This window comes from Manis pentadactyla, chromosome 12 (genome assembly GCF_030020395.1).
Source record: "Manis pentadactyla isolate mManPen7 chromosome 12, mManPen7.hap1, whole genome shotgun sequence".
Classification (NCBI taxonomy): Eukaryota; Metazoa; Chordata; class Mammalia; order Pholidota; family Manidae; genus Manis; species Manis pentadactyla.
The window spans coordinates 87,996,809-88,140,987 of record NC_080030.1 but is presented as its reverse complement, the minus strand read 5'-3'; the positions used below and the strand labels follow the sequence as shown (position 1 = coordinate 88,140,987).

General features: G+C 38.6%; 1 long non-coding RNA gene and 1 pseudogene across 1 annotated transcript; both read left to right on the top strand.

Annotated features, from left to right (window-relative positions):
* The first annotated feature begins 55,872 nt into the window (after positions 1 to 55,872).
* On the top strand, positions 55,873 to 67,061 carry LOC130679855 (uncharacterized). The gene is made up of 3 exons (XR_008992820.1): positions 55,873 to 56,204; positions 57,281 to 57,391; positions 66,935 to 67,061. It is a non-coding gene; the product is annotated as an uncharacterized LOC130679855 (long non-coding RNA).
* A 1,504-nt stretch (positions 67,062 to 68,565) lies between these two features.
* Positions 68,566 to 138,992, top strand: LOC130679810 (centrosomal protein of 162 kDa-like; annotated as a pseudogene).
* Positions 138,993 to 144,179: the final 5,187 nt, after the last annotated feature.

Genomic DNA, 144,179 nt, shown 5'->3' with positions numbered 1-144,179 from the left:
CTTCCAAGAGGTTTACATTTTTAATCACTTCAGTTAGCTTAGTAACCATACTCTGGCACAGGATTCACTTCAATATCCTCAGGCTTCCACCTTTTACTCCCTCCGCTGCTGCACCCACTGCTTCTGCCCAGGTTTCTCTGTGTCTAGCTCGTGGTGCCCGGGTGGGGAATCCACTCTGCGTTACATGTGCACAACACAGAAGTGGGGGGGGTCATACTGGGGGACCACCCCTAGTCAATGGGGGTGGAGCAGATTATACATACTTTATTCTTATATTATTCATGTAGTCAGTTCTGATACATACTCCCTTAAGATCTTTGAAAGGTCCCAGCCTCAGTTACTTGCCAGTAATTTAACTATCTCCACAGCACACCCCTGCAGGGGTTTTCCCTCCTCCCCTTTCCTATCCCTGTCCTCCACCCTTATTCCCCGGGACTACTTTCAAATCAGCTCCCTGCACACCAAGACTTTGCTGAAGGTCTGCCTTCAGAACTCCATTTTTATTAATTGGAATATATTTATTTACATTTTAAAGTTAATCACAACAGAAGATGTAGTAATAATCAAATTATAATAACATATGTGAAGATGCTGGGAAATTGGTGCTGGTATTGGTAACTTAAGTTTTTTGATCTTCCCAAACCTCCAGACAAAAACAGAGAAAGCAAGTAGATAACAAAACCAAAAATGCAAATGAACAACATTTCCCAAAAAAATGAAACAAGATATCTCCACAAACCCCAAAATACAGCAGGTGGAGACAAACCACCAATAGATACAAACTATATGTTGTCACCATATTTGTGGAAGAAACCAGAGGGATGCAACAAAGCATTTGGCAAACCTGAGAAAAATAAGCAGCAGGGAGTTCCTCGAGATGGGAGCAGACCTTGCTGAGAAGAGAAGCTGAAACTGAGCAGGATTTTGCCCACTGCATTAGGATGGAGTGCAGTCCACCCCCACCCTTGTGAAGTCTCAGAAGTGACCAGGCAGGTGCTTTTCAAGACGACTTCACAATGAGAAGAAATTGCAGGGAGTGGAATAGAAATTGAGCAGGATAGGTACAGTGGAGACACAGGAAAGAAAAGAGTCAGGTAAAGTGCAGGAGAGGAAAAGAGCCGAGAATGCTCAGACACCCCAGAAAGCAAAGCCACCGTCTTTCTAACACTACGTGGGAACAACAGAAGAGGGTGCGCTGTAAAGTTAGAAGTTCCATCTGAACCAAGCCTCCTTCAGAAGTTCAGGAAATATGAATTCATGTAAAAATAAGCAACAGAAAACTAAGAAGGTCAAACCCCATAGTAAGTTACTATAAGAAAAAAGACTAAGAAATAGAACCAAAATCCTGTAGTAAACATTTCTCATAAAATTTACAGCATTCTGTAACATGCTAAAAAAGCAGATCAAAATAATAATGTAGCATTTCAAAATAAGCTAAAAGACATTAAGGAAATGATGACACAAGACATGAAAGACCAACATACATCAGAAAAATCCAGAAATGAGTTGAGAGATTTAAAGAAAATCATTGAAAATAAAATCAAAATACCATTTTAGAATTGAAGACTATAACAGAAGGATCACAAAAATAAACACAACAAAACATGCCCTAAGAGAAATAGGTGGAAGGGATGACACTTTGAAAATCAAAAGTAAATGAAAAGGAAGTGGGGAATGGAGAGTTCCTGTTGAGCAGAGTTGCAGTCAGGGAGGATGGAAAAGTTCTGGAGACGGACGGTGGTGATGGTCGCACAAAATTGTGAGTGTGCTTAATGCCACCGAGTTGTGCCATGAAAACTGTTAAATGATATATTTTATCTTATATGCATTTTACCTCAATTTAAAAATATTTAAAGTAAATGAAGAGATTAAAAAGTGAAAAGGAAAACAGGAAAGTGACATATATTGTTGACTGTCCAAAAGTTCATGAGAAAGAAAAAAAATGAAACAAGAAAATGAACAAATATAAACAATATAATTCAAGAAAGCTTTCCTGAAGTTAAGAAAAATACATTGAGAGAACATATTAGAATAAAAAACATGTAGCTGAGAATATTGACTCAGAAGAACTAATATCTATACATAATTTAGTAAAACTAATAGACTTTTATAGATAGGAAAAAATCTTCTTGTTGCATCTATGCAAAAAGAGCCATGATTTTATAAGGGGAAAAAAATAAGTTAGCATCAGACTTGTTGACAGCAAAACATTACACCAGAGAAAAAATGAAGTAACATATTTAAGACACTCAAAGAAAGATAATGTAAAATATATAAAGGTCATAGACAAACATGCAGGAACTCAGAGAATATCATTCCCATAGTTATTTCCTTTGGAATTTATTGGAGAACAAGCTTCAGACAGCTAAAATAACTAGAAGTACATTGATATAAGCTCTTGGTTGAGCATTAAATACATTGTTACTTATAGAATTAAGATTTAGTGGGAAAGGTATCCAAGACTACAAAGAATATATGATATGATAATATAGACACAATACAATTATTTTTAAAAGGTAGGGGAAGAATGGGGAGAGCACATAGAAACATATATAACTTCTTTTAGTAATCATAGTGGTGATCTTAATGTAAGTTTTGTTATTCTGAGACTGTCCCATATGTAACATGGGATAAAGAAAGTGGGTAATTCTGGGACATTGTAATTCTATGATCCCTGATATCCTTAAAAACCAAGATTTTTCAAAAAAGTAACAGTGAAATCAATTTTTGTAACAATTAGCCCAGTGTATAAAAATATTATTTCAATATGCAATCAATATAAAAAAAACCCAAGATTTTTCAGTGTAAGCAGAATAAAATACAGATGGAATATAGAAAAGGCAAAGTGTAAACCCTGTGGTCCTGTTTCTGAGTCAGAAATATTAGAATGAATTATCTGAAAAAGCCTAGAAACAATGATAACCCTTGTTCCAATGGGTGATCCTAGAGCTTAGATTGTAGTCTTTATATATCATTTCCTATTAAAAGACAATGGAGCTTCTTGGAAAAGTGGCTGATTCCACATCAGGAGCAAGTAATATACAAGATGACCTGAAATATCCTGACAGAGAGTAAGGAGAGACTATTTCATAATGTTGGAAGACTTTGGAACTAGTTGAAAGAAGCTCCCATTGGCCAAAGATAAGACAATGAGTATCAAGAAGGATAAAAATAACATTCGATTGAAACCCATGAAATATATTTATATTTTGTAATGATATTTAAAATAAACTAATTGGTCATTCTTGAAAATAATAGTTAACCACTTCACTATCTTGAAAATTGGGTAAATAAAAAAACCAAATATGTGGTCCCTCTCCTATGATTATACTATTGGATAACCAAATAGTAGATGATATGAGGCATCTCATAGATTTGCTAATTCATAAATTAAAAAGAAGTGATAAAATTAAATATCATCTTTGTTCCAACCCCAATAAGTTAATATAGCTAAGCTTTGAATATCAACTGCTATAAATATTTAAAAAGAGCAAAAATAATTATTAGGTGCCTCCTGATGAAAACCATAGTATCACTGAAAAGACTGAACCTAAGGCTAATTGAATGTGTGGATCCAGTTGCCAATTTGCGGGAAATAAAATGGACAGAGGACCGTGTTCAACTGCATCACGGGTATGCAGTCAGTGAAATCTAGATTGCAGACTCTGGACTATAAAAGTCTCACTTGAGTGATAAAACGCTAACAAAATGCTGGGAAGAACTTACTATACACATCGGGATCATGGTGCCTCTGGAGTGAGGGAGGTGCTGTGACTGGGACAGGTCCATGAAGACATTTCTGGAGAGGCTGAGTTCTCATTAGAAACAGACTAGTAGGATATATGGATAGATTATAGATCTAGATTAGATATGGATACAGATTAGATACGGATATCAATATATAAGCTTATGTCATTATGGAGGCTGAGAAGTCCCACAATTTGCCGTCTGCAAGCTGGAGACCCAGGGAAGCCAGTGGTATGATTCAGTCTGAGTCTGAAGGCCTGAAAAACCAAAGGAGCCAATAGTAGAAATCCCAGTCCGAGGGGCAAATACAGCGAGACAAGGTCAGATGCCCCAGTTCAGTCAGTGAGGCTGGGGAAGAGGGGCGAATACCTCCTTCCTCCACTTGGTCCAGTCAGACCCTCCGTGGGTACTCCTCAGGGTAGGAGGGTGACATGCTGAGTCCTCAGGACCACGTGTGACATGCTGGCCCAGCAGCAATGTGTAATCTGGGCACCTTGACGTGGGTCAGTTAATGGAAAATAACCATCACAGCCGGCAACATTCTATTGCTTAAAATGAATGGTGGTTTCAAGTCTGACTGCCTTATAACAATTTTCTAAGCTACACCTTTTTGTGTGTGTGTTTCTGTACCTGTGTTTTATTTTACAATAAAAGAAAACAAAATACAAGCAAACCCCATATCAAATATAGTTTGTGTATCTACATGAAAAGTACATTTTGTAGGCAGGAATACTTTTTAAATCAATCTTGTAATCTCCAAACTGCTACACAGAACCTAGGGTTCTTAATATAGTAGAGAAAATATTACTTATAACCCCTTTAATAACGTAGGCAGTGTTTTAAACATCTTTTATGTTATCCCGTGGGCCTAGCACAATGGTGAGAATCTAATAGCTGTCATTCATTGAAAGTTCACCATATGGTAGGCACTATGCCAATTGCTTTGCATGAATTATCTCATTTAATCCTCCTACAACCTCAAAAATGGTGATTATACTTATCCTAAAGAATATTCCAGATAAGGAAACTGAGTTTAGAGAAGTTCAATCCCAGGCCTGAGGTCCCCCAGCTCTAAGCAACAGAGCTGGAGTTAGAACCCCGGAGCGTTCTGACTTGAGGAAATCCTACCTCCAAGGCAGGTAGGTATTCAGCAAGTATTTGTCTAATTGAAGTTTTTATAAAAAGTAAAATATATTTTGCTTATCTTTCATTCACTGAGTCATTCTGGACACATAAACTATCGGACAATTATGTTTGTGTTTGAGTAGAATACATTTTCCAAATTAGTGTAAATAATACATTATATCAAATTAATCAAATACAGCATGCCAAACAACACTTGGTAATTTTCACAAAGCATATAATCTCACCTTCAGCAAGTGTTTAGGCTAGTAGTTTTAAAAAAGGAGGAAAAAACCTATCCTCAGACTTACAATTCTTGAGAAAATCAGTTAAATCTCCCAGAGCCTGCTTCCTCATCAGCTACCTTCAGTTTCCCAGTGATTCTCTTACCACTGAATAAACAAGGTGAAATATACCCACAGGGTGCATAGAAGAATTAATGATCATGTTGATCACTTTTTTCAGTTTGTTTAAGTGCTTGAAATATTAAAAATAAAATATTCTGTTTTGACTGCATTGTTTACATTCCGTGTCAAGGTGAATTTCTGACATGTGATTTTCTTAATTTGTGTATTTAGGTAAATATAGGAAGTCAGTATTTTGTAGAAAAAACAATGAAAGTTTTTATTAAATTAATAAACATGAAACTTGAGAGTAGGAACATCTTAAAAAGTTGTTCTATTCAAAATAGCATTTATATCATCCAGTTTAACCTTAGGTGTTCTAAGAACAATTTATATAGACTAGAGTTTTGGATAATGAACTACCCAGAAGAATGAAGATTCTTGAAATACCCCCTTTTGCAGTTGTTTGAAGATGAGAAAAGTTAATAGTTATTAACTTATAGTTGTCAGCCCTGGGCAAGTTCACTTTGGATTCAGTGAGACTGAGAAATGACAATGGAATGTTCCTGGGGTAAAAGGCTTTAATTTTCCCATAAATAGGTCGAGCTCTAGAATCATGTCTATATCCAAGTCTGCAGGTCTATAAACCTCCTTTGTCTCTGCCTCTGCCCAGACCACTGGGCAGAGCTCTTTCTATAGTGATTCAGTCAATAGCTTATTGCCTACAAGTGTGGAAGCAGTAGCCTAACAATAGGCCAATTCCATCATCAAGTAGTTTAGGGTCAGATGAAGATCCTGGCCATAGGAACTTCCACTTTCCCCACACCTGAAAAGGTAACCCAAGGGATTATGAATGTAAACACCTGAAGTAACCACCTCAACTAATAAATATCTGATGCTGTATTAAGAGAGGGAGAAGATAGTGTGGTAAGAAAAATTCCAATTGTGGAATTTTGAGTTGACATTGAAATATTCATGAATTTGAGTAGAATACATGATTTTTAAATTGTACATGGAACACTGCATTCCAGAACCTCACTACTTGTAAAAACACCACATTATGCAATTAGCTTTGCAATCTACATAAATAACAAATGGTCTTCATTTTACACCTCACTGGTTATAGTTAAGTTACAGTTTTGCTATTACAAATATTGTCACTAACCTCATTAGAAACAAATTGTTTCTGTTGTCATCATTTGTGTTGGGTAATCTTGCCAATGGGTTTCAGCTCTGGGCTGAAGTTCACTATGGTTTCAGTGAGACTGAGGAATGACAATGGAACATTCTTGGGGTGAAAGGGTTTATTACCTGGCTTGTTCACCCAGTGATAGATCAAGCACTAGAATTACATCTGCATCCAACAGTCTGCAGGTCTGTAATCCTCTTTCATCCCTGCCTCCTCCTGAACACTAGGCAGAGCTCTTTATATAGTGACTCAATCAGTAATAGCTAATTGCCTATGGGTGTGGAAGCAGTAGCCTAGCAGCAGGCCAGTTACATCATCAAGTAGTTTACGTTCAGGTGAGAATCCTGGCCATAGGAACCTTCACTTTATCCACACTCCACCCCTCCAGGATTCTTGCTTCATAATCTTCACACTTTCAATCTTCTGCAATGGTCCCTGTGTTAGAAAGCTGGAGCATTGTAACCAGATTCCACACCACCAACAGAAGATAACAGCAACATAGAGATAATACCAAAAATTAAGATAAAATAAGATTTTGATACAGATAATAGAAATTATAATAATTAACAAGCCAGAGGAGGTTATTTCAGCTATATTCAAAAGCAGTTCTACTCAGATGAGTTCATGACTCACACTTAGTAGTGGTATGGATAGGGAGCACCATGCACCCCAGCAAGTAGCAGTTTTTTTGCTAGGGTGTGTGCCCAATCCACAAAGACCTTAGGGGCAATAAGACACATGATTTAATGGCACCAACATAAGCAAATCTTGTCAATCAGGTAGGATGCATGCAAGAGGGTGGTCCTGTGATAGGACTGTAGCAGGAAGGGGGTCCCGTTCAGGTCTAGTATACCATACCTTTACTACTCTCCCAGTGGGGGTTACTGAGGGGTCTATATACAGTGCTACTGGAGATTCACACACTGGTCATAATGATAAAACTCCCTGGTAAGATGCCCCTACCTTCTGGCCATTCAGGATAGCCTACTGTGATCTTCGGGGGCCATTCTGCTGTTACCCCAGGAATACACAGGAGGCCAGCTTCTGGGCCTTGTCCCCAAGGGCCAGCCATTGTTGGTCCATGTGTCAAAAGGTCCAAGGCCATGCCTACTAAACGGAGTCTTCAGGGTTTAGTGCAGTTGGTGCTGGCAGTAAGATATTATTCTGGTGACTGAATCTCAGTTTCAACAATTCTCCCTTGGTTCTTGGGGATGAAAGGGTTTATTACCTGGTTTGTTCTCCCAGCTATAGGTCAAGCACTAGAATCACATCTGCACCCAGCAGTCTGCAGGTCTGTAATCCTCCTTCATCTTTGCCTCTGCCCAGATCACTGGGCAGATCTCTTTATATAGTGACTCAGTCAATAATAGCTCACCGCCTACAGGTGTGGAAGCTTAGCCTAGCAGCAAGCCAATTATATCATCAAGTCGTTTATGTTCAGGTGAGAATCTTGGCCATAAGGAACCTTCACTTTTTCCACATGGGCTATACCCAGTAATGTTCTATGGGAATTCTATTACTGTTATTTCTGGATTCTGGATCAGTTTAAAAATTCACTTACCTTATAAGAGTAATCTACCACTTCTTCTTTGTTCCTCCTTTCTTTCTACCTGCCTTTCTTTCCTTCTATCATCCATTGAACAAATAATTATTGACTGCTGACCAAGTATACCAACCCTATGCTAGAAAATACAGTGTGATCCTTCCCTCATGTTGCTTAACCTAGGAAGTGATATAAACAAATACACAGGTGAATATCACAAAATATGATATTTGCAAAATAGAAATAAACACTGGATGGTTTGGGCACATAAGGAAGAAGCAGTGAGTCCCCACCGGTAGGGAAGGTGGAGAAGGACACACTTCTTTGAACATCACAACCATCAACAATGAGGGAAACTTTCAAAGCCAATAGACAGAATCAAAATTTTTCCCATAAGATTATTTGCAACCAGACCATTTCCTTCCACAGCCCCCAGCTCATTGCTCTCTTGAGCTCCTACCCCCTATTTAAAGAGCCACTTAAAAAATGTTGCCCTTAAAGGACCAAGATCAGGAAGCTGACAGCTCACAAAACAGTCTGCTGGCACCAGGGCTCAAAAGGACAGCCCCTAAAAGCAGAGGCTCCACTCGTTAGCCCAAACACAAGCTGTTCTAGTCCTTTCTGCCTTCTGTGCTTATGTAATATAGGCCTTCTTCAATTACAAGACACTTTGAAGATCTCACCTTCTCCCATTACTTGTCTTCTATATAAAATGCCCACAGATGTGAGTCTGCTAGAATGTGTGAGAACTGCAGTTGATAATTTATAAACCAATACTTCCTCAAGTTTGAAATTTGTTAGGATTTAGTGGTGTTGAAAGAGTGTATGTGCTGCAGGAGCACCCCCTGCTGGCCACAAAGGGAGGTGCTGTGAAACTGATGATGGAAGCCAACAGACCTGGAAATACTACTCAACACTTCGCATCTGGTAACAAGTACTTACTGAGTGATACTCTGTGATACTGAAGGACTGAGATTATACATGCAAGTGACAAAGTGATTATCTTTTTTTAAAACTAATGCATTTAATAATATGATCTCTTTTAGAACAACAGTCTCAAAAGGAACTGGTAGTTTGGCTGAATTCAAGCATCATGGAGATGTTTTGTTTTTGTTTTGTTTCTTTTTAAATGCAGTCAACTCAGGCTATGCACCAATTGAGCAAGAATAGAAAGATACAAAGGAACACTAAAACATGCCATGTTCTTGAATGGAGAGATTCAATAGTACAAAATTGCCAATTGTCACAGAAACATCTATAAATTCAACATAATCTTAACCAGAACTTACATGGGATTCCTTGATAAATATGACAAGTTGATTCTACAGCTCATCTCTAAAAGAACAGACAAGAGATTTTTTTATTTGCTACTCCAAGTATCAGAGCACAACAGAAAGCTACAGTAACCATAACATTTTGGTACTGGCAAGATTAAGGCACCAGAAACAGATCCAGATGTTTTGGGGAATTTAGAATTTGGTAAGAGTATCTTGTAAAGAAAAATAGAAGAGGATTCAGTGAGTGATGTTAAGACCATTGGACATAATGCCTATCATAAGATGCACAAGAATATATTACAGCTGGCTTAACAATCAAAGCAAAAGAAATCATAAAAGGAATAGAAGAAAACGTAGGATGACATTTTTATACTACTAGGAGGAGACATAATTTTCTAAACCAAACATAAAGTTAGCCACACTTTCTAGCTCAAGGAAATATGTATTCTTTTATAACTTACACATGATTTAACATATGCATAGTTAATTTTCCCCTGCTCTGATTTGATCTATCTTTACACAGCACATATTTTGCTATTGTTATTGATGGTGGGGATGATGTGGGGGGCACCTTTTTTTTGAGATAGGAGATATGAGGCACATGGAAATGAAATTGTTTGGCTAATAAATATGGAGCGATGGACATAGTCCAAGGAATTCAGAGGCATTAATTGTACTTTCAAGTGCTTGGACTTCCTCAAACTAGTTCAAACCCACAGATGCTAGCTGTTGTATCTAGGTGTCTGGGTCTTGTTTTTGGATACTCTATTTCCTGCCCTCCCCCAAAAACTTATATTCAAGTCCAGAAAACCAACCAATCAGAAAAAAGCAAGAAGTAAAGATTAAATCCTCTCTTCAGTTCTAGAGATAGAACAGGTGACAGGTACAGAGCTTCAGCTGCCAGAGAACTCACTCTACAGCTTATGTGAGGAGGCACCTTGATGAACACACTGTTCTGTGGAAGAAAGCCACTTAAAACACCTCTGTCAGAACTGGGTAAGGATCTGTTGAAGAACCCACTACCCACAATGTAATATTCCAGTAATTAGTCTGTAAAAAGACCCTTGAGCCACTGAGCAAAGGAAACGGTCTAGACAGCCACACTCAAGAATGTGCCGTGTGCGCATAGCAGATTGAGTTTACACTCCGCTCCTGGTTCACAAAGTGAAGCGAGTGTGCCAGTGGGCCATGGGCCAGGATGTGGGGGTCTAAGTAAGTTCTCTTGGAGAGAGCAAAGTTCATCTGGGAACCATATCAGCATACCAGCTGACAGACAAATAGAGGTTTTGAATGAAATTAGGCAAGACGGTAAGTTGGAAATGCTCTTTCCAATTCCCATGTGCAAAGATGTGTGGTCATCTACCAGATTTTGAATTTTGTCTGGACTGTCATATTTCCAGGCAATTCTGAGTATCAGTATTTCTCTGTGAGATACACATGAGGAAGACTTGTACGTGTCAATGATATATGGAAATTCTGTGACTATCTTTTACTACTGTATTTTGAAACTACCTACATATTTGATTGTACTTGTATAACATGACATTTCACTTATTTTCAGATGATAGTTTAGAAGATGCAGACAGGAAAAAATCTAGATTTTTCTAGTGGATTTTCAATACATTACAGAAAAAGAGCCTTCTGCCAGAAACATAATTTTCCTTAATGCATTACAAAAGAACCTTAAACTCCACCTCTTTCATGAAGCATTTCAATGGTTAATGAAAGAAAGTTGGCAATTGCTCCTAGTTCCTCAATTGTTCAAACTAATTTCCCATGCTTATCTATTTACTTAATACTGAAAGATATATGTTACTTGCCTATAATTAATATAAACTCTTTTAAATTCAAGATGTTTAATCTCATAAAATCCATTATGTTTTTCATATTGCAGCCTGGATTTTAAAGAAAAAATAACGAAAACTGTTCACATAAAAAATTTCCCCACAATTAACCTTTTTCTGTCTATCAGGGGATTCACTAAAGTTCTTTTCCCCATCAGAATAAACTCAGGATTTAAAAAAAAAAGACATTTATTCCAAAGAAATACGTGTCAGACAATAACCTACGTAACTCTAAGAGATTGTTTTAAGCTACTATGCTGCCGTAGTTTGTTAGAGCAGCAATAGCAAAGGAACACAAGTTTTCTGCAGGGCCATTAGTCCCAGAGCTAAGCATTCACGCAGATCCGGGAGTCGGAGGAAGGAAGACCTGGGGGGGCAAAGCGGCGGCAGGCGCAGCTGCTGCTCCGAATCAGGGCAAGTCAGCAGCTCCGCCAACGAGCCTGAGCTACAAAACCAGCTGCTGCTTCCCTTACGCGTCCCAGTCTCCCAAGACGTCAAATACGTCAGAAAAGAAAGAAGATTCCAGAAAATTTAGTCCAGCCTAGTCAGATTAACACATTATAAGGCCATTTTATGGGTTTGCCATGCCATCAACTTCACCTCTGATTTTCCTTCCTTCCTTCCCCTTAAAGAAATTAATATCAAACTGATTGACCTTGAAATAGAATCTTAAAATGTTTAAGTGCATTCAGGGTATTTTCTTTAGAAATGGCAAAAGAAAATATTCCCCATGACTCTGGGTTACTATGTGTAAAAACCAATACATGTTTTACATGTACATTTACGTGTTGAATGACTTATAAAAGGTGAGCTTTGCCTAAACGAACAACAGGTTGCTAATTGAGATGACGTTTCATAATGAGCACTTAATGAAGATGCATGGTTTCCTGAAAATTGTCACAACAGAAAAGAAATGTTATTCAAAGATGCAGTGCATCTGTATAACAACATGGGAAAATAAGTTATAAAAGGAAGAAAGCATATTTAGGCTCTAGCCTCGTCTCCACTGTCTGAGCTGGGTGTGCTCATGGAAAATTACCTTATTTCTCTGAAATCTACTTGCCTCACCTGTAAAACAGGAATGAGCTCTTCAGCTACCTTTAATTCCAGGAAACTTATAGCATTAAATTATCTGTGATTTTCTGAAGTCAAAGAGCATGTAATAGAAAGGATTGTTATGAGGTGGTTTTCCTGAACAGGTTTCCTAACCGCTTGATGTAATCAGCTTCCATCCATGAAGAAAACAGAAGAGTGACTACATAGAGAGTAGCCATCAAGACCCGGCTTTTGAAGAACGTAACTGAGAAGGACAATAAAATTCCCAGGCCTGCTAAGGTTGTATCCCTCTATTTGAGGGCAGTCACAAACCTTTGAAAAGCATGGAAAGGAAGCTGACCTTGCCTTACCCTAAGAAATACCCTAAGAAATGAAAAAAGCATGGTAGTATTAAAAGGACCATAGGTGTGTAGTAGACCAAGACAGCGAATGCTTTCACGCTGTTGTTTTCTAACGAGCCTTAGTAACCTCATTCCGGATTGTGCTTTTCTGATCCACAGCTCTAAATAGAAAATTTTGGCTGTAAAATGTATTGAGAATTTAACTTATTTTCCATATGGTATCTTAAAGAGATAAAAAAAAAAAAAAGAAACTGCTGTGGAAACATTATAAACAACAAAAAAAGTTTGACCACATTAAAACAGTAAAGCACAAAAGGACAAAAGGATAATGACTTTTCCCCCTAAACTTCTGGCCTGACCATCAGTCCTCCAAAAGTACCCCTTACCAGATGGCCAACCCAGCAAGGGGAGACGACCAATTTGATTTCAAATATGAGAGTGAGTTTTTATTTAAATGAAAGATAGAAACTGTCGCAATTTTATTATATCTAGGAGAGCAGCTCAAGTGTTCAGCATGTGGGCCTAGTTTAAGTAGAAGTTTGTCTTTTCTGAATAGGAATCATATGTAATCCCAGGCAGTGGCCTGAACCATTTGCTAATACTAATTGGTTGAAAGCAGAGCAGAAGATTGTTAAAAGTCTTCCCTGGCAGAAACCTGATCCATGGAAACGCACTTCACAGGAACTGTGATGAGGTTTGCAGCTGGCAGGAGAGTATGACAGTGTGGCCACATACGTCTCCGTGTCCCCTTTGGCAAGGGAATCCCGACTCACATGAAACAACTCCAGGAGTTAGCTGAGGGCCTGAAATGCAGATTCGGCATTCTTTTCCTCCCCAGCCCCTCCCCAGCCCGTGATTTGACAACAAAAACTAAGGTGGGTTTGTGCACCATTTCTAAGAACACATATTTGCAAAATGATGTGGCTATTCTAAACTATGATTAGTAAAAGTACATTTAAGATAGAACATTGGCAAGTTGGAAAACCACCAAGTAAGGCCAAATGTATAAACTTACTTGATGCTTTAATTTATAACACCAGCATCGATTGAAAGGTCTGTTATTATGTGAGTCATGTCACAGAGAATTTGTATATATATTATGCTTACATATTATTCTAGGAACCTAGAAATAATTGCCTATTAAGATTATTTTTAACTAATCTATACATCATCAAGTGGATTTTGTTAGCTAAAGTATTAAATTATAAAAGTGAAGTTTTGGTTTTATGTTAGTCATGACAATATCTGAGAATCTAGTTATGTTCTGTAAGTTATAATGTAAATTATCTTACATTTTAAATTGTTGTGGGACATGTAAAGTTGTTGCTAAATTGCTGTCACATTCTTTTCTGATTTAGATTTTGTTAACCAATACCTGAAGTGTCTCCTCCTCCCACATCAACACCGCAGGAACTCTGTATGACTCTGTCACTTCAGCTCATTCGGACATTTCTATGGCTCCTTCCAGATGATGGAGAAAGGTACCTGAGGAAAGTGCATTAGGGAGAACCAAACATAATATCAAGTAGATATTCTAAATGTACTTTAGAGGATAGAGTGACACATGTCCCCACTACTCATACACTTACTGGCATGTATTTAATAAGTATAAAAACCTGCATATGGTTCTTCCACATTTGTTAGAGTTAATACTCTAGCTTTTCAACCAAACATTTACTGTCACCATGTTACAGGCAAGGGAACATAGTTCCAGAGATCCTAAGTAGAACTGGGGCGTAACACCCATGCTCTTTCCATGACATCTACTTATCTAATAGAAAAGAAAATGCAATTATAGATCCTACTTTGGAAAAGGTGTACATGAAAGAAATGTAAATTAAAAAATGAGAATCAGAATGGTTTACAGTCATTTAGCAGCTATCAGTCAAAGATGTCTTAATATCTTTGTAATACTACAGATTGTAATCTTATGAGAATGCTGCATTGGCTTATAAAATAAAATCTTGTCCTGCCATCTGGCAAGAGCTCTTTTGTTCTAAATATTTAAGAGAAAAATACTGGTTTTTTTCTAAGTCAGTGGTTTTTTTTTTCTTCTTTTTTTTTTTTTATTAAGGTATGATTGATATACAATCTTATGCTCAGGCTCCACATGAGCAACACTGTGGTTACTAGATCCCCCCATTATCAAGTCCCCACCACATACTCCATTACAGTCACTGTCCATAGGCGTAGTAAGATGCTATAGAGTCACTACTTGTCTTCTCTGGGCTATACTGCCTTCCCCATGCCCCCCATATTATGTGTGCTAATCATAATAGTGTTCTTTTTTACAATATATTTTAAACAAATTATATTATGTAAATTTTATCTAGAAATATATTGTGGTTTTATAAAAATTTTTATAAAAAGCCTCTTTGATTTGTTTTTGGGTTTGGTTTTGCTTTTAGTTTCCTAGTAGAGGCTGGAGTAGATAAGCAAAAGGAATGGTGTACTACACATAAGCACAGAAGCCAGTTTCCTGGCTTCTATTCCCCATCTAAGAAAAAACCTTTCTTCTAGTGAGTCCTTCTAGGTTTATCTTCCAGTTTCTCCCATTACAAAACATGACTATTATCAAACATTGACGGTGCTGTTCCCCTCTGCCCCTCACTGATGCTCACTGAACCAACGCTCCACACCCCATCCACAGGACCTCTCCACCGCCACCCTCCAGGCCTACCGGAGAGCATGACTTGAAGACGAGGCCTGTGTCTTAGTCGCCAGACCAAGCCCAGTATCTGGCTCATGATTGAAATGAACCGAGCTGGTTAAAGGCACTTGCCTTTCCAGATACCACGGGATCCTATCCGGTAGACCAGTGCTTCTCCAAGCAGGCTGTGGATCGGAATCACTCGGGGAGCTTTACAAAGTCCTGCTGCCCGGGTCTCGCTTCCTGAGATCCTGACTTGACTGGTCCAGGGTGTGACCTGAGCGCCGCCACGTTGTCAACCTCTGCAGGTGATTCCACCGAGAAGCCACGAGTGAGAATCCCTCTAATGGCCAGCTGCTTCACCAACTGAGAAATGCTGCCGGCAATCCCATGTTCACAGTCTGAGGTTATACCGGTCAGATTGGATTTCCCTCATTCTGTGACCCCATCCCTGCTTTTGGGGTGTAAGACAAGTAACTGCTCTTGTGTTAGAAGCTTCTAAACCAGTATTTAATCCGTGCAACATAGAATGCCCACAAACTTTCGAAGGGATGCATTTAGGTTATATTTTAAGTAGGTTTTAAGCAACTTTTCTTCTAGAAAAAAATATCATTTTACAAGCCCAGGTCAAAGGGACACAGGGAACAAAATTTACAACTCTCACTTACTACCTCTAATGTATAGAGGCCTTCCATGCCAGTAGTATGAAAAATGTTTGTATGCCCTAGAAAACACACACTCACACATGCACACACATACATACACGAATTTTGTGCATGTAAGTTAATAGAGTTAACACCAGACAGAGATAGATGATTTGAGAAACCTTTTTTACAAACAATCTGGCATGATTCTTGTTCAGCAGACTACTTCTCTGAGCTCCCTGGGCTTGTACACTAGATGGAATTAACTCCTAGTGAGATATAGGGCAACAACCATGCCCTGGGGCACCACCTATAAGATCCTTTGTGTTCGGACCCCTGCCTACATCACCATTCCTAACCAGCCCCTCCCCTTCTCCCTCTCCCCTCACCCTCCACCCTGAGCACTTCCTACTCCACGATGCTACGGTCCCATGAACACACTGCTGAGGCCACACTGCCCTGCCAGCTGCCCTTACAATCACTCATCTTCCTGTCTCCATCACTGGATTATAAGCTTCTTGTGGGGTGATCCCATGCCTTCAGTATTGTCTTGCCAATGGGTTTCAGCCCCAGACAAGTTTGCTATGGATTCAGTGAGACCAAAAAATGACAGTGGAATGTTCTTAGTGTGAAAGGGTTATACCCAACTTTATTTCCATGGTGGCGGGTCAATCACTAGAATCCTGTCCACCTCAGGGTAAGTCTGTGTGCAGCAAGCTGGTCTCTGCCTCTGGGCTTCTCTGCCCCACAGCCATCTCAGCCTCTGTCCTCAGTGCTGCCACCCCTCCAGCCTCTGCTCTCCTGCAGCCTTGCAGCCCTGAGCATGGGGTGGAGTTCTTTATAGAGAGGCAATAACAGTGGACTGCCCACACCTGTGTAGCGAGCTAACTGACCAGGGCCAAGTGAGAATCCTGACCGTAAGAACCCTTACTTTCTCCACAGTTATTTTTTATCTCCAACACTGGAAAGGAGTAGAGGCCTGGAATCCCTTTGGCCTGTTGAACTGATTATAGAGTCCAGTCCATGCTCTTTCTAGGACTTTCTACAAGTCCAGTCAGAGAAGTTTTGGATGTTGATAACTATCCTAATCCTCCATAGTGGTGGGTGTGACTTGACAATCCAGACCTTGAGTCAGTGTGTTAAATAATTCAAAGAAAGAGAAGAACATGAGAAGTGACTATGAAAAACACATCTTCAGTAGGTGCCAAAATAAATGAATAAAATCATTGACATTAACTTATATTTTTTAATTTGACATTGTTTTAAACACTTTCTTGGTAGAGGAACTATGTGGAAAATGGAAGTCCCTATGGCCAGGATCCTCACCTGAACCTAAACTACTTGATGATGTAACTGGCCTGCTGCTAGGCTACTGCTTCCACACCCAGGTAATAACCTATTACTGACTGAGTCACTATATAAAGAGCTCTGCCCAGTGCTCTGGGTGGAGGCAGAGACGAAGGAGGATTACAGCCCTGCAGACTGTCAGATGCAGATGTAATTCTATTGCCCCACTATCGCCAGGAGAACAAGCCAGAACTTATCCCAAATACGTTCCATTGTCATGCCTCGGTCTCACTGAATCCATAGTGAACTTGCCCGGGACTGAGACTCACTGGCAAGACACTCAGTTACGGTGATGACACACAGACCAGCCCTGGTTCCCCTTCTGACAGAGGCCCACACAGTACTGATGCAGAACTGGACACTGTGGCTGTCCCTGAGGTCCAGGGAGACCAGCACCCTTGAGCCCTCACTGCTTCATTCCAGGAACTGCTTGCTCGCCGAGGCAGCACCCCCACAAGGGCCCCTCCCTGACTTCTAGCACCTTGCCCTGTGCCACCAATAAGGCCGATGGCCACAGGAGCCCCTCCTCACCCATTCTACTTCGAAGTTTAGTGATGGTAGGTGGGTGAGGAAGAGGATCAAGAGAACATTTTTTAGCATCCAGTACCTATCAGTTATTACAATAGTGCTGTGTGCTCCTTCATCCATTATTTCATCTTCAGCATCACAAAACTCCATGAGGTAGGCCTCACGATCCCCTCTCTACATAAGGGGAAACTGAACCCTCCCACGGGGTTACCAGCTGAGCTGGCCGGTGGCAGAATCTGGGTACAGATGGCTCTTCTGACTGGAAAGGCAGTGACGGCCCCAGCCACCAGGGAGCCCGCCTGCTTTGGCATCCACCTGCCCCTCTGGTGTTGGGCTCTCCCTGCAGGCGGGTGCCTCTGGCTAGGACAGTGTGGGGGGCTCTCTGTGAAAGCCAAGTCAGTTCACAGAGACCAGAGTGGGAAGAGGATGTGTTCCTGGCCTCTTCATTTAAAACTCAGAAAACATTTTTTCATGGGAAAAAATATTATGCAGACAAGGTCCACTTTTTAAAAAATGTATGCGAAAGCTCTTTGCAAGCACCGAGCAGTGTGTGATGTGCCTGTGAGGAGCTAGTGCTCTGCAGGACCTCAGCAGTAAGATTCCAACGCTGTGGGTTAAGTAGCCTTTTGCCAAGTAGAATTTAAGCACTGACTCTTACGTTGTCTCAAAGGAAAAATACTTTCCAATAGCCAAGCAACTGACTGACAATGACATTTGGAATCCAACCAGTTCATAAACTGGGAACTGCCTGGATTAACATGAAGAGGACACATCAGCACTGTGTCCATCAGCTATTATTTATTAAGAGATGTGCATGGGTGAAGGCTTCAGGGTAAAGGAAAAATAGAAAGGAAGTGTTAATCTAATTTTTTTAATGGCAGCAATTCCACATTCCTGCTTGTGAATGGACTCAAGCTGTTCCAAAACATCCCTCTCATCTCTCGCTGTTCTTCCCCTCATTGCGCACTCATCTTTTACTCTCCTGTCTTTCTACTTTCCTCTTCCCCCTCTGTATTTTGTGGATCTTCCACATTTATTCAACACTTATTCTTGCATTGAACAAACTCTTTTCAAGAGCTGACTGTATCCTCAGACGCTGTGACAGTCTATAAATACCCAGGTGAGGAAAGGACAGTTCTCAGCAAACCCCCCAGCCAGGAGGGGAGGGAAGGCTGAAATAAATAAAATTTTGTCTAGTCGGATAAATACGGAGACACACAGGGAGCCAGAGGGCGTCGTCTAGGCAGAAGGCGGAGGGACGATCCTGGTTCTCCTCATGCCCCTCTCACACCTGCAAGTCCTCTTCCTCCCTTTCCCCACTGCACCTCTTTACACCCTCCTCAGCTCTCCCCTGAACTGCCCTAACCGGCCTACCGGCCTCTGCCTCTCCCCGCCGTGATGCAGTGAACATGATGCTTCCCGATCAATGCTTCTTTGGAGAACTCAGGTCACATAATACCCCCTAACTATCTCACCGGTGCACTTTGCTCTCCAGATGTTACTCTTGGTGGTAGTGCACCTGGAGGCCCTCCACTGCCTGTATCTGTAGCTCACCCTCACACAGAGCTCCCTTGTTAGTTAGTCAAGTGGACCTACATGTTATTTCCCCAAACCCAGCCAGGATTTGGGCCCCCATACATCCACGCTTCAAAGTCCATATTTGTCTCTTTCCATCAAGCCTTGCTGCCTCTGTTGCTATTTCTCTTGGAGCAACAGACTTTAAAATGGTATGTGTACCATCACTTTCTCTATAATATTGTGGATACTTTCAGATTACAATCTTAGTCTCGAGGATCTTTACATACCAGCATGTGTACTGCCATGCATAAAATAATAGAAAATGTGACACTGATGTGAAAGGGCTCCATTGGGATGACACTGAGGGGGTTCAATCTATAAGCCCCTATCTTGCTGCCATATGCAACTAAACTCATCAGTAAACAACTGTGGGGCCATATGTCCACAGACACAGTAGTACAAAGCTCAGGGATTCTCACCAGTGTAATTCCTTACAGAGATTCAGAACAGAACAGAAACTAGAGAAATTGGCCTTCGGTGTTTGCATCTGGCAAAGTTTGAGAAGGACAGGATAGTGAGTGTCAGCAAATACTGAAAATGCTTTGTTTATTTGCTTAAGATATTCAAAGTGAACAATTTGTCAAATTTGTGGACCCCAAGTAAAAGACTGAGACACAAACAAGTGTTTCTTCTCAGCCAATAATGGCTTCTAATGCCATCTGGAAACCTACACCAGTTAAGAAAGAAACAAATATGCTTTTCTTTTTCTTTCCTTATAAGACCTCAAAGCTTGTAAATCTGGAATCTGTTGGGGAGGGAAAGGAAGAGAGTTACAAAAATGGGGGCCCTTCATCAGGCCCAAGCTCCTGGCAGCAGAGACTTGAGATCTTAGAGGCAATCAGGGATCATGTTTATTCTGTGGCTCAGGAATAAAGTAGAGGTTGCTGCTATCTCTGTCACACTGAAAGAGCTTCATTGTGACCCAACATACAGTTCAGTCCAGCCCTGTAAATTATTATGATATTTTTATTGATACTATGAAAATATACCCTCATTTCTCTATTGTCACAAAAGCATGTTGTTGAAACACTTAAAATATCTTGGCACACTTTAAAAGTGCTTTCTACCAAAAGACATGAAATTAATGGTGCATTTCAGTCAACACATCCCTCACAAGGTTTGCTTTCCCCTTCCTCAAAGCCACAGAATAAAACAAAATGGGTCCAGCCAAGACCTCTGAACATTTCTCCCATGGTAGTAACATCTGGGTAGTCAGAATGAGAATCAGTGTGACAACCTCCTCTCATACCCTAATGTGCACATGAGCAGCATTAAGCTAGTATAATCATCAGGTTTCACTTGTCAGTGAAGTTTTAATTACCAATCCTTATAATGTCATTTCTGTGAGGGAGTTTTGTAGTTTATCTCCCATTTTCTTGCTTCCCAACTCTTTGTCTTGGTGGGCTCCAGCCTATTGCTTTTCCAGCCCCCATTCAGAAGGCTTCAGATCCAGTGTGACGGCTTACCACTCTATCAGCATCATTTTTTTTGAACCCCATATTATCTTAACCACAGCCATCAGGCACATAATCTTAGTTGCCATTAGCCTGGAAATGGGCTTTTCCCCACTTTGATTATCTTATCCGCAACATGTGCAACTATTACCTCATTAATCCTTGTGCTGGTTCCAGAGATTAACCCCAAAACTTTCATGGTAAATGTACAATTTAAAAAATAGTCAGTTTCCTCAAATTTTATTTTGTCAAAATTGTTTTAAACTTTATCCCCTGTTATGATGTGGCTACCAGAACTTGTCTTCTTTTATACTGTCTCATTTCCAAAGGCTGGAGCCAAATATGATGTCATATGTTCTAGCAGCCCAGCACTTATCTGAAGGAAAAAACATATCCAGAGCTGCTACTATTTTTTTTATTTGTTATAATAACACACATAGCCCAAGTTAGAAAACATATTTTTAAGGGACAACAATGAGACAAACTTTAACCTTTAACTACCAAAAGGATTCCTTAAGTATTTCAAAGAAAGACAAATTCTATTCCTTAGGCTAGACATTGATGCCTTTGGCATTAAATGCCAGCAAAATCACTCCATTTATTAGTCGAGCATCATACGCGTACTGTGGGAAAATGTTAAGAAGTGAGAGATTGTGTGCATGTCCAAAGGAATTTAATTTTTAATATTTTTAAAAGGAAAATAAAACAAATTATGATTCTCCCATTTTTTAATTAGTACCCGTGGTGCCATATTTAAATGGCATAAATGGAAGATGTTGTCATAGAAGATCAGGAATATGGTTTTCCACAAGATGTAGAAATAGAAGACCAGGGCCTGGACCTAGAAACATGATGTGCAGCAAGTTTCTGACTTTTCCTTATTTATTAGAAATAATAAGCCTTATTGTTCAGAGTACTTGAGGAAGATCAACCAAATAATTCATGCAAATGTGCTTTACAAGTATAAAGTACTACACAAATAGATGCTGTCATATCTACCAATTTTAGTCCCCACTCTAAATTTGTTAAATTGTCAGAGTTGGCAATCACCCCATTTCCACTCTGTACATGCTTCTCCCCCAGCACTGACCACACTGTGCTTTCTATAATCACATCTACTTGACTGTTCTTACCAGGAGCCCACAAACTCCTTCAGTTTATCTTTTTTTTTTTTTTTTGTACATAATTATTTTTTATTGAAAGGTAGTTGACACACAGTATTACATTACATTAGTTTCAGGTGTACAACACAGTGCTTCAACATTTATATACATGATAATTCTAGGTTCCAGCTATCACCCTACCAAGCTGTTACAATATCTTGACTATATTCCTTATGCTATACATTACATCCCGGTTACTTATTTATTTTACAATTGGAAGTGTGTACTTTTTTGTTGTTGTTGTTGTGAGGGCATCTCTCATATTTATTGATCAAATGGTTGTTAACAACAATAAAATTCTGTATAGGGGAGTCAATGCTCAATGCACAATCATTAATCCACCCCAAGCCTAATTTTTGTCAGTCTCCAATCTTCTGAGGCATAACAAACAAGTTCTTACATGGAGAACAAATTCTTACATAGTGAATAAGTTCTTACATGGTGAACAGTAAAAGGGCAGCCATCACAGAAACCTTCGGTTTTGCTCATGCATTATGAACTATACACAGTCAGTTCAAATATAAATACTCATTTGATTTTTATACTTGATTTATATGTGGATACCACATTTCTCTCTTTATTATTATTATTTTTAATAAAATGCTGAAGTGGTAGGTAGATACAAGATAAAGGTAGAAAACATAGTTTAGTGTTGTAAGAGAGCAAATGTAGATGATCAGGTGTGTGCCTGTAGACTATGTGTTAATCCAAGCTAGACAAGGGGAATAAAACATCCACGGATGCAGAAGATTTCTCTCAGAACAGGGGGGGTGAGGTTCTAAGCCTCACCTCTGCTGCTCCCCATTTTCTCACCTGATGGCCCCCCTGCGACTGTGCCTGTCTTAAGTTGTTCCTCCCTTGAGGAATCTTACCCGTCTCTGGCTAACCAGTCATCTTCCGGGGCCATACAGGGAAATGTAGAGTTGGTAAGTGAGAGAGAAGCCTTATTGTTTGAAATGGTTAGCTTTTTATTTCTTTGCATATTTATGCCCTGTAGCTTCTATGCCCAGCATTTGTCTTGAGGTATCTTTACCACTTGGAAGAATTATGATACTCGGTAAATTTGATATGAGGCACGAATTCTATTTAAGGGTTGTAATTAGGAAGGAAGAAGAAAAGCTATAGAAGAAGCAGGCGGAAGAAAACATGGAAAGATTGATTATTTCTTTGACATATCTTCTTGTAGAGTAACTACAGCATGTATAGGTTTTAAGCTACTACTTAAATTGCGCACACACATTAACATAATAGGAGTATAGTTACATAACCAAAGCATACCTGTAGTTACCAACCATCTCCAGTGAAACCAAGAAAACCAGTTAGGCACCTTAGGCATTTGTGAAAACTTATCTATGATATGGTGGATATTGTCCAGCTGAGCTTGAACAGTCTGAGAGAAATCAGACAAATTAAAACAACCCATTCCTGGGGACTGTTCACATCCCATATGTACTTTTAACAGTAAATAGTCTGTAATTGTAAGATTTTGGATCGCTACAATTTGCACTTCTCCTAATTCTTGGTTCAGTTCCAACAGTACAGATCCAGTCAAATTTGTTGTTTTACTGTCTGCACAGGCCAGCTTAGATATCTCCTTCTTCATTCCCATGGCAAGTCCAGGAACTGGTGGGATGAGTGCATCTACAGCTGTAGCAGTGTGTGGATCTTTGTTGGGGTTTTTTGATGATCGTCTTCTGGCATGAGTCTTCCAGAGAGTGCTGATGTTGGAAGTTCTTTTTCATATTCTATCTTAGTTCATTTTCGGGGTAGCCCAATTAGACTTTGATCCTCTGTATAAACACAAACAGACCCTTTGCCTACACTTTTATATGCCCTTTATAACCTTGTGTAGGACTCATTGGAGGTCTCCACACAGAAACTGCTTTTTTTCTTTTTTGGTATCATTAATCTACACTTACATGACGAATATTATGTTTACTAGGCTCTCCCCTATACCAGGTACCCCCTATAAAGTCCTTTACAGTCACTGTCCATCAGCATAGCAAATGTTGTAGAATCACTACTTACCTTTTCTGTGTTGTACAGCCCTCCCCTTTCTCCCACCCCCCCATGCATGCTAATCTCAATATCCCCTTCTTCTCCCCCCCCTTATCCCTCTCTACCCACCCATCCTCCCAGTCCCTTTCCCTTTGGTACCTGTTAGTCCATTCTTGAGTTCTGTGATTCTGCTGCTGTTTTGTTCCTTCAGTTTTTCCTTTGTTCTTATATTCCACAGATGAGTGAAATCATTTGGTATTTCTCTTTCTCCGCTTGGCTTGTTTCACTGAGCATAATACCCTCCAGCTCCATCCATGTTGCTGCAAATGGTAGGATTTGCCCTTTTCTTATGGCTGAGTAGTATTCCATTGTGTATATGTACCACATCTTCTTTATCCATTCATCTATCGATGGACATTTAGGTTGCTTCCAATTCTTGGCTATTGTAAATAGTGCTGCGATAAACATAGGGGTGCATTGGTCTTTCTCATACTTGATCGCTGCACTCTTAGGGTAAATTCCTAGGGGTGCCATTCCTGGGTCAAATGGTAAGTCTGTTTGGAGCATTTTGATGTACCTCCATAACGCTTTCCACAATGGTTGAACTAACTTACATTCCCACCAGCAGTGTAGGAGGGTTCCCCTTTCTCCACAGCCTCACCAACATTTGTTGTTGTTTGTCTTTTGGATGGCAGCCATCCTTACTGGTGTGAGGTGATACCTCATTGTAGTTTTAATTTGCATTTCTCTGATAATTAGTGATGTGGAGCATCTTTTCATGTGCCTGTTCGCCATCTGTATTTTTGTTTTGGAGAACTGTCTGTTCAGTTCCTCTGCCCATTTTTTAATTGGGTTATTTGTTTTTTGTTTGTTGAGGCGTGTGAGCTCTTTATATATTCTGGACGTCAAGCCTTTATCGGACGTGTCATTTTCAAATACATTCTCCCATACTGTAGGGTTCCTTTTTGTTCTATTGATGGTGTCTTTTGCTGTACAGAAGCTTTTCAGCTTAATATAGTCCCACTTGTTCATTTTTGCTGTTGTTTTCCTTGCCCGGGGAGATATGTTTAAGAAGAGGTCACTCATGTTTATATGTAGGAGGTTTTTGCCTAAGTTTTCCTCCAAGAGTTTAATGGTTTCATGGCTTACATTCAGGTCTTTGATCCATTTTGAGTTTACTTTTGTATATGGGGTTAGACAATGGTCCAGTTTCATTCTCCTACATGTAGCTGTCCAGTTTTGCCAGCACCATCTGCTGAAGAGACTGTCATTTCACCATTGTATGTCCATGGCTCCTTTATCAAATATTAATTGACCATATATGTCTGGGTTAATGTCTGGATTCTCTAGTCTGTTCCATTGGTCTGTGGCTCTGTTCTTGTGCCAGTACCAAATTGTCTTGATTACTATGGCTTTATAGTAGAGCTTGAAGTTGGGGAGTGAGATCCCCCCTACTTTATTCTTCTTTCTCAGCATTGCTTTGGCTATTCGGGGTCTTTGGTGGTTCCATATGTATTTTTGAATTATTTGTTCCAGTTCATTGAAGAATGTTGCTGGTAGTTTCATAGGGATTGCATCAAATCTGTATTTTGCTTTGGGCAGGATGGCCATTTTGAGGATATTAATTCTTCCTAGCTACGAGCATGGGATGAGTTTCCATCTGTTAGTGTCCCCTTTAATTTCTCTTAAGAGTGACTTGTAGTTTTCAGAGTATAAGTCTTTCACTTCTTTGGTTAGGTTTATTTCTAGGTATTTTATTTTTTTGATGCGATTGTGAATGGAGTTGTTTTCCTGATTTCTCTTTCTGTTGGTTCATTGTTAGTGTATAGGAAAACCACAGATTTCTGTGTGTTGATTTTGTATCCTGCAACTTTGCTGTATTCTGATATCAGTTCTAGTAGTTTTGGGGTGGAGTCTTTAGGGTTTTTTGTGTACAGTATCATTTCGTCTGCAAATAGTGACAGTTTAACTTCTTCTTTACCAATCTGGATTCCTTGTATTTCTTTGTTTTGTTTGATTGCCGTGGCTAGGACCTCCAGTACTATGTTAAATAACAGTGGGGAGAGTGGGCATCCCTGTCTAGTTCCCGATCTCAGAGGAATTACTTTCAGCTTCTCGCTGTTCAATATAATGTTGGCTGTGGGTTTATCATAGATGGCCTTTATTATGTTGAGGTACTTGCCCTCTATTCCCATTTTGCTGAGAGTTTTTATCATGAATGGATGTTGAACTTTGTCAAATGCTTTTTCAGCATCTATGGAGATGATCATGTGGTTTTTGTCTTTCTTTTTGTTGATGTGGTGGATGATGTTGATGGACTTTCGAATGTTGTACCATCCTTGCAACCCTGGGATGAATCCCACTTGGTCATGGTGTATGGTCCTTTTGATGTATTTTTGAATTCAGTTTGCTAATATTTTGTTGAGTATTTTTGCATCTACGTTCATCAGAGATATTGGTCTGTAGTTTTCTTTTTTTGGTGGAGTCTTTGCCTGGTTTTGGTATTAGGGTGATGTTAGCTTCATAGAATGAGTTTGGGAGTATCCCCTCCTCCTCTATTTTTTGGAAAACTTTAAGGAGAATGGGTATTATGTCTTCCCTGTATGTCTGATAAAATTCCGAGGTAAATCCATGTGGCCCGGGGGTTTTGTTCTTTGGTAGTTTTTTTATTACCGCTTCAATTTCGTTGCTGGTAATTGGTCTGTTTAGATTTTCTATTTCTTTCTGGGTCAGTCTTGGAAGGTTGTATTTTTCTGGGAAGTTGTCCATTTCTCCTAGGTTTCCCAGCTTGTTAGCATATAGGTTTTCATAGTATTCTCTAATAATTCTTTGTATTTCTGTGGGGTCCATCATGATTTTTGTGGGCTAGTATGTCGTCTATTTTGGAGAACGTTCCATATGCACTTGAGAAGAATGTATATCCTGTTGCTTTTTGATGTAGAGTTCTATAGATGTCTATTAGGTCCATCTGCTCTACTGTGTTGTTCAGTGCTTCTGTGTCCTTACTTATTTTCTGCCCGGTGGATCTATCCTTTGGGGTGAGTGGTGTGTTGAAGTCTCCTAGAATGAATGCATTGCAGTCTATTTCACCCTTTAGTTCTGTTAGTATTTGTTTCACATATGCTGGTGCTCCTGTGTTGGGTGCATATATATTTAGAATGGTTATATCCTCTTGTTGGACTGAGCCCTTTATCATTATGTAGTGTCCTTCTTTATCTCTTGTTACTTTCTTTGTTTTGAAGTCTATTTTGTCTGATATTAGTACCACAACCCCTGCTTTCTTCTCGCTATTGTTTGCCTGAAATATGTTTTTCCACCCCTTGACTTTTAGTCTGTACATGTCTTTGGGTTTTAGGTGAGTTTCTTGTAAGCAGCATATAGATGGGTCTTGCTTTTTTGTCCATTCTATTACTCTGTGTCTTTTGATTGGTGCATTCAGTACATTAACATTTAGGGTGACTATTGAAAGATATGTACTTTTTGCCATTGTAGGCTTTAAATTCGTGGTTACCCAAGGTTCAAGGTTAGCCTCTTTAGTATCTTGCTGCCTAACTTAGCTCACTTATTGAGCTGTTATATACACTGTCTGGAGATTCTTTTCTTCTCTCCCTTCTTATTCCTCCTCCTCGATTCTTCATATGTTGGGTGTTTTGTGCTGTGCTCTTTCTAGGAGTGCTCCCATCTAGAGCAGTCCCTGTAGGATGCCCTGTAGAGGTGGTTTGTGGGAAGCAAATTCCCTCAGCTTTTGTTTGTTTGGGAATTGTTTAATCCCACCATCATATTTGAATGATAGTCGTGCTGGATACAGTATCCTTGGTTCAAGGCCCTTCTGTTTCATTGCATTTAACATATCATGCCATTCTCTTCTGGCCTGTAGGGTTTCTGTCGAGAAGTCTGATGTTAGCCTGATGGGTTTTCCTTTATAGGTGACCTTTTTCTCTCTAACTGCTTTTAAAACTCTTTCCTTGTCCTTGATCTTTGCCATTTTAATTATTATGTGTCTTGGTGTTGTCCTCCTTGGATCCTTTCTGTTCAGAGTTCTGTGTATTTCCGTGGTCTGTTTGATTATTTCCTCCCCCAGTTTGGGGAAGTTTTCAGCAATTATTTCTTCCAAGATACTTTCCATCCATTTTCCTCTCTCTTCTTCTGGTACCCCTATGATACAGATATTGTTCCTTTTGGATTGGTCACACAGTTCTCTTTTTATATTGTTTCATTCCTGGAGATCCTTTTATCTCTCTCTATGTCAGCTTCTATGCGTTCCTGTTCTCTGGTTTCAATTCCAACCATGGCCTCTTGCATCCTATCCATTCTGCTTATAAACCCTTCCAGAGTTTGTTTCATTTCTGTAATCTCCTTTCTGGCATCTGTGATCTCCTTCCAGACTTCATCCCATATCTCTTGCGTATTTCTCTGCATCTCTGTCAGCATGTTTATGATTCTTATTTTGAATTCTTTGTCAGGAAGACTGGTTAGGTCTGTCTCCTTCTCTGGTGTTGTCTCTGTGATCTTTGTCTGCCTGTAGCTTTGCCTTTTCATGGTGATAGGAATAGTTTGCAGAGCTGGAACGAGTGATGGCTGGAACAAGTACCCGCCAAAACAACAACCACAAAAAAATAAAAATATAAAATGGCCACTCCTTTTTCTTTATTCTCCAGCGCCAGCCTCAGGCATCTGCTCACCAGTCTTACTGCCCTGTTTCCCTAGTATTGGGGTCCCTATCCCTTTAAGACTTCCAAAAAGCGCTCTCCAAAACAAAACAGCAAAAAAAATAAAAATAAAAATGGCCGCTCGCTTTTCTTATGTCCTCCGGCGCCAGGCCTCCGGTGCCCGCTCACTTTTCTTGCTGCCCTGTTTCCCTAGCATCCAGGGCCCCCTGGGCACGTACTGTGTCTGCAGTCTGGCCCAGATTGCGGGGCTGGGTCTTCAGCAGTCCTGGGCTCCGTCTCCCTCCCGCTCTGCCTACTCTTCTCCCGCCAGGAGCTGCTGGGTGGGGCGCTCGGGTCCCACGGGGCTGGGGCTTGTATCTTACCCCCTTTACGAGGCACTGTGTTCTCGCAGGTGTGGATGTGGTCTGGATGTTGTCTTGTGTCCTCTGGTCTTTATTCTAGGAAGAGTTGTCTTTGTTATATTTTCATAGATATATGTGGTTTTGGGAGGAGATTTCCTCTGCTCTACTCACGCCGCCATCTTGATTAAGTCTTCTCCTTCAGTTCATCTTTATAGCTCCTGGGCCAAGGACACTCTTATTACATGTCTGTTGAATGATTTACTTGCCAAATGAATATTTCTATAGGGCCCCGAAGTGTCATCAACTCATTTCTCATTTTCCTTCTTTCCATTAAAGCCCAAAGCTCTTGTCTCATTACTACATGCTCTACACAAAATAACATTAATTATTGTTCTTCTTCCCAAACGTTCCTTACTGTTTTCTCTGTAATTGTCCCTTTGGCCAATGAAAGACCTTCAGTACTGTATCTGAAGCCATTGCAAGCAAGAAGTTTCCTTGAAGTCTTAGGAATTACTTTAAAATTCATGGAAATTTTGAATGGAAATCCATGATATAATTGAATTTATCTAAATCCAAATTATATTTTTCTTCTAAATATTTGAATAAGATTGGTGGTCCTAAATAATGGATCTGTGTAGGCAAAGACAGAATGACTACAGCGTTGTTGGAGGGAAAGGAACTCGCTGCTCCAAGCATAGAGGAGACCGTGCTGGGCCAGCAGGAAGAGGCACAGGAGTCTTAGGTTCAAAATGACCCCTGGCTACATTCTGGCTCTATCATTTATCAGCTGTGTGATCTTACATAAGTCACTTAACCTCACTCATCATATCCTCAACTGTAAGACAGTTTTATCATATACAGTGTAAACCCATGTAACAAAGCCCCAGGCCTGGCATGCAGTAGGAGGTCAATACTGGTGGCTGTCCTTATTGCCATTATTATGAGTTATTGTACGCTGATAACACACGTACTTAAATCATTCAATTAACACTCTTTCTTTTGTTTTTTGTGCTTGCCAAGTGACTTTGTAATTATAGTTTTACTTCCTGTAAAGACTCAGCTATTGGGAAAGAATTTAATGATCAGCGAAAAGAAGTGGCCAGTACATGAAATAATTCTATTTCTTGTCATAAATTAAAACACTGGAATTCTTGTTTTTATACATGAGTCTTTTGTGAATAAGAGTAACTGAGTAACCTGTAATAGAATTACTTAGTCTTCAAATAAAGAAATTTCTTTGAAGTCTTAAGAATTAAAACCAAATTTTAACATCACATATTTCAGCTTTACCCCAATGTTGAGAACTAGCCCCTGGGGTGTAGAGACACCACAGGAACCTCCAACAGTACCATTTGGCCTGTCTCAGGCAGGGACCCATCTCTTTCTAATTGCCCACTTCTCCAAACTGTCACACAGGGGCTTGAAGAAAAATAGAAAAATATTTTTTCTTTAACTAGATCCTCACATTTCTCACTAATGGGAGTAACAAGTTCATTTTTGTAGTGGATTAAATAAAGCAATAAATATGAAAGTACTCTACAAACTGCAAAACCATGTAAGGTGTTGTTTATTTATTCAATGCATTTAAAATATTTATTGGGTGCCTACTGTGTACCAGACTTCCAGGCATCAAACAGAAAATGAAATGGAGCCCTTGCCCACACTCTGACAGCAAGAGGCACACAATAAACAGATCATTCTAGTGTTACATATGTTACAGATGATAACAAAAGTACTGTGAAGAAAATGAAGCAAATGAAGGGGAATATGGAATGAGGGAGTGAGAAGGCTGACTGGGATCACTTGATCAGAGAGCTGGAAGGAGTGACAGAGAGAGCCAAGTGGATGAAGCAGGTAGATAAAAGGGCAAAGGAAAAGACCAGTGCAAAGGCCCTGCAGTGGCTGGGGGAGGAGTCCGCATGTGTGTTAGCTACTAAGGGTCCTTTTAGGAAAGACTAAAATTCACCCATATTCAAGAGAAAAACTGACCAGCAAGTGCATTTTGTGGCAGTAGGGTCCTCTGGAAGAGAGCAGGAAAAGGACTGAGATGGCGTAAGGGCATTCCAGAGCTGGGGTGTGGCTGGTAATACTGTGCCCTGAAACCAGGGAAGCAGCCGGAGTTGGAGAAGGAGCCCACACAGGGCAAAGCAGCAAAGTTTTACTCTAATCTACCTTCCCCTTTCCTCCCATCAGTGTCACTCCTGTCCCAGTGATCACTGGACACTTGTCTTAGGGAGGTAAGCACTGGAATGTCAGGAGAGTGGTGCAAGTGGTCCCAAGCGGTAAAGACTGGGGGCAGGGAGAGCACAGGGGGAAGAAATGCCCCTGATCTTCACAGAGCGAAAAAAGGAGTGACGGATAATGGGCTGCAGGGCAGGTGCTCCTAAGTGGATGTCCATCTTTAATGCATGTGAACTGCCGACTGCCTGAATTATTTTTTAGGGTTCTTTTCTGCTGTGTTTCTAGGGGGAAGGGAATGTCTTACTTTACATTTAAATTTAAATTTTAAATATTACTTTAAAATTAATCCTTAATTCCATCTTGATGGGTTTTTTTATCTCTGTCCTGGAGAGTACAAATATCATTTTCTTATTGTAATATGGAAAATCACTCACAGAATTTGATTTCCTTTGTGACCTTCACTAGCTATACATGATTTACGAATCATTCAAAATATTTTTTCTAGAAACATCATTGAATAAGATTCATTTCCAGTTAAGAAACAGCTGAAGGAGTCTATGCATAAGACATATTTATTTTACATGTTATTCACAGAAGTTTATGTTAGCCTTGTACATCGAAAAGAAGTGGACATTTCCATGTTGATACACAAAAACTTCTGCATGCATAAAGAATAATGACATTGTCCATGAGGAAACATTTTTTAAAAAGGAAATTGTGTATATATACATTTTTATTGCTGTGTTGTTTTCATCATCTTCAATTCTGGCTGAGAGAAAGAAGTTAATGCTAGTGAAATTTCCATGTATCATTCCTTCTTTGGGTCATAGGCCCTTTACAGACTCTGATGAATGCTACTCTCCCATTCCTCCACAATCAACAGACACAAAATTTTACATCCAGTTTCAGGGGGTTATGGAGCTACTGAAGTCTATGTCCTACAGACCCAAGGTCAAGAACTGCTCTGAAAGATTTTAGAATCTGACTGTGGTAAGCCCATGGTCTCTATCGTGACTGAGCCATGTTCACATAACCTACTTGATTTGCTGGATTCAAGTTGCAGATGAAACCGCATCATCTTCTAACTTGTAAAAGATGGAAGGCCAGGCACTTTATGCATGCATAAAGAATAATGACATTGTCCATGAGGAAACATTTTTTGATGAGTTGATTCCTCCTAAGAAAGACAGTTGGAAGCACAAACTTATGGTGCCCATGAATTTGGAAAATATTGTAAACTAGCAGAAGCTATATTGACAATTGTGATCTGTACTCACAAAGTAATATGGAGAGTAGCTCTAAGGTACATTTCATTTTTTTAATCATTGTAACCTCCCAAATCAATGGGAAGCCTCATAATATAAAAATATTACATCTATTCAAGCAACTTTTAGTATTTTATTTCTATATAACTTGAACATGAAGAGATTGAGATATGCTACCTTTTCTCTTTAATCAACTGCCGCAGGAACAGCAGATGCTTTTTGCACTGGTCCCTGCCTGTAGCCTCTTATGTTATGCGTAGCTGGCTCTGAAGAGATACAGTTAGAACTAGAAAAAAGAGTATGTATATTTCAAGAGTATAGATTTTTACTTCCTGCCAATCATCCTATTCTCATACACCCTTGTGACCCTATGAAAATGGGAACCATGAAAATATTTTCTGGCTTGGAGGTTAATCTGCAGTTCACTTTCTCCAGAGTACTCCACCAAGACCAGACGGGATACTAAAATGAAGTAGGTTCTAACTACAAAGCACCCTTGTAGCCCAAGGCGGGGGAAAGCATTACAAATATGTGTGCTATGTCGAAGTCCCAGCGGGATTTCGGCAAAGAGCTTGTCTGAAGGCGCATGTCCACTCTGGGAAGCAAACCACTCTGAAATTCCCAATTCGCTTTGAGCGCTGACCCTACAGCCTGGGTAAGGAGGCCAATTGAAACCACGTGTATAGGCTGCAGCTCTGGGCGGACTACAGTGCCCTTGCACACTGCCTTCTGGTTGAGGTCCCAGAGCCGTCCCAGCTACATGCTTGTAGATCAAGCTCTCTAAAGGCGTTGACTTAGCCTTCTAGAAAAATTGTCCCTCACTGATGTGGAAACAGACGCTTTGGCATCACTCAGTCCTGGGTTGAATGTTGGCTTTACCACTTCCTAGCTGTATGATTTTAGGCAAGTGACTGAATCTCTGAGCTTCCTGTATCCTCATATAGAAAAAGGATAATTATGCCTATCCTGCAGGGTATTACAGATATTGAGTAAAAGAGTAGAATAGTATAAAGAAGCAAGCTAGCAAAATGATTGAGAGCTCTACATTCAGTCAGCTTTACTTTCTGCATCTGCAAGGTGCAAATAACAAAATATTTACCTAATAAGGTTCCTGGAAGGATTCAGTTAATTAATATACTTACAGGGCCTCAGTCAGAGTTTGACACACATTAAATGTTTAATAAATGTTCATCTTACTGGATAATGCACATATAATATTTAGCAGAATGCTATGACAAAGTAGGTGCTCAAACATAGCAATACACCCTCTTATTTTAGGCCCAAACATTGTAAAAAACTGTCATGTTTATTTCTGTTGTTCTACAAATTCAGTTTGTTTAGTGTTAAAACATCTCTTTTTAAATGCCCTAATACTTCATGTCCTATATCCAGATTATCTCTGCCAAAATCAGACTGTGTTAATCCCCCAAATTTTTGGAGAATATAAAACACAAGCTGAGTTAAACAGATTCAGTGAAAGCTAAATAAAAATCATAGGGAGATAATGTTGATCTCAGATCAAAGATTTGTGACAGATGAATTTGGTAATCTCTACCAAAAATACTCTAGAACTTCATGAAAATCTCAACAAGAAAAAAAATGTTTTTCAAAAAATCTCTTTCCAATTGCCAAATGAAAGATTTGTACAGTATTTTACTCAAAACAGCAATTTTCATTCTGTAGCCAGCATACTTTAAAGAGGAGAAAGCCCAGTTGTATGCATTGCCATGAAAATGATTCCAGGTGCAACAGGCCCTCCGGATTTAGATAACTCAACTCCTTATTTATTTCCTTTAATCCACATGCTATTTCCTGGCTTCTCAATCGCCAACCACATGTTTCTCAATGAAGACCGTGGTGGCACCGAACTTCCAAGTTAGGTGCTGTGAGTGCATTTCCTGAGTGCCTGACATAAAATGTAGTTCGTGCTTTTAAAAATCATTTCTCTTGTGATATTTCCAGAGGAAAAAGTCATTGTTTCATGACAAGCCTGCATCTTCTGTGTAGAGATGGCCAGTGTGCACATAGTTACTAGAAAGCAGAATCTTCAAACTCTGATGTTAATTTCTCTCCCCGTGCAGCGGCCCGCAGCAAAGAGCAGCACTGGGATTGATAAGCGCTGTCTCCCAGTGGGATGCGTGGGGCAGGGGGAGGAGGGACCTAATTAAAATCAAAACCCAATGTGATCTCAACACAGAAGCATTCTTTGAAAAAATACATAACATAGGAATATTATCCAATGGACAATATGGCCTTATTATCTATGCAAATGAAGGAAAACAATATAAATCTGTGTAGATAACCACAAGGAGAATAAGGTCTAGGATATAACAAGTGTCAATGAACAAAATTTCAAACTCAGTTATTAAAGACCAACCTTTTGACATACAGAAATAAGCTTTTATCTACCCCAAGTTTTATTCCTACCACCCACCTGCTTGTACTTCTTTACATGTAAGAACAATTTCTTGCAGCCAATTAAGTAGAGATGATTATACAAACAGAAAATTTTCTATTACATCTGCCTACATTTATTTTTACATAAAAACTAAGCTATGTAAAATTTAAAGTTCAACCAGACTGACACTATTAATGTTTTCCTCTAAGAGGTCTGAGTATAAATTCATTAGGTCAGAAAAGTAATTTGCAAAAGTTTTATATAAAAAACAATGACATGAATTTCCTCCTTTTAATAGTAAACATTAATTTATAACATCCTCCCTTAAAATAGTGAAATCTGTTCCATACCATCAGTTATCTTTGAAAATTCCAGGAGAAGCCATGTTGTTACCTTCTTGATGGAATTTTAGAGACTTTGGAAATACAAGCCACAATCTTTTCTCACTGCGTGAGTTACGATGATTATTTTTCGGATGGAACATCCAAATGAGCAACTTTTCACACATTACGGATGTGGTGTTCATGTCAACATCAGGCCGAACAAACATGGCTATGGGCAGAGGTTAAACGATAGATAAATCATTTCGTGAGCAGCATACGTAAAACTCTCTGCTCTTCGTGTATATCTGTGCCTCGGTGCTTCTTTATCTTTGCTACAGCCTGTGTCCTTTTCTTTTCTTTTTCTTTTTAATATGATTCCCAGCGTTTTGATGTCATATGTTTTGCCTTATTCAACCATTTGGAGTACAGGTGTGCTGCTGTGTTTTTGACGGAGTGTTGCTATTCCAGAAAGCTCCACCCAAAACACAACCCCGCACATGTTACCCAAGCCCGGAGATGAGCCGGCCGTGGTGCTTTTGTTCCGGTCAGAGAACTCCTCACATAGCTCAATGGAATATAGAATTAGTAACACGCAATAGTTAAGGAATAATCCTGAACTTTAAAAGACCTCAATCTTCCCCTATGAATATTCAAGGAAGACATTTGTTTTTAAATTCTATGTGCATTCTACTAGAATTACAGTCAATGTTTTTCATTGCAAAAGTCCTTCGTTAGTGAATAAGCCCTTATATGCATGCCTTATATACCACCTCAAAAATGGGAACATTCCATGATATTGGTTAAATGATTTTCTGAATCAGAATGAGAGCCTTGAGATAATTTCTTTCAATGGAAATATCCCCTAAAGTGTTGGTCCAAGACTCTCTTGATTCTGACAGACACATAACCAGTTCTTATTTCTTTGAAAATGTTTCAGTTTCTTATCACATTAAGGAAATGGCCACTTTCAAAAAGCTTGCAACAACAAAGAGCACAGCCCGGTTTTGAGGCTTAATCTGGGTATTATTTTCAAGGCACATTTTGGGGAGAGCCTTTGTGTGCTCTGTGGGAGGCTCGTCTCTGCCAGTGTTTATTTCTCATACGGATGCAGTTCAGAGGTGATTACTGAAAAAGATGCTGAAAGAAAGGGAATAAACTAGAGGACAGGTGTCATAGTCTTCGTGCTCTTGTTCAGAGCACGCACACTAATTCCATGGTGGCAAATTTGGCACTATGTGGGTGGCGGCCTGACTTCAAATGCTCAGCTGCTCTGGAGCCAGGCGCACTGACAGACTGTCTCCTGCATTTGGGGACCCCCAGATGATGAGTCTCTGACCCTCCAAACAAAAAGCCTGAGCACCATATGGCGGTGTTAAAAAGTGCTATCTAAAGATGCAAGGACTTAACGGAGAGCGTTCATACGTCACTCCGCTGCATGGGGTCAGTTCATTCTGTTGCTTTTGTTGTTACAAACCGCCTTCTAGTCTGTATCATCTAATAGAAGTAGAGCCACAGACTAAAGAAGTTTAAAGCTAGGTGGAATTTATAAGCCATCTAGTCCAAATTTCTTAGAGGATTAAAAAGATAACATGTGAAACACTTTGTAAACTGAGAACTTCTCCCTGAAAATAATATATTTTATTTTGAAGGTAGGAAAATCAATGACTAGGAAGCTATGATTTATCTACTTAGTCTGACAGAGAACTGCTTAATCAATTTTTAACATTTTCATTGTTTTAATTACACACAAAATTCATATAAAGCTTAAAATTAGGTCATGGGTTCCATAACTTCTATTTTGAATGAGGAATTTGGGATTTAGGGCAAATTCACTAGTGCGAATAGTCTATCTTGGGAGCAATCCATGAAACTTCAGAGAAGTTGTCAACCACAGCCGCAACACTTCTGTATAGGTCATCTTACAATCTGGCCTAAGGGAAGTGCCAGTTGGGAGCCAATATCATATATTTCACAGGATTTCAGTTTGCCAGTGTATTTTCTTTGCATAAAAATGAGAGTAGGATATAAAATGTTGTTTGATATTTTAATCCCTAAAGTCTCCAAATGCCTTTATCTAGGAGTATGTACAATCCAAAAAACACAAAAGGCCTAGGTGGTTGCCCAGAGTGGGACCATCAGGTTTCTAAGTCTGACTCTAGGGGTCCCTAAGCTAATAGAGCCACACAGTGCTGCTGAGAAGCAAGACCCAGGTCCCATTCCCGCCGGGCACTGCGCAAGGAAGCACAGAAAGAAACAGAGCCGCCCAAAGCAGCCGAAGGTTTGAGTCCAGACCGAGGGCTACACGCTGTGGGGGCATGGAGCCGGGAGCACCTGCGCCCCCACCCTGCGGACCTGTGTGTGCTGCTCTCAGGTTCGAAGGAGTGGAGGTGAGGTAAGAGCTCACTGACTTCTGGATGCCTCATAGCATCCGCAACTGCCATGGGACCTGGGACTGTGCACAACAGACCTACCCATCTGCAGGGAACCCCTCTGAGAGGCCTGGCTAGCAGGTGGGATCTGGTGAAGTCACGGGCCCTGCTGGGATCTCGGCCGAGCCCACCATCCTGTTTCCCCATCTCTTTCATGGCCTGAATGCCTCCCAGCCCTCTGCCCAGATTGCACATTCCCAAGGGTGCTCCAGGTCCTCCGCTGAAACCTTCTCCCACATCAATCACGGTGCCTCTCAGCTGCTCATAACATGTTAAAGAAGAATCAGGGTATTGATATGTGAAGAGCAAAGTTGAGAAACTGAGAGAAAAAGGAAGGAAGCACACACAGCAGGGTTGACTTTACTCATAGTCAAGGAACAAATTAAATGCCTGATTATAATGGGACTCTTTCCAGCTTCACCACAGTTTTAACTGTAGACATCAACAATATGGGAGAAAATGAATAAGAATTTGCCTTAATTCTCAAGTCATCAAATGAATGTGACGTGTAAGACAATCCCCTACCTTGAAAAGTGAAACTGAAATCAAGGGAACTTCAGTGACCTCCCACCCCCAGAAGCTGCCAGATGTCCAGTATCTCGCATTTCAGTACCTGGTCCCCTTCTGTTTGTTTTCTTTGACAGAGTGGTGACGCTGGGGACATGATGCATAACGTCACTTATTCAGTAGCTCTGTCAAAGCTGCTGATGACAACTGTCAGCACATGGAGCACCGCACCTCCCTGGTTATATACGGCCTCCTATTCGCCAGGAATCCAGTGGCAGAGCTGAAGCACACTTTATCTCTTAACTCTACATGGGGGCAGAATTTCCACCCACCTTTACTCTTTTGATTCTCTTCCATTTTTGCAACTGAGGAGAAAGACTGCACTGAACTACTCCCATATCACTTTAGGGAATTTAAAACAAGTCGCCACTTTTATAGCTTAAACCTTGTTCTGATTTAGCTGTAAGCTAGTGAGAGGGATGAAAACTGGTTAATCTAGAGCACAAATATTGCTAGAGAGCAAATCTCTCTCCCAGTGTGGTGCTTAGGATAAACATACATTCACATACTGTTTATTATACTTCAAAAAATTTTTAAGTTTAGTGTAGGGAAAATTTTTCAAGCTGTATTTAGAGAGTGACCTGAGATGTGGGAAAGTTGTCTATTGCTTATGTTACTTTTTCACCCACTTTTGAATCCTTTGAGGCTACATTTCCGCTGAGTTCAGCGGAGACCGCCGCCCCCTCTCGGCTCTCCCTGCCTCTGCCGGGCAGAGCCTCTTTGTCTTTTTATCTGATCGGATCCAGAGGTCCTGCTATGGCTGCTCGCTCAGATTTTTCAAGGAGGTTATATTTCTTATTTCCCAGGCTTCAGAAGGCCTAAAAAGAACTGGGTAAAAATCTAAAAGGCAAAGCTGCTCTATCTGCCAGCATTGCACGGAGATAGGATCAGGCTTAACTGAAAGAGAGCCTATCTTTGTCCTCTGATGGTTAAAGCAAATTTGTATGAGACCAGTTCAGTAACTACGGTCTCTGGTTTGCTGTAGGTCCATGCTTGATACACTTATATTTTTCTTATTTGTCAATGAAAAATATCCATATGAACATCTATGCTTTCATGACCAACTTAAAAATGAAACTGCCCTTAAGTCATGTTTGACCCTCACATTTGCATATCTAATATTAGGAAAAAAGAGAGACTTACAGAATAAATTTGAAATGGCACCAGTAAGAGGTGTTCAGTCTGAATGGCTGCTATCACCATTTATATACTTACAACCACTTTCTACATTTGAGTCTCACGGTAATTCTTTTACCACTTAATGGAGAATCTCATTCAGAGTGTGGGTACCCTGAGACTCATTATGAAGGATTTGCTAATCAAGACAAGTGGCCCTCTTTTCATGAGGCTTTGCCGGCAGAAACATCCATTGCTTATGTTTTCAAAAGACAGATTATGCCCATGAAGCATGGGTGAGGGAACATCTGTCATACATGAAAGATAAAATATATCTGGCTTTGCCTTTTCATGTTTTATTTTTTAGAGCCATAAAGAATTAAGAGACTAAGTCAGGGGAAAAAGTTCAAAAAAGTATCTTGTGCCATTAACTCTGCTAGGGCGTCAGAGGAGATATAGGATTTCAGTTCTGAACTTGAAATATGTGAAACCAGAGATTATGAAAATAAATATTTAGTCATAGTCCTAGTTGTTTTTTCATAAAGGTTAACAGTTTCATGCTGAATTCAAAGCAAACAAACAGGGGTGAATTAAGAACTTTGTTCAAACTGCTTTGTCATGTTCACAGTGATAACCTCCTTATGAAACTCAGCAATTAAAACAGAGAAGACTCTCCAAGAAAACACTAAAAAATGACATTGTTATCAGAAAGCATTTGCATGCAACATAGAAATTTTAATAAGTCATTCATCTTAAATATAGCATATACATATATATAAAACATAAATAGCTGAGTTCGGTCACCAGATTTGCCAAATTGTTTCATATATCTGAGCTAAGGCCCAGTTGGCAACTCAGAGTAGTAAAACAGACTGAAGTCAGGGTAGGGGGGCAATGAGTAAGACTGTCTGCATATGGGAGCAGGAAGGGTTTCATTCCCATGTCTTCTGAGCCTCCCGTACTGGATCACAAAAATGGCTGGCAATGATTCTGAGTGCTCTAAGTGGTTTTGGTGTAAACTTTTCCAGTTCTGACCATCTTTAAGCTCTGTTCGGGCAAGGGCCACCTCTACTCTATTCACAACTCTTCTCCAGAGCCTATCAGTCACTAGTGCTCACAAAATATTTGTTCAATAATTGAATGAATGAATGAACATATCAACAGTCTGAGTAGAAATGGTTTCATTTCCAATGATGCATTTTAAGTGACTATCTGAGAAACATGCAAAATTTGTTACTGTTGAAGGTAACATTTTACTTTTCCTCTCTCCCTAAAAAGCTTCCAATCTAAAACTGCAAGTGATGAAATAGAAAATTTAAGTCAGTATCTGCAAAACCTTTATGTAATACTTTGTTTGAGAAAGAAAGGATGAATGGATTAGCAAGGAACAGGAAATCTCTTTGAGGAACTTTCTGTTATGATATAAAGTGAGACAAAGAAGAGAGTGTATGGTAAAAGAAAATGACAAAATGCTGTTTTACAAAAATGAAGGTGGTTAATATCTGCATTATTTGTCTAATAGCCTGAGTGCTTATTTTCATTCCCAAAGCTTGTTTTGCTAAAAAATGTTTTTAAAGAGTAAAAGTTTGCTCCAATCATGCTTGGTGTCTGGAGGCAAAAGGCACAAACGCTTCTGCACCATATTTCCATAGGGCCACTCTTGCTCAGACGTTGTTAGTTGGGCATATCTTGAAAATATTAGTGTAGTTCAAATAATTTCAAAACAGGATCTTACATACACAAAGTTTTTAAAGAATACTTTGTCTCCATAATAAAAAGAAGATAAAGCTCTCCAGACATATTAAATGATTTCACATATTCAGTATCGCTCTCATCTGTGCATAAGAACATTGTCTCTTCTGTAACACATATGTGCACACACAGGAGAAGTCAATTTTGAATGAAAGACAAAGAGAACAAAGCACAAACCTACTTCAAAGGACCTATGCTAAGTAGACCCATTTAAAATATCTGGAAAACCGATCAGAACCTTTTCTTAATTATTTGCCAAACACCTACCTATGCCGAGTACATTACCAACACTATCTAGTATCTTAACAGCCCTGAGAGATAATTATTTTTGTTATTCCCATCTTACTATTGAGGAAAATTCATGCTCAAGGAGGTGAAGTAATGGAAAAACCAAGCCACACAGCACTAAAGAGCATAAATGAAATTTTGGCTGTGTCCTGGTGACAAAACAATTGTTTTCTAAACCAATGCAGTGATTTTTAAGCTGTGTTGCACGGGTAGCAGGGCATTTTTTACTGGACGCTGATGGTTTAGCCATCCAGCCCACACTCTCTTCACACATACATTCCTACATATGTGTATACACATAAGCACACCTTAGCAAACATATCTGCTTGACTTCATTTATTTGTTTCTGTTTTTGTTTTTTATTAAGGTATTATTGATATACACTCTTATGAAGGTTTTGTGTGAAAAAACAATGTAGCTACTGTATTTACCCATATTATCAAGTCCCCACCCATACCCCATTTTAGTCACTGTCCAACAGTGTAGTAAAATGCCACAGATTCACTATTTGCCTTTTCTGTGCTACACTGTTTTCCCCATGACCCCTGCACCATGTGTGCTAAACATAATACCCCTGAATCCCCTTCTCCCTCCCTCCCCACCTGCCCTCCAACACCCCTCCCGTTTGGTAACCACTAGTCCCTTCGTGGAGTCTCTGAGTCTGCTGCTGTTTGGTTCCTTCAGTTTTGCTTCACTGTTATACTCCACAAATGATGGAACTCATTTGGCACTTGTCTTTCTCTGCCTGGCTTTTTCACTGAGAATAATATCCTCCAACTCCATCCATGTTGTTGCAAATGGTAGGATTTGTTTCTTTCTTATGGCCGAATAGTATTCCATTGTGTATATGTACCACCTCTTCTTTATCCATTCATCAACTGATGGACTCTTAGGTTGCTTCCATTTCTTGGCTATTGTAAATAGTGCTGCAATAAACATAGGGGTGCATATGTCTTTAAATCTGAAAACTTGTATTCTTTGGGTAAATTCCATGGAGTGGGATTCCTGGGTCCAATAGTATTTCTATTTGTAGTTTTTTGAGGAACCTCCATATTGCTTTCCACAATGGTTGAACTAGCTTACATTCCCACCAGCAGTGTAGGAGGATTCCCCTTTCTCCGCATCCTCACAGCATTTGCTGTTCTTAGTCTTTTCGATGCTGGTCATCCTAACTGATGTGAGGTGATATCTCATTGTGGATTTAATTTGCATTTCCTTAATGATTAGTGATGTGGAGTATCTTTTCATGTGCCTGTTGGCCATCTGAATTTCTTCTTTGGGGAATTGTCTCCTCATATCCTCAGGGTTATTGGCTTTTTGGGTGTTGAGGCATGTGAGTTCTTTATATAGTTTGGGGGTTAACCCCTTGTTGGATATGTCATTTACAAATATACTTTCCCATACTGTAGGATGTCTTTTTGTTCTGTTGATAGTGTCCTTTGCTGTACAGAAGCTTTTAAGTTTGATGTAGTTCTATGTGTTAATTTTTGCTTTGTTTCCATTGCTCAAGGAGATGCATTCAGGAAGAAGTTGCTCATGCTTATGTTCAGGAGAGTTTTGCCTATGTTGTCTTGAGTTTTATGGTTTCATGACTTACATCTACGTCTTTGATCCATTTTGAGTTTACTTTTGTGTATGGGGTTGAACAATAATCCAGTTTCATTCTCTTGCATGTAGCTGTCCAGTTTTGCCAACACCAGTTGTTGAAGATGCTGTCATTTCCCCATTGTTTGTCCATGACTCCTTTATCGTATATTAATTGACCATATATGGTTGGGTTTATATCAGGGATCTTTAGTCTGTTTCATTGGTCTATGGGTCTGTTCTTGTGCCAGTACCAAATTGTCTTGATTACTGTGGCTTTGTAGTAGAGCTTGAAGTCGGGAGCTTAATCCCCCCACCTTTATTCTTCTTTCTCAGGATTGCTTTGGCTTCAGGGTCTTTTGTGGTTCCATATGAATGTTGGAATGATTTGCTCTAGCTCATTGAGGAATGCTGTTGGTATTTTGATAGGAATTGCATTGAATCTGTAGATTGTTTTAGGCAGGGTGGCCATTTTAACAATATTAATTCTTCCTATCCATGAGCACAGGATGTGTTTCCATTTATTGGTATCTTCTTTAATTTCTCTCATGAGTGTCTTATAGTTTTCAAAGTATAGGTCTTTCACTTCCTTGGTTAGGTTTACTCCTAGGTATTTTATTTTTTTTGATGCAATTGTGAATGGAATTGTTTTTCTAATTTCTCTTTCTGCTAGTTCATTGTTAGTGTATAGGAATGCAACATATTTCTGGGTATTAATTTTGTATCCTGCAACTTTGAGAATTCAGATATTAGATCTAGTAGCTTTGGAGTGGATTCTTTAGGGTTTTTTATGTATGATATCATGTCATCTGCAAACAGGGACAGTTTAACTTCTTCCTTACCAATCTGGATGCCCTTTATTTCTTTGTGTTGTCTAATTACCATGGTGAGGACCTCCAGAACTATGTTGAATAGAAGTGGAGAGAGTGGGCATCCTTGTCTTGTTCCTGACCTTAAAGGAAAGGCTTTCAGCTTCTTGCTCTTAAGTATGATATTGGCTGTGGGTTTATCATATATGGCCTTTATTATGGTCAGGTACTTGCCCTCTGTACCCATTTTATTGAGAGTTTTTATCATGAATGAATGTTGAATTTCATCAAATGCTTTTTCAGCATCTATGGAGATGATCATGTGGTTCTTGTCCTTCTTTTTGTTAATGTGGTAGATGATGTTGATGGATTTTCTAATATTCTACCATCCATGCATCCCTGGGATGAATCCTACTTGATCATGGTGGATGATCTTTTTGATATATTTTTGAATTCAGTTTGCCAATATTTTGTTGAGTATTTTTGCATCTAAGTTCGTTAGGGATATTGGTCTGTAATTTTCTTTTCTTGTGATGTCTTTGCCTGGTTTTGGTATAAGAGTGATGTGGACCTCATAGAATGAGTTTGGAAGTATTCCCTCCTCTTCTGCTTTTTGGAAAACTTTAAGGAGGATGGGTATTAGCCCTTCACTAAATGTTTGATAAAATTCAGCGGTGAAGCCAGGTGGTCTAGGAGTTTTCTTCTTAGGTAATTTTTTCTTTACCAATTCAATTTTGTTGCTGGTAATTGGTCTGTTCAGATTTTCTGTTTCTTCTTGGGTCAGTCTTGGGAGGTTGTATTTTTCTATAAATTTGTCCCTTTCTTCTAGGTTATCCAGTTTGTTAGCATACAATTTTTCATAATATTCTCTAGTAATTCTTTGTATTTCTGTGGTGTCCATAGTGATTTTTCCTTTCTCATTTCTGATTCTGTTTATGTGTGTAGACCCTCTTTTTTTCTTGATAAGTCTGGCCCAGGGTTTATCTATTTTGTTTATTTTCTTGGTGAAGCAGCTCTTGCTTTCATTGATTCTTTCTATTGTTTTATTCTTCTCAATTTTATTTATTTCTGCTCTAATCTTTATTATGTCTTTCCTTCTAGTGACTCTGGGCCTCATTTGTTCTTCTTTTTCTAGTTTTGTTAATTGTGAGTTTAGACTGTTCCTATGGGATTGTTCTTCTTTCCTGAGGTAGGCCTGTATTGTGATATACTTCCCTCTTAGTACCGACTTTGCTGCATCCCACAGATTTTGCATTGTTGAATTATTGTTGTCACTTGTCTCCATATATTGCTTAATCTCTGTTTTTATTTGGCCATTGATCCATTGGTTCTTTAGGAGCATGTTGTGAAGCCTCCATGTGTTTGTGGGATTTTTCATTTTCTTTGCATAATTTATTTCTAGTTTCATACCTTTGTTGTCTGAAAAGCTGGTTAGCACAATTTCAGTGTTTTTGAATTTACTGAAGCTCTTTTTCTGGCCTAGTATATGATCTATTCTTGAAAATGTTCCATGTGCACTTGGGAAGAATGTATATTCTGCTGCTTTAGGGTATACAGTTCTGTAGATGTCTGTTAGGTCCATCTGTTCTACACTGATGGACAGTGACAGCAACAGGTTTTGTGGGGGACTCGATAATAAGGGTCAATGTAATAACCACATTGTTTTTCTTGTGAAACCTTCATAAGATTGGACATCAATGAACACCCTTTCACATGTTATATGCAAGATAGCTGGTAATAGATGAAAAGTTTAAGGTACCTTTGAGAGTGGTTGCTGCTGATATTCCTGAGGATATTTTCTTTAGCCAGCTGTGTACGTCTATACCCCTCACAGGCACTCCATCAACCCTGCCCATCTGAAAGGCCATCCATGTCTTTCCACCCCTTGATTCCCAACTCAAATTCTGCTCTGCATATGCACCAGTCCCAGGATATCTCCAGCTGCACCTTCTACTCAATAATTCAGTGTACCCAAGCTCCTTTAGCTTATTCAGTCAATGACCCCATCACTCCTCTACCCATCAGGTCATCCAAGCTAGAAGCCTCACAGCCTCTTTCCTGCTCTCTCCACCCCACTCTATGAGTTACCCAAACCAATACACTTAACCTTCGGTAAAATCTCTCCATCCTTTCTCTTTTCCTCACTGTTCCTTTCTTTTAAAGCCCTCATTATCTCTTACTAGACCATCACAAAAATCTTCTACCTAGACTCCTTGCCTTCATTCTCCTCCTTGCCAATCTCAACATAGATAACAGAATTGTCTCTTAAAAGTAAAAATATGATCATATAATTTCCCTATGATAAAGCCTTCAGTGTGAAAAACACCCATTTGGGACAGCATTTGAAATGCTTCATATTCTATCCTAACCTTCCCAACTCAAGCAAGAGCAATTTTGGCCTAAACAAGGTAATAAGTTCCAAGAATTATGGCTTATAAAACAAGAAAGGAATTCATGACATACACTGAGGAGCTTACAGAAATCTTGGGAAGGTTGAAGAATCAGGATCAGAAAAACCAGGAAGGAAGGGAGGCTAAGCTAAAAAAATGACAGCCAAAAGTAAACTATACAACCAAGACAGCTGAGACCACCACTAACTGCCACCAAAGAACACTGGTCCTTTGGTTCGGACTATGACAGCTGCTCTGTCTGGATACTGTCTCTGGGCACTGAGTGGGGCACTGTTCCCACAGCCACTGCCCTTGGAAGCTGTGGCCCCAGTGATGCTGTTAACACCAGAAGGACTCCCCACTCAGTGTGTTTTCTGCCTCCTTTGCTCTGCCTGACTGGCACAGCCTGCATTAAATATCCACTGCTTGCCAAGAAGGGAGAGGTGGGAAGGGTGACAATGACAAGAGGCAGACTTTCCAGCTTCACAGGGCGAGACTGGCCACAAAAAGTGGTATCAGATGCTGGACAACAAAAAGTCAACAGAGGCTCGATCTATGCTCCAGCTCTGTGGGCTATGCAACATTCTCCAAAGGAGACGTACTACTTTTGCCCTTTTAAAAAATGTTGTTCTCAATATTTGAAAAGATGGTTCCCTGTTTTCTAGTAAGGGAACGACTTTTATCACCTCTGCTGTGAAGTAGTGGCTGGTACCAGGCAGAGCTGGTAATCATTCGGCTGGTGGTCACCACATGGTACTGTAGCAGGGTGTTGTAATTGTCATTTCACCATTCAATTTCCCACCTCAGCAGTGAGTTCTTCTGGGCAGGGATTACTTATTTTATCTTCATGCTTTCAGAGCACCTGGGACAAGATATGTCCTCAGTAAAGATTGTTAAATAATTTTTGTGGCTCCCCTAGGGACAATGTGTTGGAGTCTATGGGTGACCCCCAGAAGATGCTGGCCTCTACTGTCCGTAGTAGAGGCATCAGGTTCCTCTTGCCCAGTGACAGAAACTGACAGTTCCCAGAACTTTAAAAAACAACTGCGAGCTGGAAGGTGCTCCAGGCATGAACACTGACTGTTAACCTTGTAACCAACACCTCTTAACTCCATTCTCAGTTCTGACCTTCATTATGGTGTGGTCTTTGGCATATGCAGGTTATGCCTACACAAAAGCTTATGTGTGGCTGTTTTACTGCCCAAACTACCTATAAGCTGGGTAGTAGAGCAATCTTGTGAAAATTTTTCCATTGTTTCATAAATGAGGGCTAAAGGAATTACTAAAGTATCCAAATCCTGTAAAGTAATACTCATGGACACTAAAATTTATATTGTCTTCCCTGTGCCATGAAGACAGTAAAGAGCCCATTGTCTCTACCTAGATTTCAGATTGAAATTAGATAAATTCTTTACACTCTTTAATATTGTATAATATGTCAATATAACATAAAATTTGATAATTTTCAGCATGCGTTATTACATTTCAAAAGATAGTAAATTTCTTGTGAAGTATTTAGCTTTTTGATCAATGACATAATGGAAGATAACATTCTTTATACTACTAATATTAACTGAGAGGTAAAATATTTGTAAATAATGTTCATTTGTTTTAGGGATGAAATTTTTTTACTTGGTACCCACTTAAATGCTAGCATAAAAACAGTATGATTCTCAGCAAATACATTGACAGTTGTCAGCTGGATGCTTCTTGGAGGCACAGGGAACTTTTGTTCCTCAGGCAGTTGAGAGGTAGCAGTCAGAAAGCACGGTGATCATTCCACCAACATGCACCAAGCTTGCTAAAAGGAAATTAAGCTGAAATAGCTAACTGAAAAAATAAATGTTACAAGAGTTGAAATGGGAAAACTGTGAGAAATAAATACACATAAATTCAGGGGAAATGTAATTATTCTCTCATTATGAGAGTCAGTGATATATTGTTTTTATACCTATATACACTTATTTTTTCATTGTACAACTGACTGCTTTCATCAGGGTGCCTGGGAAGTTTTCACACTCCAGCAGTCCTCAGAAATGTATTTTGATAGAATTTTTTAACGTGAGTCTTTGAGAACCTTTCTACTGCATTCAGTCTTCCTTGTGTTTGGTCACATGTTCTGCCACTGTAGGTGTGGACAGTATTTTTAGAAACTGTTAAACTGTATTGCTGTCCTTTCCCTACTTCTGTCTTTAAATGGTCTTCTCTTCTTCACCCTGGACCCCTGCACTTTGTTCAGTACAACAAGAAATCAAATAATAAGTGAGTTTCCAGACTTATGAAGAAATCTTAGATTCATCATGACCTAGATAAAGAAACAACACGGAAGGAGAAAGTCTTAAGGCTCAACCTGCATATTAACCATTCCTATTTCAATATTTATTTATTTTATTATTACCGCAGTATTATTTTGGGCCCCTTCCACAACATGAAGTCTTTATTATGAGCATACAACTTATATTATTATCACCTAAGCTATAAATATACTTAAAAGTTCACTGATCATTTAGTAGCCTATGGATTTTTTTCAAATATAAAACTCTAACATTAGGAACTGCCCATGGAAGATGCATAAACATGTGAAATTCAACTATGTTAATAATAACTTCTCAGATAATTAAAGGCTTTATTGATTTTTCTGGTTATAAATATATTTTAAATAGAAACTTAAATTTCCTATTTAATTTTACAATTAAATATAGAACTTTAACTTTATATCTGATCATTTATTTTTTCCCAAAAAACATCTCAATCAAAATTTTTAAACATGTAAACAAAAGTAGTGCATACTTGCATGCTTCATAAATTATTTTGTACTTCCCCTTTTTTAAACTTCAAAAAGACTATACTTCCAATGAAGATAATTAGAAAAATATAATAAAGTATAAAAAAATTAATCCAATATGCCTTCCCAGCCCAGATAATTTTCATGTATAGCCTATGCATTTTTTTCTGAGTTTATATGTATCCATACATAACAAATTTTGAATTGCAAATTCTAAATGTGATATTTAAATTCTGTCATATACTAAGATTTCAAAGACTAAGGAATTTTCCAGAATTTAAAAAGAAATAGAAAGTAGCTTTTTGTCCTTGAAGAGTTGCCAGAACTAAAAATGTAAAACAAACTCAGATTAGCCATGTATTCTGGTTGTGTTATCTGACCTTAAAAGACTTGATCTAGGCCGAAAGTATACAATTCTCTTCTAGTGTTCAGATGCTACTTTCTCAGTAGCATGTCCCTAGTCGGTTTTCACGATGATTCCTGCCAGCCCTGCCTCCCCACCTGCATGATTCACCAGGCTGCAGTTCTGCTGCAGAAGGCTGGAAGTTCTCAGACTGTCCAACTTAATCCTCCATGATGGTAGCCATCTCTGCATCATTTGTCTAACATATTTCTGGTGTCAAAACAAACCCACTAGATGTTTTGCTTCAAGCAAAGTACGTTCACGGTGGTGATATTTCCAAGCTCTGTCAAGGGTCCATTCCCCACTTAAAACCAAAGCCTATGGCCTCTTGTTAGATTTACAAAAACAAATATGCTTTAAAAACCCAGGGCTAATGTTACCAATGCGACCATGTGATTTTCTTCTTTATTTCTTGTAGTGTCCGTGTTACATATTTTCAAATAAAAAAGTCAATTTCAACTAAAATTAAATCAAATTTACCTCCTTTAAAAAAGTATCAAGATCTCACAACAAACCTTGAAATATGGAGGTTATAACCTAATGGGTTTTATTATCTTTTTAAAGAAAAATAAAGCATTAACTCTTCCTTGGCTGGGAGGGGACATAAATTCTGCATCTTTACCTATGTATTACAAAATAGCTTTTCAGAGTAGGTAAGTAGCCTAAATGTGCTTATTGTTATAAAAGGAAGAAAATGAAACTTCTGAAGAAACTTACTTAAAGTTACATTAATTTATGAGAAAAATATGATAAAGTTAGCAAAGCTTCTTCAGGCTTCCCAAAGACACTAGACAGGTAACTTATCCAGGAGGCACCACCATTGGACACCCTCATCCTAAGGACTCTGAGGAGCCCTATTCTGGAGCAGTAAGCGATTAGCCAAGATTTTTTATTTGTTCCAGGCCTTCAGAATTAAGACACAAAAGGAAAGAATTTTCCCATTGATGCAACATACAGATTAGAAGAAGCAATTTATTCATCCATATGCTAGACCCTAGGGAGGTAAACATGTGCATTGACGCTGTGCAACTGCTGAGCTGATAGAAGAGTCTGTACAATTCCCATGTTTCTCATTTTTCTACCCCTAGACATTTGGTTATCATTGCCATCATCGTTATCAGAGAAAGTAATAGTGGACCACCACATTATATTGTAACTGTTATTACTCCTGCCTGGGAATAACGTGTTGTCCTTCTACTATACGTAGGTTGTCCTGCCTACAATAACGTGTAGACAATCCTTCTACTAATGCACAGCAGTGGGCTGCAAGGTGAGGGTTGTGGGGAGAGTATGACCCCCACACGTGGGACAACCATTCAAGCAGTATTAACACTTAGGACGTTTTAAGTTATAACTTAAACCATTAGACAATAAAATAGGACCAAATGCTACTCTCAGTATCGTTGATTATTGAATGTAGGATGGTGCTGGATTATCCAGGGTTTTTCTTCCTCTGGCTTTCATCATAAGAACCAAATCATTGTTCATTAAAACTTCCTGCAGAGGGCAAACAAGGGAGGAGATGCAGATGAAATTCATTTTGGAACTTGTTAGAAGCATTGGTGAAAGGTCTGGTGGAACTGTAGGAACAGTCTCTTTATATTTTCTTTGTCTTTCAAAGAAATCTTGTTTTCCATCAATGAGATTTATATGGTGACTAGAAAAAGGTACGTGTGCTTTGACTTTCCAGATAAAGGAGTTCTTCAGAGAATGACTTCAAGAAATAAACCAAAATTTTCTCCCATTTCATATTGAATATTAATTTATAATTTATAGTTTTCCATTTAAGACTGATTACATAACCAAACCAAACAAAATTAGAGTAAAATATTTCTAACAGAACACATCAGTATTTATACGATAGCAGAATCTAGTTTCATGTTAAAGGTGATGGACCCTAAATTTACTAATGAATCAAGCAAGTGTGAGAAACAAAAACTCTAAACTGATTTTGGAAAAAGAAAACAAAGGATGACTTCAGAATAATAATTATTATCAAGAAAGAGCATGAGTTAAAATAATAAAATCTGTGGTGAAGATATCAGAAACTCCAGATTCTAGCCGACCTCCCCAAGCACCACACACCCATTGTCACTGTATGGGAAGAGAGTGATTTCAGGCAGGAACGTACTGTGCCTGTCAGCAGAGTGCTGGGCTCCACGACCCGAGGGCCGCGGGAGTCTTAGAGAGTAAACTCAGTAAGACAGAACTGACTCAAAGACGACAGCAGACATGAGGGGAAAGACAACTGTGCGGATGCTGGTGAGGACTAAGGTTTGACTGTTTAAACAGATAGTCCATAAAAATGAATTCCTCTATTAGTCACAGAGATGAGGGTTTTTTAATTATTATTTTTAAGGCTTTCTGATAACTGTGATACTCCTGGGGCTCAAAGAGACAAACACAAAAGTCTTTTCATACATTAGGTGGGAAAAATAGAATGCATAATAATGGTGATAATAATGAGTATCAAATCATTGTTTACCATATGCACCATATGACGTGCTTCACAAATGACATGACAGCTAATGTTTATTGAGCATTATGATGTACAAGTCACCATTCATTATTTTTACATGTTTTAACTCATTTATTCCTCACAACACTATTGTGTAGATACTATTGTGCCTGCTTAATCAGGAGGAATTTAGGATGGATGGTGTCACATTTTAATCTAAATTTATGTATAAGTCAAATACAAGTCTCCCAAGCAGGCCCCCGCCTGCATGGATTGCTTTTGCCCCCAGTGGCTCCTCTGGCTGGCCAGACTGACAGCTGCTGAGAGGCATCCCAGGCAGCTCCAGGTGCTGGTGACATTGGACTCTAACTTCAGTGGAAAGGATTTTGATTGCCCAATGTCGATTCATGTGCCACAGTATTGTTTTATTCTCATTTTTAAAAAATTATAGTAAGATAACAAAATTTGCCATCTTAAGTATTTGTGTTTGTAAGTGTACAGTTGAGTAGTGTTAGGTACCTTCACACTGCTATACAACCATTCCCCAGACATCTTTTCAAGTCTTGCAGAACTGAAACTCTACACCCATTCAATAATCCACAGACCCATTTTGCTTTCTGTCTCTGAATATGACTACTCTAGATATCTACCTTATAATAAGTGGAATCAACATTTGTCTTTCATAACTCACTTCATGAGCCATAGACATTTCACAAACAAAATTATGCTAATGCAAAAAATTAACAATCAACATAAAAGGTTTTTATTATTATTACAAAAAAAGGGCAATGACAACGGATGACTTGTGTATTTTTATTACCCCAACGGAAATTATTTTAACTTATTTTTTGCATTTATAGTAATTTACCTAGGAATTTACCCTAAGAATGCAGCACTCCAGTTTGAAAAAGACAGATGCACCCCTATGTTTATTGCTGCACTATTTACAATAGCCAAGATATGGAAGAAACCTAAATGTCCATCAGTAGATGAATGGATAAAGACAATGTGGTACATATACACAATGGAATATTACGCAGCCATATGAAAAAAACAGATCCTACCATTTGCAACAACATGGATGGAGCTAGAGGGTATTATGCTCAGTGAAATAAGCCAGGCGGAGAAGGACAAGTACCAAATGATTTCACTCATATGTGGAGTATAAGAACAAAGGAAAACTGAAAGAACAAAACAACAGCAGAATCACAGAACCCAAGAGTGGACTAACAGTTACCAAAGGGAAAGGGACTGGGGAGGATGAGTGGGAAGGGAGGGATAAGGGTGGGGAAAAAGAAAGGGGGCATTACGATTAGCATGTATAGTGCATGGGGGTCACGGGGAAGGCTGTGCAACACAGAGAAGACAAGTAGTGATTTTACAGCATCTTACTACGCAGATGGACAGCGACTGTGAAGGGGTATGTGGGGGGAACTTGGTAAAGGGGGGAACCTAGTAAACATAATGCACTTTCTGTAGTTGTAGATTAATGATACCAAAATTTAAAAAATAAAAAAATAAAAGTGTAAAAAAAAATTAATTTACCTAGAGCAAGAAAAGTTTTGAACCAACACATGCTACCTATGATAAACAAAATACATATCAACAGTAGACATGTAAAATAAAATTTATTACCAATAAGATAATTAATACATTTTGCATTTAGTTTATCAGATGCAAAGTTTATGAGACATATCTTTCTATGTTTTATGAAATATATGCTATGTTCACTAAGAGATGCATTCCTAGAGACTTCTGTTTTAACTTTATTGCCTTTTTTTAAATAAGTGGAATACTTTTGTCAATTACATACCCAAGTCCAGTGGAAATTAAATACAATATAGTTCTAAGACAAATAGTCATCAATACCTTGCATTTAAAATTTTATTCTTAGACTAAAAATTGAGAGCACCTAGGTCAAATAATAGCCTGATGTTCTTGTCACCCATCAGATCATTACATTCTTAAAAATTATTTTCTTCCTTTACAAACGACATTAAGTAGATTGTGATTTTCTTTTTAACAAAGCATTCTAGGAATGTTACAACTCAAATTTCAAACTTGCATTTATTTTGAATGAAAGCTCAAATTTTCTCTTCAACATTGTCCTTTCATGACCTCTGATGGCGAAAGCGTGAACTGACATTACAAATATCAATGGAAATAATGCCACAAATTCCATTTACCTTGTTATTGAAGATCCTTTCCCTTCTTTTCATACATTATTTCCTTGAGAATGTAATGTTATCAATTATTCATAAACATAGACAGAATGTTGGACAATTTAATACCCCCTTAAAGAATAAAAATACCCTCTTATTCACAGTCTTTAAATCTCTAAATATGTGTGCACTTTATATAGCAGAATGAACATCCTAATGATAAAGCAACTTACTAATGTGACCAGTAGCACTCAAAATGTAAACTGAATAAAATTTGGATTAGTTGAAACAATTATTTAAATTCCAAAATCATGAGAATTTTCCTAAATCTCTGTACATATGAAAATGAAGTATATTTGTATATTAAGACCTGGATTTATTCATTGTCTCAACTTTGTTGATAAGGTAACTGTCTCAGCTTCAGTTTCTCCCAAAAAGGCTTCCCTACAAGTAATTTATCTGGGAATATGACCCAGAGATCAGGAATAATGAAAGGGGGTTGGTAAAAACAGGAAAGAAGAAAAGCTGAAATACAGATGCATTATCAGAATGACCATGGCTATGGCCAACCAATGCTGGATTCCATAGTCCTACCAAGTCGCCCTAATGAGGTCCATGAAATAAAAAGAAGGATTTTTCCATGAGTTTCCATGTCCCATTGGGTGAAGTTGATGCTTTGGACTTTGACTACCACATAACCACTTGTAGATTGCATTCACAAGGCAGTTCAGTGGGAATCGCACATTTCTATGTCAGAAAAGTTTGTGCATCACTCAAAATCCTCTCAGCCCTACATTTACTGTCCATTAACTCCAGTCTGCCGTTGAGCCTCCAAGGTGCTGGCCAGCCGCAGTTTCTGCAAGAGCGTCTGTGAACTAGCCAGTCCCCGTTGCTGTGGGTGGTCCCAAAGCCATGCTGATAGTCATCATTTCTCTCTTCCTCTACTGATGACACGTTTTTCTGTGTTGGTCAGCACCTAAGCTGATCTAAGGTTGTTTACCTGATAGTGTGACTCAGACCTTCTTAGTCTGGGTTTGGCTTGCTTTGCCGCTATCAGTACATAACTGCTGTAACTTCCCATTCACCATTATCACCTGGCACAAAACACCAGGGCAGAGACTGAGACAGCTGCAGCGGTAGAGAGGCCCAGAGGCAGAGATCGGCTTGCTGCATGCAGACTTGCTCTGAGTGATGGGATTCTAGTGACTGACCTGCCACCATGGGAATAAAGTTGAGTATAAACCCTTTCACCCCAAGAACGTTCTATTGTCATTTTTCGGTCTCATTGAATCCATAGTGAACTTCCCTGAGGCTGAAACCCATTGGCAAGACAGCATCCATCCTGGGGCCAAAAGGGAATCATCAGCTCTGTCTTGCCAAAGGGTTCATGCATCACACTTAGAAACAAACAACCAAAAAATATCCTAAATTGAATTGGCTTGTTCATCGTAAGGATTAAGTGAAATAATGCATGCGAAGCTATCAACTTCAGTGCTCAATAAATAGTAGCCTTTAAAAAATATTATTATCCAAATCTTTATTTTCGCAACAGTTCTTGGAATATATACATTTGTATCATAATAGATTTGCTGAATGAGAAGTTAGGGCCGGAGATAGAGCTCCTTAACCCTGAGCCGCTAGTAGCAACCCTTTCAACTATTTTACTTAGTGAAATCCTAAATGCTGTCCTCTGAAACTCCAGCTCGTGGGGTTTTTTTTTCCTTTTTAGAAAGAAGAAAAAGCTAAAATAAAATAAAATCCAATAAGTAATTGTAAGATGCCGCTATATGGGGGGAAAGGAGGGGTACCGGCACATCTTAATACTCTTAAATGAGTAGCGGCAGATACTCTTAAATGAGTAGCGGGTTGCGGTGTGTAGGTGTATTTTCAGTTCTTGCCCACTAGATGGTGGAAGAGTCCCTATCCTGACAACAGTTCTTTCCCATAGGTTCGCATTTTTCTTGAAACGCCCCCACAGGGCTTTGCACATGGAGGAAATCAAGTAAGTTAAAATTTTTCAAAACTTCTGCATGGAAAGCAAAGAGCTGAAACGACCAGGGTAGGGAAGACAGAAGATGCGAAGTGATGAGAAATGAGGAAATAAAAGGACCGCCGCGTGGGGGGGCTAAACTACATTTCCCAGGAGGCCTCGGGCTGCGCCTACATCACCCATCATGCCCGAGCTCGGGCCCTAGCCGGTCTTCTAAGGAGTGCAGAGAAAGCCGCGGGAGTCTTCGTTGATGGAGCAGCGGCGGCTCTGATCCACCAGATTATTCTGGGCCAAGGCTTTTGCGACCTTCCTTCCTACCCGCAAAAAGATACTAACAATTTTCCAGCCCGGGCACGAGCCACGTGACCGGCCAGTGTCATGTGATCCCGGTGCTGGGCCGCGGAAGTCTGTTACCGTGGCAACTGATCGGACCCCACAGCCTTCCGGGGAAGCGCGGAATTTAGAGAGGTAGGTAGGTGAGTCGCGGACGCTCGCTTTGCACCCGGTTCACCATGGCCGAGATTGTCCTCAGGCTCCCTTTCCAGGGCCACTCTCTCCCCTTCCTCAGCCCAGTCTCCCCTGCAGGTGCGCCTTTGACTTCCTGCCAAGTCCGGAGCCCACGCTTCCTGCTGGGGCCCCCCGCGGAGCTGAGCCCTTCCGGGGGGATCCGCCTCTCACCAAGGTCTGAGGCCCTGACCTTAACCACACACACTCTGAGCCGAATCGGAAATGCGCTGTGTGTGGGAGGAATTGTTCTGCAGGTTGAGCAAAGTATTATCCAGGTCTGCACACGCATATTTCTCCCGCCCTTGCCTCTGGAAATAAGCTGCAGTTTGAGCTGCTCAAGGAGTTACAATCCAGAATCTGTAGCGGATCTGAAGTTTGATTCAAAGAGAGCTTTGCGTTCCAAGTCACTATTGCATAGTTTTTGCTGCATAGTTTGTTCTCTTCAAAAGAAACAAAATTCGTTCTGGTTTGAATACTCCATTAATTTAATTTTTTCGTAGATTCTGAGTCTTAAAAAATTACATTTGTCTGTATCTGGAAACATCCATATCTGTAAGCTATCTAGTTCGCAAAACTGTTAATATGGATTGATAAATAGCTGAACCATAAGGTGCAAAAACTCTGTCCTGTGCTTTGCAAAAAAGAAAGTGTTTTGGGTTGCTAATTTACAATTTTTAAAAGATTCTTCAAGAGGACTTGGTTTGATTAAGAAATGTTAACACACACACGCACACACACCCCCCCCTCTAATGTGTATAGATTTAGCTAATATTCTGGAGGCCATCTTTTAACAATTCAATGTTAACAATGAAAATGTAATTCTGGATCTTAAGTGCATGACAAACTGTGAAAACTGCTTTTCCAGATCAGTTTTATTAGTGAATTAGGAATCTCTTGTCCAGCTGACTGGTCCGTATTGTGCATATATGCTAAGTCATAAGAGAAATAAAAGGGGTTTGAGGTTTAAGTCTGGTTGTTTTCATGATGTAATGTGGATTTCATCAAAAAGGTGTTTATCATTGTTTCTTGTTTTATAGCGTTTTCAATGTTTTCAATGGAATGTTTAGTTTGAGAAGTGAAAACTGCTGATTATGGCTTACTATTCCAAAGAAGAGCTGGATGAAGAATTTGAACAGTTCATGAAAGAGGTAAGTTTATGTTTTTAAAAGTTTTATTGTAAATTTGTCTCATAAGAAATTCATCTTTCAGTTCTCTCTCACCCCTAAGATACAGTCTGCCTACCTTGAAAATAAGACAGCTAGTTATTTTACCAGCAAAGTGGGTTTACTTGGGAATGGCAATTTGGGGCAAGCAAGCTATGGCAAAACCATACGCAAATCCAGAAAACAAAGGAGAGGAACATTATAGAGGAAAAAGGAGGAAGTTGCAAGGGGCTGTTTGAATAAAAGTACATTGGAAGAAAGAGAATTCAGGGTGGTGATGGTTTTCTGTTGACTGAGCTGTTGCTGAGTGAGGAAAAAATCTTCCTCCTCCTGGGGTAGGAAAATAGACTCTTCCTGTTGGAAACTGTAAGGTTCCCTTGTTGGGTTCTACGATGGATGATGAGTTGGTGGGGTGTGAGAACCCTCCCAGCTGTACTTCAAGTGAAGTGCCCTTTTTTCAGTCTCACATTTCCCCCTTTTGATCAAGATCTTTCCTTGAAAGCATCACTGACCAGGAATTGGATCATCTGTGTCCCTCAGTTCCAGGAATGACCTTTCCTGTGTTGTGTCCCATGTCAGAGCGAAAGTGCATAGCAGTTGGAAACCATTTAAGGCCACATTCGAGGTTAGGATGGAGAACTCTCAAGCATTTGCCATCCGAATCTGTATCTTCTCAAAGTTGTACACATTGGAGATCATCCTGAAGCATTGAGCTAACTTCACACCTAATTTGGTACACTGTTTCTCCAAAGGTTTGATAGTCAACAGTTATAAAACTTAAAAGTACTTATACAAACATAATTAAAAATAACATGGCTATTCTAAATTGTATGATGGTTCTGAACCAGGACCCTAGGCCTAAAGGTCACCAACTGAACAAATCAAAGGACCATGGAGAATCAGGTGAAATTTGTTGTAGTAACTGTGCTTATTCCCTAATTTTACGGAATTGGGTTTCTACTTCCCCAGAGTTTATCCACGCGCAATAGGTGGTGTTTACTATCACATAGATACCTTGTTCAAAAAGTAAGTAAAAGAGGGCAATGTGATTGTCCCAAACTGCTTCTGACAATTAGTCAAGTGGTCCTTGTTGGGCTGCTTCTGCTTTGACTAGGGACGCGGCCGACTCCCCTGATGTTAGGGAGGGACAGCTGATCGTGTTGTCACTGGTACTTATTCCCACTGAGGGAGAAAGGCTCTCCCCAGGGAGGCAAACCTGGAGTCTCAGACACCTCTTGAAAGTTGTTTAAGGTGCCCATGAAGGTTCACCAGAGGGAAGCTACTGTTTTGTTATGAAGAAAAACGGAGAAGAGTGAGTGCAGCAAGAGCACACTGTCCTTTTATTCTCCAGCCATCAAGGTGATGGACTTCCCAAGCCTAGAGGCCATTACCAAAATGTTCACACAGAAAAGGGTATCCAGGAGATGCACATAGGGCTCCCTCCTAAGTAGTAGCATTTATGGACCTATTGTTGGTAGAGAGGTATTAGCATCATTTAGTCAAAGCCCAAATACCATGTTATCACATACAGAAAGCCTTCCTATACGTGGGTATGACAGCCAGCTTACAAAGGGTCAACTTACATTGGCTGTTTTGTAGTGTCTTTTATGTATATATTATATATATAGGTATGTGGGGTTGGGTTAAATTGAGCAGGACCAAGGGTTTGTGGATTTAGTGTTCTATCCTGATAAAGGGGAACTATGGAACAGTTTAGGCATGCAGTGACTTTCAGGATTCCAGTTAAATTACTTAGAGGGTAAACTAAGGGATCACTGTTATTGTGAACAGATTGAGGTTTCTGGTAACAAATGAAACAATCAGAGAAGTTTCACCCTTTTGCAATAGATGGGAAATGTGGATGAGTGTTATCTGTCCGAGGAAGAAAGGGAGAAAATATAGTATAAGAAGCAACAGTGAGAAAGAGGTACACAGGACTAGTCTGGACTTCTTGGGAAAACTTTGTCTCCATGAGATGTCATCTGCTTCAGTTCCTAGAAATATTTACTTTCAGGTCACCAGTCGGTGTGCAGGTCCAGTCGGGGTTTGGTACTCTCTTTTGAAATGACGTGAATCCAGAAGTCTGTTCCCTGCAGTTTGGCAGCCCAAGGATTGTTTAATAGTACCTGGTAGGGGCCCTTCCAACAAGGTTGAAGAGAGTACTTGTAGAGGTGTCTTTTCCAACAGACAAAAATCTCCCGGTTGCAAGGTGTGATGTTCACAACCATTGTCTCCTGGGAGCATGCTGTGAGAGGATGGTTCTGCTACACAGGTCATTCTCAACAGCAGCAGTAAGGCCTTTATGGTGCTGGAGCAGATCTCCTTTCTTCAGCTCTGAATCAAAGGAGGCAGGAGCCAGGGGCCCCAGACACCTTGCAACAGTCTCAAAAGGAGAGAATTTGAGTCCCAGAGGGGTAGATCTGGAATGTAGAAGGATCAGTGGGGATGCTTTTGGCCAGGGTATTTGAAGGCTCTTTATAAATTTTGCCAGTTGGGTCTTAATAATGCCATTAGTACATTTAACTAGCCCTGAGGGTTGAGGGTAGTAAGCAGTTCGAGTGCTATAGGACCTGCACAGACCTGTCAAAGGACTTGACTAATGAGGTGGGCTCCCCAGTTACTATGACATTTGAGAGGGGTTCCCCAGGTAAAAATAATATTTTCTAATAAGATTTTAGCCACAGAAGGCAACATAGCCTGTCTACAAGGGAAAGCTTCAGTCAAAATGAACAAACATATGAGCCATGACTAAAACATTTATATCCATGAGGGGGGAACAGAATAAAACCCATTTGCCAAATCTAGGCTGGGGGGGTCTCATGGATGGGTTTCCCAGAATTATATATTGGATTGGTGGATAAGCAAAATAGGCATTTTTTGCAGCCTTATTAATGGTTCCCCACCAGTATTGGTTCAGGAAGACTGTCATTTTGTCAGTAGACCAGTGACTTAATGCATGTACAGTGACAGGCAATAGGGATTTTAGTCTCTGGCAGGACTAGACTGTTACTTGGCCCAAGCTGGAGTTCTCTCTTTTTAGCAAACCAACAATTACTAGATTGCTGTTATTGCTTCTACCTTTCTGGGTCCATTTTGGGCATCTCTTGTCAGTTTTCCTAGATGATCATTTGCTGAATCATTCCTTTGGACCATGGAGGAGGTTTGGTTATTGATTCCTTTAAGAGCAGCATGTTTAGGAGTTTCCTTTGGCCTCCAGGGAGTCAGAGCTGGAATGCCCGGGAACCTCAGTAATAGCCAGAGCAGCTGGCACAAGTATGGCTTCTAACCAACTTGGTCGGTAGAGCCATTTTAATTTTATCCCATTAGAAGTAAGGGAAACTTGCTGTTTCCATAACATCCCAAGATCATGGACTACCCCAAAGGCATATTGATTATCAGTATATAGATGTTTGTGGTTTTACCCTTGGCCAAGGTACACACCCAGCTAAGGAGCATACAATTAGGCCTGTGGGGCTGAAGGTAAAGGTGCTGCTTCAGTGACTTGGAAAGGAGTTTAAAAAGTGCACCCTGCGTGATACTTACCATTTTCATCTTTTAAATAAGACCTATCAGTAAACCATGAAAAATCTGCAATTATTAGAGAAGTTTTCTGTACATATCATGGAGTCAAAAGGTGATCTTTTCAGCATCAAGCAGCTACGATGGGTTTTGTCAGCGAAAGGGGAGAAGAATAGCAAGACTAAGGTTGTTACAGCAGGAAAGTTCAAGCAGGAGCAGTTGGCAAAAGGCTTTCATAGGAGGTAAGATGACTGCCAAAAAGCACTGGATGCAGTGCGGACTCACGAGGGCCGCCTCATGGGGCGCAGGGATGGTTGGAGGGACCCCACGGTCATTTCCTTGGTGGCCTTACCCAAAGGGCAATGGCGGGAATGGCTCTCAGACAAGGTGGGCTGTCCGTGGGCCCCAGGGCCTACTTGTTGGCTTGAATACCCTATGGGTCAATGATGCTTTCCATATTTTGGGGCGAGTACTTGAAGGGCAATTCCCTTTCTTCTCACATACAGAAAGGAAAACAGGGAGCTGACAATTAGGATGTCTGAAAGCAGGGACTTTATTAAGCTTTTCTTTAAGGCCCCAAAGACTATGTTATCTTGATTTCCCAAATTATAGAGTCAGGTTTGTTGTTTCTTAGTAAAACTTACAGGGATTGGGCTATAAGAGAAGCTTGGAATTCAACTGTGACAGTAACCAGCTAGCCTGAGAAGAACTTCATGATTGGCTCTTAGTTTTAGGTATTGGGAAGTTCAGGATACTGTGAAGCTGGATCTAAATGTAGTCCTTGCTCCGAGATCGGTGCCCTAAATATTGAATCTTAAGTTTGAACAAACAGCAGTTTTTCTTTGGAGACTTTATGTTCTTCTTAGGCTGAAAGTTTTCCTGGGTGACCCCTGTCCCCCTGTGGAGATGCCTGGGAAAGGGAGCAGAGGGGCAAGTCATGCACACATTGTAGGTCCTCCAGGAGACATCGTGTCATCTAAGTCAGCTCTTAAGGTTTGCAAGAAATAACAGGAACTCAGAAAAACCCTGGAACAATACTGTCTGGGTATATTGTTTTCCTTTCCAAGTAAGGCAAAAAGATACTGGCTAGCCTTATCAACTGGAATACTAAAGAATACCCTGCATAGATCAATTATAGAAAAAAATTTCATGGAATTTTAGTTACAGTGAAAAATCTCAGTAGGAATAGTTGCTAGTAGTGGATGAGGTTAAGAACAACAGGGTGCTGAGGGATACTGATGTTATTTATTGCTTGGAGGTCCTGTGCAAACCAACATCCTTGGCCGCTGGGTTTTCTTACAGGTAAAATAGGGGTGTTACAAGGACTAGTGCAGGGGATAATGAGGTCCTGAGCCTTATAATCTATTATAGGTGTAATGCCTTGGATGGCTTCTTTATTTATAGGGTTTTTATTGGTTAACTCTGGGTAGAGGTTGTGAGGGATCTATTTGAATCTTACTAGGAGGTGCACTGTGGATTCTGCCAATATCAGTTGAGAGTTTTGCCCATAGGGAAGGTAGGTGGTAGCTGACCCAACAGTGACAAGTGGTTAGTGTCCTTAGAACCAGCTCCAGGGCCATCAGAGATGGAACAAGTAAAAGATGTTGAAGTGCTGCTTGATTTACCCAGGTTTATATTAGTTGCTGCTATCAAATTCTATAATTATTTCCCCCTTTTTAAAGAAAAAAATCCAGCATGATATTTTTCCAAGAAATCTTAGCCCAGTAAGTGAATCGGGTCAGAGGAACTGAGGAGAAAACGGTGGGTGTATTTCAGAGGACCTAACGCAAAGGGATGGGGTGGAGATGGGAATTGTTGCGGTTTCTTAGAGACCCCCGTTGTGTAGACCGTTTTGGTTCTCTGAGGCAGAGGCTGCTCTGTTCCAGTGGGCAGAGCCCTGAGAATGTAGCTCAGTATCAGAGAGGGCAGGTAGAAACTCATTCCCAGTCTAAAGAGGCGTTTCTGTGAGCCGGTCAGAGGGAGGACGGGATGAGCCCTGTATCTCTTGGAGCCCCGTCACTGGGGACTAAGAGGACATTGGAAAGACTGGGTAGAGGGCCGAAGGCATCTGGAGGGCATGTTTGTAACAGTCTTTTTTCCAGTGCCCTGGTTTTTTGCAGTAGTGTCAGAGATCAGGCGGGTTTGTTTTTGTTTAAGGACCTCCATTTTGTTGGAGTTAAAAATGAAGAATTTTAGTGGTTTTCCTTTAAGTTGAATCATCTAGAGTGTGGGCAAGCTGGTTTGCTAAGTTAACTAAATCTGGGGTGGACATAGTTTCCCATTCCATCCCGGTCCTCTTAACAAGAAGGCAATTATCTTGGCTCAATCCATTAATGAACACAGAATTAAGGGCTACCTGAGTGGACTCGACATCCAAAAGAGGACCAGAGTTTTCCTTAAAAACTGAAGTTGACTGTGGTAATCATGAACAGGTTCGTCAGGCTTTTATGCGCAAGTGTGAATTATGATCCAGTCAGCAGGTGCAGGGAAGGCTCTTGTAGTTCTGTGGAGGCCTAGGGCCAGGGTTCAGCCTCCTGCCAAAAGTGCGGTCTGATTTTTTAAATCCCTTTTAGGATTTTTTCATCAGGCCAGTTTCAGCCAGTGTTGGGCCTGGGCCTCACCAACAAGCATATGAACTACTGGGTTGATAGGTTTAAATAATGATTTTTAAATTCCTCAGCTAATCTATGCAGAACTTCAGTTACTTTGGAAAAGTCTTTGACTTTAGCTTGTAATTCAGCTTTCTTCCAGGGAACACAAGAAACTAAGGGTTTGGCGGTCAGATCCTCAGAGGACTTAACTTCAAAGGGGCAGGTTCTGATCGGTTCAGAGGAGTCGGGAGCAGGGAGAGGTTCAAGGCCTGGAGAAAAAAGAAAGCTCAGAGAGACAATTAGAATAAGGAAGCAGAGAATTTAAGGGAAGAAGGATGGCTCTGGAGGCAGGACTTGACACAAGATGGCTTGAAAGACAAAGAAGAGGGGAAAGGGAAAGAGAGGCCTCGGAAGCCATTTTGACTTATTTCAGTAGTTTTTTTGCCTTGGATAATTTAGAAATTGGACTTTGCAAAGAGACAATTTTAGTGTCCTGAATACATTTGGTACCAATTAAAATAGGCATTCTTTTCACTTTGTTTAATTTTAGAGCTGTGGTCTTCTAATTTGCTTTTGAGAAAGGTTAACTTTGGAGGGATCAAACATTCCTCATAACAGCAATTGAAGTCTAAATTATCTTTAGCTAAGTTGATCCATTTGGTTAAAAATATGGATGAGGAGGGACCATAGCTTTAAACCTAAAGTTGGCTGGGGTCCCAGAAGGAAGGCTCTCCTGAGGGACTTCAGAGGATTGGAATCCCATTCCTCAAGGCCAGACGTTCAGAAAAACAAACGCGTGCTCACCAGAAGGGACAAAGCCTTCACAAAAGCAAGAGTGACTAAGCCTTTAAACAGAGTCGGAATAAAGCTGGAGAGCTCAAAATGCAAAGGGGGCGGAGCGTGGATCCAAGAGAGACTGACCCTCCAACCCCCAGGGTCAACCAAAAAGCACTCAGCTCAGAGGGAATCAGCACCTGAGCGCTCACTAGCCTCAGTGTTGTTGGAGGACATCTGGGTCCTACTTCTGATCACCAAGTGACGACAGCCTTGAAAATAAAGCAGTCAGTTATTTTACCAGAAAAATGGGTTTATTTAGGAATGGCAATTTAGGTATGCAATTCGGGACATGCAAGCTGTGGCAAAACGATAGGCAAGCCCAAAGATCAAAGGAGAGGAATGTTACTTTATAGAGAACAGTGGAAGCCGGGAGGGGCTGCTGTGAATGAAAGTCGTTGGGAGGAAAGCCAGAGTTCAGGGTAGTGGTTTCCCGTTGGCTGAGTTGTAGACGTTTCTCTCTGGATGGGCTGTTGCTGGGCCTGGAGAAAACCTTCCTGCCTCCTGCTGGGGGAGTAAAGTAGGCTTTTTCCTGTTGGAAAGTGTAAGGTAAGCGTCATCCTAGGATTTGCAGTTGAGGGGTTGGCAGGGTGTGAGAGCTCCCACTTTGGGCCGCCCAGCTCCACTGTAAATGAGATTTCCTTTGTTCAGTGTCACAGGTTTAGCACCAAACCCTGTCAACTCTGCCTCCAGGATATATCTATTAACCCCCTAGGCCTCTCCCTTTTCATGTTACCATCCTAGTCCAGGACAGTCTTCTCACCTGGGCTACTGCAGCTGTTCCCAAGCATTGCTTTACCACACTGCAGCCAGCCAGCATGATTGTTCTGTAAATCAAACTGTTCCTCCTCTATGTAAAACACTGTTGGCTTTCCATTACGTAGAACAGAACCCAGACTCTTGCCCGTGGCTATAAAGCCCAGGGTGATTTTGCTCATGTCTGCCTTACTCACCTTATACTACTCTCCTCCCTTATCCACTCACACTGCAGTGGCCTTTTTTCTCCCCCAGGGATGCCAAGCCCATTTCACATTAGGAGCTTTGCACTAGCGGTTCCCTTTGCCAATAATGCTGTTCCCCTATTTTTTTGCTGGCTGTCAAAGATCTCATTTTAAATACCACTACTTGAAGATTTCATCTTAAGAGAGCTTATCTAGTAAAAAAGTAACCACCAAGGCACTTCTTAGTGGACCACATATTTAATGCTCTGTGTGGCATTTAGCATGATTCATTATTTTACTCGTGTAGGTCTGTTTTCTTCCTCTCTCTCATAAGAACGTATGGTCTGTGATGTGATGGCTGTATGTTCATTACTATACCTGCCATACTGAATAGATGCTTAATAAATATTTGCTGAATGAATAAATAAGAGGATTGTACTACATCCTAGGTACTTATATATATGGAGAGGCCTTGCAGGACATTCAGGAGAGACATTTTAAACTGTTACGCTAACATTCTTGTTCATAAAGGGCGTTGATAGTAGAAAGAACCTCAGTTTCATTATCTAACAGGAAAAATAGTACTTACTTTGTAGGATTGTTGTCAGGATTTAAAAGAACATTCACCAATTGCCAGGATGTAGCAGACATTCAGGGTATGAATATCACTTCCTATTTGAAAATTGAGTTTTTTAATGTAAAAAATGGGCACAGTTTGAAAATTAGGTTTACAGGAAATATTTTCATTGTAAAAGAAAGCAGTTACAGACTGATTTTTTTCCCAACCCTCATTTACTACCCGTTCAACATTCTCTCCCTCTTCCTCCCTCCCTTCCTTTCGTATTCAGCCTCAACTCACTGAAGCTCTTACCTCATGTTAGAGATTTGTGTAAGGCCGTGTCTCATTCTTAACAGTGAAAATCATGATTTTAGAGTCAACGCTAACTTCTTTAGTCATTTTGATAAACTATTGTTCAAACTCTTTGTTCAAGATACGGTTTACATATCTTGGCTTATACGGAGATTGGTGAGACCAGCCTTTTTTTTCTACAGATTTATTGAGATATCATATGCCATACACTTCACCCATTGGAAGTGTACCATTCACTGGTTCTCTAGTATATTCAGAGTTATACAGTCATCAACCCAAACACTTTCACAACATCTCATCATTCAAAAAAGAAACGGTGTGCTCATTAACAGTTACCCTTTTCTCTAGCCTTCGGCACCACTAATCTGTCTCTGAATATATGTTTTTTATGGATATTTCGTAGAAGTGGATTTATACAGTATGGAGTCTTTTGTGATCAGCTTCTTCCCCTTAACGTTTTCAGGGTTCATCCATGTTGAAGCATCTGTCAGTACTTCCGTTTTATAGCAAAACCATGTTCCATATGGATTTATCACATTCTGTTTAGCCACATACCAGTTGATGGACTTTGAGTTATTTCCACTTTTTGGCGATTATGAATAATGCTGCTGTGAACCATTGTGTACAAGTTTTTGTGTGGACTGTGTTTTTGTTTCTCTTGTTTATATACTTAGCAGCGGAAACAGTGGGTCATATGGTAACTCTATGTTTAATCTTTTGAGGAACTGCCAGATGTTCTCTAAAGTAGCTGTGCCATTTTATGTCCCGACAGTGGTGTATCAGTAGAGAAGCGTTCCGGTTTCTCCATATCTTTGCCAGCACTGTTGTTATCTGGTGACCAGCTTTTTGTTTTGTTTGTTTTTAGTGATAGAAATCTAGAAAGCAGAAGATTGTCGAAGGTGAGAATACCAACTATGTGGTAGGTGGTGGGTGTTCTCCTTTTCTTTTTTCTGATCTTTGCCACAACCCTGCAATGTCAGTGGTACTATGACTATAACTGATGTATAAACTGAAAAGAGGGGTAACTTTCCCTAAACTACAGAGCTAGCATATTTTAAAGTCTGAAAATCTGCCTGGCCCCTAAAACCTACACTCCTTCCACACTCTTATGAGGCCATGGGGTTTAGAAGGAATAGACTGAGTCTCAGGCAGATTGTCTGCATTTGGTAAACAGTGACATGTAGGGAGGAGAGAGAAGTGGCACATTTCAAAGTGATAGTGAGTTTAGAGACTGATTGGAAAGTGATGCAACTAAAATTCAGATGGTATAAAGAATATTTTTCCTTCTTCCTACTTCCTGCCTGGTTGTCAGGGAAGACAATCAGTTCTTTTTTTAATATTTAAAAACTGATATTCTTACAAGTCATTGAGGTAGAATTGTTTGGTTGGCAGGGGGAAGTGTGAAAGTTTATAAAGTCACCCCGGAACACAGGGTGGTGGAAGACAGGCAGGTTTTAGTCAGAGAGGCTTCAGTTTGAATCCCAGCTCTGTAACACTCACAGTAGAAACTTGGGCTTCAGGATTGCTTAAGATTACTTAAGGGGTGACATAACCTAGGTATATATCCTAAAAGAGCAGGCATGAAATAAATGTTGATTTCTGCACCAGGCAAAATGTGTAGAATGAGAATAGAAAGGACCAAGAGCTGATCCTAGTGGAACACTAGGGAAGTCTAGTGTTAAAGAGCCAGGATCTCCTAAAAGGGATGAGTGGGAAAGGTCACAGAGCTCAAGTCTGACCTGGAGGATGTGATGCTGTGAAGCCAAGGTAAAGACTTTCAAGCAGTAGGAGTTGGTCACCAGTGTCAAATTCCATGATGTGATCAGGAAGACTGGCAGGGATCCTTTATCTGTGGGTTGTAGGCGATCTTTGGTGTCTGGAGGGCTGTTTTGAACGGGAACCAGATTTTAAGGGGTTGAGCGGTGAACTCACAAGGTGGCATATAAAGAAGTGATCAGTAGAGTAAAAGGGAGGTGGGGATAAGGAACTCTTCCTGGTTGTTCTGTTTTGTTTTTGGTTTGCTTTTTCTTTTTTTTTAAAAGGTTGTGTCGACCCGAGTGCTCGTGCTTGCATTCCATGGTTGTGCCTGGTGCTCTGCTAGGCCTGGGGATGCAATGGTGGGCAGGTTTATGATCTGAGGGAGGCAGGAGGGGAAAGAGAGGAGGCAGGGGAGCTTCCATGATGACAGGGGATACCCAAGGGCGAGAAAACCAGGAGAGCTGGGAGTGACCCCTCGGCAGGTTCTGTTTGGGAGAGGAGGAAAGAATTGCTCTTCTGTGACAGGAAGACAGTATCTTAGTAGGTGAGTTTAGTGGCGGGGTGAGGGGAAGGATGGTGGTTTTTGACTGAAGGTCTTTATTTTCTCTTTGAAGGCAAAGGCCAGATTATTGGCTGCGAGCAAGGGAGGGTAGCTTGGTGTTAGAGTAGGGATTTAGAATTAGTAAAATTTGGACCTGAAGAGCAAAAAAGAATAAATAAACGCTTATTAAAGCTTATTAATCATTGCGACGAATGCTCATTTCTCTGGTAAATGCCTAAAATTCAATTCTAACCAATCTTAGAATTCTGTGTTCTTCTAGACTGATGCTAGGTAATTTTGCCCAGTCATTATTTATTCTTCGGTCTTAGAGAATGTCTAGAAGGGGACTGTATCCTTTTTTCTCCTTTCCTGATTAAGTTTCTTGGTCACCTTGTCTTTATTTCATTGTTGTTGTCGCTGATTTTTTCTCCCTGGCTAGTTTACATGTTTAATTCTGGATATTAAATTAATGTTCAGAGATAAATGCTTGATTTTTAACCTGTTTTGGCCACATGTTTAGAAATACGAATTTATCCATTATTGCTGAGAATACTGTTCATGTGTGTGGCAGCTGAACAGTGAGAGAAACATTTTTAGTCATGAATCTGGGATTCTTGAATTTAAATTCGGTAACTTGTATCTGATTCAGTTTTCAGATGAATCTTTGAAAAGTCAAACAAAACACCAAGACAACCCAAAAGAGAAGTGAAAATGAAAGATACGGTGCCATGGTGGATGAGTGAAGATGATTTTGAAGATGGTAGTAAATATTACTCATTTTTAATTTAAGATGATGTGACCACAAGGGGTCAGTCAAGACTTTAATTCTGGATTTTGTTACTTTGCTATAATATATAAAAAAATAGTAATACTTAGAGCATGAATTTTTGAGGTATGAATTGATTTTCTTTATTACTTTACTTATTACATAATTGAGAAATACTTCTGCATTATCAGTTACTTTACATTGAGATAATTTATATTTTCTCAAATTATGATGACCAGTATGTTTACATATTATGTTTAATGGTAAATTAATTTAAGGTGATTTAATAAAATATGATGACAATATATTAATCAGTCATCACATTGAAAAGGTTTTAACAAATCTATAGACTTTGATATCCCAATCTGTTACTTATAATAGTAAAAAATAGTTTATTGCTTTAATGGTAAAAAAACTAATTATTGAGTCTGTCTGTACTTGTGTACAGCTTTCCCAGAACTATTCCTGGTCACGTGTTTACAACTGGGAGATTACTCTGGGATGTTTCTTCAGTATGCCTGCTATACGGGATACTGCTGGGTCTGTAAGGAACCCCAGACCACTTCTGTTAAGTACCGACCTTCACACTCTTTGTGGATCATGAAGCACCATTTTATAAACTGATAGGATTTTTGTATCTCTTCTTTAGGGGAATATTTACCATGGCTTTGTTTTTTTCACATAAAATTGAGCCCAAATTCCTTAATGTGATAATTAGTGCTCTACATAGTCTGATTAGAACCCTCCTTTTCTGGCCTCATGTGCTCCAGCCACACTCAGTTATTCCTCATTTCCTGGAAATGCCATTGGCTCCATGCCTCTGTGCATTAGCTCATGCTTTCTTGCCACTAGAATTCCTTTCCTCTCATCCTTCCTGTCCAGTAAAGCTTGGCATTACCTCTTTTTTGCAATCCTTCCCTAATTCTTCTAGCTTCCTTTGTAACATAATTGTTTTCTCCTTTATTTTGGTGTCCAAACACCACACAAACACTTACATATTGTGTTGATAGTCTTAGCCTATAAGGTTACCACTGAGATTAGGCGCTTTGTGAGGGCAGGAAATACATCTTTTTTCTTGTATCCCTTGACTGTGAACAGTAAATAAAAATGTGTTTAATACATGAATGTTAGAGTGAATTTGATAGTCACTTTTCTGTTCTTCTTAATACTATACAGTAAGGAATTGTCTTAATGAAAAATTCAGTGCATTTTTTTCATAAAACCCCAAACCATGCAACAGTGCTGAAGTTTGCATGTAAGGAATTCTTTTTTAGAATCTTTTCCCCCTTTGGTGCGTGAAAAGGATATTATATAATGAAGTACTATTGGAACTGCTGACAAAGATTTGAAATTTTATTAGCATTAAAGTCTCACTTCTAGAAAGTAATGAATCAGAGATGGAGTATGCAGCTCACCCCCAAAAAGAAAGATGACTGGGCCATAGATCAACACTTGAATGTAAATTGACTGAAGTACTAATAATTCTTAAAAAATAATTTGTCAGTCAGAAGTAGATTTGATTAATAAGGGAGACAAAGAAGAATACTTAAGAAGCAAACTGACAGTATCCACTTAAACAAGGGAGAGGGTTTCTCTGCCCAAGGCCATAACCTGGTCCCTCATTCAGCACAGATATTTATTGAGTTTATGTTATGTTTTGAGTACTAGACACTAGCACACAAAGCCAAGATATGATTCCTGACATCAAAAGTGTAGAACCTTCTGAAGGAGAAATAACTTTCTCAGTGTTTCAGTTTTCTATTGCTTTTAGAATAAAGAGCAAACCCCTACCTGGCCTAGAGGACAAGAATGGTCTGAACATCAACTCCCGCTCTGTGCTTATTTCCTCCAGATGCACCCTTACTCTCTGCATCCAGCCTCCCTGGCCTTTTTGCACACACCCTCAAATGTGTTCTGTGGACCCTTTGTACCTTCTCTTCCTTCTGGAATTGTCTCTGTTTTCCAGTTCACCTAGTGACATTCTTCTCTTCATATAAGGCTGAAGATACTCTTAGGTGGCATGGTATACTGTTTTAAATACTTGTGCTTCAAAATAATTCTTAAAATATCATCTCACTATGCAAATTTTTGAAATAGTCTATCTAATAAGATCTACTGCTAGCAAGTAGAACTAAATTTTTCTTTTGTGAATTTTAGGTCTGATGGATACTTATTTAGTAAACCAAGATTTATTTTGTAGCTACTGTCCACAAAATTAGTATAACAGTATTACTGAGTTGATATAGTACTGAAAAAAATTTCCTAAACATAAATATCTAACGATATTAACTCTCATCCCTAGGACTGCTTGGAACAAATGTAAGCTATTTGAAAACAAAGCAGACCGCTCAGCCTATTACGGAAACAGAGGAGCCCTCTGCCAGACAGGTTCAGGTTCTTAAGAGCAGTGGAACCTCTGTCTTAAGTATTGACAGTTTAGAAACAAATGGTAAGAAATGTAAGGGGTATGAGCTGACAGGCTGATTACTGTGCTTATAATCAGACTTTTTACAAAAATTAATTCATAACTGTCTTGGAGCTGCCTTTACTGACTGAACCATGAAACAGCTGTAATACCTTTAATTCTTTTAATAGCTTAGAATTACACATCTAGAAAAGCCTTATAACCTTACATATTGATTATAAATATAAATATGTTTGGTGGGTGAGAGATTAAAGTATGTTTTAATTTTTAAAAAATTTACTATAAATGTCAAAAAAGGCATTATCATAATTAATTTTTTTTCAAAATTATGTACATTAATAAAATATATTTGTGCTTTCCATTTAGACATGGTAGTTTCTGAGGTCAATCACAGTGTCCTCGGATTGGGGCTGGACACATTAGAAGAACAAGAAGAAAAAGAACAATTTTTTGCCAGGCTTGAGAAAGGCTTAACATCTTCCATTGATTATTCAAGATTAAATGAGGAATTAGATTCTAATGACTCCATACATTTTAAAGCTTTACATAGGTAATGTAAATTCAACATAAACTCATCATTAAATGCTCTTCATGTATATGTTTTTGGAACGGTGGTATCTGCGTGGACTTAGTGGTAAACATTGTTTGTAACAGGCAAAGGTTAGATCTTATTTTTAAGTCTTTTCTCTGTTCGTTATTTTGGTCAGGATATCACTGCTACATGAATGGTGTGTGTTGATTTGTATTTGAGAGCCCTCTTTGCCTCCAGATATCTGAAATTTCATGCCTGAGATACTGAGACTAACAGTACATTGCCAAAAAGATCCTACTAGGAAAGTAATTAGAAAGTGATTTTCCACAGAGAGGGTAAATAAGAAAGTCCAGGGAGCTGTTATAGCTTCAGGGAGAAAAGGAACAGGAAAGAAGGGGAAGCAGGCAGGGTTGGTCTGTGTCCTCCCTTCGTGGATGGTTCACCCTGATGATTATCAGGAGGTGTCCATGTATCCTGGAAATCCTACTGGTTGACTGAAGTGGTCCTCTGGCACGTACAGTAGACCTTTGACATTGTCACCTTTGTGACACCTGGTATCTTTAATGTCCTCAGGTTCAGTTTTCAATTTAAGTTTTAAAATTACAGATGGAAGTCAGATTACAACTTTACAAACACCAAGTGTTAATAAAGTAAGGAGCAGAGAATCATAACCTCTGGATGTGTAGTACCTGGCCCCCTCAGGCTGTGTAGGTTCTTGCAGACAACAGATAAAGCAGTACAGTGACTGTCATGAACTAGCCGTGCGGGGACTGACATGTCTCCTCAGGGCACTACTGCCTCATTTTACCCTCCCTGCAAGCTGACAAGTTAGCCTGCCAGTTCCGTGGATGTGGATTAGAGAGACAGGATTCCTGGGTCAGAAATGAAGGACTATTCCTCACAACAAAAGCAGTGCTCGCGTGTCGGTTACTTCCCTCAGTTCCCCATGACCCACAAGGCCCTCGGAGGCAGCACACCGCGCCATGATGGCTGTCTGCACGTGCAGTCGGCTGCTTCCCAGGAGAGGATCACTGAGCTTGCGGAACCTATTGCTCTTACAGTTAGTGGAGCCACGCCTTACTTTGGGCGATGCTGTCGCTTGCTTTGTCAAGTCTCACTGCCAGCACAACCCGGAGAAACGCCCTAGGAAAGGAGCGCCTGTGCTTGGAGCTCGCGGCACGCCCTGCCAAGGGCCACCCGAGGACCTGCGCGGATTGCCCCTCCCCGCCGTGTCAGGGCAGATTAAGCACACAGGCTTGTTGGCCACAAGTTTTTGCCTCACCCTTTGTAATAGTTCTTAACTTTTTGTTATTTCTTAAAAATATTCTTACCCACTGTTATTTCTGCTCTAGAACAAGCTAGTCAGAGTGCTGCATAGCATTGAGTATGCAATGCTGTTTGCTGTTTTTATTATTGTAGTTTTACAGTTTCTTGTATCTGCTAAAGATCTCACAGAAGACGAGGTTGATGGATTGGAAAAGGTAGAACTGATTCCTTGGTTTGAAAGAAAGCGGTAGGTGATTTGCTCAAGCTCCTTTGTCGCTTGTCTGAATATTTATTAGTTTATGGCTCCTATTCAGCTTCCATTTCAGGATTAAATTGCTTATTAGCATGTAAATGCTGACCCTGGCATTTTTTTTCTGGCCTCCACGTAGACTTCACTGGTCTCATCACTTGTGGTCAATTCCTAATCTTCCCTGTAGAAAGACTATCTGGGCCCTGAGACATGTAAATGGATAGATTTAGTTATAAAATTGTATATTTATGTTTGAAGTTAAGAAATAGTGACATTTTTTACCCTTTGTATTTGGCAGTTAAGTTAGTCTTAGACTTTGAGAATCTTTTAAAAAAGTTTCAAAGCATTATCCTTATAGCTCCCGAATTTTTAGTTTTTCATAGAACACGAGTACTTGAGAAAAAATATATAATATTAGAGGTTTTTAAAAACTAGCACAAAGGATTGCATGGAGGTGTATTATTAACATGTAACACTAAATAAGTAAATATTTTTCCAGTAATCAAGCTAATGCAGAATTTACTGAAGATAAAGAGGAGAATGAATCAAAACATGAAGAACAGCCAGGTAATTTCACTGGTTATAACATTTATAATATTTGAAAAGATAATATAGCTTTTAATAAAGACATTAATAAGAGAAAAATAGTTAAAAGTAAAATCAAATTATCTTGGGAAGAGCTCTGAACAAATAGAGTGAATTCCCTGTTACAATCTGAGCTACTAAGAAATTGTTGCAAGTGCCCTCCTGCGTTGTTGGTAGTGAGCAGTGGACCAGTGGAAGACAGAAAAAAGGATTTTTGTGCTAAGCCCAGGGCACCTGTGGAGCCTGGACAAACACCTCCAAAGCATGGTTGGGGGACGGGAATGGGTATTTCTTTTTCTATCTTTTGATATTTAATGTGCCTGTGTTTTTCAAATGGTTTTCTTATAGATAGCATATAGCTGTAATTTGGTGTTTTAGCCAATCTGATAACTTCTGACTTTTAATTGAAATGTTTATACCCTTTACACAAACATCCATTGGCAATGGTTATTTATTGTTTGCCATTTGTTTTTTAGCTCTCCATCTTTTTTTTCTTGTTACTGTGTTTGTCCTGTATTCTATTGGATTATTTATAGCATTCCATTTTATCCCTTTTTTGTCTTGTTAGTTATACCTGTTTGCTATATTTTTGCTTAGCTGTCCCATGATTCACAATATGTCTTTTTCTTATTAGTCTGTATTATACTAGTTTATACAAGTCTTAACAGTAACACTCTCCAAACACTCAGTTTTTGTCATACATTTTTCTGCTATGTATCTTAAAAACCCCCACAATACATTATTACTTATCATTATTAATATTAATGCTTTTATATTATCACTTAATTCTTAAGGATGATAAAAAATTTTTATTTATATAAAAATTTCTATTTATCTACATATTTACCATTCCCAGTGCTTGTATTCCTTTGCACAGATTTGAATTTCCTTTTTAACTTTTATTTTGAAATGAATCTTTTAAAGTTTAGTTTTAAATTGAGGTATAATTAACATATTATTTTTCAGGTGTACAACATACTGATTTGACATATATATACATTGCAAAATGATTACCACAGCAAGGTGAGTTAATATTTGTCACCTTACATAATTACAAAAAAATAATTTGCTTCTCTTGTGATAATTTTAAGATCTGTTCTCTTGGCAATTTTCATATAGTTGCTTTCTAGTATTATTTTGAGTTTCTACCCAGTATTTTTTTTCAGCATGAAGAACCTCCTTTAACAAATTTCTTGTAGTGCAAGTGTACTATCCATGAATTCTCTGTTTTTGTCTGAAAATATATTTGCCTTTGTTTTTGAAAAATACTTTTGCCTGATATAAAATTCTAGGCAGAGTTTTTTTCTTTGAGCACTTTAATGATTTCATTTTATTATCTTCTGATAATAAAGAGAAGTTACTGGTAATCCCTGTTATTGTTATTTTGCATATATTATGGGTTTTTTTCTGTTTTCAAAATGTTTTGGCCATTAATTCTTCAGACATCATTTCTGTCCTCCTCCCCATCCTCTGGCCCTGATTACAAGCAGGTCAGAAAACTGAATTCCGTCCCCCAAGTTACTCAGACTGTTTCCTTTAAAGCTTTTTTCCTCTCTGTGCTTCTGTTTTTATTGCTATGTGTTCAAGTTCACTAATCTTTTTTCTTCTTTTCTTTAATCTTCTGTTAATTCATCAAATGATTTTTCTTTCACTCTAGAATTTCCTTTTGGATTTTTTTTCCCCAAATCTCTTTAGTCTCTTCCCTCAGGGTTATTTTTTTCTCTAGTCCTCAGCATTGAGCATATTCTGCATGTGTTCCCAACATTTGTTCCAATATATTCCCAACATTTGTTCATTTCTGGGTCTCTTTCTATTGACTTCTAGTTACGGGCATTTTTTTCCACCTTATTGTAAGTCCAGTGATTTTTTTTTTTAGTTGGGTATTAGATATGTAGATTTTTACACTGTTAATTGTCTGGATTTTGTTTTCTTTTTTAAAAGAGTGTTGAGCTTCGTTCTGGCAGTTGATGCTGCCAGTTTAATCCTTTCAGGCTTTTCTTATGTTTCGTCAGGGGAAGTCTAGAGTGACCTTTGACCTAGCTGAGTTTGGCACTACTGCTAAGGCACAGCCCCCCTGAGGTTTCTGCTGAATGCCCTTACTTCACAGTGAGGACTTATTCCACTCAAGATGGTTAAAGCCCCAGTCTTCTTACCCTGTGTGAACTCTGGGAATTGTCCAGCCTGAATCATCCCAGTTATTCTTTGCTGAAACTACACAAGAATGGATTAGTATTCAGCAAGGACTCAAGGAGTCCACAGGCAGATTTCTACAGCTCTGTTTCTACGTAGGTACTTCCTATCATTATCACTGCCCTGTAACTTCCAATTGCCTCAACTTTTCTGATCTCTTTGTCTGCTTAACACAAGACCATCTTGATCTCCACATTCCCTGCTCAGCTTTCTAAAATATATACACTTTTAAGTACGTTAGGGATCAGCTCACTTGTTAATCTTTTCTTGGAAATCAAATTTTTGTGCTGCCAATTGTCCAGTGTCTGAAAACAGTTGTTTCATACATTTTGTTCAGTTGACTCATTGTTTACAAAGTCCTTAAAATCCAACATAGTAGAGGAGAAAGTCCTCTAGTGTGCCTCCTACTTGAATCAAAATTTGCAGCTAATTTCCAACAATGAAAAATGTTTCCAAAATGTATCATTTAGAGCTTTTAAATTGAGTATTGTTTATTTGAATTTTAAAAACATTTTCCATTTATGCAAATACTATTTTCAAAGTGACAGGGATAGGGAATATAATAATAGAAATAGTACCTTGAATGTGTAACATCCTTCTCCCGCAAAGATCGGAACACTACAAATATTCTCCTTCTTTTCCAACCAATATGGGAGAGCCTGGGGATTAGCTCTGATATTTCTCAGTTGAGCACCACCTTCTCGGCTTGGTTTTATTCTTCCATTTTTGTATAAACTTAATTTGCTTTGGTATTTATTTCTGGAATCTTTGATGTGCTATTTTCCTTCCCTTTATTTCTTGTTTTATCTATCTCATTTCTATCTACCAGTGACATTTTCTTCCTACTTCAAACCTAGTTTATTCATGACAAATTCCTGGGGAAGGAATATGTTGGACAACAATATTTGCCTATAGACTATTCAGTTGCTAAGTGCAGTTGACAAAATCTATTTTTTAAAAATTCACAATTGACTAGCACTTTTCCCAATCAGAAATATTTGGCTTTATTAACTTTTGGTTCATAGTAAGTACAATGCTAGCTGTAATACTAACAGATAATTATTACTACTAAATATAACACCTAACACTTGTATATATAATGCATAGTGTATAAGTCCCTGTTCTAAACACTTTCATTTTTAATCTTCTCAATGACCTTTTGTTTGAGATAAGTACTATTTTTATTCCAACATTATAGATGAGAAGAATGAGGCAAAGAGAATTTTTGACCTGATGATGGTTCTGCAGTTGAAAGTAGCAGAACCAGGAATTGAATGCAGACCTTCAGGCTCCTGGTTATGCTCTTAGGCACTGTGCTGTTTTACGTGAACTGTTGCTTATACTACCTCTCAGCAGTCACGCGGACACTACACCTCCTTCCACTGATTTCAGGGAGTTCTCAAAACTCGAGTATTGTCTAAATTCACTGTTCTACCCTCCCAGGTCTCCTCAACTTGTTCATCATTTTTACTTAAACAAATCTAATCCCTGAGGTTACTTAAAATTCAGTCATTCCTACCTTGGACATTAGAATCTTAATTATCATATATTAGTCCTAGCACCCAGAATTATGTCTAATACAAAGTAATTTCTTGATAACTGTTTTGTGAATTTAACTATATCTACTGTTATTTAGAAAATTCCAGTGTTCTTTTTTATGTGGAAGAGTTTTAATATATGTAACAATTTGTATATAATGATTTGTAACTAAAATTGTAACAGTTCATATATAAACAGTTTGAGATTTTTATCTTTGAAAACAAATATTAAAATTTGTTTTAAAGATATAAAATCTTTTGGACAGCCCTATAATATTTTAGTCAGTTAATAATATAAAAGATTAAAAAGGTAAAACTTTTATAACTAATTGAAGTACAAGAAAAATGAAATAAACCTGTCTTTTGAGTTGAATTCTATTACATCTTTGCAAAAAAAGGTGTTTCTAAAGCTATCTTTCTGTTAACATTTTACTAAATTATTCTTATACAGACTTCTTCCTTTGGTAATCCAGCCTTTTTCTGAAATTTGACTTTCTGACCCTGTGATCTTTGTATTTTTAAACAGGTATTTTAAAACACACTTTTCTTTGGTAGGTCTTGTCCTTGTGAAGTACAGTAAATACCCCTCCTCAGTATTTATACTAATAGTGACATTACTGTCTGAAACTTAATTGGCTAAATTACTACATTCACGTTCGTTGTTTCTGTACTCTAGTTCTCTGGTATCACAGTTCTTACCAAGACTGGCCAAGTATTCTCTTCCATATTGCTTGCCATGTAAAATTTATCCTTGAAGTTCCCTAATAATAAATAGTAGAATAATAACTATTTGTTATATTGGTCTTGATCCAGACATGGTCTCTTTTGGAACTGTGTATTAGGACTAGATGTTTTGAAGATGTTATGTAACCATAGATTCTAAATAGAAGTGAGAGAGACACTTTCCAGGTATTAATAAACACTCTTATTTTTAAATTTACTTAATACTTTGTCCTTGGGTGTCTATGTTACTCAGCTTGGAGGAAAAGATAAGATGACTTTAGAAATACACAAAGATTAATGTGACATGATTATTCTTAGGTACTTAATTGGATTTATACTTGTAATATGGCAATTACAATATTTTGTGAAAAATAAATAGGTCAGTAGAAGAGGTGATAGTTTGGTATTTTAGGAGAGTACAACTTGCATAAAAATGTGCCATCCTAAATGTGGAACCCTAATAGAGAGCCATCTGGGTAAGGATCAAAATAGGAAGAAGTTAGAGCTCTTTCACTGGGATGATCCTACACACTGCCTATCCAAGTGGAGAATGTAGATGACACTAATTAGAAAACTTACTTTAAAGGAACCTACAGTTTTGACAAATTTTAACTTCCATGCCATTTGATGGCCTGCCTTTTTGAAAAATTTTTTTCCAAAATATACATAAAACAATGATTACAAGTTATATTTGATCATTAATTTTGAACAATAAGGGGAAAATGACTGGCGATGTTATAATAGAAGGAATTATGTATAAAATAGTCATGTTACCTTGAAGTTTGAAAAATAGAATTTCTGAGCAAGGTAGGTGAACAGATGGCATCTAGAAACTCTTAACCAAGGTTATAAAAGCCTAAATTAATTACCAGTAATTGCCAAGGTTCTGAAGAGACTTGTAGAAGTTCTCTCACAGTTACATTCTCTAACCATGTAGGTTTATTGGTGAATGAGAGTGATAGAAAAAATGTAGAAGGCACATTTCTTGACCTTTTAATAATGGAGTAAAGCACTGACTTTCAAATTTTGTAACCATCTGTATCATGGTCATCTTATGTAACTGGTTTCAAGTCAAATGATTGTTTTCTTTTAATTTAGGAAGAAGAGAAAACTGGCATGCTGGCTAATGGTAAATATTTATATTTGTATATTTTAGTTGGAAAAAAATTGGTCTGTTCAGAATTGCATCTAAATTATTCTGAATCACTCTGTTGTTAGATATCTAATGAATTGAAGTTCACAAATTTTCTCAACAAATGTACCTTATGTTTATTTTGAATCCATCTTGTTATATTTAGGAATATTTCCTTTTTTAAAAGACTAGTATCATATGGCATTATGGATTAATTCTACCAAACATTCAAAAACAAATTCGTTTCACTCTTTCTTAAAATTTTCCAAAAGCAGAAAAAGAGGGAATTCTTCCAAAGTCATTCTATGAGGTCAGCATCATCTTGAAATCAAGACCAGACAAAGGTACCTCAAGAAAATAAAATCACAAGAAACAATTCCATTTACCACAGCATTAAAACAAATAAGATACTTAGGAATAAATTTAATCAAGGAGATAAGAGTTGTACACTTAAAACTGTAAAACATTGATGAAAGCAATTGAAGAACACCCAAATAAATGGAAAGATACTCAGTGTTTATTGATTGAAAGAATTGATATTCTAAAAATGTCTGTACTACCTAAAATGATCTATAGATTTAGTGCACTCCCTATAAAACTCCAATGGCATTTTTCACAGAATAGGAAAAATATTCCTAAAACATGTATGGAATCATAAAAAGCCTTAATAGCCAATGCAGTCTTGAGAAAGAAGAACAAAGCTGGAGGCATCATACTTCTTGATTTCAAACTATATTACTAAACTATAGTAATCAAAACAGTATGGTATTGGTCTTAAAAATAGACACAGAGATCAATGGAACAGTTAGAGAACCCAGAAATAAATATATGATCATTTAATTTTTGACAAAGGCACAAAGAATCCACAGTGAGGAAAGGATAATTTCTTCGATAAATAGTATTTGGAAAACTGGATAGCAAAAGATGAAATTGGACCATTATCTTACATGATACACAAAAATCAATTAAAAATGGATTAAATACTTGAGTACAAGACCTGAAACTGCAAAACAGCTGAAGAAAACTTGGGAGGTAAGCTCTTTGACTTTGGTCTTGGCAATGATTTTTTAGATTTAACACCAAAACAAAGTCAGCAAAAGCAAAAATAAGGAAGTGGGACTACATCAAACTAAAAAAATTCTCACAGCAAAGGGAACCTTCAACACAATGAAAAGGTATTCTGTGAATGGAACAAAATACTTGCAAACCACTTGTCCAAGAAGAGGTTAATACCCAAACTACACAAGGAACTCATCTAGTTTTATAGTCAAAAAACAACTGAATTTTTAAAAATGGTCAAAGGATCCCAATAGACATTTTCCTAAAGAAGACATACAAATGGCCAACAGGTATATGAAAAGATGTTCCATTTCACTAATCATCAGGGAAATGCAAATCCAGACCACAATGAGGTATCACCCCTCATCTGTCAGTATGGCTATTATCAAAAAGACAGGAGATAACAAAACTGGTAAGAATGTGAAGAAAAGGGAACCCTCACATACTGTTGGTGGGAATGTAAATGTGTGGCCAGTATGGAAAACAGTATGAAGATTCCTCAACAGATTAAAAAGAGAACTACCATATGATCCAGCAATCCACTTTTGGGAATATATTCAAAGAAAATGAAGTCTTAAAGAGATACCTGTAACTCCCATGTTCGTTGTAGCATTATTCACAATAGCCAAGGTATGAAAACAACCTGTTGATGGAAGAATAAAAATGTGGACTATATATACTAATGGCATATTTTTCATCCTTAAAAAACAGGATATTGTGCCATTTGCAACAACATGGATGAACCTGGAGAGCGTTATGCTAAATGAAATAAACCACAGAGAAAGACAATACTGCCTAGTATTACTTATATGTGGAATCTTAAAAAAAAAAGTTCAGCTTATATAAACAGTAGAATGGAGGGTGCAGGAGGCTAGGGGGTTGGAGGATGGGAGAGACTGGTAAACAGGTACAAATATTAAGTTATAAGATGAATAAGTTATAAGGATCTAGTGTATAACATGATGAGCAATTAATATTGTATTATGTAATTGAAATTTGGTAAGAAAGTAGAACGTAAGTGTTCTCAGCAATAAAAACAGCATGTGAGGTGACGGATGTAATTAACGGAAATCCTTTCACAGTATATACATATATCAAATCATCATGTTGTACACATTGAATATATTACAATTTTATTTGACTGTTATGCCTCAGTAAATCTTGAAAAAACAAACATAGTTAATTAAAGAAGAAAAGTAATTTACAGGGTCCCAACCAGTGATATGTTGATATATGTTTAACAAAAATATTCTGGAAGAAAAGAAAAAGCCTTATTTTGTAGATTTTGCCTGTTTTATGGTGTAAATACTTACATATTGATTGCAAGATAACAACATGCTGAAATACTATGAAGATACTATTCAGAAAGAATACAGAGACAATTGATATGAATTACCTTAAAGTTAGTTGATAATAGTAAAATGTAGTAAAGCAAGAAGAGGGGAAGGAAAGAAAATTACAGGCCAATATCCCTGATGAAAATAAATACAAACAAAACCCCTCACAATTAACAGCACATTAAAAGGATCATATACCATGACAAAATGGGATTTATCCCTGGGTACAAGGATAGCTCAATATGTGCAAGACAGTCAGTATGTTACAACATGTTAACAAAATGAAAGCAAAAAAAACCTAATAATCTCAATAAACATCGGAAAAGCATTTGACAAAGTTCAACATCTATTCATAAAACTCCCAACAAAATAGAACCTGCCTCACACAATAAAGACATCTATGAAAAGCCTACAACTAACATCACAATCAGAGGGGAAAAATGATAAAACTTTCCCTCTAAGATCCAAAACAAGGCAAAGATACCCACTCTCACCACTTTTGTTCAACATAGTGCTGCAAGTTCTAACTAGAGAAGACAAGGAAAAAAGATATCCAAACCAGAAAGGAAGAAGTAAAATTATATCTGGCTGCCAATGGCATGGTCATATGCATGGAAAACCCTAATGACTCCATAAAATTGTTAGAATTAGTAAACGAATTCAGTAAAAAAATCAACATACAAAAATCAGTCTTGTTTTCTATATACGAACAATAAACTATCTGAAAAAGAAATCAATAAAACAATCCCATTCACAACAGGAACTGAAAGGATAAGATACTTGGGAGTAAGTTTAACCAAAGAAGTGAAAGACCTTTAAACTGAAAAGTATTAAACATGGAAGTTAAAGAAGTCACAGATGAATGAAAGGCATCCCGTTTTCATGGACTGGAAGAATGAGTATTTTTTTAAATGTCCATATTACTCAAAGTGATCTACATGTCTGCATGCAATCCCTATCAAAATCCCTATGTCATTCTCTACAGAAACAGGAAAATCAATTTTAAAAATTGTGGTGAACCACAAAAGACCCCAAATAGCCAAAGCAAGCTTGAGAAAGAGCGCAGCTTGGAGGCATCACACTGCCTGGTGTAACAATGTATTATAAAGCTATAGGTATCAAAGCAATATGGCGTTGACATAAAAACAGATATAAAAATGATGAAACAGAATGGAGAGCCCAGAAATAAATCCATGTATCTATGGTCAGCTGATGTTCAACAAAGCTGCCAAGAATATACAATGAAGAGAGGATAGTTTCTTTAATACACAGTGTTCAGGAAACTAGATATCCCCATACAGAAGAAAGAAATTGGACCCTTATTTTGCACCACCTACAGAAATTAACTCAAAATGGATCAAAGACTCAAAGACCAAAACTACAAAACTACTGGAAGAAAACAAGAAGAAAGCTTCTTAACATTGCACTGGGCAATAATTTTTTAGATATGATCCTATAAATATAGGCAACAAAAACAAAAATAGACAAATGGGATTGCATCAAACTAAAATGCTTCTGCATAACAAAAGAAACAACAGACTGAAAAAGGCAACCTATGGAATGAATGAGAGAGAATATTTGTAAACCATATAATAGGTAAGGGGTTAATATCCAAAATTCACAGAACTCATGCAGCTCAAGAGCCAAAAAAAAAAAAAAACCCAGATTGATTGAAAGTGAGCAAATGACCTGAATAGACATTCCTCAAAAGAAGACATGCAAATGGCCAATAGGTATATGAAAAGATGCTAAATTTCACTAATCATCAGAGAAATACAAAAAGATACCACTTCACACTTAGAAGGACTATCATCAGAAAGAGGAAAGATAAGTTTTGGTGTGGATGTGGAGACAAGGGAACTTTTGTACAGTGTTGGTGAGAATATAGATTGGTGTAGCCCCTGTGGAGAATGGTATGGAGGTTTCTGAAAAAAAAAAAAATGGAATTACCTTATTATTCAGCAGTCCCACCTTTGGGTATATTTCAAAGACAATCTGTACTCCCATGTTCATTGTGGCATTATAATAGCCGAAATATAGATACAACCTAAATGTCCATCAATGGATGAATAAAGAAAATGTAACATGCATAATATTTTATGGAGGACATCATGCTAAATGAAATAAGCGAGATACAGAAAGACAAATCTTACATAACCTGATGTATGTGTGAAATCTAAAAATGTTAAGCTCATAGAAACAGAGCAGAATAATGGTTACCAGAGGCTGGGTGAGGAGAATATGGGAAGATGTTGGTTAAGGGGTACAAAGTTTCAGTTATGCAAGATAAGTAAGTTCTGGAGGTCTAACAATGTGACTATAGCTAAAAATATTGTATACTTGAGTTTGCTAAGGGGGAAATCTTAAGTATTCTCACAGCACACACACAAAATATAACTGTATAAGGTAATGGATATATTAGCTTGATTGTGGTAAATACATGTATTCACAATGTATACATATATTGAATCATCAAATTGTACAATTACAATTGTAAAAATTACAATTTTTAGTTGTCAACTGTACTTTAATAAAGCTGGGGAAAAAAAGAATATTTCTTTCTGTTACTTTCCTCATCCCCTTTGCCTTCTACACCTAAATGTACATTAGACCTATATATAAGCACAGATAATGTATGTTGATGTAAGTCTGATCTCTTGTACTTAAGAAAGGCATGCTTGTGAAAGATACATGATTACATATTCTTTATATGTAAATATTTCTTTGTTTTTATACAGCTTGCATATAATTAAAATATTCCATTAAAGGAACTATACAAAGTTCTCTATATTCCTAATATATTTTTTTTTATGTTGTTCCAGTGGAGCTGCTGGATTCATTAGACTCTGTTGCAGAGGTCAACCTTGATGAACAGGATAGAGCAACAACTAAGCCAAAAAAGCCCTGCCAGAAATAACTGATAATGAAATGACAGGAACAGGTAAAAGTGAAAAACTGGCTGTTCTCTATTAATTGATTACACTTCCAGGGGAATATATGTTGTATATAATAATATGTATAATAACTATGTTGACAATAAAATTTTAAGTCTCACATTTTCTACCATATTTGACAACTTAAATTATCTGAATTTATTAATGGTGACACTTAGCCAAGTCAAGTGTGTTTTCAAGTAAATACTTATTAATAAATGAATAAATGCTGTTGATAAAAAGTATAGCACTGTAGGTAAATAGTAACTAATTTTCTATGGCCCTCCAAAGTGTTCAGTTAAAATTGCCATGTGCAGGAAAAATGAGACTTTAGACTTACTTTGATTTTCCATAGTTCCCTGTGTGTAGGAAAAAGCTAGATCACATCTCCAAATTCTGAAATGCCTAAGACCATCTAGACTTAAAGTTGTAAAGGTCTTTAAGATTGTTTTTTCAAAATTTTTTCTAAAGCAGTAGGTGGAATACTTATTTCCAAATGAAATCTCATGTAGTATACTTTCTGTGTAGATAAAAATGGTATTTTTTTGGTATAAATATGTTTACATTTGTAATATTTACTTATAAAGTTAGAACAATAATGGTCTTTTGAAATTGTTGAAATTTTGAAATTTTTGAAATCAGAAATTATAGGCATTTCTTATATTCTTATATCATCATCAGACTTCCAATATGTTTTTATATTTTGTTTTTGTAGTATAATTTAAAAATATTATTGGGTTACTGCTCAAATACTTGCACATGGAACTTCTTAATTAGGTTGCTTTGCAAGCCTCCATTAAACCAATCCAGACACTTGGGAAAAAAGAGCAATAGAAATGGTAAATCACTAACCAACTCCAAACATCTGCTTGCATTTTATTTTTTACTTCTTTGTACTTTTTATTGAAGTGTAATATGCCTATATAAAAGTTAGTGTATCATAACAGTGCAAGTTGATGAACTTTCAAATACTGACACATTCATGTAACTGGCAACCAGATCAAAAAAACAAAACATGACTGAAACCACAAAGCCCGCTCAGATTTCCTCTTTCTAGTCACTGCCGTTAGAGTCACCACTATCTTATTTCATCCACTTGTATATTAAAATACAAATATGAAAGTGAAAAAATGACAACAGAATTTCCCATCAATACATGTTACTCCCTTACTTGTTATTACCCAGTTGAATGTTCTGCCACTATGGAAGCATGTGCTGAGCACATGTTCCTTTGTCTTACTGCTGTTTATTTATATACAGGAAACACATGTGCCATGATAGTCAGTCCACTTGTAAAGTTTTCATAAGCAGACATGAATTCTTCTAAAAGACCAGTGTAGATCTTGTAGACCTATGAAGGAAGTTCATATGTGTACAGGATGGCCAGAGAAACTTTATTCTAAGATACGCATGTAAACAAAGTAGGAGACAAAAGTTAGCACTTCAGTGGCCTTCAAAATATTACAGTTACATACATGGCACATTTGCATGTACAGATTAATTTTTATTATAGTTCTTATATTTTAAGGGATAATTTTAAATGAAATTCCAAACATCTGTAGAACCCATGATTTTCTCTGAAAACCTGTTTTTTTATAAAACACAGTATGAATATTACTGCTGTAGGTTATAAGAAAAACTCAGAAATAAAAAAATGTATTACTGAAAATAAAAATTCTATTAAGATTATCCAAGCAGTAATATAAAACTACAGTGTTTTGGTCTTATTTCTTAAATATTCTTGACTCTGAAATAGTTTGATGAGTCAGTTACTGGAAGATAGTAGCATATGATTTTATTGTTGTGTAACCTTGTGTTTATATTCCCAGCCTGGCCAGTTATCAGCTGTGTAACATTGGACAATTAGTGCCTCTAAGCCGCTTTATAACAAGATCTTGGGTTGGTCGATTGAGATCATGTATAGTGCTGCATATATTGTTAAGATTCAACAAGCAGTAGCAACTGTATGGTTCTTCTTATTATTTATACCAGTCCTCTGTTAATAGTACAAATCATAATTAAAAACCTGAAGGCATACAGTATAAATACTTCTTGATTGTGGGGTATTGAATTTATCTAGTATTTCAAAAATTTATTTGAAAATCTTCAAATCGGTTTAAGAAGTGAAAAAGATCAGTGGGTTGTTTTGTTTGGTTTTGTTTTTTACCATGTTTCTTCCAGTATTAAACAGGTTCAGATGATGCATTATCAAAGATCATCTTTTTAAAATAATATTTATGAAATCTTTTGTGCTTTATTATTTTGGAAAGGTTGGTAACTATAAAAATGAGGGCCAGAGCTAGCCTTTGCATATTTCCATTTGTCTCATGGGCAAGTACCATTTTGAGCTTTGGCTGTATGACTAGAACAGTCAGGGTGACAGTATTGTTCCATGACTAGACCCTTGGCTCTGCAAAACAAGATTTGATATATTTCAACTTCCTAAAGTGGAAAAATATAAATTGGAAAAATCTTGACTTGCAGTAATATATAAAATAATTACATAGAGTCCTGTCTTCTTTTTTTAATTGGTATGTCTCCTCTTGGCACTATTGTATCACAGGGTGTTGTGAATATTAAATGAGATAACAGGTACCATGCATGACAGCCAGCCAGCCAACAAGCAGATATTTATTGTGCATCTACTTTGTGACAGCCCTAGGGTATAGCTAGGAAGCAGAGAGTCTCTTCCCTAAGGGAACTTAGTAATTATTCTTAATTGCTTTTTTCTGGAAATGGCGGTGATTAGGTCTCTGATACCTTCATAAAACCACTGCTGCTGCCGCCTCTCCAAATACTACTTTGCTTTGCTTCTGAACTATTTTGGCTTGTTTGTTTTCATTACATATTCCAGGAGCCCATTAATTGGCTACGAATGAGGAATCCTCCTTCTGAACTCCCAGCTGCTACCTGTCTGTCTTCACTAAGAGGGGCCTGCTGGTATCAGTAACATGATGCCCTTTGGTCTGGGTGCGACTTGCTGCTCTGACTCCCCACACAGCAGCAGAAACTGGAGTTAAGAGCTTGCTTTTCCTTCCAGCTCCTTCCACACCCCAGAACCTGAATTTTTCATGCATGGCGCAGTGCCTGAGAGCTTCAGTAATGAATGGTGCAAATGATTTCCATGGTGCTAAATCCAGCGCTCAGTTTCCATCTTAGCTGACCCACTAGCAGCCCTTAGCAGAGTCAGTCCCTCCACTTCTTTCTCCCTCACATGCTTTCTTCACTGGGCTTCAAGGACACCTGATTTGTACTTTCCTCCTCCCCTCTACAGGGGTGTCCAAATCTGCCCTCTTCATCTCCCCACTCCTTACTTGACTACCATCTCCTCTGCTGAAAGCACTGTCACCCTTCCAGTTGCTCAGGCCCAAACCCATGGAGTCCCCCTTTTTTCTTCTCTTTCTCTCACACCCAGCATCGAATCATTGCAGACCTTGTTAATTCCACATGCCGAGAATCTGAGCACCCCTCAGCCCCTCTCCCGGCACTGCCTTGGTCTCAGCCGCCGTCATCTCTTCCCTGGGCTATTGTAGGAGCCTCCTAACTGATAGCCCACTTCAGGCCTTGCTTCCCCTAGTAATTTATTCTTGACCACAGTGGGTCTTTCTTTTTTAATTTAAAAGGCAGAAAATTCAGCCCTTTTCATAAAATGCATGAAAAAAATTAACTCATATGACCTTGGAATTATTTTTAATATCAGTTTGGATTCATGATTCAAGAGAAAAGTACTTCCCCTGCTCTGTATTCCGAACAGCCCTTCATACCTCTCTGTCTTCCATTTCTAATTTCTAACTTTTAGGTCATTTCTTTTTCTGAGTGTTTACTGTTGCTTTAAGCCTAGAACCTCTTCTTGACACCTCACACCTGTTAAATTAAGTATAAGCATTCAGTACTGCTATGCTATTTACGTGTCATATATTTTTTTATATACTCAGCACATACTTAAGTATTGTGCTATTTCTGTAGAGGAGAAAAAAACACCTTGTGCCTTTTTTCTTTTTTCATAAAGATTAATTTTCTCCCTCAGTCGTGCTACTCTGGGTCTGATGGATGGTTTAGGGGGAAAGTTAGGTTTACCTTAGCAGGCAAGATCTTCTTCCTCAGATCCTACTGAAAATCCCTGCCACTTAAGTCTTAGTGATTCTTCTCTAACAGTGTCCCTACTTTTTTGTTTTTAATTTATTTAAGCAAATCATATTTATTGGGTGTGCTTCAAATAGCAGTGGTAACCTGAAACATTAGATAGAAGGATATCCCATTGCAAAGCATTCTTAAACAGTCTTATATGTGGCACTTGGCGACCTCTTATGTTTGGAGTTGGAAATATCCTCTCAGAAGTGTATACTGTGCAAGTTACAACTTATAGAGAGGAAGAGGAGGATGGGTATTCTATTACATTTTAAGCACTAAAATTGATCGTGGGTATCACGAGAAAAGTAGGCTGGTCATCCTGTTTCTGTTCTTTTTTTCCACTTTTCTATGACTCTTGTATTCTTTTCTCTAATTCTGAAAATTCCACTGTTAGTAATGAAAGGTACAAAATGAGTAAGAAAATAACTCATAAAAACCTTAAATCATTATTGTCATTAGGTTATTTGAATTCATTTTTCCAGAATTTATTTATCGGTTGGTATGTAGCAGAGGAGCTCAATAGGGAAGGAGGAGTGAGTGAAGTAACCATGACATCAGCCTTCCTGTCTGGCTGACTGGGTGAATAGTGGTGCCATTAGCCAAAACGAGGTAGTGGAGAGCAAGTTTTGTTGGGGAATATAATTAATTCAATTGAGGATATGTTAAATATGATTTCCTTAACAATCTAAATGTCTGTTAGAAAGTTTAATATTCAGAAAAAAGGACAAAAGACAGATTTGAGAGTCATGAGCACATGGGTAATAGTTAAGCTAAGGGTCTTGTTGAAATAGCCTGGCCAAAAACAAAGTAAATGAGAACTTTTTAGGAGGGGGCTAAAGGTGGAGCCCTGAGATCAGTCACTGGCCATAAAAGATGGAGAAACAAAGTGGTGGGAAGAACAAGGAGAAGAACCTGTGCAGAAGGAAGAGCCCCAGGTAGAGGGCAGTGTCAGATGTCTCTACAGGGCTGAAGAAAAGAAGAAATTGGATCGTAAAGTTAGAGGAGTGAATTTCAGCTGGAGAAATGCAGACTACAAGATGCTGTTGGCACAGGGAAGCAGAGACAGAGAGAAAAAGATAGGAAGGGAAAGAGAGAGTGAGTGATAATGGTAAGGGAGAGAGAGTTCTTGGAAGATTATGTCAGTTTGGGACATTTAGGACTTTTTGTCCCACGTAGAGGGGTTGATTAAGCATAGTAGGAAGAGAGGGCAATAACTCATGGGGTTAGATTTTATAGTTACCTTGTCAGGACACATCTTGACTTGCTGAAAAGTTATTGAGCCTGCTGTGATGTCATACTGGTAGGCTATGCTGCGTATTACCAGTGTTTGTATTTATATCAGCCTTGTCCTAGCGCCTTGTTTACCATTCCTAACAGATTAAGGGATAATATTAGAGTTTTACATTTCTCATGTATTTGTGTGATTATGCTGTAGATCACATTTATATTTCAACAGCTGTTTCTTGTGGGCGAAGCAGCAGTGACATTGAAGCTTTGCATCAGGCCTATTACCATCTAGCCAATTCCGGGGGGGGACACAGGGGAGGAAGGACTTGGGAGCAGTGCATTGGAGAAAGCCGAGAGCTCAGCGAAAGATCATCCTCAGGAAGACAGAGTCCCCTAAACACATCTCTACTACAGAATCTGGTAAAAGTTGATTTATTGAGACTCTCTCTGAACAGTTTCCAGTGTAGTGTAATTTAAATACAGTTTCTGTAGTGATTGTTTCTCATCTCGGAATTTATTTAAAGGGTTCAAATGAAATCTGGAATCATTGTTTTAACTGTGAAGTTAGAGCCGAACATGGGATAAAATTTCAATTATTCCTCCAATTGCCTTGACCAAATGAAGAAATCACTTAAGTGTTTTCAATTTTTTTACCCTTTTCCATGTACATGTACCGAAGTTACTTTTTGAACAGAGAACAGAGAGAGAAAGGGATTGTGTGTGGATACACCCATATACATACATTTAATACTTAGATATTCCATACATAAATGGTATCGATCTATCAAGTACATAGGCATATGTATTTCAAATGTAAACATCAAAGGAGGTTTTTTTCTTTTTTGGTACAAGCAAGTTTACAGTGGGAAACGGGGTTTATTATTAATGACATTTTGCTAAGTGTGTCAATCAGAAAATGTAATTTTGGTGGTGACATTAAATTTAGCAATTTACAAAACATTTTTGGTTGCTGTTCTAACTTTTTCCTCTCTTAGGTCTGCCCACAGTAGAGGAGCTGATGAAACCTATCAAAATAAATTCCTTTGGAGTCAGTGGTTTTGACTTACAACCTGTCAGGTATGAGTTTTTTGGAATGAATTGTACAGTTTGTTTGTTTATTGCCTTGTCACTGAAAAATTTTAGAGTCATTTTTCTAGTTAATTATTCCTAGTGAATGATTAATAAATGGGAAGCTTGTATGAGTCTACCTGTGAGTCACTGCTTTCTTTATTAGTCCTGACTTAGTTCATCAAAATTCTTCTAGTGCTAAAATTAAAACAAAAGGCTGATGCTACCAAAAAAGTTGCTACCATTAAGTAGTCTTAAAGCTTTTCACTGAAAAGCAAAATCCTTTCAGCTTTACATATCTCGGACAGTTGATTTGAACAGTGAGAGGGAACATGAATTTTCTTCTGTGTATGAGTCATAGATTTCCTTCTTTATAAACCAGCTAGTTTTACACTTAGTCACAGACCAGCCAGTAGCTCACAAGGGTGAGTCTTTGGTCACAAGAGTCATGGGCTTCCTGGAAATGCCCCCGCTCCACTGCCCTTTAAGGGAAACCTGTTTGACCTTGCTGTTATTTTCCAACACACAGAGTAGCACCTCACAATAACTTTGTCGTAAGACAGTTTTACGTATGTGTAACGCTTAGGGTATCACATCCATTATCTCATGTGACTGTCTGGCATCTTTATCTCTGTTATTCAAGTGATGAAAGTGAAGTGAACCAGTCCAGCGGTGGAGCTCTCACCAGAACCAGATGATGATAGCTACCATTTTTATCACATTTTATAGTAGGCGAGTTACTGTACAAAGTGCTTTCCATATTAGATTTCATTTCATCTTAGAACAGCTCCCTGAAGTGTATTCCATCATTATCCTATCCCCATTTCATAGATAAGAAAAATAAAGCTTAAAGAAGTTAAATAAATTGCTCAAGATCACATGGCTAAAACCAGGGAAATTTGTGTTCTTAATCGCATATATTGTCAGTTCTCTGATCTCCTTGAAATATTTCTGTCAAAAGCCTATCATCCTTTCACATATTCATTCATTCATTTGTGTTTTCAACAGATACATTTTGAGGCCCCATCGTGTGCGTCACTTGGAGTGTTGCTTGCCCTGTTTCTGCATTTGTGCTGGTTGAGAGAAAATGATGCAGTGAAGCTTACTCTAAAGCCCACCCACTTGAATGCTAAGTCTGCTGTTCTGCTGACCTCCAGTGCTCGTTGGCATTTATAAGGGGCAGGTTATGCCCACTTAGGATTGCTGTTTAGGGCTCTGGTAGTGTAACTGAAGAGATTCTCTTTACCCATCGTGTGTGTTTGTGGGCATAGGTGGAACCATGCTAGTAATGCGAACTCTAAATACAGTTTTTTATGCTTGTGTTAAGAAGTTGGAAACCAGAATAATTACCTTAAAGACATAACAATAATTATAGAAATATCAGTAGTATAAACTTTAGTACACACATCCAAATACTCTTTAGTAAACTGTAGGGTAGGCAATCCTAGCTGCTATAACAAATAACCCTTGAAATTTCAGAAGCTTAACATCATCAGAAAGTTATTTCTTGCTCATATCATATGTGTGTCTGTGGGGCTGGGGAGGGACTCTGTTCCACCATCATTTAGGGACCTAGACTACTTCGATCATCGACACATGGTTTTAAGGTTGTTATGGTCTCAACCAACCAGTTGATAAGAAAAGAAAAAAAAATGACTTAGAATATTTCCTTTTAGCTGCCTCAGCACAGAATCATTTGCATCCCTGCAGCTCATATTCTATTGACAAGAACCAGTATGCCTAGATAACAAGGTCCAAGAGGGCTGGGAAATGGGGTTTGCTTATGTGCTCAGAAAGAAAAGTGAAATATGAGTTTGTTAGGCATCTAGCCAGTCTTTATAGAATCTACCATTCTAATAGCCAAGTATGCATTTCACTCTTTTCATACAAAGACCCCCTCATCCCATCCCCAAAGCAAACAACCCAAAGTCCCACTCAGGGCTGTGTCCATGTGAACCGCCAGGATTGCCAGGTGAAGCACAGTCCTCTCCATCAGGCTTGATTTAGCTCCTCATTGTCTGCTGTGCAGTGACTTCCTCACCCTCACCCAGTAATTTGAAACTGCAACAAATACTCCCATTCAGAAAGGGAAATTCTGAGGAAACTTTTGATTTTGGTTTCCTTATGCAATCAGTAATGCAACTTCAGAATCCACTGGAAAGACCTTATAAAGACCTCCTACTTTGAAGTTGGGAATTTTCCATATTTAGACCATTATTCTGCTCTTAAGAAGGAGCTGCCTTATAATACATTGTTCCACATAGCTCCTAGCTCCAATCCCGGACAGATTTGTCTTGCATTTTGTCACCCCTGGCCGCAGCCAGAGTGGGCTTTCGGGGGCGGGTGTGCCCATCTTGGAGGATGCCCTCCTGTGGTCACTTCCTACTCGCTGGTGGGTTAAAGCTCCTGAACAAGTCTCTCGCTTTTTTTTTTTAAGTAGGGTTGTGGTTTCTTTGTCGTTACAGTTCCTTCAAAAAGTTTAGTAGGCTTCTGGTCCACTTGGTTCCATTCAGTCCCATGTGCCAACAACTGCAGTTACAACTTTTTGCTAGACAAAGGTTTTAAACATGCTTTGTGTCTTTGCTTTCTTGTCCCTCTGTTATTTTCTCTCAGTTTAATTGCAGCTGTCTGGCTATTGTTGGAATAACAACCTTAAGTGTGAAGATGACACCTTTAATATGATCTTTGCCAAGGAACTGAAATCACTCTTTTCAAACAAGAAGTCTTATGAAATCTTGCTTTTTCATAGCATTTTTCAATGCCAAATCTTACTGTTTAAACCTAGACACAGAGTGAACCTAAGAAACCCTGAGTTTCTAGACTCTCTGTTCCCTTTGACTGCTTCTCTCGGACTGGCCCACTCTATTGTGAGCTCATCTTTCTTATCATAAATTGCCAGAAGTAGCCAATAGTAGCTGGCACTTAAAAACTCGCTCTTCTCTCCTGCCATTTCTCCTTGATACCCCAGACTCTGTAGCCATGTGGTCTGCCTCATAAACTATTGCGGGTGACAGTTTAACAAATGTTTGCCACTGTGACATGTGCACTGCCTCCCTCTGGCCTCTGGTTAGTATGCTGCCTTGTCCAAAACCCAGCCATTAAGCCAACAACACGTATCTGAGGTTCTTGTCACCAGAGCACTCCCATTCTAAAGGGAAGGACTAGAAAACGGACCCATCCAGATTCGAGGGAGGGAGCAAACGTAGTTTAACTGGCACAGGCAAGTTTTGATGAGCATCTAGTCAGGTTCTGCTACCACAAAGAGCCAAAGAATTATTTTATTTTCTAATGATTCTAGCTACTTTAAGGCTTCTAACAATTACCAAAAAGCCATTCTACCTTACTTTTATGGAAATGGTAACCTATTAATTTTTTAAATCTCATTTTATAAATTATAAAATTAAATTATCTAATTGACCATTATTAGTTTGAAAGCAGCAATGACTATATTTTTTGGAACCCCCAGAATATGCTGATATTTAACCACATTTAGGATGTTTCCTTAAGGGATTCCCATAGTTTTAAGATCCACTTGTCTGAAATGTTCTATTGCATTTAGGTGTTTTAAACCACAGAAATGATTTATTTCAAAATCTTAGTGATGTTCCTGTTCTACTTTAAAGTTTTTCTATACTGTGATGAAATTTATGGTTTTTAATATTTACACCCCATGCCTCATTAACATAAATAACAATTACTTCTTTAGTTTCTTCTAGAAATGAATAAAATACTTTTCCTGCCTCAAATGCATGCTGACTTTATAAAATATTATTGATAAAAAAATACTACAAAAAGGCCATTTAGAAATTTATATTTTTTTCTAGCACAGAAGCAGTCTCAGTCTTGCTTGGTTTGGCTTTCCTTTGATGTAGGGTCTCGCAGTCATTCATGCCATCCCTTGTATTGTACTGCATTAGAATTACCTAAAATTTAAAGCAATTATATGATACCATGTGAATATACTTTCGGCCAGAATTGTAAATAATGTATTTGACATTAATGACCTAATTTGAATAGTTACAAATATTAAATACATTAAATATTATATGTTAATAATACAAATATATTTATATGTATATTATGTGTGTGTGTGGATTGTATTAATAAAACTGATATTTGAGGAGTCATATAGGGTTCATTATCTATGCACTGTTTTGTTTTATAGCTGTAAGAAATTGGCCGATAGTAAAGAAACTGAATTTGTTAGCCCTTCACTCCTGAATATCAACTCAAATGTTATATCTCAAGAGCCACAAATTGGCAACCAATTTTTTTGACAAAACTCAAGAGAATGTGGTTTTACAAATGACAACAAACAAATGTATAGAAAATAGCTGTCCAAGAGTAAATACTATGGAAGGACATATAGATAAAATGTACCTTGATATTTTGAAGAAAAAGATATCTATTGGTCCTACATTATTACCTCAGGATGACAAATTAAATAAAGTAAGTGTTTATGATCTAAATAGATTTGACATTTTGATAAATTATGTTATATAAATACTGTCTGTAAGTATTATTTCTTAAGCTAGTGCAATTAATTAGACACTAATCTCCATATAGATCCTGTATGTTTGTGAACAATATTTATTATAACACCCTGCAGTCCCCAAATTGGAAATTTCCACTATAGCATTAGCTTTCTTTTAGAAGTCATCTTTTCTATTTTTTACTTTTTTAAGTAAACATAGTCTACGATTTGAGTAGTATAAGAAAATAAAATTTATTCATCATTCTAGTGCTTTTTACTCAGTCTTCCCAGTAGGTCTGTATTCTGCAGAAGTCGGTAAGTTGGCATTTCATATAAATGCTGTTCTCAACTGTTGAGAACTTTTATTTCACTGTTCCTTTTTTCTCTGTTCTTGATCTGTTCTGATTGATAGTTTCCATGATTCCAATATTCTATTTTATTTTATAATTTTGAGTTACACATTTATTATAAATCATCTCCAGAGCTTGTGTAGTTAAAGCAGGGTGTTAATAAACATTCATCTTGAGAAACCTAGAGAAAAGAGATAAGATTTTATGTCATTTCAAAATGTGCTCATCCCTGCTCTCCTCCATGTTCATACTAGCAAATTACACATCTTGATTTCTGCAAGCTGATTCTGTTTATTATTTTGCTTATTTTAGTTCTGACTTTGAAGATGTGCTTCAAAATACTAAAATTCTGATGAATTAGACTTAGAGAATTTTAACATAGGGATTTGTCTTCCATAAATTATGTTTTTTAGTAATCATTATGGTTTTGCCATCTGTTAAATGTTTACAACTATAGTTGAAGTTTGTACTTGTGCATAGACTTACAGATCTCAGCTCAGCTATGGAGAGGAAGAGGCTGTAACTGGGAAACAGGTGCCATACAAGGAGACTGGAAGTGCCCCTTCTTTGCTTAAGAGAAAACCCCAGAGTGCACTATATGCGTCAGTTAGGAGCTCAGGCTACGGCAAACCCAGTTCACCATTCAAGACGTTTTCTACTCTTGAAAAGAAAACTTCAAAGGGCATGAAAAGCAAAAACTTGAGATCCATTCCCACATCAAGTCAAACTAGGAAAAAAGGTAATCATATATTCCTTTCATCATATAATTCTGTGCATATAGTGTATTAGTTTACTTTCCATGTTCTTTACTCTCCCTATTTCCTTCTCTTCTGTGAACTTTCCTTCCTTATGGAGAAGGATTAATCTTAAGGTACTACATTCCATTTCTGAAAGGTTCAATTTACAGGAGATTTTTGTCATTAGTTCTGGGCTCTCCTGCTGTGAGATCCATAGTGTGGGAAGTGAATAGAAGATGGGAGTTTCAAACCCCTCTTCATCTGGCTGGCTTTGTAACATCCAAAATGTTTTCCAGAGAAGAGCAATAAATTCAGAATGCAAATGGTAACCTACAATATAGAAATTATCTGGAGAGTAGTTCAGTATAGACTTGGAGAGGCAGGATGTTTTACATGTCACATAATACACATTTGTGTGCATCACAGTATTTCTGTTATTTCCTAATGTAGTCATTTATATTGACTATATTCAACTCAGAAGCCCATGCAGCTATTAAAAGAAATAGAAATGTTCAGGTCAGACCAACATTTCTGCTGCCTTTAGACCCCAGTGGAGAAGGGAGAGCAAGGAAACCAGAAGCATTTTGTCCTTTCTTTTGTATTAAATTGAATGAATGACCAATTTTATCATTGTTATGTGGTGATATTTGTCATGAGGAGAGCTACCTTTATTGGAAAATTCATTTCTAGCTTACAGTATCTTTCTTGGCCTTTTCCTATAACTGTGAATTCCAGGACCCCTTTGACTACATTTAAAATTCTTTAGGCATTAATAACTTACTACTTCTGTCCTTGTGGGCGTATATTTGCTGTGATAACTTGTACATATGAAATGGGAAGCCTAGGGCTGATTTTTGTCAGCATGAAGGAGAACAGAGAGTAGATGTTGCTTATTCTGGGGAGACAAAAATATGATTGTAGAGGATTAATACAAGCATCATTTTCTCCTGTTCTTAACCTAGGGACCCCTAATCCCTTCTCCTAAGAAGTCTTTTGTGTTCTCTTTTCTGTGGAACATCTGTCTGTGATGTCAGCTACTCATTAGAAATTAACTGTCCATTGGGTCTAGTACCTAAGATTAAAAAAAGCACCTGGAACATTTCTCAGATTTTAGAATCATAAAGAGGAGTATGAAAATGTTTCATTAATGTTCTAGGAGTGTTCATTCTGTACTTTTTGGGAGCAAGAAGAGGAAGTTTTGTTTTTAATATTATTTATTTATTTTAGATAAATTAACCTCCAACATTCTTTTGGATTTACTTTATCCAAATTCATTCATTTAACAAATACTTTTTGAGCACCTACCTTGGTCAGGCAGTTAAGGCCCATGCAATACATCAGTAAACAAAACAGGCAGAGATATTTACCCTCCCCCATCTTTGTGGCACTTTCATCTGCTGAGGAGAGACAGACATTTAACAAGAAGCATAATAAATAAGTAAATGATGTTATATGTAAGAAAAATGGAAAGTACAGCAAGAGTGTTAGTGGTAGAGTCCAGCAGGTTACAATTTTAAATAGGGTAGGCAAAGTGGGCCTCATTGAAAAAGAGCCATTTGAACAAAGACTTGTAGGAGATAAAAAAGTTGCCATGTGGATATCTAGGGGAAGTATATTCCAGAAAGATGAAATAGTGCAGAAATCCTAAAGTACAAAAGATTGCCTGGCATGTTCAAGGAACAGCAGAGAAGCCCATGTGGCTAGGGCAGAGTAAGCAAAGAGGATTGTAGGAGATGAGATCAGAGTGTTTTTTGCCAACTGAGAGAGGAGGAAGACAGGGCTAATGATGTATGTGGAATTTAAGTTGAGTAATGAAGGAAGAAGGAACATCAAGTGGTGTGGTACAGTGTGAAACAGGTAGGATCAATAGACTGTGGGTCCCAGTGGGGTCCAAGAGTTCTTGGAATCCAGGTACCGGGGAGGTGGGAGACAGGATTGATAAAGCGTAAATGCCAGAGACTGAGAATCAGGAGTGGTTTACTGGTAATAGAAAAAGACATAGAGTATGCCAGTGGGCGTAAGTAGCTAGGTGGAGAGAAGTATAAGGAACCAGAAGCCAGGGGGTTGCAAGTTTCACTTGTGAGTATATTGAAATTACTAAGAATGAAGACAGAAGTAATGTCACAGTAGGTGGAAAAGAAAAGAGGGGGATGATGTAGAAGTTGATAGTTGAAGACAATAATATTTTTATGAGTGTTTTTCCCTATTTCAAAATGTTAGTGTTTGTGACTACCAAAATAAAAATAGAACACATCACTAAATTTTAGATTAGACAATGATAAACCATGATTATTGTAGGGGCCGGCCTACGGCCAAGGCTGAGTCCCACTATGGCTGAACACCGCCCTTCCACTGTAGCTGACCAATGCCCTAAGATGTCGCCCGCTTCCTGGGCGCCACCCTTCCTGGTTTGGTGGCATTAGCATAAGGAAGTTGCTCCTATAGGCTTGCCCCATGCTTCCACGCTCGTACTCAACTCATGCAGAAGGTATGCTACCAATCAGCTGAAAGGTCACGCATGATCTTGATCACCATAGGCCAGCTTCCTTTATATAAGGCGTAAGCAGGAAAGAGAAGCACTCTCACTCTCTCTCTCTCTCTCTCTCTCTCTCTCTCTCTCTCTCTCTCTCTCTCTCTCTCTCTCTCCTCTCATTCTTCCTCTCACTCGCTCCCTCCGGCTGTTGCTTCTTCTCACTCACCTTCTCCCGACCTTCTGAGCAACAATAAAGAACTGAAGTGAACCAGGTCTGTGTATGTATCGCTGTCGTCACCGCCACAAGGAGCGAACGCGGTATCTGGTGCCGAAACCCGGGAATTTTTCTCCAACCACCCAGAGGAGAAACTGGCGGACGCGGACGCCATAGAGCTTCTTACCCTGAAGCAGTACCTGTGGACCCCATTCGGAAGGATTGCTCGGGAAGGCGCCTCAGAGGAGAAGGGTGAGTGGACCAACGAGCAAAGCGAAAGTAGAAGTAGGAAAGGAGATAGCAAGCGGCTGTGGTGGGGATTTCTGTTTTGTCTGTCCGTCATAGTGTTCTTTGTTGTACTGTTTTGTTTTGTCAAAAATGTTATGTAAAGTTAGGGCGCCAGTGAAAGTTCGCGGGATAGCGACGAAGCAAGGAAAGTTCGCGGGATAGCGACGAATGTAAATTAGTGATAAGCCATAAGGGAAGGAGAGGAGGTTCTTGAAAGAAGAAAGAGCCTCTGACACAGGGGGGGTCCTCTGATGAGGAAGAGGACCAAGAATTATCAGGAGAAGAGTTAGAGGCTAGGGCTGCTCAGAGAGGACATCGGCCCACTTTGTACCCCTCACTGAGCCAACTGAGCATAAGCAGAGAGGAAGGAGAGACTAGTTCGGCCCCTCTCCCCAATAAGAGCAGTAAGGTAGAAGAGATTGTGCCAACCGCTCCAAATTATCCATTTTGCTCTCTCTCCAACCTATAGAGCAGAGCCACCCCTTTACCAGAGTTACTCATGTTGTGGTGGCCAGGGGTGCCAAGAACAATTGGGCAAGAATAGATGGAGGGAATGGCTAACCATGGAGGGGAATGCAGCCTTCCCAGTAATAGAAGATCCAAACACCCACCAAAGATACCATCAAGCCCTAGATTTTAAGCTTGTAAAAAGCCTAAAGGAAGCTGCCACCACCTATGGAGTGCAAGCAGCGTTCACTGTGGCCATAGTGGAGTCATTAGCCACTCAGAATCTAACACCAGATGATTGGGCTAATGTAGCCAGAGCATGCCTTACTGGAGGTCAGTACCTGCTATTCAAAACTGCGTGGGCAGAGCTTTCACAAGACACTGCCCAGCGCAACGCTGCCGCAGGGAACAATCAGTGGAACCTAGAGATGCTAACTCTGTGTCTTTTGATTGGTGCATTCAGTACATTTACCTTTAGGGTGATTATCAATAAATATGTACTTATTGCCATTGTAGGCTTCAGATTTGTGGTTACCAATGGTTCAAGGGCAGTTTCCTTACTATCTAATGGCCTTTCTTAACGCACTTATTACGCTATTACAAACACAATCTAAAGGTTCGTTTTTTTCCCCCCTTCTTCTTTTTCCTCCTCCAGTCTTTACATATTAGGTATCATATTCTGTACTCTTTGGGTATCCCTTGACTGACTTTGTGGGGTTGATTTAATTTTGCATTTGCTTTGTAAGTAACTGGTCTACTTCCTTTACTGTGGTTTTATTTTCTCTGATGACAGCTATTTAGCCTTAGGAGCACTTCCATCTATAGCAGTTCCTTTAAAATACACTGTGGAGAGATAGTTTATGAGATGTAAATTCCCTCAACTTTTACATATCTGGAAAGTGTTTAATCCCTGCTTCAAATTTAAATGATAATCTTGCTGGGTAGAGTATTCTTTGTTCGAGGCCCTCTGTTTCATTGCATTAAATATATCATGCCCCTCCCTTCTAGCCTATAAGGTTTCTGCTGAGAAGTCTGCAGATAGCCTGATGTGCTTTCCTTTTTACTTGATCTTTTTTCTCACTCTGGCCACTTTTAATACTCTCTCCTTGTCCTTGATCTTTACCATTTTAATTATTATATGTCTTGGTGTTGAAAGACAGTTTTATTCAAAAAAAAAAAGCAGTCTTAGGTAAGTTGTATTGAAAGAGTTATGATGGCCTAGGCAAAATAACTAGTGTTGCTCCATATAGGATAGATCACTGTGTTAGTTGCTAGATTGGAGTTCAGCAAAATAAGCCTCATTCTGAGACTGCAACAGGGCATAGCCACTTGTAGTTAGCACAGTGCAGAAGTTCATGTTCCTTCTAGTTATGGATGTGCATAAGATCAACTTCCCCAAGGCCTCTCAGCCTTATTTTAGGGCCCTTTGACATTCCTGACTCCATTTCAGATGTTTCTATTCATATTATTTAACTATGATTATGTTAATTCCATAGTGGTTATAAGATAGCATTAGGCCTTTGCGCTTTTGAGTTTTCTTACTGTTCCTCATTTCTCAATCATTTCCTTCCAAATGAAAAAACAACTTTTGCATTTTCTCAAAGTTAAGTAACTTTGAAGAAACAAACAAAAAACAGAGGTGGGTTACATTTTGAAGAAACACTGATCCTGTCACTGAAGAAAAACTGAAGCAAATCCAAAAAGAAATACAAGAACAGGAGACACTCCTTCAGGGATATCAACAGGCAAGGTGACACTTCGCAAAAGAAGAATTTGTTCTTGAGAACCTTTTGTTATAAAACAAAGCATATTAAAGTATTCCTGTGCTCATTTAACAGGTAATGGCAATTCTGGAAAATATGAGGAAGCAATAATTTGACTAGTCTGAACTTTTTCATGAACAGAATTCAAATGGTTAAGAGCGTGGGTTTGGATTCAAAGAATCTGGTTTGGTCTTAGTTCCACCACCTGCTGTGTAGCCTTGAGCAAATCACTTTAACTTTCATATAATCCAGTTTCCTCATTTGTGAAATTGGGTATGATGATAGTAGTAGTTGCCTCATATGGAGTTTGTGATGAAAATAAGACAGTGTAAGCCAACCTGTTAGTGCCTGGCACACAGTAACTAGCTAATGAATGTTGCCTGTTTTTTTTAATAGCCATTTCCGTAAAACTATCCCATTTTTCTTTAGTTTTCTATAACACTTTACAGTGGAAGGTTTTGATATATTCAGAAATACAAATCTGAAATCAGTTGGCATTTGCACTATGAGTGAAAAATGAATTAGAGAAAATCTTTGTGTCCTGTAGAAGGCAGACATTTGCGAACCATGACGGATCCTTGGTGATGTTGACCTGACAGTCGGCCGGGACATATTTAGTGATCCCTAGCATGAGATTTCATCTTAGTTTCTTCCCCACCACTCCCTTTTTTTTTTTTTAATCCCTCCCTTTCTCATCTTTTTCTCCTTTGACAACATAGCCTAAGAATCAAACCTGTCAGTAACAAGCATTGTCTTCCAGGGACATCCAGAGAAAGCATTACAGTGTCAGTGATTACATTTACTACCTGTGGAAGTACTGATTTTAAAAGACACATTGCCCTGAAGTTCATGAGAATCGTCCATACCCTTTGCCTGCCATTCTAATCATGCCATTTAGAACATGCATTTTTAAGGATTTCACAGACCCATTAATATGCCAGCTACCCCCTCCCACAAAGATAACACAAAATTTGTGTATCTGTGTATATATTTATATTTTTTTCTGGTTTTCAATAATTCTACAAACATTAAGCACAGATCATCTGCCAGGCATTAGGCCAGATACAGTGAAGATAGTACATGGTTTTCATTAGATCTTCAAAGATCCTTGATTTTCATCAGGTTCTTAAAGAGGTTAATAACCCAGAGCACCTTAGCACAGATTGGTGCTTTCTGATCTCAGTTTGAGTCACTCAAGGCTGGGGGTAAACTGGGTCTAGTCCTTGCTCTCCCTCATCCTGACATTTTCAGAAATATCCAGTCTCTAAGTCTGCTCACAGAAAGTTCCAGAAACATGAATGCCCACTGTGACTGTATCCAATCTCTTCATTTTCTTCATTGCGGGAAGCCAAGCCAGAAACAGAAAAAAGAGGGTGCAGATAGTCCCCCCTGGCCTTTCCACCCCTGGTCCACACAGTCAGGATGTGCTTATTCCTACAGCCACTCACCCACTTACTCCTGTGAAATGTGCAAAACTGACATAAGGCCCTTTGGCTCTGGGCATTTTTGCAACTTTTTTTTCCAAGTAAGCATTTTGGAAAGAATTGTTTTCAGGTAAAACTTTTTTTCTGAGATGATATAAGTAGTTTGAAAAACATTTTGCTTACTGAAAAACTGAAAAATTTGAAAGACTTTAAAAATATTTAAAGGATATAGCTGTTGTGAGCATATATACTTATGTTTTATAAGTACTAGCAATTTTAACTATATGTGATTTTCTATTTATGAAGGAAAATGAAAGACTATATAATCAAGTGAAAGATCTCCAAGAACAAAACAAGAAAAATGAGGAGCGAATGTTCAAGGAAAACCAGAGTTTATTCAGCGAGTTAGCTTCCTTAAAGTAAGTCCTTTTTAAATTCTTAAAACCCAACAGACTATTTCTAAGTATTTTATTATTGTATTAAGAATACATTTATTTTTACTAAGAAATGAAGATTTATCGTTTTGTAACTTTTATATTTTAATATTCAGTGGGTCTGTCTTAGTGTTAGATGACTAGTGGATACCTCGGTATTTTCAGCCTATTCATATTTGAGTTTGATTATCAGTTTTAGGAAATTGAATATACAGTATTCTTCTTGATCAGTCATTAAGCCTGAGATGCTTAACATTTCCTAAGGAACCATGGGATTAACAATAATAAAAAGTATGTATCATACAATATCATGTAATGTCTTAGGAGAGGTTCCATACCACAGCAGTAGAGCCTGAGGCGAGGATCCTTGGGGAGGTCATTTCCTAGAGGATAACTTTCAGGAGAAAGGGAGTAAGAGAAGCAAGACGGGGGTGGGGGAAGGCAAGTAAGCATATGGTCTCAGCTGGAGAATGGTTTCGTTCTGCTCTGACCGGAAGCTTGGGAGAACAGACTGTCCCACAGAGTTGGTCTCTGCTTGAGGCCAGTGAGGCAGCCTTTTATACCCCTAGCCTTTTATACCACCGGCTGAGGTATGCCCCAGGAAGGGGCTGGGGGATATTCCCCAGGCCATGGGGCAGGGCTCTCAGTGGGCTGAAGGCATTTCTCCAGAGGAAGAGAACTTCTGAGTTGTTGTCGACCAACGCCAGCCCCTACTTAGGAGTCGTAGTTCAGACTGTAAGATCTTTTGGATGTTTCTCCGTCCGACTTTAACATGTTAGGTAAAAGGCCAGACCCGCAAACATGGGCAAGTCAGGGCACTACCTGCTTTTAGGAAATGGCTGCCAGTTTGCATTTTCATAAATATCTAATCACTCAGATAGGACTGCTATTGGAAGGAACTTCTTTGGCCATGAATGTCATGAGCTTTCTTTTTATGCACATATTTCTTTCATTCTTTTGTTAGATAACCTAGGGAGTAAGAGGCAGGGCTGCTGCCAGCTCCAGCTGATCTTTATGCAAAATAGCAAAAGACACACCTTGTATAAACAAAGCTACACAGTACACAGGGTGGCAAGTAAGGGCACTTTTGTGTAAATTAGGGGAAAAAATACCTCTTAATCCTGGTAAGTGTAACCCCAGGCCAATTGTGATAATCTGCCAGTTCCAGTGCATGAAAGCATTTACATCTGCTTTTTTTTCAATGCTTCAGTATTTTAAAATGTCATCTTATATCGTCTAGCTTTTAAAAAAGATCTATTCCAGAATCCCAAACTGAAGCTCTCAGTGGAACTTTCACAATTAATTGTTTCATTAGTACATTAGGGCTAGATGCTCTTACATGGAGTCCTAAACTCCTTGCTATAGTATCTCTAGAAAAACAAATACAATTCTAATGTCCAAATAGTAGACTGTGTTTGGTTTTATTTGTCAGTTTCCACGTGTAATTGGCAACTTGTATTCCTCAGAAAGGAGTCTAGGATGATGTGACAACACACATTACCACAGGAAAAATGGGGCCCATTTTTCTGGGACATTGATTTTTTTTTTTCTCTAAGAATTGGGAGAAAATATTTTTAAAAACAACTTCAGGATTCTATTCTTTCATATTAAACTTTAAAATTTCCCTTAAAATAACTTCTTTTAGTATTTTAAACTTTAGATTAAATAAACTTTTTTCCTTAGCATCTCACATGGTTTCAATATCCACTACAGCTTTTAATCTTTAAGAATTGAATATTTTGCATCAAATGGAGTACCTTGTAAAAAGAAAAATAAAATTTTTTTCTTTTCAAAATAAATCAGAGAGCAGATGCACCAAAGTCATTTCCTACCTCAAGTAGCTGAGACTTCAGAGCCTTCTGGAAACTGGAATTTTACAGATCTCTTAACAGAACTACGGGTGGCACAGGTAAGTTGCATAGGGATTTTAAATATCAATGAGAGTAAAGATTATAAAAATTCCTATATTTGTAAAAAATTTTATTACTTTATGAGTAAACATTTAAATTTCATACCATTAAAAAATTAAGAAATATCAAGATTAGCTTGTGACCTTACGGTACAGAAAACAACATCACACTGGTTTTGGATGGCGTCTTTTTATAATCCGACCTCTTGCCGGGCACTTTCCGCATGGTGTCATACTGGAGGCATCACCACGCTTGGGGCATGTACACCTTATTCAGACAAATCCCTCACTGGAAATGTATGTCTAAAATAGGAAATAACTTGGAGATAGTTATTCACCATAGAAAGTTTCGTTAGCTTTTTACCTGTCTCCTTAAGTGGACTGTGTACTTCTAAAGGGCAGAGACTGTATCTACAACTATTTATATCACATTTTCCTAACATAGATGTGAAATGCCATAGCTGCTGCATAACTTTTTTCTCTATTTTTATTGATTTGTGTTATAAAACATACGGTTCTAGAATTTTCAAGAGTACATTTATCAATGGAAGAAGTTCTAAAATTTTGGTCAGGTTAATTCTATTTGGAGCAGAACAATTCCATATACTGCATAACTTTTATCACCCCTGTCACCAGAACTATGTGCTTATAGCACCCACCAGTCATTTTAACCATCAAAACTACTGCCACATTTCAAAACATCCCCTGTGGGAGGGCAGTTAATTCTCCCCACTCCTTCCCATTAAGAACCATACCACTGAACTAAAAGGCCCTTCCAGTCTATTTGAATGATTGTATAAATTAGAAAAATTCCAATTACATGCCACCTTTAAGAATAAATTTATTATATAAAATTAGATTACATAGAAATCTAAACATACCATAGTTTAATAACTGATGTTTAACAGGTTTTTGTAGTAAATAAAGTACAGCTTCAAATATGAATCCATTAGGGAACTTTCTTTTGATGCATGTATGTATGCATGTATAGAATGATTAAAGAGTGAGTGATTGCACTTTCCTCCCCTTATCAAGTAGACCTAAAAAATTAACAAGTTAAAAGAGTGCCATATTTCATGAAGGCTGAAAAAAACATGATAAGGTTCCAACCATAGCATTAGTTTTATTCAAAGGCTGTTTTTAGTGACCTTTTAGACGTGTGCTGCTTTGAACATATTTTTCTGACAAATAGGAAACTAAAACTGCCACTGAAAATACTGGAAAATGCCACATAGAATATAATAAACATCTTGTAAATGCATAACCCAGCTCTTAAGAAAAGTAAGGGAACTCTCTAGAGGCCAGAAATAAGGAGGGATAAAAATACCTAACAGTAAACATCTACTGTGAGGCTTGCATTTTAGGCTTGGGCTTTAATAGCAAAGTGAAGTGAGGACATCAGGACTTCAAAGGGCCATACCCTTCATGAAACAATGAACTAGGAAAAAAATCCAGTCACCTGCATAAGTGCCCAGGATGTCAAGAGAGCTTTTCTGTCTTAACTTCATCTGTACATGGGGCAGAGTAGAGGTCTCCTTTGGTCTGTGCCCATGTTTTACCAGCTGTTCAATATAAATGTCATCCCTTCTACCTTCATTTGTATTTTAATACTTGAATTGATACTATCTGCAAGGGTTGGTTTTGCTCAAACTGAGAAAAATAACAAACTGAGGTCCTGAGTCAATGATAACCTCTAGTGTGTCTGGAAGGAACAAATTCAAAACAGCTCTTGGAATCGTAAGGTTCCAACCACAGCATTAGTTTTATTCAAAGGCTATTTTTAGTGACCTTTTAGAAGTGTGCTCTTGGAATCTACACCCTTAACCCAGCTCACACAGTATTCCTACAGGTAAAAAACCCACTGATAATTACCTACAGTTAAAAATTATACAGAGAAACAAGCCATCATGAGCCAGCATGCATAACGGAAACCTCAGAAGGCAACACCACAGATGGGGGAGCTAATGTAGCAACAAATCAGTCTTGGTCCCCGTAGAGCTTTCTGCCTAATAAAGAGAAGAGGCTTGTACACAAGTCAATGTCATAGGAGACAGAAAGAGATAAATGCTAGACTAGAGGTACAATGAAAAGTTTATGGTGATGCAGTGGAGGGGATAGCAGGAATAGACTCATTTGAACTAAGCTTTGAAGGGTAAGTATGATTTTTATCAAGTAGAGGAAGGGGGGCTAAGAGTAGCATGGAACATAGAGCATATTGAGAATTCATGCAACAGTGCTTTGATATGCCAAGCATTTTTTATGCATTTATGATAAAAGGATTACCAAAATAAAGTACTGCTTTCAAGTAAATACATGATGTCTTTTTTCAAGTAAATTTTAAGTAAATACATAAAAGGTGGTGATAAGCATTGCAAAAAGAAAATAAAGCAACAGGAGTGGGGTTTGCTGTGTTAGAAAGAACTTCCTGGGGCTTCATTTGAGCCGAAATCCTAATGAAGTTAGAAAGTGAGCCGCCTACATCTCTGGGGGCAGAGGACACAGCACAGACACCTCGGGGCAGGAGTGTGCTGGGTCCACTCAAAGAGCTCAGCAGTCTCTGGCTGAAATGGAATTGGGGGGTAAGATCAGTAGTAGCTGAGGTCAGAGGCGTGGGCAAGGCTGGGTTACGTGACGCTGAAAGTCGTTGTGAGGACTCTGGATTTGCCCTGGGAGGATGGGAGCCGCCAGAGAGCCTCAGACAGAGGAGTGATCGTAACTGATTCTTTAACACAATTCCTGTGGCCGCTGTGAGGAGAGCAGACTGTATGTGCTGCAGGCGGAGGAGGCAGACCAGTTAGGAGGTCAGCGCAGTGATCCAGGGGAGGTGGAGGAGCAGATCGGAAGGTCTTCAGGCTGCGTTGGGTTAGATCATTAAAACTGACTCGTAGGCCCTAGGGAGCTACTGGTAATTGTGGGAAGTGATCAAATCAGAGCTGAAATTTAGGAAAAATAATTAGCACCAGTTTTTATGATAGACTGGGTGAAAGAGATTATACCACAGTTTTTTATGGTTCGAAATAATTTGCTTTTGTAATTCTATGAATATCAAGAAAGAAAAAATAAGTTCATTAGAAGACATCAAAAGACTGAAACAGGACAAACAAGCTCTTGAAGTAGACTTGGAAAAAATGAATAAGGAGAGATCCAGGCCAAGGATCAGATTGCTTACGCCACAGGTAAGACCCTGGGCTGGAGCAGCTTACCTTCATATTCATGGCTGTTCTTTATTCTTGAATTTAAGTAACAGCAATTGGATAGTGTGATCAAAATGCTGTTCCTTGAAGTATATCCTAATTTTAGAGACATTTTTTTTAATTAGTTGTAATAGGTATGTACATTTAATAGGTTTTAGCAGGAGTAATTGCAGGATTAAAGAAAATCAAGGATTATTTTGAATTTGTGGCATTTTATGTGGGATGACAAACATTGTTCACATGTCTGTCATCCCACCTAGACTGTGACCTTCCTGATGGCATAGTCTGTCCTTTTATCCCTGGGTCTGAAACATAGGCTCCCACCTATTTGCCAAATGAACAAATAGCACTAAATTTTGTAGGAAACACAAGGATAAATATGGTATTCCCCACCATGGAAATCAAAGATAAGAATGCAGAAAAATTTAATATTTTAAAAATTGCAAATAAACATGAGATGGGGTGCTGTGTAAGAGTTTCAGAAAGGGAAGGCTGTCATTTGAGCCAGGTCCTGACAGATGGGAAAATTCAGAAGTGGAGTGGCAGGGGCTGCCCAGGGTGTGTCATGAGCACGTTACTGAGCGTACCTGTGGACTGGAGCTTCAGATGGGAGAGCACAGGACTAGGAAGGTGGATCGGAGGAGCCCTTACCTGCTCAAGTAAGGATCTTTCCTCTGTGTTGGTATAATCTGCAGTGTAAGATACGTACAATAAAGTCCACTTACCTGTTTGTAAGAAAACCACATTTACTTTTCTCACTAGTAAAATAGAATGATAATAATAATAGTATCCATCATGTAAGTTTTTTGTGCTAGATAAAATCATCCATAATAGGCATTCTTTAATGTTTTCAATTTTTACTTAATATAATTATAGGAATTCTTCATTCTTATTATCTCTCAGGTCTAACATTTATTTTCTCATGGAAATTACTTTACTTTTATAATGAAAGTGAGTGGGAAAATAGTTGACTTATCAAAAATTTCTACATAGCCAACTTCGCTGCAAGTTTGAGGATTTGGACTATGAACACAATTTTCAACTCTCTTTACTAATACTAGATTAAAGTAAACACCACCTGGCACACATCAGTTGTTTTTTACCTCATATTTTTTCATAATGCTTTTATAAGATAAGCATTGGTTTTCATGTAAAATATTTTAATATGGTTTATTTCCATATTTTGAAAAATTGCAGTCAAGTTACTGAGTTTACCTTATAGGTGAAAAATTATATGAAACAAAAATTTTAGAAGAAACACATAAAGAAGAAATCAGTCTTCTGCAAAAAAGATTATAGTGGTTTGCTGAAAATCAGGAACTTCTGGATAGAGATGCAGTTCGGCTTAAAGAAGCAAATGAAGAAATTGAGAAGCTCAGACTTGAGGTAGTCATTTCAGAATGTATTTCTGTAGGTGACCCATTACCTTCAATAATTAGTTCTTAGCCTTGTAAGTGTCCATGAATCAATATCTAAACTCTGTTCACTCAAATTGCTGGTTTGGCATTTGGTTGCTTTTAGGTGTGTAGCCTATTTTAGATTAGACTGAGAATAAATCCAAGCTGCTCGCCGTGCCCTGTCAGGCCCCATGTGGTCTGGATCCTGCCTGCCCAGTCATCATACCTCAGCCCCAGTCACTGTCCCCCAGCCGCACCAGACCTCCCCCTGGTTCCTGAACATGCCGAGCCTGTTCCACTTGATGCCTCTGGCCTAGGTTCTTCCCTTGTGTCACTCCTTGTTCAAGTCTCATCTCAAACTTCTCCCCAGAGAGACCTTTCCTGACATTCTCTAATCTAATGCAGCTGTCACTGTCGTCCCCGACTCTCTTCCCATGCCTTCACTCTGTTTTATTTTCTTCATAGCACTTGTCACTCTCTGAAGTTATTTTATTCACTGAGTGACTTACTTTGTTAGCTGATCAGCCGTCTCCTTTCCCTGGAGTGTAAGTGCCCTGAAAGCAGGGACTTAGCTTGTTTGCCCGCTTTGTCTCCATGCAGTGCCACGTCTGGGATTTCATGCATGAGTGAGGGAACTACCATCATGCTGCCCTGCTTGTGCTTCTCTGCTGTGCTTTAAATATGCTTCTTAACATGTTCTTCACTTACTGGCAGGTCAAGAAACTGAAAGCTGAATCTGGAAATCCTTCTCTTCAGCAGAAGATACACTTGAAAGATAGAGCAGCTGATGCCAAAAAAATTCAGGATCTAGAGAGACAAGTATGTATTCAGGGTAAGTTTTCATTAAGGTATTTCATATATAGTGCATTTTTATTTTCTCTTTTGCTCCAGGAGTTCCTACAAAATATATTAACCTAAAAATTCTTGTTTTTATTCGTTTATTTTGATATAGAACTGCTCCCACTTTAAATAAACTTGATATGTAGCATTTAAAGTAACATTAATAAAAGTAGTAAACAGCATCACTTTATATAATCTGTGGCTTTACACATAAAGAGATTTTAGACTAATGTGCCTCATTAGATGGTAGAACTATTGATGGAAAGTTATTTTTGCATCCCAGCTCTTTTTAGACATCTGGGAAGAAGGAAGTAGAAATCTGAAACACTGGGTGTGGAGTTAGAATTCCTTCTGTCGAAAGACAGGTGAGAGAGGAGTACAGCAAGGGAGACCCATGAGCGGGGACCGTGGTAGTGGTGCTCGGGAAAGGTGAGACACCCTAGAAACAGCAGGCAGCCTCCCAAAGAGCTGGCCGTAATTTTGAGTTCTTGTTCACTGTACAGGCTCAGAAATATTTCATGGTCAATGTGGCTGGACGACCTTCTTCAAAAATCATAGTACACTAATTAGGGTAAAGTTTTTTTCATTGATGTAGTTTTTCAAGGTGAAATATTAACTTTTCCATTCTACTTTTAAAACTATAAAGTAACACTTTTATTCATAACTAAATATTAAACAAAATAAGGATGTTCAGCCTCATTCATAAGAGCAAGATTCTGTAGTCAAGTCATGACACTTAAACATACAGGTATTATTCCATCACAAACCCAAAAAGGTGAGGTCATCACTGGGCTGAATATTATCCCAGTTTTATGAGAAAGAAAAAAAAAGCAAAATATTAACTTTGATACTTTCACAGGACCTGTTCTTTTATCAAAGGTATGATTTGATAGTTTGGCTCAGTGGCCAGGAAAGAAATAGGACAAGGTAGTTTGAAGAGCTAGAAATGTTCTGAAATAAATGTAGTCCAGGATTGCTTGGCATTTTTTCAGTGTTTAAGATTTAGAGGAGCTGGTTTATTTAAAGTGGGAGCAGTTCTATATCAAAATAATGAGTAAAAACAAGAATTTTCAGTGTTTACCATACAGAATTGTGAGGGAGAGAAGAGCAAAGAAACTACTCCTCCTCCTGATAACTTCAAGAGAAGTAATGTAGAACTGAATGTATTAGAATAAAAAAATAAAGCATGTTTCAAAAGCAAAGTTAAGACTTGAAGTGGTGATCCATATTGATGAGAAATATAACACTTTATTAAAGTAAATACTCTTTTTATTAACACTTTCATTAAAAATGTATTGCTTAATCATCTTAGATTATATCTTTCTAAAATATTATGCATTAATACCATTTTATGTAGTTTGCTGTATATACATTTCAGATCTTATTCGGTGACCATGAACATTTCTAGCCTTATGATTTTAAATATTAATATATATTTTATAATAAATGTACATCACAAAATATCTAGAATCATTTTGGAGCCATATTCTAAAATAGATTATAGATATAACTATAAATAGATTATAGATACATATGTATGAATTATAAATATAAAATAGATTATAATTATACAGTAAAATATCTTTTCTAAATAGTGCATATGTAAAAATGAAGCTAATTGGAAATGCATGTTACAATGAAAATTTCAGATTACATGCATTCATGCTTTTATTTAATATAATATTCCATAGGTTAATTTCCAGTGAGAATTTTAAAATATTTTACTTTGTATGACAGCCACCATGATATCTGTAACCAAAGAATATTAAAAAGCAAATTAAAGAAGCTACAAATAAAATCTAATTTTCCCCCAAAACTGTAATATACATTTCAAGATATCAAAATTAGATTGAAAATACATCTTAAAATTTTCAGTGAATGCATTAATTGTAAGTATATTAAAACACTGATTTTTTAAAAATCTAAATCTCTTTAATATATGTGGCATATGTATGTATATACCTTTACATCCTCACATCTAATAATTAGTTTTTTAATACCAGAGGAAGCAAAACTTTGAAAATTTTCAGATGTAATTATCAATATTTGCATCTGTATAAATATTTGTATTTATATCCCAAGTTCCATTATATGTATGAATGTGCAAGTAATCTTCATGAATGGAAATATTTGCTGTTAGTTTTGCAAATGATGTGACCCTTAAATACCTAACATGAACAATGTTCAGTCTGTAAATAGGATTTTCAGCACCAGCAACCCATCTTGTCCTAGGAAACATCATTTTTGAGATCAGATTATAATAAAAGCGAACATTATCAAGCCCTTACTATATGCTAGGCACTCTGCTACCTACACATTTTACCAGGAGAAATGTCATTTGATCCTCACATATGTTTTCCAAACATCTTAAATCATAATACCGTTAGCAAAAACAGATATGCACACATATGCATATATAATAGCTAGCTCTAGTTTCTGTGGACCCTGATGCAGTTCTAGCTTACAGAAAGACCATGTGCTGTGTCATGGTAGACTGAATGAGAAGTGTTGTAAAGATGTCATTAAATATCACCTATTCCTCCTTGCTTCCTAATTGAAAGACATCATTTTAAAATAGATTAAACATCTCTTTGAAATCTAAACACGATTGATAAAATATAAACTGCTTAATTTTAATGTACATCAGACCTTACAAACGTACAAAAATATTTTAATAGGTTAAGGAAATGGAAGGAATTCTAAAGAGAAGATATCCCAATTCTTTACCTGCTTTAATATTGGCTGCATCAGCTGCTGGTGATACAGTGGACAGAAATACAGTAGAATTTATGGAAGAAAGGGTAAAAATACTGGAAGCTGATCTGGAGGGCAAAGATGCCGGACGCTTTCACAGGCGTTTCGGTCCATTCAGTGTAATCTTTCCGATTACCTGTGAGGGAAAGATCCTGCTGACTCACCTTGCAGATCAGGGACCTGAGATGTTCGCGGTTTAACTCCTGCCCGAGGTTCTGCTGCTGGCGAGACGCAGAGCAAAGCCTCCAACTTCGCGCCGCTTTGCTTCTAGGATGCGGACCTCATTCCCCGTAGGTTTCTGTCCTCAGAGACGCAACAACGGTAGAATGCTAAGTTTCAAAAACAGGAAAAGGTTGAAAACTTGGAAATTCTTTGGCCTGCTAGTTAAGGTCTTACCACGGAGGTGGGGGTTCCTTTACTCCACCCTCTTCAAATCTTTCAGCGCTTACCTGGTTTGTTTTCTTGTCTCACTTCCCTGAATTCTGAGTTGCTCTCCTCCTTTAACCAGCCAGTTTTCAGCTTCCCTGACTTATCCTCTGCCCCGGGTTGCTGGTCTCCGCCACTCCCCACTCACACAGCCGTGCTCGGGGAGGTGTGTGCACGGCCGCGAGGGGAGGCCAGTCTCAGTGGTTCTCTGCGCTGCTGGGCCAGCCCGTTGCAGGTGGTTGATCAGTCCTTCCTCCTTTCCCTGGAACACCCCCTCCAGACTCTCTGTCAGGCTCCTGTTGCCTCTCCCCTCCTCGTAGGTATTCTGCCTCCTTTCTCCTCCCAGAATGGAACGTGTACTGTCTTTAGTCAGACCGACCTTCCGTCTAGGCTGACTTTCACTATTTTAGCTTCACAGCTTTGCACTAGTTACCTAACCTCTTCGAGCCTGTTTCCTCATGTAAAAAACAGATAAAAACTGATTGACTGTTAGTTATGTCACTTTTACTCCAAAGTTTCTTTCAGTTCCTCTATTCCTTTTCATCACCGTGTCACTCTCCTACTGTCATTAATAAAAGATGGCTCAATTACTGTTGGAACCTCCCGACTAGTCTACCCATACCCACTTCATTCACCCCGTTCTCTAATCAGCTTTTGACACCAAAGGCAAAATCATATTGTCATCTCTTACACACACACACACACACACACACACACACACACACACACACACACACACACCTGTCTTTGTTTATACCCCTCAATGGCTTCCTGTTCCCCTTAAGATAAATAAATGGCCTGTGAATGCATGTAATGCCAGGCCCCTTTGTGCCCCGCAGTGCCTCCCCACACCATGCGTCCACCGCCCACTCACATTGACCTATTTCTCCTCCTTGCCACGTGTCTTTCAGCCACAGTAATTTGTGTTCTCTGCCCTCTGACGGTACTCTCGGCCCTCACAGTTAGGGCATCCTGTCCAGCTCTCAAAACAAGCATTGCTTCCCCTGTGAAGCCTTCCCTGGACTCGTGGGCAGACAGATTCCCTCTGCAAGCACTGCATCCCGCACCCCTCCCCTCCACTGCATCCACCCCATCTGGAGGATCATGAGTGACCTCTCTCCCCATCCAGCTTCTGGGAGTCATGACCACCCCACTTCTGTTGTATTCCGCCACTCAGCAAAGTGCCTGACACAGAGTAGATGCTCAAACACTTTAACTAGTTAATCCAAAATTCATAGGGTATCAGGAGGATTGAGTGGCAGAGTGTATGTAAAGCCCTTGTGTCATATCTGGAGCACAGCAGACACTCAAGAAATGATTGCAATAATTACAGTTAATATTCCACTGACCAAAAAGAGGCATAAATTCCAACCCATGACCCCATTTTTATATATCTAAATCTACCCATCCCTTTTTCTTGTTCGCAGTCCCTGACCACATCTCACTCCTGCCCTGGTTACTTCCTGCCAATTCCTCTTCCATTTCTGATTCCCAGTACACACCAACCACTTGCTTGTCTTTATACGGCTCTTCCTACTTCCAAAATGTCCCTGCCTCCACTTATCCCCAAATTTATACTCATTCCTCACGGCTGAACTTAAATGTGTAGTCTGCCCACCTTCACTCGGGCATCCAGATAACTCAGGTGCCTCGTGCCCCCTGCATCAGGAGGCCCACCATCCCAGTCACAGGACTCTGCAGCTACTGCCGTGTCACTCTCCTTAACCAGGCCGGGAACTCGTAAGGCAAGAACTGACTTTCTTTCCCTCTACAATCTGGCACAGTGCCTGGCATTCAGCAGTAGCTCAATAAATACTCATTAAGTAAATGAACAAACACTACTGCACCTCCCTATGCAGAGTAAAGTATTAGATTATTACTTTTACAATACTAAAGCTCCAGTAAATAAATTCCAAGCTGACTTACTACCTAGGAGATTTCTAAGTTGATGTTAGAAAGTTGAAACTGTGCTATTTCTTAAAGACTTCAATACCAGCAATTGCTTTCGCTATTTATCATCAGAGTATAGTTTGCATAAAGAAGGATACACAATAATAAGTTTGTGAGATTTAAAATAAGTTTTGGGGTATACAGAATGTCTGATGTAGTGTTTATGAAGCAAAATGTCTAATGTAATGTTTATGAAACACATTACTTATGAAATTATATAAAATACCTTGAGAACATATAATGGTATGCCCTTCTAAGACTGGGATTTCAATACGTGACAGACTCAAGGAACATAGAATTGGAGGCATCAGGATATGTGATGACTGCCTGAATGAATGAACGGGAGAACACAGGCCTTCAGTAACTAGTGAAATGTGTAGCAGTGGTTTGGCATTACGTGGATTCTTTCCTTTCAGTTTCGGTATGAACAGAGACTAGAGGAGCAAGAGAGCTACTTGCCTCCAGATTGAGGGTAGCACCTCAGAACCAGTGTGGGGACCCCTCCAAACTTAAAGCACCAGAGAAGGAACTCAGCGACATGAAGGAAGCCCATCAAGTCACTGTAAGAAACCTTGAATCTGAGATAGGCATTCTTAAACATCAGAAAGCTGAATTGGAACTCAAAAGAAAAGATGAAGATGATAAAGATTTCCAGTCTATAGAATTCCAGGTGGAACAGGCTCATGCCAAAGCTAAACTGATGAGACTTAATGAGGAGCTGGCTGCAAAGGGGAGAGAAATAGAAGACCTTTCAAAAACTGTGGAGAGGCTTCAGAAGGAGAGAAGGACAATGCTCTCTAGTCAGTTCTGAGGGTAGAGAGGAAGCGACTACAAACAGGGTGAAGAAAGGCGTGCCACCCGCAGGGAAAGGGGACGCGCTCTCCTCCTCTGCAGCGCTGGGGGACAGACTTTACCAACCAGATGCTTTTATAGATTCCCATCTTCCAGAGGTTTTACAAGAAAACTGCAGATTGAAAAGTGAACTGCAGAGATTAACTGTAGAGATGAATGAGCTGCAGATGAAATCTGATGTAGCAATGAATCAATTAGAAGACTCCATGAAAAGGTAAAATGTGAATTCAAAAATACATGGGGACATAAAAAGATAAAAATTTGAAAATAGTAAGATGTATTTCTTCTGGTAATTTGTTTGACCTTGATCGGAACTTATTAACAAATCCTAAGAAATTGTATTACATTGCTAAGTGTAGATCTGTTTCAGAGTAGGATCCTCTACCTGTGCCCAGAATCCGATGAAGCAGACTCTCCACGTCAAACCAAACCATGCCCTTGGGCTGACCAGTCCTGTTTTTCTGCAAGTGTCCAAATGGCGTTGATAAGCTGACCCATTCAGCCTTCTTACAAATGAATATCATTATTTATAATTACCACAGGAAAATGCTGTCACAATATAGCCACTATTAAAACTGGTGATATTTTAAGAGGAAAAGGTCCTATTTTCCCAAATAATTCTTCGAATTAGCCTAGTGATCACACCCATACATTCCTTGAGGAATGAGTCTGCTCATCCCTTGCTCCCTCAGAGTCTCAGATACTATCCACTGCCTCTCCTCTGAGCCACCCCACATGCTCAGACCTTTGCATTTGATCAAACCAAGTGCTGTTCCTTTTTCAGCACCACTTTGCCGCCAGCAGCTTCTTTCATTTCTGCCTCACTTATTCTTAAATACGGCTCTCATCCTCACCACTCTTGGAAACCCGGTCTCTCAGGAACGACCTTTCCCGGTCAGCGTAGTTTTCCTTGACGTTGTTGAACACACCGCCTTTCCTGAAACAGTTTCCCCCCTTATCCTCCATGACTCAGCAGCTCTGACCGAAATTCCTTTTCTCTTCCCTTTAACTGACTCCTGACTCTCATTCACCCTCCTTGAAAATCCGACTTTCTGCCACGGTTTCAGTTTTAGACTTTCTGTTTATTTTTCTCCATTGCCAAACTCATCACTCATATGGCTTTTATGAGCCATGACGTTAGATTTACTTTGCAAGGCTTGTTCTCTTCCCTGGGTTCATAGATATGTGTATATATTTTTTTTCCTTTGGATTCTTCCTCTTGTATCTCAAATATTATCTTTTCTACCTGTGAACTAGGTCCTCCTCCCAGCTTCCTCATCTCTGTTTATAACCATATTTTTTCAATTGCCAGGCGCAGCTTTACTTCCTTCATTTCTTGGGTTCAGTTTATGGGGTACTTTAGAAATAGGTCCCATCTTGCTTTCCTCCGAACTACAGTGCAGCGGCCTCCCTAGTATGCCAGCCGGTGCCCCACCCTGACCGCCCTGGTTTTGGTTGCTGTCTCCCCCATTCGTCTTGCTTAAAAACCATTAGTATTCTTTAAGCACTCCTGTGTCTGAGTTACTCTGTTCTCCACTGACTCCCAGCTTCTTGAAGAATCAAGACTGAATTTCTCTGCCTCGTGTCACGAGTCCCATCACTGGTCTAATACTCCACTGTGGGGCTCACTATACTCGCTGCCTCTTGCATGTTTCAAGCCCTACCTCTTCCACCAAATACTACCTGGAGCTTCGCAGGAAGTGTCCTGCTCCCACCTCCGACTCCTGGGTGACCTGTGATGTGTACCGAGAAAGCACTGCCCGCACACGGCCTTGTAGCGCCCGGGAACTGATGTAAGATCACACTTACTCTGCAACCTGGTGTAGGAGCAGAATGAGCATCCGGAGCGCCCAACAAATGCTTACTGATTGATTGGCAGCCACACGTGACTGAATCATCGTGGCAACTATACTGCCTCCAAACTGAAACCTTGTTTCTTTAGTCCTGAATGCAATAGTAGCAGTGGAGCTATTTGGAAGGAATCACATGTTTTCCTAGAAATCATTAAAAATAAAGATTTTTCTTATAAATTGTCCTAAAAATAATTGGTAATTTTTTTAGTATTGTCAGTCTGTTTCTCAGATAACTCGGCCTGAGAAGTGAGGAGTAATCTTCCCTAGTCCCAGATTTTAGGCTGTTTTTTCACTTTAGATCAGTAACATCATGGGTGTTTTAGCTATTTATGCTCTTCCTAGGACCCTAATCTCACTATTTCCATGAAGAAATAATTCATATATTCAAGTAAGCAATTGATAAATTTGTTTATAGTTTGGGAATTTCCATATTACTATATATCAACAATGACTTACTAAGTACCTGCTTTGAGTCTCAAACCCTGTCATTTTAAAATAATTTTCCCAATAAGAGAGAAAATGTTTTTCTGTAAGAAATGTATCAAGTCTTTAGTCAGAACTTTACCATTTACTAACTGCCTCTGAGTGTATAGATTTTGTCACAGAGAAAAACCAATGGTTTCTCACACTTAATGGTCCGAATGAATTCGGTGCACATTACCCTGGGCCCTGATAATCGCTATAAAAATCACTGTATTGTTGTGACGCAGTAGCTAGCCCGGAGTCATATGCATAGACCAGGAACTGAGGCATGTTGCCTAGAGACAATGCATTGGAGATTCTGTAGGGAACTGAGGTTACCGAAATAAAAGTCTGCACAAAAAAATCTAAGTTTATCTTAAAAGGTAAAATGTCAAGCCCTTTGCTTTAAATTCACACAGACATTTAGAACCTTTAATTCCTTCCAAAAGTTCAGCCCCAGATGAGTCAAATGGAAGGCCCAGATTCTGAGGTCCAACTCTGCTGTGTTTGAACCCTGACTCTGCAGTTTAGTGATCTAGACCCCAGGTACATCACTCATTCGTAAACTCAAGTTTGTCCTTATAAAATTCAGCAAATAATAACAAGCCTGTGGAATGGTTCTAAGAACTCAGAGGCAATAATGTATAAAGCACCTCGCACAGGACAATACTGGGGCATGCTCTCCCTTTGCTTCTTTAAGTTTCAGGCTTCTTATACTATTTTTGTGCTAACTCTCAATTGAAGAGCTGCTTTTATGTGTGGTTTTCTTTAATTTGCTCTACAGGATCAAGGAAGATGCTGCAGCACAATCACGTCTCTGAAAGCCTCTCATCAGAGGGAAATAGAGAAACTCCTTTGCCAAAATGCAGTAGAAAATTCTTCTTCTAAAGTAGCCGAATTAAATCGCAAACTAGCAACTCAAGAGGTAATGACTTTAACAAACTTTCTTTGACTTTAACATGATTGTTTTCAGGACTGTTAGCCGAACATTATTTAACTGGGTAATGTTTTTTACTTTACTTTTTTGAGGTTGGTAATAGAAATGTGAAATGATTGGCTTTTTGTTAATAGGACAAGATGCCATTACCATATGCTTAACTATTGTACTTTAAAATCATACCCTTTAAATATCTTATTTCACAGTTTTGTCCCTACATTTCTCAAACAGGTGTTCTCCTAAGTTAGTTGTAATGGATGGTCAAGACCTTGGTACTTGAATGTTGAACCATCTCCCTCCTTCCCAAGCCCCAGCTGATAAGTAATTATCCTAGTTGTTCTTCCTGCCCCATTACTTTTCATTCATTAAACAAATAATGATTCGGCGCCTACAGTCAGGCACTGGGGACAAAATAATGAACAGAGGGATAGACAAAGTTGTAGCCACAGTTCTAGTATTACGAAGCATAGTCTTCTAAGAATAACGACAGGGTAACTGACAGCTCATCCATATTTCCTTGAATAAATGTATTTTCCTTCTTGGTTAGTGTATATACCTACTTGGAATATCTGTGAATATCTACTGTTTGGCCCATCTTCTGTGCTTGTTAACAAGGTGAAAACATAGCATTAAAGTAGAATTTATATCCCCAACTTATTTTCAAATCATGTCCCCAGAAAAGAAAAGGAAAAAGCACATAGGGCAAAAAGTTAGCAGTTTGTAAATCAAGTTGAAGAATATATGAATATTCATTGTACTCTTTTTCTTTTCTGTAGGTTTTCATTGTAAAACACAAGCTGAGGGGGAAAAACTTTAAGAATAATTATCTCACCACCACCTCTCTCATCAATAATTATTTAATAGTCTTGATTAAAAACAAATCCCTTAATTGGGGAAGTTTAAATATGGACTGGATATTAGATATTTTGAAATTATTATAAATTTTCTTAGGTATAAGAATGTTGTGGTTTTATGAGAAAATGCCCTTATAAGGACGCATGTTGAAATATTTGGAGTATTTAGGGTGAAATGTAATGAGGTTTGTAATTGAATTTCAAGTAGCTCGGAAAAACGAATTGAATATTTCAATGAAAAAGATGTAAAGTGCTTTACAAAAGTAACCATTATACAACTTTGCAAATAACTTGTCTAGTTCTTCCCACGTAGGAGTGGGATGGTAGTGGGCAGCGTAAACATTGTACCAAACGACTGCAGACTGAGGAGCAGTCTGGGAGAGGCAGGAGGAGTAGTGGCATTGTGCTGGAGGGCCCTGAGGATTATTTTCCCAGAGTTTTAAGTGTAACATGGTAAATTGTATGTTAAATGAAAGTCAGCACAGTCTGATCATAAAAATAATAATTTTTTTAAAAAGGATTAGAGATAAGAGATAAAAATATTCCCTAAGTTTTTTCAGTTTCTTGATGGAAGTATTTATAAATTTTGGTTTCTTTGTCTAAAAATACAAGTGACAGTTATTTCACAGATATTATTAGGCTCATGTTGTCTTTATTCAGTCAGTTGCCCTTTAATAGAAACATTGTCCTACTTATTCCCAGTGTTACAAAGATAATTGGTCACTTTTCAAAATGCTTGGACTTTATGGAGGTTTATTTTAAATGGTATTTTTTTGGAACTTCAGAAGAAGAGTACTAAAGAAACCAAATAGATTCATATTCATTAATTTGTGATACAAATGATGCTTTATATTAAATGTTGAAAAAAACAAAATAAATTTATTCTGTGAGTTTAATTAATTCAACAAACTTTATACCTGTGGCAGTTTATTTCTGACATTGAATTTGGTCATTTTAAAATATTAAGATCTTTTTAATATTTTAATACAAAAAAAGTTGGCTTTCTTTGTTTCTCAAATAATGTTCAAGGAAAAACTTATTTACATTGTACTTCTAACATAATTTCCTAGGTACTTATAAAGCATTTCCAAAATCAGGTTAATGAGCTGCAGGGTAAACAGGAGTCTCTTGTAGTTTCTCAAGTTCGAGAAGAAATTCTACAGAAAGAGGTAAGAAATAAACAAAATACTGAGCCAACATAACATTTCTTAACTGTTTCAATCATATTCATCTTTCTGTATAAATGTTCAACTTAAATGCAGAAATAGATATAACCTGAAAATACCTGTCACCTGTCAAGAACATATTTATAACTTCTTTATGGAAATAATGCTTTCTCCAGATGAAGCTCAAATATTTAACTGATTAACTTATATATTTGTGGGGTTTTTTTTGAGATTTTCTGGGCAGTGGGGAATTGAATGGTTAAGGCCATTTCTACATTAAGTACTACACTATTTAATTTGGTAAAGAAATAGGTAAAGCAATCATGGCAGTGATGCTGGATTACCCAGGACAGTATCACCACAGGAAATAGATCTCCCTGCAAATACACCATTTTTATGAGTCTAAGATCTTTTTGTTTCTAGAAAGTCCAAAAAACCAGATAAGCTGTGCTTTCTATTCTTTGAAGCATATACACCATTTTTTATTACTAAGGGATTTATTAAATTAGCACAAGCAAACCAACTAATTGTTTTATGAAATGTTAATATGTTTGTGAGTTTCTCCTCATTGATTTCTTGTTTCATACCATTACTGTCAGAGAAGATACTTGATATGATTTCAGTCTTCTTGAATTTTCTAAAACTTGTTTTGTGGCCTAACATATTTTCTGTTCTCAAAAATGTTATGTGTGATTGAGAAGAATGTGTCTTCTGCTGTTGCTGAATTAAATATTCTGTCTATGACTGTTATGTTCATTTCGCTTATGATGATGTTTAAATCCCCTGTTTCCTTATTCTGTTTCTGGGTGGATTATCCATTGTTAAGAGTGAGGTATTAAAGTTCACAACTATTATTGTACTGCTGTTTATTTTTCTTTCTAGCATTGATAGTTTTTGCTTTATATACGTGGGTGCTCCAAAGTTGGATGCATAAATAATGGATACGATTGGTGTATCTTCTTGAAAGATTTACCCCTTTACCATTATATAATGACCTTCTTTGTCTCTTTTTACCATTTTTAGTTTAAAGTCTGTTTTATGTAAGTATGGCTACACCTGCTTTGTTTTGTATACCATTTGTTTGAATATCTTTTTCCATCCCTTCACTCTCAGTCTATCATTGGATCGTGTTTTTTCCTTGTTTTTTTTAAATCTATCCTGCCATTTGGGGAGGGTTTTTTTGACTGGAGAACTTAATCCTTTTATATTTAAAGTAATTACTGATAGGTAACAATTTGCCATTGCTATTTTGTTCATTATTTTCTGTTTTATAAATCCATTATTTCTTGTTTCATATCCTTCCATTTTTTGGTGTGTTTTGATTTTGGTATCAGTATGCTTTTACTTCTTTATAGTCATCTGTGTAAATACTAAGGTTTTTCCCATGTGGTTACCATGAGGCTTACATAAAATATATGTAATGTAATCTTAAATTATAACACCCTCTTTTAAGCTGGTAACAACTTAACTTCAATAGAATTCCTAAACATTACATTTGTACTTCTCCCTCTCCCAGTTTAGGTCATTGATGTTACAGTTTTTATCTTTTATACCATTTAATAGCAGATTATTATAACTATGGTTATTATTGCCACAGTTGTTTAACTCTTAAATTAGAGTTATAAATGAATTATGCCCCACCATCACCATATTACAAAATCTAACTTACTCTATATATACCATTACCAATGAGTTTCACGCTACCTTCTTAAGTTTTTGCAGCATTAGTTACCATTCTTTTACTTCCCCTCAAAGAATCCCCTCTTTGTAAGGCAGGTGTGGTGGTGATGAGCTCTTGCAGCTTTTGTCTGTTCAGAACCTATAGTTCTGAGGAACAACTTTCCTATGTGTAGAATTCTTCATTCACAGTTTCTTTCAATATTTTGAATCTGTCACCTCATTCTCTGCCCTGAAACATTTCATTTAAGAAATCCACAGATAGTCTTATGGTAGTTCCCTTGTATGTAACTTTTTCCTCTTCTCTTGCTGCTTTCAAAATTCTTTGTCTTTGACTTTTGACAATTACGGTGTGTCTCAGTGTAGCCCTGTTCAGGTTCAACCTCCTTGGGGTCTGTTGGGCTTCACAGATCTGGATATCCACTTCTCTCCCCAGATTTGGGACATTTCAGCCATTATTGCTTTAGGTATACTTTCTGACTCTTTCTCTTCCTCTGGAATTACCATAACGTGGATATCATTTCTTTTATTTGTGTCCATTCAGCCCCATAGGCTTTCTTCATCCATTTTTATTTTCCTTTTTGCTCCTCTGACAATTTTAAATTGCCTGTATTCTGGATTGTGGGCTCTTGTCTTCTACATGGTTGAGTCTGCTGTTCAGGCTCTCTTGGATTCTTTAGACCAGTCATTGTATTTTCAGCTCGAGAATTTCAACTTGTTTTGGAGTTTTTGATGGTTTTGATTTCTTTGTAAAACTTGTCATTTTGTTCATGTATTGTTTTCCTAATTTTGTTTAGTTGTCTCTATGTTCTTGTTCTTCTCTAAATTTAAGAGTTCCTTGATAGTTCATAGATGTCCGTTTCTTTATGGTTAATTCCTGGAGCTTTATTACTTATCTTGATGGCGGTTTCCAGATTTTCATGGTCCTTGATTCCTTTTTTGTTATCTGCATATTTGAGAAACCAGTCTTCTCTTTAATACGTTACAGGTCTGACTTGGCAGAGACAGTTCTTCCCAGTCGGCTCAGTTTGGGCTTCTGGGTGTGTCTGCTGGTAACATTCCTGGGCAGGAGGAGCGTGCCCTGGGGGCCTGTTTTTGGGTGAGGCCACTGCCCCGGCTCTCAGGCTGGGTGAGTGGGGTGCCGGCTGAGCACAGCTGGGTGAGATTTCTGCCTCGGTTCCCTGCCAAAGTGAGGCAGGAGGAGGATGGCCTAGTGTGAAATTCTTGGTTGGATTTTGTCCACTGGTAGAAAACGCTGGTTGCCTGAGTTCTCTGGTCAGGCTCACTAGCCTCTCATGACTGAGGTTATATTCAGCAGTAGGTGGGGTTATGGGCCCCATCAAGGCCTGCTCAGCTCGGTGTTTGGAGACCCAAACCAGGCAAGACCTGTGCCGTGAATTCTCTGGCCAGACAGAGTGAGTGAGAGTCTGTGCTCTCTTCAGGTGCCTTTGTAAGCAGGGCTGTTGCAGGTTTGCACAGCTTCCCGTGTGTTCCGGTTGGACCCCGCGGTCCGGCAGGCTGAGAGCTGTACGCAGCAGTGGGCGGGGCCTTCAGTCAGTCTCCTTCCTGGTTCAGGCGGTGGGAGACCCAGCTCCAATACCAGTGAGGTTCTTTGTCTGTGGTCCTGTCCCAGCCAAGCAGCCTAAGTACCCTGGGCAGACAGGTCACTGGCTTTGCTCTGCAGACTGTCAGCTCTGACTTCCACACTCCGCTCTAGTGTCGCTGGGCTACCCAGCTTTCCAGATGCTCCATCAACTTCCTGGTCGGGTGGGGCTGCGACCGTCACTTAGAAGTGGTCCAGACCATGACTTAGCTCACATGCCTGGGAGGGTACAGACCAGGCGCCAGGGCTGGCAAATCTCTTCATTCAAGGACCCAGATCAGGAGACCTACACCCTCACCCCACTACCTTGTCAGACGGCACCACTGACTTGGTTCTACACATGAGCAAAACTGCCAGTTGGGATCGCTGTCCGGGTGCTGCAGGTCTACCATGGAACTCAGTCTGCCATGACCCCAGTGCCAGGGTTGTCACCAGCCCCTCCCTACTTCTCCATCACAGTCAGATTCCCAGTAGTCAGTCCTCACGGAGTTCCCCATAATCTCCATGGGGCAAGACCAGAGTTGGGGCTTCCAGGAAGTAACACACATGCTGCGGAGCTGGATCTCCATCCTGGGCTCTCCTTTCCACCTGGAGGAGCCACAGGCTCGGGAGATCTCTGTCGGTGAGGTGTGCACCAGCCTGGCGGAGGGGCGGTGTGGGCAGCATGCAGCTGCTGCTCCTACTTTTCTAATATGGCCTGTCTTGGTTGGGCTGGTGCAGGAGTGCTTCAGCCCCAGCCTCGTGTTCCAGGATTCTCTTGGTAGTGGTGTCTTGTTCATGAATAGCTGTTAGCTGTTCTTGTGAAGGGGAGCAGGAATAACCTATGTCACCATCGTGACATCACCCATCCCATCTTCATATCTAATATATCTTTATTACCACTTTTGCTATACATTTGTATAATAGTCAAATAGTAATAATAAACATTTGTTCAGTATGTACTAGGCACTGTGTGAAGTGCTCTGTGCTTCTCAGCATAACCCAAAAGTATTGTTGTTATTCTCCTTTTATAGATGAAGACATTGATACTACAAAAAATGACATAACTTGTCTGAGGTTTACCAATCAATACGTAGAAGTGCCAGCATTAGAATCTAGGGCCTCTGATTCTAGCTCCCAGGCTCCCAATTACAGTTTACCAGTGCCTTCCCGTTGGACATTCAGGCTGCCATTTGGTACCATATAAGTTTTTCTGTAGTATCAAGTAGCAGGAAGCATTCTTGATCATGCATTTTTTGTCTGTGTGCCCATTTACCTCCAGAAACTAATAAATTCACTGAACTACAAGGATTTTCTTAAAAATATTCCACTTTATACTCTTAAGAGCTACTTTCAAATGAGTACAAATGAAGGGACGTTTTCTCTTTGTCTAGAACCAAGTTTCTAAATTTATGTAATTTACAAATGAATAATCAGTGAAAGGTGAATTCATTAATTAATTCATGAATAATTGTTAAACACTCTCTGCCATGCATAGCTACAGGTGGTGGGAATACTGAGAACAAAGTAGACAAATTCCTGTTCTCATGGAGCTTATGCTTTACTTGGGGAATCAGACAATAAATGTAAGGTTTGATAAATAAAAGTAACTGAGACAACATGTATAAAGTACTTAGCATAGTGCCAAGCACATGATAATGTCATGACTTAGTACTACTTGTCATTTAAGCATCAGTTTAAACATAGCTGCGTCCAGTGAACAGGCCTCCACTCTAAGTTCTGTGTCCCTCCCGCATCCCCATCTCTCCACAGTAGCTCACCCGATGAGAATTCATATCCATCCGACTGCTCTCACTGGACTAGAACTTCCCGTCTGGTGTCCCAGGAGTGGGTTTCCTATGGATCACGAGATAGTAATAGCTGGAAGTGTTCTTGTGACAAACTCAGAATCATTTTTTAATCTTTGTAAAGTTGACAGAAAAGTTGATATTTGACCAGTATGTGTATAACAATGCTTCTGACAACTTCCTTAGTTCAATAATCCTTTTGTTTTGTTTTGTTTTGTTTTGTTTTGTTACAATTTTTAATAATCATTGTTTTAGCATATAAGATTTTTACACCCGGCACCCATCACCACAGCATGTTCTGTAAGGCCTCTCCCTGGCCCTTCTGCAAACCATCCCAATTCACATCTGCATGTTTCTTTTTTCACTGATGATGCCATCAGGGGATGTTCTACATTTAAAGTATTTAGACTTGACTCTGATTTAATTTGCTTGTATTTTCACATTTTTTTAACTTACTTAGGAGAAGTATGTGGTGTTTTTTGTTTTGTTTTTTACTATTATTGCTATTAGGTAAAACATTGAATTTGTTCATTTTAACCATTTTCATTTGCTTGTTTTTTACTTTGCCTTTTGATGTTAACAATTACAAAATTATCATAATTATATAGCATAAAGAAAATGCAATTAATTGTTTCACTAAACCCAATTTAGAGATTCCTCACATCTTTTCCATTTTACTCCTGGTGCCCCAAAAATATTACCATTTTCTCTGTGAGCCATGGTATGAAAAAGGAAGTACTGCACTAGACCAACCCTCCATGAGGACAGGGACTGTCTTTAGTCTCTGCATCCTCACGACCTAAACAGCAGCCAGCAAAGAAAGAGTTCAGTACTTCATTATCTCTACTTTATACGCATACATTTATTTATGGAGTGAATTATTATAAATTATAGCAATAAGATCTAGAAGAGAATTGCAAATAGAATTATAGGGAGTGGACTAAAGAAGGATCCATAGTTTTTAAATTCTTTCTGTGTGTTGGGTGGTTTCAATGCGTTATTTAATCCCAAAAGTAATCGCCTATTAAACACTTTATGGCAAAGCTGAATACACCAAAAAAAATGCCCAACTTCATTTTGAGTGCCATAACTAGCCTGGTATATGTGGCAGGGAGAAGGCAGTCCAGTCATCTGGAAACTTTTTGGAATATGAGGTCATTTCAGGGCTAGGATGAACCTCTACTTCCTTGATATATGGAATGAAAGCTATTAATTATTCTAACTACTCAAGATACCTTTGTAACAATAAACCTCTTATCTAGAGAAGTTTATGCAGAGAACAGGTGATGAACATTTTTACCCCTTAAGACTACCTGTTAAAAAATTACTTCCTTATCATAGTTTTTCATTTACTTCTTACGTCAATTTTAGATAGCAAAACTCTTAGAGGAATTGAGAGAAGCCAAAGAAAACCATACACCAGAGATGAAACATCTCATGGGCTTAGAAAAGAAAATTAAACAGATGGAAATAAGACATGAACAAAGAGAGCAGGAACTTCAACAGGTAAAGTAGTAAATCACATTTACGTATTATGAAATTCGCCACTTTTAAGTATCTCTAGCTTGCTATAGTATTGTCATCCCTAGCAAAACTTCTTATTGTTTTCATTGGGTGCTGAGTTTATAAAAAAAATTAATGTATAACTTTTGAGACAAAATAAGACTTCAAATTTCAAATACCTAAATATTGGTATGCCTTTTATCTGGGAAAATAGAGAAGCAACTTATATCATGTTCTTTCTTAATTATTGATTGGTACTTAAAAAGTTTGGCATTTAAACCCTGGGAACAGGGCTTTGTTTGGAAAACATGTTCCATATTCAAGTGATTTCAATAAATATTTGTAAGAAATATATTTATATTAAAATGTGATCATTTAAAATAATATGTGCCTACCACTAGTAGTATGATTACTGCACTTACTTACAAACAATTTAATTAATAGAAATTAAAAATAGCAGAACTAAGGACATGATTTATTTTTAGGTGCTAGCCTTGGTGCTGTTATTAGCTTCACATAAACAGTGTATTAATCTGCTTGGGCTGCCACAACAAAGTATCATAAACTGGGTGGCTTAAACAATAGAAATAGCATTTCTCACAGTTCTGAGGCCATAAGTCCTAGATCAAGGTTACAGCTGATTCAGTTTCCGGTGAGAACTCTCCTCTTTGATTTGCAGGTGGCCCTGCCTATGTGTGTGGACTGCAGGCTGGGGGAGGGAATAAAGAAAGAGTTCTCTGATGCATTTTCTTACAAGGACACTACTGCACTCTGATCAGGGCCCCACCCTTATTGCTTCAGTTAACTTTAATTAGTTCCTTACCCTAAGTGTGGCCACACTGTGGGTTGCAGCTTCAATAGATGAATGGGAGTGGGGGCACACAAAAATGTTCCATCTATAACAGTATAAATTTATATAATCTTTGAAAATAAAAAATATCATATACATGCAAAGCTTTATGGTTGACCTGACGTCCACAGAGAAACCCTAGTTCTAGCTTTTCATCATTATAGGAACTTTGAAATATAAAATGGAGAACAAAGAAGTTAATGTAACTGATTTCTCATTCTTACTCTTAAACTTTTATTTGTGGACTTCTCTTAAAAACATGGAATACCAAGAAAACATCAGCCTTAGTAGAACTAAGGCATCATAGTGCATCACCATTTCAACAGACACACCTATATGTGTATAGGACTTTGTAATTCCTGTTCTAGAAAATGGTTATAAGTTGATAAATTTGTTTAACATTATCTTTGTTACTTGTTATAAGCACATACTTTATTATAGCTGTATCACCAATAATTGTTTGATAGTCTTGTTATAAATACAACTAATATGTACACAAGTAAGTTATATAGTATACAGTACAATTATAAAATATATACAGGATTTTTCAACAAATACGTGTTTATCTTAAATATATAATTTCAATATGGTCTACAAAATTGGCTTTTCTTTGCTTAAGCAAAAACGTAGTAGGACTTGTAGGACATCCTTGTAGGGCATTTATAGAGAAGGTAATAGATGTGTTTCATATACAACATGGTAAAACGCTAAATTAGGATGTCATCAAGATGTTCTCATAGATCATTCCTGACTTCAGTCTCCCTCACAAGAAGACCAACTAGCATGTATCATGGAGAAGACACACCTGTGACAATCCCGGACACAGAGGTACGACTGCAGCACCCACTTGAGAGACCAAGAAGGATGGCATTAGAAGGGTAAGAGGAGTGCCCACATGCTGAAGGCATCCTCCTCACCCAGGCTAGCACAGTACTGCAACAGGGGACTCCCAGAAACCTACAGTTTCTCCAGTGGGAAAAAAGAGAGCCCAGGGTTAACACTGCGCTCACCCACCATTATGGGTTGCTTCCCAGGAGGCCCACTCATTTCTCAAATTATAGGGATTTCAGGAAGAATCTGTGAAGCTTGACCACAGGACATCAAATTGTGATCAAAAAGGGGCACAGGGGTTAATGCAAGCACCACTCAGGTCTTGGTAGACTGAGGCCCTCCTCAAAGCTGTATCAAAGTAGAGAGAGAACCAGTGCTGCATCCATCTGCAGAACCAAGACGGTGGCTCTGTCTGGTAAGGGGGGTCAGCGAGCAGTCTGCCTCATTCAGGACCCAAACAACAGCACTCGCCAGCCTTGGAGCCTGTTCAGCCACTGTGCTTGGACGGGGAAGCTCATTAATCATCCCGTCTATTGCTGAATACAGCCTCCTGCCCCATTCAAGCAAGAAGCCACATAGTCCATCCTACAGCTCTGTTTACAATGGCATTTGTGCCGAAAGCCCAGCCAACAGGTCTGCCTGTCTGGAGAGTAACCCAATTTACTTAGTAACACCATCTATCCAGGGATTTTTGTCCACAGTTCTACTTGATTTGGGTCCCCAAACAAAGATAAGTGCCTACCTTGGGGCACATTCTGTTGCCCCTCCTGGGAAAGGAAACTAATTCCTAGCCCCATGTAAAGTTGACTATAGTGACCAGTGGTACCCAACTAGAAAGCCTGATGAGAATCCAGATACCTGTAGAGCACATCCTATAGCAGTGCTTGGGCAGCAAACCAAGCTACCAGTCCTACCCAGCTGTTCCCAGCTGCCAGCATCCCCCTCTCCTCGGTGCTCAGGCAGCGGCCTCATCCAAAAAAGAGACCCCAGTAGACAGCCCCACCTGCCCAGGAATGCCACCAGCCATGCCCTGTCCAAAACCCTGAGCAGAACTGACTGGAAAGGACTGTCTGTGGAAGCAAACTTGTAAAGTCCAGAAGAGGAGACCAGTTAAATGCACAAATATCAACTCAAGGGTCATGAAAAATCTGGTAAACATGACACCATCAAGGGAAGTAAATAAAGATCTTATAACTATTCATAACAAAATGGAGATCTGTGGACTGTTCTGACAATTCAGAATAATCCTTTTACTGAAGTTTAGTGCACTATAAGAACACTCAGAAAGACAACTTCCTAAACAAAATTAGAAAAATAACGCATGAGCAAAAACAAGTTCAACAAAAAACTGCAAACCAAAAAAAAAAAAAAATCCTAGAGCTGAAGAATACAATGACAAAATAGGAATTCAAAGGACAGCTTCAGCAGAAGATCTGACCTAACAAAAAAAAGGTCATTTGAAATTACCAGTCAGAGGAACTAAAAAGGCCAAGAGTGAAAAAGTGAGGAAATGTTACAAAACTTCTGGGGGCACCATCAGAACAAACTATCCCCATTATAGAAATCCCAGACGGGGAAAAGGACAAGAGCAGAAAGCGTATTTAAGGTAATAATGAAACTTCCAAAATGGGAAAAACATGGATATCCAGATTCATGAGGCCCCGAGGAGCACAAAAGGATTGAACTTAATAAGTGCTGTACCAAGAAGCATTATAATTGTCAACAAGTGAAAATGAAAAGATGCTATTTAACAGTAAAATCATAAATGTGGGTGTCAAAATGAATAGTAATAGTAAACATTGTCAAAGACAGATTCTCTACTGTTATAGTGGTAATGCATAATTCACTTAGTACTCTCAGTTAAAAGTTAAAAAATAAGCATATTAAAATAGCCTTAACTACATCAATTTGTTATGGGTACACAATATTAAAAATAGTTAACTTGTAAATGGGGTGCAGCAAAAGCAGTTCTACGAGGGAAGTTTATAGTAATACAGACCTACTTCAAGAAACAAGAAAAATCTCAATCTGTCCCTGCACCAAAAGGAACTAGAAAAAGAACAAGCAAGGCCAGTTAGCAGAAGGAAGGAAATAACAGATTGAAACAGAAATGAATGAATTAGACTAAAAAAATAATAGAAAGAATCAATGAAACTAAGAGCTTGCTCCTTGAAAAGATAAAGTAGAAAAACCTTTCACTAGACTCATCAGGAAAAAAAGGGGGTCACTAATAAATAAAATGAAAAAAGACTGACACTATAGAAATGCAAGCATTTATAAGAGATTGCTATGAAAAATAATATTCCAACAAAATGGACAATCTAGAAGAAATGGATAAATTCCTAGATATGCAATCTCCCAAGACTGAACCAGGAACAAATAGAAAATTCAAACAGATTGCTAGTAATGAAATTGCAGCAGTATTTTTTAAATTGAAAAAAAAAAACAGGACTACACAGTGCTTCACAGAATTCTACCAAACATTTAAAGGAGAGTCAATGCCCATCCTTTTCAAGCTATTCCAGAAAAATTGAAGAGAAAGGAAAAATTCCAAACTCATTCTATGAGGCCAGCATTACCCTGATACCATAACCAGGCAAGCACACTATTAGAAAAGAAAATTATAGGCCAACATTCCTGATGAACATAGATTCAAAAATCTTCAATATTTGCAAACTGAGTTCAACAATACATTGAAGGGATCACATACCATAATCATGTGGGACTTCTTCCAGATATGCATGGATGGTTCAATATCTGTAAATCAATGTGATACACCACATTAACAAAAGGAAAGATAAAACTATCATTTCAATAGATGCAGAAAAGCATTTGACAAAATTAACATCCACTCATAATAAAAACTCAAAGTGGGTACAGAGGGAATATACTTCAGTACAATAAAGGCCACATACAACAACCCCAAAGCTAACATCATAATGGTGAAAAGCTGAAAGACTCATTATAGCTTTAAAGACCATACAGAGAGTGAAAAAATTGAAAAAGATATTTCAAGCAAATGGTAATCAAAAAGGCAATAGTAGCTATGGTTCTATCAGGCAAATTAAATTTTTAAACTAAAAGAAGAGAAAAGATAAGTATGTAATGATAAAGATAATCAGTACATCAATAAGATAATTGTAAATATGCACCCAGATCAGAGTACCTGAATATATAAAACAAACACTAATTGAACTAAAAGGATAAATGAACAGCAATACAATGGTAGGTACTTCCCCACTCTGAGCAATGAATAGATCATCTAGACAGAGCATCAATAAAGCAATAGTGGGATTTGAACAACAGTCTAGAAAAAAATGGACCTAACAGACATATACAGTACATTTCCACCAATAACAGAATACATATTCTCTAGCACATATGGAACATTTTCTAGGATAGATAGTATGTTAGGCCACAAAACAAGTCTGATCAAATTTGGGAAAATGAAAATCATACCAAGTACCTTCTTTGACCACAGTGGTATGAAACAAATCAATAATGAGGAAAACTCACAAATACATGGAAATTAAGCAACACTCTCCTGAACAAGCAGTGGATCAAAGAAGAAATTAAAAATGAAATTAAAGAGTATTTTGAGACAAATGAAATTGGAAACACAACATACCAAGACTTACAGAACACAACAAAAGTAGTTCTGAGAAGGAAGGTTACAGTGATAAATGCACACATCAAAAAACAAGAAAGATCTCAAACAACCTAACTTAACACCTTATAAACTAACAAAGCAAAAAGAAGGAAACCAAGATTAAATACAGGACAGGAAAACGATAGAAAAGATTAACAAAACTAAGTTGGTTCTTTGAAAAGTTGAATAAAATTGACAAGCCATTAGCTAGACTAACCAAGAGAAAAGGGGGAACTCTCAAAATGCAAGTGAAAAAGGAGACATTACAATTGATATTACAGAAATACAAAGGATCGTAAGAGACTACTATAATGAAAACTATATGTCAACAAGCTGGGCAGCCTAAAAGACAGAGGTAAGTTCTAGAAACATAAAACTCTCTAATAATGAACAAGGAAGAAATAGAAAATCTGAATAGACTAGTAAGGAGATTGAATCAGTAATGGAAAATTCCCAACAAAGAAAAATCCAAGACCAAATGGCTTCACTGGTAAATTCTAACAAACTTTTAAAGAAAGATTAGTATCAGCCCTTCCTAAACTCTTCCAAAATAGAAGAGGAGTGAACATTACCTAACGGATTTTACAAGGTCAGCATTCCCTCATAATAAAGCCAGATAAGGACCCTACCAAAAAAGAAAACCAGAGGCCAGTATCCCTTATGAATATAGATGTAAAAATTCTCAAAAAAATTAGCAAATGAAATTCAACAGCATGTTAAAAGGATTGTACACCATGATCAAGTGTGATTCATTCCTGAGATGTAACAATGATTTAACATATGCCAATAAGTATATGTGATAACATAAAATTACTAGAATGACAGATAAAAGTCTTGTCTACTCAATAAATGCAGAAAGAGCATGTTAGAAAATTCAGTGTCCATTCATGATAAAACTTTCAACAGATTAGGTATATAAAGAATGTACCTAGACATAATAAAGGCCATATATAGTAAGACACAACTAACATCATACTCAGTGGTAAAAATTTGAAAGCTTTTCCTCTAAGATCAGAAATACGACAGTGGTGCTCATTCTAATCACTCCTATTCAACATAGTACTTGACGTCCTAGCCAGAGCAATCAGACAAGAAAAAGAAGTGAAAGGCACCAGAATTGAAAAGGAAAATGTAAAATTGTCTCCATTTGCACATGACATGATTTTGTATATTGGAAGTCATAAAGACTCCACCAAAAACTTGGTTACTCAACAAATTCAGTGAAATTGCAAGGTATACAAAATCAATATACAAAAATCATACTGTTTCTATATAGTAACAAATTATCTGAAAAAAAATACCATTTATAGAAGCATCATAAACAATGAACTACTTGGGAATAAATCTATATCCAAAGAGGTATATATCCAAAAATGATGTATATATGTATATACATCATTTTTAAATGGGCAAAGGACCTGAATATTTTTCCAAAGAAGATATCTAAATGTCCAACAGATACATGAAGAGGAGTTCAACATTACTAATCATTAGGAAAGTGCAAATTAAACCCACAATGGGACACCACCTCACACCTGTTAGAAGAGCTATCATCAAAAAGACAAAAATAGTAAGTATCAGCAAAAGTGTAGAGGAAAAGTAACGCTTGTGCACTGTTGGTGGTAAATTTATATAGCCACTATTGAAAGCAGTGTGGAGGTTCCTGAAAAAACTAAACCTCATTTTAATGAGAGGGTGCTCATTTCACAGTTGAAAAAAGCAGATCCGCATAAGCGAGGCGGTCTAGTGTGGTAGTCAAGACAAAGGACTCTCCAGGTTGCCTGGGTGTGAATCCTGAATCTGCTTCCTGTGGGTTGTGTGTGAACATTGGGCAAAAAAAATTTTCTTTAAACTTACCTGTGTCTCCATTTCCCTACCTGTTAAATGGGAATAAGTACATAAAATCTATTCCTAGTATGTTGTCAAAAGTAAATGACTAGATACATGTAAAATGCTTAAAACCAAGCCTGGCACATGATGATGCTACATATGTGGTTTTACCATTATTTCTGGTGCTATAATGTGTGGTTCATTAATGGCATATGTTGTATGTTAAAACTATCTTGACAGCATCTCAAGTGCCATTTTTAGGAGGAACAGCATTTTAGGGATGTTTGGATTCATACCAAGGTATTAAAATTTTCTGATGCTTTAAATGCTTTTTTCAAAAAGACTATAAAACTCTGTATCAGAATTGGATACTAGATTTCCCAGTTCTTACCCTCTTCACCTGCAAACCTTTTCAGACACAGGGGAGCCTGTTAATAAGGCGCCCTCTCCTCCCTGCCCTCCTCTGATACACCAGTCACTGGTTTACCATAGTTGGCACTGTCCCACTGTAGCTCTTTGCAATCTCTTAAATGTACTTTGCCCGCTTTGTGAATTTCCTGGGGAGATGTAAAAGAAGCCCCTTCTCCTTAGTTGTGAGGGAACTGACAGGCCAAAAAGTGACTCAGACTAGCCCAGCTTGGTGAGTAAATGAGTTTCATTAAGGGGTTACTTAAGGAACAGTGGATGGCATTCACGTGGTTGCTGCACAGAAGTGGCCACTGCAGACCTGTTAGGCTGGCTCTTATCGGGATGAGGAAAGGGCTACATGTAGGGGGCATGTAAGCACACGCTGGTGCTTATTTTGTTTCAAGGGACTCAGCAAACATCCTTGCAGTCCTTGTGTCTCCAGCCTGCAGGCTGAGGCAGGGGTGTCCCTGTCCCCTTCCTTTGGAATGTAGCCCAGCAGTTTGTCATTTAAAATGTCTGTGGTAGTCAAATTGTCTTTACTTTAGTCAAGTTTCAGAGGATCTTCTATAACAACCCCACTGTGAACTCTAACGGTAATAAGGGACTTCCTATTTGCAGATGATACAGCAAACCCAGCAAGTAGTAGAAACCGAACAAAGCAAAGAAATCGAGAAGTGGAAAAGAGTTGCCCAGTTGAAGAATCGTGAGCTGGACAAGTTCCGCACAGAGCTGGACTCCGTATTAGACGTCCTCCGAGAGCTGCACCGGCAGGGGGCGGGGGTCCCCGCTGCTTCGGCAGCCGCCCTGAGGGCACCAGAGTGTCACTAGAGACTCGCAGGGCCTCACAGGAGGACTTGGGAATGGATGGTGGATGGGATTGTGCCAATTTCGAAGGAAGTTTTGAAAACAACAAGCAACTAACACAAAAGGAACATTTCAAAACAAATTGCCCTTAACCAATAAGAAAAAAATAGCACTATGGTATCTTACTGAAAATCATTAAACCAGTCACACTTTAAATCATTTATGGACAGGTCCCTTTATGTCCATGCTTAGAACCAGTAAGGTTTATTGACACATGCTAAGGAAAGGAAAGCGCAGATATGCAGCCATCATTGACTAAATGTTATTCCCAATTCTCCGTGACAGAAAAGCAGCTCCTCTTTCTCTTGGAAATGGGGAGGAATGTGAGCACGTGGCATGCACAGTCACATGGACGGTCCCCTGAGTAGCAGAGCTTCCATGATGACTTAACAAGACCTGTGACGTCCGCACAGGAAGCAGGTGAGCTCTCGTGTTTTCCCTCGGAGCTCTACTCCTGCCTCTAGTTGCCTCCCGTCTGTACTCGATATCAGGTGAAAATGTATTTTACGAGCACTAAGAGGATTTGATTTATTCATTGTTTTAATCTTTTATGCTGTGTGTCTTAAATGCAGTCCTTGTCTGTAACTCTAAGATTATAAACAGAACATAACATTTTTACTTTCTCTACTTAAAAACTAATATACGTTCATTAGAAAAAAGCATGCATACTCGTGTGATTGTTGTTTTATTTTACAATCCCATACCAAAAGCGGATGATGAGTATAAAAGATACTAGTAAGTTAAAGATATGACCACTTTTGTTTTCAAGTGTTCTGGCCCAGTTGCTATCCAATAAAAGTATAATGGAACCACATGTAATTTTTAATTTTTCTGGTAGCCACATTTATCTTTTTAAGGTAAAAAGAAACAGATGAAGTTAATTTTGGTAATTTATGTAATCTTTTTAAAATATCAATATAAAAATGGAATTTTTACATTCTTTTATTCATTCCAAGTCTCTCACATCTGGTGTATTTAACATTTATAGCATATCTCAGTTTGGACTAGCCACATTCCAATTGCTCAATAGCCACATGCCAATAAATGCAATTCTAGAATAATAACTGAAATACTTTGTAAAGGACAGGTGAAATCGATTTTGGTGAAATTATGGGTAGCAAGTGAAATGTGGAAGTTAAATATAAGGAATGCAATTAATGTCTTATTGTCCAGCATTTTTTAATATCCTTTTCCTAAGATGATAGAAAAAGCATTAGTTACAGTTTGCTATTTCTTATGTGACAATTTTTTATTTTAAGTTATAATATAAACTATTTTGGTCATTATTTGAGTGGGCTTTTGTGTATTTTTTATCTGCAAGGCTATTAGTTCATAGCCACAACCATCCCTCCCTTTGTCTTTCTGACGGGAGAGTTGCGGGCCGTCCATCCCGAACACAAACACGACTGAAGCACAAGAAGGTGCGAACATCAGCTGGATGATCACTCCAAGGACATGCATCCTATTGTGATGAGAATTCTGTATTCTGTTGTGGAGCTGTGTTCATGGAAGATGTTCAGTTCTATTTAGATTAATGATCCATAAGCACTGTCAAAATCATTAGTTACAACTAAAAACCTCAGCAACCATATCCCAGTCCTTAGCCATTGCACAAAGCATCTAGGATGAGAACAAAAGATAGGCACATTTAGGCTACCTTGAATAGGAATGCTTGTATGAAGATTTAAGCTCCAGAAATTACCAGTCCTCTCTTACCACCTGCATCCCCCTCACAGTGTTATAAGGCATATGCATCCATAGGACTTCCCTTCTGAAACTTTATCAGGATACATGGCTTGCTGGTGACACCACTGCTTGTGTGCAGAGATACCAGATCACATCTATTACTTGTGAGCCTGTAGCATTCTAGAACTGGTATCTACCAAAACAACCCTGAGAAATCTGATCTCTACTATTAAGTCCCATTCTGTGTTGCAAAAATCCTGAATCTGTGACTAAATGCCAAGAAGGTGAAAACATATTCCCCTTTCCCAACCACACCTACTAAGGGCTCTAATTCAAGATCTGCAGGCACGTTGTACCACAGAGGTAATCTTACTCAGAATAAGGTAGACATTGTAGCTACATAGCTATTCAGCAGCCATTCTGTTTTGAGAGGCTTAGCATGAATGATGGGAAGAGTGAAGTTTGAAAGTTTTGGATTCCCTCCAAGTTATTGATAGTAGTACAGGAACCCTTCTAATTCTAGCCTTCTCTTTTCAGTTTCTCTATAGAAGATTCTTTAATGGAAAACACACATATTCCTTCTCAGCACCTGTCCAGCCCTAATTACCCTATTTCCTCCCCTCTAATCTAAACCATAGTAGGTCCATGTTTCTCTCCAGGTTTGCTGAAAGCTTCAATCACAGCCACATAAGAGTTACATAGAAAAAAATGAGAGTGGGAACTTCTTGGGGTGAAAGGGCTTATGCTCGACTTTATTCTCACAGTGGCGGGTCAATCACTAGAATCCCATCCACTCAGAGCGAGTCTGCACGCAGCAAGCCGGTCTCTGCCTCTGGGCCTCTCTGCCCTGCAGCCGTCTCAGCCTCTGTCCTTGGCGCTGCTGCCCCTCCAGCCTCTGCTCTCCTGCAGCCCTGCAGCCCTGCAGCTGTGCAGCAGCCCAGAGCACTGGGCAGGGCTCTTTGATATAGAGTCAGTAACAAACGTATTGTCCACACGTGTGTAGTGAGCAAGCAGACCGGGCCCAGGTGAGAATCCTTTCCATAGGAACCTTCACTTTTTCCACAACTTGGTTATTTAATAATTCGATTACCAGGCATTGCCTAATAGCATCTCAACTGGAATGAGCTATAAAATTATCAGAAATATATTTTATCAGTGTTTATAATTTATAGATTTTTATAATTTAGATACAGCTATTAGCTATGTATTGGTTTCATGGTGAAAGAGATTTCTAAATTTAATAAATTATCTCAAAGCTTAGATCCAAAAATATAAGAGATGAAACTCATGGTAAAAGTTGCCCACTAAAGTGACATCTATCCAATAGAACACGATAATGTCAAAGCACTTTTCTCCATTTAATGCCATCATAGTACCTGAACTTTTCCTTCATAAGATTTATTACGACTAAAATACATTATGTGATGGTTTCATTCACATCTTCTCCAAACTATAAAGTCTTTGAGGCTGAACTATGTTCTCCCTGCATTTTATTTAGTACATTGTTAATAAGTATTTGTGAGACAAGTAAATGAATGGCTCTGGGAGTATATATAGCAATAAAAATCAGAAGTCTATTGTATTTATAGGATAGATAAGACTAACAATTATAATAAGAAACAGTATCAAAAAGAACAAAATAGTGATGCTGGGGTTCTTGTTTGTGGAGTCAAAGAATGAACTTAGCAAACACACATGGTAGGAGAGCCAAGGAGAGGCTTTTATTGAGAGATGCAGTGAGACGACAGAGCTCCTGGCTCGCACCAGGAGGGGACAAGAGAGCCCAGGGTGGTGTTGTCCAGGGGATTTACAGGCAGTTGAGGATTTGGGGGAACTGATAAAGGGCTTAGGGGTGTGGACTTGTTAAAAGTGGTCTTAGGATGTTTGTCCTCGATGAGACATCAAGTCCATTTAGCAGGCTAAAGTGAATCTTACACATGATTACAAATGATTAGTATAATAAAAACATGGGCTACTTTCCTTTATCTGGGGAATATCAACTGATCTCACTGAAGAAAGACTCTAGAGCTTAATGTTTAACATGGAGTTTTGGTGGGGGTTTCCTCGCTTGTAGTCACACTGCTCTGACTGTAATTATCCTGCCTTGCTTTTTCCAGACGCCCTCACTCTGACTACATCCATGGTCCCTGTCTCAGTAGGATGTGTGGGATGTTTGTTTTTAAGATTAATTACCAAAAATGCCATGGTAGGAAGACCACATCTTAACTTGGTCAGAACACAATGGCCCTGTTCATTCAACAAATAATTATTGAGCACATACTAGTGCTGTATGTTCAAAAGTGAATGAGCAAGCATCATGGACTTCACATTAACAGAAATCATGTTTATCCCTGTTTTCATCTGCTTTTCATTACAAAGTCACAAGGCAAGGACATATTAAAAATAGGCAGAGCAAAGGTTTAAGTAAGGATGAGCCAGCTGCAACATCTTTGTGTACAAAGAATATTACCCTCTGCAAAAGATGCTGAGGCTTTTGTGTCACTATTATTTCTAGAGTGTCCTCAGAGGATTGTAACAAGACAAGGCAACCAGAGATGGTACCGATCTAAATATAAAGCAGTTCTATTATAAAATTTTCCTTTCAAGAGGTGCTAAATATGAAAATGTGTGTGCTTAAATTCTAGGCTTCTATTATACAATCTGAAGCACTGCCCTTGATTTGTCTTCCCAGCCTCTCCCAAAGCCGCTCAGTCGGCCACTGGCAGGGCTCTGACTCTGGCGTGTGCAGAGCTGTAGTTATGAAGACTCCGAACTGTTTCCTGTGTCACAATGGAGGGAGGAGAGCAGGGCTCCCACGGTTCTTCCTGCGTCTCCGACAGAGGGAGGGGAGTCACATGGGAAGCAGGGAGGAACCAGAAAATGGTTGTTGTTTTTTTATGAGAATGAATGGTTAAGTAGTAATTGATACAGTCAAAGCAGTTTTTTGAGGAATTTTGTTTCCTCTTCAAAGAAAAATTTTTAAGCTCTGTGAACTTCATTTCTAACACTGAAAAAGTTGTTTATACTGGAAAAAAATTATTTCTAGTTTGCATGAAATGAATTTCAGGAGAGAGACATGTACATTACTCATCTTTTCTTAGTACCACTTAGTGAAAAATATTTAAATGGCTTCCAAACATCTCTCAGACTATTAGTTTGGCAGAAGGGAGTATGCAAATATTTACATTTATTTTCATTAATAAAAACTGAGACAAACTTTCTTTAAATGAAAACTCTGCTTGCTCTATAATAGAGTGGTAATTCTTTTTCGTGGGAGTACATTCCTTTTTTTTGCTGGCACTAAGGAGTTAAGTGTAAGAACAATGAACAGTTCAGGCTAAAAACGCGAGAACATGATGGTGGAAAATGTGAACTTTGCTGTCTCCTGAGTTCCTATTACCAAGTTTCTTTCTCTCTCACTTCACTTTTTCACCTTTAGTGTTTCACTTTGAGGACTGTAGAAAGATAAAAGAGAAAGTTTTGAACATACACTGACACTAAACTTTTGATAGTCAAAATAGTTCCATACACCCTATGTTGCCCAACAGTAGGAAATATGAATAAAAGTAAGTAGGAAAAGAATTTTAGATGATATCCCATTTAAAGTACAAAGAAACCCTACAAAAGCATACTATTTATGATACTATTTCAGTAATTATAGTCATATATTTACTTATTCACTTACTCAATTCTTAATAAGAATTTCTGGTAAGAAAATGGAATTAAAAAATCAACCTATAAGATTTAGGTGCTATGCCACAAAAGATAGCAACAAAAATGTGCTAAAAATCTATACATTTAAAGCATGTTAGTCAATATTTTAAAAATAATATAAAATAATTTTATATTCAATTTTCTTCCAATAGATAGAATGAACTTCAGTTCTCTGCCTAATAGATTACAGTTTCTTTTATAATCTATGGTAGCCAATTTTAACTTGATCTCTCCTGTATAGTTAGGCAAGAGGTCACATGCATATCACAAGTGATAGAACCTATAGACCGGTCAACGTTACAGAGAAAGGGTGGGCAGGAAAGGTACTGAAAGACGTGGACCTGTAGGACAAAGCCAGTGCATCTGCATTTCTCTGGTCTTTTTCTTGGTAAAGTTGGAAACAAGACAATTTATTGAATAAGGATGGAGATGCTTGGATTAAGGACGCTTGCACATTGAACATTTTTGGCCCTTGGAATAAAGGCACACACTGTACCTGACTGGAAGTCACGTCAGACTGGTGGCTGCCATGACCTGCCCCTGGAGGTATGGAAGGTCTCTGTGGGGCTGATGGATGAGGTGATTGTGAGAGAATGACAGGCAGGTATCTGGGCCAGGTGAGATACGAGGGGTTTGAAATGAGAGCAGGGAAAGTTGGAAAACCTGGGAATGCCACACGAGTCTCTTACGGATGAGAAGCATTGCCAAGTGTTGCTTGAGACAAGGTTAGACAGCATTACTTTGTACTCAGCAGTTTCCTGTTTGTCTCCAACTGTGTTTAGTGGTGAAAATGGGAGTTAAAAATTTGTAAATTATGAAGTCCCTTAGAATTTGATCTTGTTAGTAGAGGAATAATTGGGTTAAGGACCCAGAGGAAATTGTACCTTCTAAATTCTCCCCGTGTTTCCAGCCCCACTGACTACGCTGCTTCTCTGGTCCTGTGTGTGCGATCAGCG